The sequence below is a fragment of the Myxine glutinosa genome, chromosome 2, assembly GCF_964187855.1.
Source record: "Myxine glutinosa chromosome 2, kmMyxGlut1.1, whole genome shotgun sequence".
Classification (NCBI taxonomy): Eukaryota; Metazoa; Chordata; class Myxini; order Myxiniformes; family Myxinidae; genus Myxine; species Myxine glutinosa.
The window spans coordinates 31,742,200-31,864,095 of record NC_136262.1 but is presented as its reverse complement, the minus strand read 5'-3'; the positions used below and the strand labels follow the sequence as shown (position 1 = coordinate 31,864,095).

At 48.8% G+C, this 121,896-nt stretch overlaps 3 protein-coding genes across 12 annotated transcripts in view; all 3 read left to right on the top strand.

The window, feature by feature from the left end:
- The first annotated feature begins 8,473 nt into the window (after positions 1–8,473).
- On the top strand, positions 8,474–69,148 carry LOC137421896 (uncharacterized). 8 transcript variants are annotated; one of them, XR_013622646.1, is made up of 8 exons: positions 8,474–8,595; positions 38,492–38,614; positions 63,256–63,399; positions 64,936–65,036; positions 65,273–65,768; positions 66,374–66,757; positions 67,295–68,554; positions 69,100–69,148. XR_013622646.1 is itself a non-coding variant. In XM_078773109.1 (7 exons), exons 3-7 carry the CDS (start codon positions 63,256–63,258, stop codon positions 67,301–67,303), a joined length of 1,134 nt encoding a protein of 377 aa, XP_078629235.1. In that variant the 5' UTR covers positions 8,484–8,595; positions 38,492–38,614; the 3' UTR covers positions 67,304–69,148. The 8 variants fall into 8 exon arrangements, 5 of the variants coding, with proteins under 5 accessions (XP_078629235.1, XP_078629233.1, XP_078629232.1 ...); XR_013622645.1 differs by lacking the exon at positions 8,474–8,595 and adding an exon at positions 17,360–17,535; XR_013622644.1 differs by lacking the exon at positions 8,474–8,595 and adding an exon at positions 17,535–17,603.
- Positions 69,149–91,323: 22,175 nt separating this feature from the next.
- LOC137422654 (DNA-directed RNA polymerases I, II, and III subunit RPABC2-like) lies at positions 91,324–101,795 on the top strand. Of its 2 annotated transcripts, none has more exons than XM_068109358.2 (5): positions 91,324–91,404; positions 95,868–95,937; positions 96,981–97,102; positions 97,190–97,261; positions 100,947–101,795. In XM_068109358.2, the coding sequence occupies exons 1-5, from the start codon at positions 91,385–91,387 to the stop codon at positions 101,035–101,037; spliced, it is 375 nt and encodes a 124-aa protein (XP_067965459.1). In that variant the 5' UTR covers positions 91,324–91,384; the 3' UTR covers positions 101,038–101,795. The 2 variants fall into 2 exon arrangements, with proteins under 2 accessions (XP_067965459.1, XP_067965457.2); XM_068109356.2 differs by lacking the exon at positions 91,324–91,404 and adding an exon at positions 95,404–95,605.
- Positions 101,796–109,944: 8,149 nt separating this feature from the next.
- Positions 109,945–121,896, top strand: part of DNMBP (dynamin binding protein) — a 64,894-nt gene continuing 52,942 nt past the window's right edge. For both annotated transcript variants that reach the window (XR_013622643.1, XM_068108413.2), the window contains exons 1-2: positions 109,945–110,139; positions 121,684–121,858. Coding sequence is in view for 1 of the 2 variants with exons in the window: in XM_068108413.2 (XP_067964514.2) it covers positions 121,714–121,858 (145 nt within the window). In the remaining variant the exon portion in view is untranslated. The remainder of the gene's footprint in view (positions 110,140–121,683; positions 121,859–121,896) is intronic.

Here is a 121,896-nt window from a genome sequence, read left to right as displayed (position 1 = left end):
AGGTACCTGTCCGGGCGGCCGACGTCCCGAAGACGGCCGTCATCACGCCGTTCGGCCTGTTCGAATTTTTGAGGATGCCGTTTGGCCTCAAGAACGTGGCCCAGGCGTTCCAACGCTTGATGGACGGCGTGCTGCGCGACCTGCCATTTCTTTTCGTCTATCTGGACGACATCCTCATCGCCAGCACGTCCCGCGCCGAGCACCTCCTCCAACTCCGAACACTGTTCGGTCGCCTCAGCGAGCACGGCTTAATTGTCAACCCGGCCAAATGCAACTTCGGCACGACGACCATTGACTTTTTGGGCCACCGCATCACCAAGACCGGGGCCGTGCCGCTGCCGACCAAGGCAACTCGAGGCCATCACCACGTTCCCGCGTCCCCGCTCCATCAAGGCCCTACAAGAATTCCTCGGCATGGTGAATTTTTATCACCGATTTGTGCCCCGCGCTGCTCAGCTCATGCGGCCCCTTTACGAGGCCCTCCGGGGCAAGCCGGCCAAGCATGACATCGTCTGGTCCGCGGCCATGGATGCGGCATTCGCGAGCGCAAAGCGGGCCCTCACCGACGCAACGCTGCTGGCTCACCCGGTGCTCAACGCGCCCATCGCCCTCACTACGGACGCCTCCAACTACGCGGTGGGCACCGTCCATGAACAATGGGTGGACGGGGTTTGGCAGCCACTCGCCTTTTTCAGCCGGCAACTCCGGCCGAACGAGTTAAAATACAGCATGTTCGACCGCGAGCTCCTCGGTCTATTCCTGGCCGTTCGCCATTTCCGACACCTCCTGGAGGGCCGCCCGTTCACGGCTTTCGTCGACCACAAGCCATTGGCTTACGCAATGGCCAAAGTCACGGAGCCGTGGTCGGCCTGCCAGCAGCGCCACCTCTCCGCCGTGTCGGAATTCACCACGGACATCCGGCACGTCGCCGGCAAAGACAACGCCGTGGCCGACTGTCTTTCTCGGGCCAGCGCGAACGCGGTCCACCTCGGCGTGGACTTCGCGCTCATGGCGGCCGACCAGACCACCGACGCCACGGTGCAGGCCCTCCGGGCGGCGGACACGGGCCTCCGCCTGGCCGACATCCCCTTCGCGGACACTGTCCTGCTCTGCGACGTCTCCCAGGGCCAGCCTCGCCCCATCGTGCCCGTTACCTGGCAGGGCCGCATCTTCGCCTCCATCCACGGCCTTTCTCACCCGGGCCGGAAAGCTTCTCAGAAGCTGGTGTCGGCGCGTTTCGTCTGGCACGGCCTTCGACGTGACGTCCGCGATTGGGCCAACGCCTGCACGGCCTGCCAGCGGGCCAAGGTCCACCGCCACACCCAGGCCCCGCTGGCACCTTTCGCCGTGCCTGAACGGCGTTTCGACCACGTCCACGTGGACCTAGTCCCCTGCGCCCATCGCGGGGGTTCACCCACCTGCTCACCATGGTGGACAGGACCACCAGGTGGCCAGAGGCCGTGCCCCTCACCTCCACCACCACCGCCGACGTGGCGCATGCGTTCACCGCCACCTGGGTCACGCGCTTCGGTGCACCGGCGGACATCTCGTCCGACCGCGGCCCACAGTTCACGTCCGAACTTTGGGGCGCGGTCGCCCGCTCGTTGGGAGTCACTCTGCACCGCACCACGGCCTACCACCCCCAAGCCAACGGGTGTGCGAGCGGTTTCACCGCTCCATGAAGGCCGCACTCATGGCCGGCCTTCAGGACGACGGTTGGGCTGACCGGCTGCCGTGGGTCCTTTTGGGCCTCTGCACGGCCCCCAAGGAGGACCTCCGGGTGTCCACCGCCGAGCTCGTCTATGGCCAGCCGCTCCGCGTCCCGGGCGAGTTTGTGCCCGGCGCTACCAGTCCCTGGTCCGCCGCACGCCAGCGCTCGGACCTCCAGGAGGCCGCCCGACGATTTGCCCCCGTGCCAACGTCCCGCCACGGTGGCCCCCAATCCTACGTCCCCCCGGCGCTTCGTACAGCGGAGTACGTCTTTGTGCGTCATGACGCACACCGGGGGCCACTCCGGCCGCCGTACGACGGGCCCTTCCGGGTCCTGCGACGGGGCGACAAGTCATTCGTCGTCGACTTTGGCGGCCGGTCGGACCGGATTTCTGTGGACCGCCTCAAACCGGCGCACGTGGACGTCGACCGACCACCACGGTTGGCCCTTCCTCCGCGGCGAGGCCGCCCCCCGTCCACAGTTCCCCCCGCTCGACCACCCCCCACCACATCGGAACCCCCCCAACCCCCACGACCCTCCAGGGGTCGCTTCGGCCGGGTCATCCGGACCCCCCTTAAATTGACCCTGCCGGTGCAGGTCGATTCTGGAGGGGCGTGTGTAGCGGTTACCGCTGGGTGTACACAATCGCCTTGCACCGACCAGGACGCGGCCAGTGCGCAATCGCCATGCCGGGCTCGTCTGGACGGGCCCAGACGCGTCTCTCCCGGGCATGCCCGAACTCGCTGTTCCCGGGCTCGCCCGAACCTCCCGGGCATGCCCGGTCTCGTCTTTCCCGGGCTCGTCCAGGATGCCCGGGCATGCCCGCTCTCGACTTGCCCGGCCTCGTCCAACACGCCCGGGCAGGTCCAGACTCGCCTTTCCAGGACTCGCCCTTGACACCCGGGCATGCCCGGTCTCGCTTTTCCCGGGCAAACGCTCCGGCATAAATGTGTATATATATTGCTGCCCGATAAACGGACTTTTCAGAGTACCCGAGTTTGATACGTGCATTAAAGCAACTCGGACGAATTTCCGTCTTTGGTCGCGTCAATTCTTTCGACTCGCGTTGGAGCACAGCTCCTTCAACTGTTTACAATTACAGGTTCCTTGGGTGGCTGCACACATTATAAAGAGGGTGAAATGATATTAAAGTGGGGATTCCAATCCAAGACGTCGAAAGAAAAAAAGAAGAAAAAAAAAGAAGAGGTGGTCAAGGTAGTTAAAGAACTAACCTGATACTGATCCTGGGCTACCTGGACTTGTAGGCCACAGCATATCTGGATCTGACAGACATGTAATTATGAATTTATCCAACAATTATATCCAACCCCTCCATCCATTTGGCCAATGGGCGATCTCCATATTACAGAATGGATAAACTCATTTGTTTGAAGATGCACAAAACAATTGGATAAGAAAAGAGATCAACACATCCGGTAACCTTGAAGCGCAGTGCTACGCACGCTTACTTGTATAACAAGAAGGAAGCGGACAACGCGGTAAGTTTAAGAGTCTTTATTATAAGAGCTCAACTGTAGCACTGGAGCGCACCGGGCTGCGCGCCCGGTGTATATCCCACGGCCACGCCTACCCCTGGGGCGTGGCTGCCGCCCACTTGGTGCGCGGAATGATGCCCTCACGCCAGTGAGCTTTCATGTCCGCCACACGCGCCCCCCCAGAATTCCCGCGCACCTGGAGGGCCAGTTTGCGGGGCAAACGGATGACCCGGCCGAAGCGCCCTCTGGTGACCGGCGGCGTCCGGGGTGCAGGGATGCCAGCTGGGATGCCTCCGGCTGCACCCGGGATGGGTGCAGGACCGGGGGGCGGCGTGCCGGCGGGCCTGGGCGCTGCCGGGGGTCCGCCCGCAGGGGGGCGGCCCCGACACGGGGGCCGAGCCACCGGCGGTGGGTGGTCCACGTCGAGGTGGGCCGGCTTGAGGCGACCCACCGAGACGCGGTCGGGAGTATCGCCGATGTCCAAGGTGAAATGTTTCCAGCATGCGGAAAGGCCCGTCGTACGGGGGCCGCAGTGGTGCCCGGTGGGCGTCGTGCCGGACGAAGACGTACTCCGTGGTGCGAAGCTCCGGGGCGACGTGCGTAGGCGGGTGCCCGTGGTGCGCCGTCGGCACCGGGGCGAACCTCCGGGCTGTCTCCTGCAGCGCGGAGCGCTCCTGCACCGCGGACCATGGTGCCGTGGGGTCGGGGAGGAACTCGCCCGGCACCCGCAGCGGTTGTCCGAAGACCAACTCCGCCGCGGATGCGCGCAGGTCGTCCTTGGGCACGGTCCGGAGGCCCAGCAGGACCCAGGGGAGCCTGTCGACCCAGCCGCCGTCGCGGAGGGTGGCCCGGAGCGCGGCCTTCAACGAGCGGTGGAACCGCTCGCACAGGCCGTTGGCCTGGGGGTGGTAGGCCATGGTTCGGTGCAGCTGGACCCCGAGCCCCCGCGCGACTGCCCCCCAGAGCTCCGAGGTGAACTGGGGGCCGCGGTCGGACGAGATGTCTGAGGGGGCGCCGAACCGGGCGACCCAGGTGGCGATGAACGCCTGCGCGACGTCCGCCGCCGTCGTCACCGCCAAAGGCACAGCCTCCGGCCACCGGGTGGTGCGGTCCACCATTGTCAGGACGTGGGTGAAACCCTGCGAGGGGGGCAGAGGTCCCACCAGGTCCACGTGTACGTGGTCAAACCTTCGTTCCGGCACCTTGAACGGGGCCAATGGGGCCTAGGTGTGCAGGTGCACCTTCGCGCGCTGGCACGCGAGGCACGCCCTGGTCCAGCCGCGGACGGCCTTCCGGAGGCCATGCCAGACAAACTTGTCGGCGACCAACCTCTGGGAGGCCTTCGTGCCCGGGTGGGACAGGCCGTGGATGGCGTCAAAAACCTGGCGCTGCCAGCCCGCGGGCACAATGGGGCGAGGCCGCCCGAGGGAGACGTCGCACAAGAGGGCCGCGCCGTCGAACGGCACCTCGGTGACGCGGAGGCCCATGACGGCAGTCCGCAAGGCCTGGACGCCGGGGTCGGCGGCCTGGTCTGCCGCCATCCAGGCATAGTCGATGCCAAGGTGGACTGCGTGGGCGACGGACCGGGAAAGGCAATCCACCACCGGGTTGTCCTTCCCCGCGACGTGCCGGATGTCCGTTGTATATTCGGACACGGCCGAGAGGTGACACTGCTGCCGCGCCGACCACGGCTCGGCGACCTTGCCCATCGCGAAGACCAGTGGCTTGTGGTCGACGAAGGCCGTGAACGCACGGCCCTCGAGCAGATGGCGGAAGTGCCTGACCGCCAGGTGAAGCCCGAGCAACTCGCGGTCAAAGGTACTATAGCGGCGTTCGGGCGGGCGAAGCTGCCGGCTGAAGAACGCCAGCGGTTGCCAAGCACCACGCACCCATTGCTCGTGCACCGCGCCCACCGCGTAGTCCGAGACGTCGGTGGTGAGGGCGATCGGTGCATCGGGCGCCGGGTGCGCGAGCATGGTGGCGTTAGCCAAGGTGAGCTTCGCGCCCGCGAACGCCGCGTCCATCTGCTCGGTCCAGGTAACGTCACCTTTGCCCGGCTTCCCTCGGAGAGCTTCGTGCAGGGGGCGCAGGAGCTGGGCGATACGGGGCAGGAACCGATGGTAAAAGTTCACCATGCCCAGGAACTCCTGCAGCCCTCTGATCATGCGGGGGCGCGGAAACCCCTTCACCGCCTCCACCTTGGCCGGTAGGGGGACGGCCCCGTGCCTGGTGACGCGGTGCCCCAAAAAGTCGATGTCGGCGACGCCGAACCGGCACTTGGCGGGGTTCACGATGAGGCCATGCTGGCCCAGACGTTAGATGAGCGTGCGGAGATGGTGTAGGTGCTCTTCGCGGGACGCGCTGGCGACGAGGATGTCGTCCAGGTAGACGTACACGAAATCCAAGTCGCGCAAGACGCTGTCCATTAGTTGCTGGAACGCCTGAGCCGCATTCTTCAAACCGAAGGGCATCCGAAGAAATTTGAAAAGTCCGAACGGCGTGATGACCGCCGTCTTCGGGATGTCCTCCGGCCTGACAGGGACCTGATGGTAGCCGCGTATGAGGTCCACCGTCAAAAAGAAGGACATGCCCGCAAACCGGGCGGAGAGGTCCTGAATGTGGGGGACGGGGTAGCGGTCGGGGGTGGTGGCGTCGTTGAGGCGCCGGTAGTCCCCGCAAGGTCGCGATCCCCCGCCGGGCTTTGGCACGATGTGAAGCGGCGACGCCCAAGCACTCTCGGAGCGCCGCACGATGCCGAGCCGCTCCAGCGTAGCGAACTCCGCTTTAGCTACCGCGAGCTTCGTCGGCTCGAGGCGGCGTGCCCGGGCGTAGACTGGTGGCCCGGCGGTGGGGATGTGGTGTTCCACCCCATGCTTGACGGCCCCCGCCGAGAAGGTGGGCCGCGTGAGGACCGGGAAACCCGCGAGGAGGCGGGTGAATTCGTTCGCTGCCGTAAGCATACAGATGAACCTGGCCGGAACCGAACCGCTCAGCAAGCCGCTCGGCGAGCCGCTCGATGAGCCGCTCCGGGAGCTGCTCAACGAGGCGGGCAGCGCGCACGCGAGCGAGCTGAACGGCTCAGCCTGGACAAGCCTTCTGTGCTTGACGTCCACCAGTAGACCATTGGCACACAGGAAGTCCGCGCCGAGCAGTGCCATAGGCACGTCGGCAGTGACGAACGACCACCGGAAAACCTGCCCTCCGAACTGCAGAGAAAGGCAGCGTTTTCCGTACGTGCGAATGGACGTACCGTTGGCAGCAAGCAGCGCGGGGCCCCGGCCCGCGGACTGCTTGTCAGACATACCGGCGGGAACGACACTCACCTGCGTTCCCGTGTCGCACAGGTAACGGCGCCCGGATAAGGTGTCCGTGATGAACAGTAGGCTGTTTGCACGGCCGGCGCTCAGTGCCACTACCGAGGGCCGGCCCGGGCGTTTCCCGACCTGCCGAATGAGCACGGCGGGCGACATTGCCGAGCCTTGTGGCCGAACTGGGCATGGAAAAAACACCAGGTTTGCGGCGAAGGCGGCGGCGGCCGTGGTTTTCTCCGCGGCGGCGGCGGTGGTGGGCGGGGCATGGCGGCGGACACGAAATGCACATCAGCCTCGAGATCCACGAGGTGTGGTGCATCAGCATCAGGGTCAGCCCCGAGAGCTGCGACGGCCGCGCCAAAACTCGCCTGGGTGTCCAAAGCCGCTAAGAACCTGTCGGCCTCGGTAGCGAGAGCTCGGGGTTCCATCGTCGCAGAACCGGCCAACGCGAGGCGGACTCGTGCCGGCAGCTGGCGTTGAAACAACGCCCGGAATAGAGCGTTCGGGGTTTCGTCGCCCAACAACGACAGCATATGGTCCATGCGGACTGACGGTCGCGTGTCACCGAGCTCGGGGAGGTCCAGGAGGCGGTCGGCCCGAGCGTCCACCGTGAGGCCGAACGTGGCGAGGAGGAGACGCTTGATCGCCTCGTACCTGCCGTCGGCCGGTGGGTTCCTCAGGACCGACACGACGCGGGCGGCCGTGCCGGGCCCGAGGGAGGCGACCACGTGGCAGTACATGGTCCCGTCCACCGTGATGCCTCGAAGTCGGAACTGGGCTTCCGCCTGCAGGAACCATACTTCAGTTTGCGCCTCCCAGAACTCGGGGAGTTTGATCGTAACCGCGTTGTTTGCCATTGCGATGGCGTATTCGGTCGGTCAGCGACGGCTGATCCAACGTCGGAGGGTCACCAATGAAGTGCGGTGCTACGCGCGCTTACTTGTATAACAAGAAGGAAGCGGGCAACGCGATAAGTTTAAGAGTCTTTATTATAAGAGCTCAACTGTAGCACTGGAGTGCTCCGGGCTGCGCGCCCGGTGTATATCCCGTGGCCACGCCTACCCCTCGGGCGTGGCCGCCGCCCACTTGGTGTGCGGAATGATGCCCTCACGCCAGTGAGCTTTCGTGTCCACCACAACCTCATAATTACCAACACGGATTTATTTACTGTGCGGAGGTGATTTGTCATCACAAAACATGTTAAACCGGAAGGATAGAGTTTGTAAACATCGACATGACACCGATATGTAGCAAAGAGTTCAAATGTAAAAAGTGGTTCTGAAAGTTATGGCTCGTACTCTCACGAGTTTGTTGTACTGTAATTTGTAGACAACGAAATTAGACAGGAAAACGTCATTTGGCGCTTCATCCATGTTCGACCCCCCACCACCCCACCACCACCCTCGACTCCCTACCACCCCCAAACCCCACCCACCACCCCCTCCCCCATCCACTCCCCTGAAATGTCCCTTCCATGATCCGCCATCTTGTCCCTTCCATGACCCGCCATCTTACTCATGTGATCTTGCTTTGGTCTGGCGCAACCGATAAATGATTTTCACCTGGTGATTACAATCAATGAATTACAACACAGTACTGTACAGAACGGATTTTGATTTCGAAACCGCTCATCATTTACACCAGCTACACCGACTTCATTTAAGCCAGGTACACCGATTTCAGTTTTCCGCCATCGACACCGACTTGTTTTCCGCCAGCTACACCGATTTCAGTACGTCCCTGCCAGTCGGACCTACGTACCTGGTGCAGTCGACTAGAAGTCTGGACTATATAGGCCTAATATAGTAGGTACGTGACTATCATATCGGATGCTGAGATGCGCGTCGCTGTGGTGGTCTGCCGACTGCCAGCGATCTCGGCTGTGTGCACAGCCCGCTATTACTATCGCTGCAGAGATCGTATTAGTTTTTCTTAGATGAACCGGAAATACTGATGACGTAGTTCAGATTTTCCCCTTTGACCTCGTCTTCCAACCTTTATTTTCCGACTTCGAGAAGTTGGTGAATTTATTGCCGCAAATTTGGGTTGTCAAAACCGTTCACTGATTTTGACGAAGGTAAGTTTATATCGTTCTGAAATCAATTAATTTTGTTAGTTTATATATTTATCCACATCTAGTTTTAATATTTAGCTAATTTGAGCAACCGTGTTTATTATCGTCACATTATTATCGTTAAAAACCTTGTTTTTGACGATAATAATAAAACGTGTCGTGGATGGAAATTCCAAAATATGTCGTCGCGGTGCATCGTGCGCTCACAGCTCATGCATCTCATGCAATCACACGTTCCCCCACTCCCCCCCACCACCCACTCCTCAATCCCTCCCCCCCACCCACCCACTCCTCAATCCCTCCCCCCCACCCACCCACTCCTCAATCCCTCCCCCCCACCCACCCACTCCTCAATCCCTCCCCCCCACCCACCCACTCCTCAATCCCTCCCCCCCACCCACCCACTCCTCAATCCCTCCCCCCCACCCACCCACTCCTCAATCCCTCCCCCCCACCCACCCACTCCTCAATCCCTCCCCCCACCCACCCACTCCTCAATCCCTCCCCCCCACCCACCCACTCCTCAATCCCTCCCCCCCACCCACCCACTCCTCAATCCCTCCCCCCCACCCACCCACTCCTCAATCCCTCCCCCCCACCCACCCACTCCTCAATCCCTCCCCCCCACCACCCACTCCTCAATCCCTCCCCCCCACCCACCCACTCCTCAATCCCTCCCCCCCACCCACCCACTCCTCAATCCCTCCCCCCCACCCACCCACTCCTCAATCCCTCCCCCCCACCCACCCACTCCTCAATCCCTCCCCCCCACCCACTCCTCAATCCCTCCCCCCCCCACCCACCCACCCACTCCTCAATCCCTCCCCCCCACCCACCCACTCCTCAATCCCTCCCCCCCACCCACCCACTCCTCAATCCCTCCCCCCCACCCACCCACTCCTCAATCCCTCCCCCCCACCCACCCACTCCTCAATCCCTCCCCCCCACCCACCCACTCCTCAATCCCTCCCCCCCACCCACCCACTCCTCAATCCCTCCCCCCCACCCACCCACTCCTCAATCCCTCCCCCCCACCCACCCACTCCTCAATCCCTCCCCCCCACCCACCCACTCCTCAATCCCTCCCCCCCACCCACCCACTCCTCAATCCCTCCCCCCCACCCACCCACTCCTCAATCCCTCCCCCCCACCCACCCCACTCCTCAATCCATCCCCCCCACCCACCCACCCCTCAATCCCTCCCCCCCACCCACCCACCCCTCAATCCCTCCCCCCCCACCCACCCACTCCTCAATCCCTCCCCCCCACCCACCCACTCCTCAATCCCTCCCCCCCACCCACCCACTCCTCAATCCCTCCCCCCCCACCCACCCACTCCTCAATCCCTCCCCCCCACCCACCCACTTCTCAATCCCTCCCCCCCACCCACCCACTCCTCAATCCCTCCCCCCCACCCACCCACTCCTCAATCCCTCCCCCCCACCCACCCACTCCTCAATCCCTCCCCCCCACCCACCCACTCCTCAATCCCTCCCCCCCACCCACCCACTCCTCAATCCCTCCCCCCCACCCACCCACTCCTCAATCCCTCCCCCCCACCCACCCACTCCTCAATCCCTCCCCCCCACCCACCCACTCCTCAATCCCTCCCCCCACCCACCCACTCCTCAATCCCTCCCCCCCACCCACCCACTCCTCAATCCCTCCCCCCACCCCACCCACCCACTCCTCAATCCCTCCCTCCCCCCCCACCCACCCACTCCTCAATCCCTCCCCACCACCCACCACTCCATCCCCCCCCACCCACCCACCCACTCCTCAATCTCCCCCCACCCCCCACCCACCCACCCACTCCTCAATCCCTCCCCCCCACCCACCCACCCACTCCTCAATCCCTCCCCCACTCCTCAATCCCTCCCCCCCCACCCACCCACCCACTCCTCAATCCCTCCCCCACCCACTCCTCATTCCCTCCCCCCACCCACCCACCCACTCCTTCAATCCCTCCCCCCCTCCCCCCCCACGCCCCCTCCCCCCCCACCCACCCACCCACTCCTCAATCCCTCCCCCCCCACCCACCCCACTCCTCAATCCCTCCCCCCACCCACCCACTCCTCAATCCCATCCCCCCCACTCCTCAATCCCTCCCCCCACTCCTCAATCCCTCCCCCCCACTCACCCGCTCCTCATCCCTCCCCCCCCCACCCACCCCTCAATCCCTCCCCCCACCCACCCACTCTTCAATCCCTCCCCCCCACCCCCCCACTCTTCAATCCCTCCCCCCCACCCACCCACTCTTCAATCCCTCCCCCCCACCCACCCACTCTTCAATCCCTCCCCCCCACCCACCCACTCCTCAATCCCTCCCCCCCACCCACCCACTCCTCAATCCCTCCCCCCCACCCACCACTCCTCAATCCCTCCCCCCCACCCACCCACTCCTCAATCCCTCCCCCCCACCCACCCACTCCTCAATCCCTCCCCCCCACCCACCCACTCCTCAATCCCTCCCCCCCACCCACCCACTCCACAATCCCTCCCCCCCACCCACCCACTCCTCAATCCCTCCCCCCCACCCACCCACCCAATCCTCAATCCTCCCCCCCACCCACCCACCCACTCCTCATCCCTCCCCCCCACCCACCCCACCCACTCCTCAATCCCTCCCCCCACCCCACTCCTCAATCCCTCCCCCCCACCCACCCACTCCTCCCCACCCCACCCACCCACTCCTCAATCCCTCCCCCCCCCACCCACTCCTCAATCCCTCCCCCCCACCCACCCACTCCTCCCCCCCACCCACCCACCTCCTCCCTCCCCCCCTACCCACCCACCCACTCCTCAATCCCTCCCCCCCACCCACTCCTCAATCCCTCCCCCCCACCCACTCCTCAATCCCTCCCCCCACCACCCACTCCTCAATCCCTCCCCCCCACCCACCCACCCACTCCTCAATCCCTCCCCCCCACCCACCCCCCCACTCCTCCCCCCCCCACCCACCCACTCCTCCCTCACCCCCCACCCACCCACTCCTCACTCCCCCCCCCCCCCCACTCCACTGCCTAACCACTCCTCACTCCCCTCCCCCACTGCCTAACCACTCCTCACTCCCCTCCCCCACTGCCTAACCACGCCTCACCTCCCTCCCCCACTGCCGAACCACTCCTCACTCCTCCCACAATGTTTGTTAATTGAAGCAAGTTTATATCGCTATGAAACACGAATTTAATGTATTAGTTAATATAATTATCCACATCTAGTTTTAATATTTAGTTAATTTGAGCACCGAAATCTTGTGTTTGACCATAATAATAAAAACAGGTCAGACATTTTTCCTTTGTTTCCATTGATTGCAAAGGACCGAAATTGTGCGTAATTGGTAAATGTCAAAATGCTTTATCTCTGTTAATATGAGACCCAGGACAATGATCTGGTATCATTTAATGGTATTTTCATGCTCTTTCCAATGGTACCAGTTGCAAAGGAGTTCCTTGTTTTTGAAAGTTTTTGTCACGTGCCTAGTATATAGCCTACGTAAGTCCTGCATTCTATCCCGATCTATCCATTCAATAAAATTAATTTGAATTTTAATTCTAAGCCCAAGATCAAACAACCTAGCCTAGCTAGGCCTAGGCCTACAGATGTTTGCGAGGGCTGCGTACTCGATCGGCTGACCATTGTCGACGAAGCTCTCACTCGACGCAATGCGGATTCATATTAATTAAGGTGTTGACATCCACAAAGACTAAGGAAATCACTTTATTCCAAATTAAATCAAGTACAGTATGTAATGAAAATCGGTTCCACAACTTTGACCTGGTAGTAGGTTTAATGACAATTCGATCTCTGGCAACATCCTGTCAGTACATTTAGAAGTAAACAGTTACCGGTACACCTTTGTTTTCCGTCTTCATAAAATAATGGTCATTCACTTTACTAATCGTGCAGGTGTTGTTGTTGTTGTTGTTGTTGTTGTTGTGATCGCGGGACGTAAACAGCTCTGAAAAGTGAAAACGAAAAAAGATAAAAGTTAGCACAATATTACACACCAGGATATCACAGGATACCTATCACCTACTTTACCATAAACTGATGTGTGTTGTCATGGAAAACAAGGAATTCATCTTCCCATATGTGCAATGAATTTTTTTTTTTTTTTTTTTTTGTATACAAGATCGAGGCTCGTGAAAGAGCGAACATTAATCACACAGAAAGACAAACCGACACATAAAACATATAACATCGGGAGCGGTAGACAAGATGGGGAGAGAGGGGGAAGGACACAAACACAACATTTGAGAGCAGGGACCGAGAGACATGGAGACATCGAGAGATCTGAGAGAGGGCGAGGGCTTTGGGGGGGGGGGGGCATGGGAAGGGGGCGGTGGGAGAGGTATAAAACATATGGACACTGCCAGGACTTCCAGGAAAGAAGTTGGAATTTCAAACAAGGTGGATCTGGGGTGAATTAGCGGGGGTAGAAAAGATCAAGGTTTTGGATGGGGGAAGATAAGAGATGGTGGTGAACAGCTGTTTTAAAGACCTGGAGGGAGGAGTGGGATTGAAGGGAGTGAGGGAGTTTGTTCCAGAGGCGGAGAAAAGAGGAATGAAAGTTGAAGGTGAGCAGAGAGCCGAGATTTCGGCAGTTTAACCATCAGAGGGTTGCTGGCAGATCTTGTGCGACCTGTAGGAATATTTGGGGGACAGAGCACAGAGAGAGCTGGGGGTGCAAGGCCGGAGAGGAGTCGGTAGAAGACAGAAAGACCACCTACCTGCCTGCGGTGAGTGAGTGAAAGGCCCTCAGAGATAGCTTCATCGCGGGAGATTCCAATAATTCTGAAAGCTTTGGTTTCAACAGCGTGAGCCGAGCTAGGTGTGAGGCAGGAGCACCGGCCCATAGGGGAGAACAGTATTCCATTGAGCTGTGGATGAAAGCCTTGTATGTGGTGAGGAGCTCAGGTGTGCCGAGGAAGGACTTCGCACGACGGAGGATGCCCAGTCGGCGACTGGCTTTGGAGGCCAGCTTGGAAATGTGGTTTTCCCAAGAAAGATCATGGCAGATAGTGAGACCCAAAATCTTGAGCGACAGAACTTCTTGGAGAGGATTGTTGAGAAAGTAGATGGGAGGGTTGTCCAGTCGATCTTTTCGGAGAGACATAGTAAGAGTGTGAGATTTGTCAGGATTGAAAGACATGTTCCACTTGTTTGACCAGTCTGTGATTTTGTCCAGGTCTTCAGAGAGTGAGGAGGCAGCAGACTGCCGATCTGAGGGAAGAGGAATGGAGCGGCAGAGAGTGGAGTCATCAGCAAAGAGATAGAGAGGATTTTCGAGAGAGTCAGAGAGATCATTGATGAAGACCAGAAAAAGCACGGGGCCCAGAACACTGCCTTGGGGAACTCCAGCCTGAACAGGAAGAGGAGATGAGAGAAACCCATTCAGGGCCACACGTTGACGACGACTAGAGAGGAAGTCCGCCAGCCATGCGTGGAGATTTCCATGGATACCAAAGGAGGAGAGTTTGGTGAGCAGAGCGGGGTGCCAGACCGTGTCGAAGGCACGTGATATGTCGAGGGAGACAGCTCTAATTTCCTGTTTGGCATTGAGGACCTCCATCCATTGTTGAGACAGCAGAAGCAGCATGTCCAGAGTAGAGTGACCTGGTCTGAAACCAAATTGATGATCAGAGATCAAGCCATTGGAGAAGAGGAAAGATTTCATATCCGAAGCAATGATGGATTCCATGACTTTGCTGATAATTGGGAGAAGGCTGATTGGTCTGTAGTTGCTAGGATCTGTTTTTGCACCTTTTTTGTGCAAAGCGGTGATGTTGGCTGATTTCCAAGCAGATGGCAGTTGACCTTGAGCAAAAGAGAGGGTGAAGAGAACAGAGAGAGGGTGAGATAGAGCAGCAGAGCAGGATTTTAGGACCCGTGGGCTGATGCCGTCGGGTCCAGTTGCAGAATCAGAGTCGAGGGTTGACAGAAACTTTTCCACCTTGTCAAGGAGGAAAGGACACGGAGTAGGAGCAGCAGGGTACGACTGGGTATGGTGGGTACAGAGAGGGATGGGTTTGGGACACAAGATTTAGAGGCAAACACAGAGTTGAGGCATTCAGCTTTTTCACGTGCGGAGTCAGCTGTGTAGCCGTTTGAGGTAAGGGAGGGGATGGAGGGGGAACAAACACCAGAAACGGATTTGACCAGACGCCACCAGGATTTGGAAGAGGGAGACAGATAAGAGAGTTCGGTCTTGAGAACGGAGAGATATTGTTTCCTGGCTCTCCTGAGGGTGGACACACACTTGTTTCGGGCTTTGTGAAAGGAAATGAGATTTCCTTCCGTTGGATTTGCTTTCCAGGAGACGAAGGCAAGTTGTTTCTGGGCAACAGCCTCACCACAAGATTCCGTGTACCATGGACGGGAGGAGGGTATGACAACTGAAGACGAGATGGGATAAATCTGTGCATGAGAGAGAGCAATTTACTTTGGAAGAATTCCCAGGATGAGTTGATGTCAGAGGTGGTAGAGATGGGAGACCAGTCCAGATGATTGATGGCTGCTTGAAGACCGTGCCAGTTGGCCTGAGTGAAATGCCAGACTCGTCGACGCTGAGCAGGCTCCCTGAGGATGGTCAGAGAGATGTCCACTTTAACAAGGACATGATCAGATGATCCGATCGGAGCAGAAGAAGAGCAGCAGACATTTTCAGGGAAGTTAGTCATAACCAAGTCCAGAAGAGAAGATGTTCCGTTGACTGAGATCCGGGTCGGGAAATTGACAGATTGTGTCAGTCCCAGTGAGTCGCAGAAGTCCTTTGCTGAAGAGCCATGGCTGGTGAGAGAGGTACCCACACCCAGCCAACTGGCATGGTGACAATTGAAATCACCACATATGAGGAAGAGAGAGTTGGGATGAGTAGATAGAAGTTGGTCCATATCATCAGACAGCGAGATGTAGATGGAGTCATCACTGTTTGGTGGACGGTACAACACACATATGAACAAGAGGTGGGAGCGAAGGGGAAGCCGTAGCCAGAGGTATTCCTGGGGGTGAGGTGGAGAGAATGCAGTGCAGGGCGAGTGAGGAAGAGAGTTTTTGATAAAGATAGCAACCCCGCCTCCAGGACGAGGCTCAGGTCTATCATACCGGAGGAGGGAGTAGCCCGGGAGAGATACTATGGAATCAGAGACATCATAAAGGAGGAAAGTTTCTGTTAAGCAGATCACGTCTGGTTTGACAGAAGCAACCTGTATGGAGAGATCAGTTAAGTTTGAACGAAGGCCCCGGATGTTTGAGGTCCATACCGTTAATGAAGAGGAAGGGGGAGCATCAGATACAGAACAGGGGGGAGGAGGGGTAGGGTAAGATGTGGAAGAGGTGGAAGAGATAGGGAGAGCTGTTGAAGGTGTGTCAGAGATTTCAGAATAGCTCGGAGAAAGGGAAGGATGGGGCGGACAAAAGGTTTGATGGTGATTGGGTGAGCCACAATGAGGTGTTATTTGAGGAGGGGGAAGAGCGAGGCAGAAGGTTGGGGGAGATGGAGGTGAGAGTTTGAAGGGGGAAGAAGCGGGGAGGACGCTTTGAGGAGGGGGAGTGAGAGGGGGGAAATTGAGAAGCAATGAGGGTGGGGAGATTTGAAGGGGAGGGGTGAGGGGGGAGTTTGGGAGGGAAGGGACAAGGGGAGGGATTTGAAAGGGATGGGATATGGGGGAGATTTGGAGGGGAGGGGTGAGGCAGGAGTCTAGGAGGGGAGGGGCGAAGGGGCGTCTTGGCGGGGAGGGGTGAGGGGGTAGTTTAGGAGGGAGGGGGCAAGGGGGGAGATTTGAAAGGGATGGGTGATGGGGAAGATTTGGAGGGGAGGGGTGATGGGGAAGATTTGGAGGGGAGGGGTTATGGGGAAGATTTGGAGGGGAGGGGTGAGATTGGATTTTTGAAAGTGTACGATTTATGGGAAACGAACATTTATTGCAAAATGAGTTTCTTGTGACCTTCGAGTTAAAAATACGTTTAAGGACGCTGGATGGAGGATGGAGTGCAGGAGAGTTTAGGGAATGTAGAAAAAAGGCACTATAGGAGATGGATATTTTTTTGGGGATGAATTGATTTGGTGAGCAGGTCGAAAGCAGCCTTTTAAAGAAGAAGAAGAAAAAGGTGTTATAAAATATGACGGAATACATAACTTGAGGGGAAAGTGTAAACATTGAAGGTTAATGAGTGAAAACTATCTGGGGAAATGGGGGAGAAACACGTGGTCGAAGAACGAACGAACGAATAAGAATGAATAAACGAATGAGAACAGAGAAGGAAATGTTGTTTTTTTTTCTTGTTGTTTTTTTTTAGTTGAGATTTACACAAGGAAGTAGGCTATGGGTGAAAAGCCTGGGAATACAGAGAACGAAAGTTATTGGATCACAAACGACGGACCGCTGAGAGAAAAACAAAGCCTCAAGGTTGTACAGTGCACACTGTACAAGGCCTCAAGACACGACACGGCAAACAGACGATCAATTTATGAAAGATAAACACCGAGAAACAACCAAAGTTGCACACAATAACTTCACACACCGAAAGATAAATACAGTTTCGACAAAATACAATTGTGAACAGACTTAACTTCGAAAAACGTGGAGACCGTGTGGAGCTTCGAAAATCCCTCCCACCGTCTCCGAGATCTCGCGAGATCTCAAGATCTATCATATAAATAAACAATAATCTATAAATCCATTTCATGTGCCAATTAAATACCTTCTTCGATTAGAGAACTCACGTCCATTTCCCTGAAACGTACATTCAACATTCTGAAAAGAACTGACGGTTTATCAGCATTGGTCGGCTGGACCTTAGGGAGGAGTCGGCACGATCGAGGGGGAAAGTGATTGGTCGGCGGGACCTTAGGGAGGAGTCGGCACGATCGAGGGTAACGTGATTGGTCGGCGGGACCTTAGGGAGGAGTCGGCACGATCAGCAGATCCTTCATTTGAGGTGAGTATGCTTTCTATGTTGTGGAGATGTGGAGATGTGGACAGGAGTCACCATCCAATGATATCCAGGTGTGCTATCCAGGTGTGCTATCCAGGTGTGCTGTGCTGTGCAAGTGTTTTATTTCTGCTTTGTACGTAAAATGGACCGTGATCGGCAATTCACGGAGCTTTTCGTCGGATCTTGTTGTATCAGATCTATAAAACGTAATGTATCCACGACTCGTACACCTGTGGTGGAGTTTAGGCCCCATAAAAAAATAGTATTATCTTATCACCCTGTCCAGGCTGGACAAGTTATGAGGGAGGGCGGTTTTTTTTTTGGTTTTTTTTGAATACAGAATCGAGGCTCGTGAAAGAGCAAAAGAGCTCGTCAAAGAGCATTTATCACACAAACAAATCAAACAGACAAACAAAATATATAAAAAGAGGGAGCGGTAGACAAGATGGGGAGAGAAGGGGAAGCACACAAACACAACATTTGAGAGCAGGGACATCGGGAGATGTGTGGGAGGGAGAGGGCTTGGGGGGAGGAGGCGTGGGAAGGGGGTGGGAGAAGTATAAAACACAAGGACACCAAGGACTTCCAGGAAAGAAGTTGGTATTTCAAAAAAGTGTATCTGGGGTGAAATTAGCGGGGGTAGAAAAGATCAAGGTTTTGGATGGGGGAAGATAAGAGATGGTGGTGAACAGCTGTTTTAAAGACCTGGAGGGAGGAGTGGGATTGAAGAGAGTGAGGGAGTTTGTTCCAGAGGCGGGAGAAAAGAGGAATGAAGGAGTGAAGGTGAGCAGAAAGTCTTGATTTTGGCAGTTTAACCATAAGAGGGTTGCAGGCAGATCTTGTGCGGCCTGTAGGAATATTTGGGGGACAGAGCCCAGAGAGAGCTGGAGGAGCAAGGCCGGAGAGGAGTCTGTAGAAGACGGAAAGACCACCAACCTGCCTGCGGTGAGTGAGTGAAAGGCCCTTGGAGTTAGCTTCATCGCGGGAGATTCCAATGCTTCTGAAAGCTTTGGTTTCAACAGCGTGAAGACAAGCTAGGTGTGAGGCAGGAGCACCAGCCCAGAGGGGAGAGCAGTATTCCATTGAGAAATGGGAAGAAATTGGTGAGATGGGAAGAAATTGAGTTTTAGAAGCATTAAACTTCACCTGATTGTATTTGTCCCACTGGGAAATCTTGTCCAAATCTGAATTTAAAGAGGTGGAAGTGATGAAACGAGGTGTCGTTTGTGTGAGGGAAGATGGGCAGATGGGAAAAACATGGACGAATGTGATGTCGAGTCATCAACATACGAGTGCATTTCGTTGTTTGTAGAAAGAAGGTGATTGATAAAAAGAAGGAAGAGTGTTGAAGACAGGATAGAACACGGAGGGACACCGGAGGGACATCGCTATTGAGCATCAACACGTAAACAAAGCGAATAAACACCGCTGCAGCTGCAATACCGCCGACACTGATCACCACATCTGGAAGCACAACATGCGCCCCCCCCCCCCCCCCTGCCCAACTCGGGCCTTGATCTCGACATGAAGCGACAACGCAGATCAGCTCGACCCACAATTATCACGTGATCCATTGGCGAGAACATGCCTCCCGTTAGTGCATGTCATGGCGCCAACAAAATGGAAAAAGCCGAGGTGACAATTAACTAGATCAGTCCAAACGTTCCCGCTATCTTCCTTATTTTTAATCATACGGCTAAATACAATGACTGTCCGTCTGTCTCGGTACAATATTCAGACAATTGACACGGATAAACAATAATCCTATGTTTGTGTACTTTTCCTATCAACACGGAGACACAATAACCCTTCCTTTGTCTATTTGTCCTCCTACCACACCTGCTGAGTACTGGAGCGGCAGGGGGAGTCATGTTATTGGTTCACGAGTTATCAAGTGACCACTGTATTCGTCATGTGTGTGCGCCTGTCTGTGTGTGTGTGTCTGTGTGTCTGCCTGTCCGCAGCATAACTACCCGATGATATCATCCGATCTTGATGAAACTTGGATGGGAGGTTGATATCTTGATCTAGTTGTGTCCTGCCTAGAGTGGGCGTATTGCGCCCATTGTGGGCGGAGCCACGCCCGAAAAATGTATTTTTAGGGGGTAATAGAGTTCAAGCTACATCTTCTCCGAGGGGTTTGGTGGAATCTGACAGGGGTTTCGATATTTGGTTCGGCCAATGTCATGTGGCCAGCCCCACGGAGCTCGATTTTTCATTTTTGATTATTATTATTATTATTTATTTATTTCATTTTTCACCGAATTTTCGGTATTGTGTAGCTAGCTAACCTCATAACTGATTATACATTATTTTCTATCTCATTTGAGGTCAGTAACCTTCGTTTTGACATTTCCAGGCCTGGCCTGTCCGGGCCTGTTTCGGTTATAGTCCGTCCTTTGCCATTGAATACCGCTCGCTCGTGAACCATCGTCGTCTCCTGACTTGTTATACTTATTATTATTGACAATTATTATAACTATTACTTAAGTTAGATGAGGTCATTGAAAGCATCAAAACATGCATGATATAAAACATGTTCGATCAGGTAATTGAAAGGATCAGAACATGCATGACATTATTACATGTTAGATCACACAGCCACATAGACACACACACAGAGACAAACACACACATACAACCACACAAACATACATAAACATACACATAGACACACACATACAGTCATGTGAAAAAGTAAGTGCACCCCATGTAAAGTTTTGCCTTTTTCAACATATTTCAACATACAGCTATTTGATCTTCATTTCACCAATATTGATAGATAAAGGTGATATAATACAACAAATATCATGAAACATTTACATTTTGTAGTCCATTGTATAATTTAAATAAACATGAATGCAAATTTCGCATGTGGAAAAAGTAAGTACACCCCTACATTTATCACTACTTCAAATACCTAAAATTAGAATCAGGTGCACCAGCTCAGGTGTAAATGATTAGAACATCGTTAGAGAGGATCTTGGAGGAAGCCTGTCTTATTTAAACCTCAAACATTTAGTTTGGTTTGCTATTTGTTGTTGAAGTGTGCGGGGTCACCATGCCGAGATCAAAAGAGCTCTCTGAGGGCTTCAGAAAGAAGGTTATAGATGCCTATAAGTCTGGGAAGGGATTTAAAAAGATCTCCAAACAATTTGAAATCAATCATTCGACTGTCCGGAAGATCATCTACAAGTGGAGAAGATTCCAAACAACTGCCAAGTTGTTCAGGCCAGGCTCCCCCAGCAAGTTCGACCCGAGAGCAGACCGCAAGATGCTGAAAGACGTCTCTAAGAACCCCAGAATGTCATCACGGGACCTACAGGTAGCTCTTGCCACTGTTGATGTCAAAGTGCACGAGTCTACCATTAGAAAGAGACTGCACAAATTTGATCTACATGGGAGGTGTGCCAGGAGGAAACCTTTGCTGTCCAGAAAGAACATCAGGGCAAGACTAAAGTTTGCCAATGAACACCTATACAAAGACCAGCACTTCTGGAACAATGTGCTCTGGACAGATGAGTCAAAGGTAGAGCTATTTGGCCACAGTACCAGAAGACATGTTTGGTGAAAACCAAAGACAGCATTTGACCACAAGAACCTGATACCAACTGTAAAGCATGGTGGTGGAAATATTGTTGTGGATATGAGAATGGTTTGTTTTTTTTGTTGTTGTTGTGTAAATTGTTGTAAAATATCACCCTCCTTGCTCCAGTTATCTATAAAGGTCAAAGTGCGTCCCGTAATTAGTTCATAAACACCACACGTTAGCCAATCATAGATTTCCCCCCTTGTTGACAGTTATATCCTTATTATGTGTATTAGGGTAAGGCCTTGTCTTCCATTAATTAATACTCCATTGCACCGAATTCAAATAGATAGATCCCCTTTCATTCCCATTCCCAAAACTTCTACTGCCAACTGCAATTGCCGCCATTACGGCGTGGTCAGCTCGGGGAAGAAGGGCGTGCCCGCCCATCGTCATCAAGGGTGGAGTCAGAGGGCCTGTGCCCACCAATCAGGGCCGAAGCGAGCTCACCGATGGGCGTGTCCTGAAGGCCGGCGGCTTGATCGCCCGAGGCGTTATATAAGCGCGCGCGGACGCCGGTTCGAGAGAGAAGGTTCGAGGTCAATTACAAGAGTTGCACGAGAAGTCAATTATAAGAGTTGCGCCAAAGGTCTATTACAAGAGTTGCGCCAAAGAGAGGTGAATGACAAGAGTTGCGCAAAAGGTACCAAGACAGAGTTGTGCAAAAAAGGGTCCAAGAAAGAGTTGCGCCAGAGACGGCAGACGCGTCCTGAGGTGAGCCAGAGAAGCAGCTTTGGCTCCACCAGGCAGCTTCAACCCGTTACCCCGCGGGAACCAGATAGCGGTGGCATCGGTGGCCGACTGGCCGTCGAGGTCCAGTCGACGTCCCGTGCGGGATCAAACCCGAACCATCTGCCCCAGCTGAACCTTCCCATTCCTCCTTCCAGCATCCATTCCTGCCATGCCATCCTTCTTGTGTACGTGAGTTTGTTTTGTTTGTCTTGTCCCAGGGTTAATTAAGCTTGTATAGTTAAGCTAGTATTTTCACTGTGTCACCTGCTTTTTCCATTTTCCCTGTATATAACCTTGACTGCTCCTTTTGCTTAGTGTGTGTAAATAATAAATTCTGTTATTCTTCTGTACGTCTTCTTCTTCCTCTTTACATTCGGTCGCTTTAGAGGTTTCCAAATTGAATACCTGTGGCGCGATTTTGGCCAACGTCCAGGAATCGGGTTAGTCGGGGTAACTGTTCGGCCGCGGCGCCATCCGCTCGGCAAAACAACATCTTATCCGCGGTCCGTAACAATTGGTGTCTGGGAGTTAGATACGAGGCCCGAACCAAATTAAAAAAAAAAAAAAACATCTAGAAAAAATTTGGTCAAAATTTGGAGCGGCCAAGATTTAGTTTTTAAAATCCCAAATTGAGTCGTGCCATGGATAGTCAAGGCGATCGGATGCCGGTGGGGGAACTAGAAGAGGGGTTAGGGGTAACCCAGGATCAGAGGGAAGAAATGGAGGAGAGCGATGAGGAGGTGGTTGAGGAGGTATCAGGCGCACAAAATGGCGTCCTCGCGCACATGGTTGTTGCGGCACCAAATTTAGCCGCGCCCGTGGTCGCGGCAGCCGAGCCCGAGATGCCAATGAATTTGGACCTGTTTATGAAACAGATGATGGCCTTTATGGTAAAAACAGACGATAATTTCAAAGGGATGGAAAACAGGATAGGAGGCCAAATGAGGGACGAAGCGAGGGCTAATAGTGAGCGAATGAGGGACGAAGCGAGGGGTACCGGTGAACGGTTAGACAATAAATTTGCGGGGTAAGACAATAAATTTGAGGGGTTAGACAACGGGATAAAAGAGGTGAAAAATGGGTTAACGGGGGTGGAAAATAGAATGGCTGCCCAGGAGAATCAGATAGAGGGGGTGAAAATGGGTTAGAGGGGTTAGAAAACAGGATGGAAAACAAATTGCGGGAAATAGGGGAGCAATCGGCCCGGGAAATTAAACAAATGGGAGAGCAGATAGAGGAGGTGAAAATCGGGGTAGAAACCAAATTGGATGCCCAAAGGGATGAATTAGGACAGATGAGGGTGGCATCCACAAAAGAGATGGAGGAGGTGAAGGAGGAAATACGACGAGGTGTAAGCGAGGAGGTCTCGGGGGTACGCGAGGAGGTAAAGCGAGGTGAGAAGCGTATGGAGAAAGAGGTGAGGAATAATACGGCTAGGTTACAGGGGGGAATAGAGGACCTGACGCAGGAGGTGGAACAGCTGACGGTGGGACAAAAAGAACTAGTGGATCAAGTACAAAAGAACACTGCGGTACTAGGAGGGTTAAAAGCGACACAAAAAGAAATCAAAGACGACTTGACAGCGACGAAGAGGGAATGTCAGAGGGTACGTGAGGGACTGACAACGAGGTTGGACGAGGTGACAGAAGTAATAGAGACGAAGGACCGGGAGGTGAGGACGCACATAGAAACGGTCAAGGTAGCCTTAGAGGACGAAATTGAGGAGACGCACCGGGAAATAAAAGAGGTGAAGCAAAAGTTAGAGAAGGTGGAAGAGTGAAATTAAGAAGAGACGGACGGAAACTAAGAGAGAAATACAGGAGGAGGTGATGGAATATGTACAAGGTCGGTGCTCAAATCGTGATGGTGTGCTCGCTAACCAAATAAAGAGTTTGCAGGTGGCGAAGGAGGTGCGGAGACGAGGTGCCAAGGTGAGTGGCGATATATGCGGAAATGTATATGATGCGAGGGGAGCTTCAGTCGGCTTGGGGGTTGGTGTAGACCCGGGTGTTCGTGAGAGGCCGCTGGTGAAGTGTGTGACAGGTACGGTGTGCGAAAGAGGAGGTGTGCGAGAATGTCCGACTCTGGGGTGTGTGAGGAAAAAGTGCGCGCCAAGGAGTGAATGTGCTGTCGAGAGTGAGTTGGTCGTAGCGCGTGTGCGAGGGGGCACATGGAAGCGCGGAGTGGGGAGTGTTACAGAGGATGTAACGGAAGCATGCACGCCTGTGGTGAGTGTTACGGAGGAAGTAATGGGAAAGTGTGCGCAAGAGGATGCGCGAGAAAGGTGTGTAACGGACGGGTGCATGAGTACAGAGTGCGCTGTCAAAAGTAAGGGTGAGTGTGCGACCGAGTGTGGAGGTGAGAGTAGTGAGAGTGACACGGAGCGTGAGTTGGTTGTGGCAGGTGAGAGAGGATGTACACCTGGAATGGAAGGATGCACACCTGGAATGGTAGAGCGCGTGTGGGAATGCACACTGGAATTGGTAGTGAGGCACGTGGTTGGGTGTGCAAGTGAGAGCACACCTGTGGTTGTCACAGAGGAGGTGACCGAGGAGGGGGCACGAAGAGGTGTGTTGGTGAGGTGTGCGAACGACGAGAGTGTGCAAAGGTGTGCGGTGGTCAGGTGTGTGACCAAGTCTGTGAGCGGAATGAGTGTACCTGGGGGTGTAAGAGAAGGTACAATGACAAAGAGCATGGAGACGGCTGGATGTATGAGCAAGGAACGGGCTGTGGGGTGTAAGCATGCGAATGGAGCATCAACGCTAACCGGGTTAGCGGTTAGAGCGACGTATAGCCGAATCGGGCCTTCGGTGCGAACCGGGCAGCTTTGCGTGCCGCGGGGATCCGCGGCGGTTTTGAAAGAACCGCCGTGCGAGATCCAAGCCGGGCCGCGCTTTGAACGGCTGCGTCCGTGCTCCACTAAGCGGAGCGGGCGGCCCTGTAGGAAGGGTCGTCACGACAACCCTTTGTGGTTGAGGCGTTTCGGCAGGTCGAAATCGGGCCATTGGACGGCTCCGTACCGGGATGGTGCGTGGGATCTCGGGCCGGGTAAACCTCCTTCCCTGCACTGAGTGCCGGACGCATCCAGCCGCCGGCACCAAACAACCCACATTCATTGCTCGGCTTTACGAAGCCGAGCTTTAGAGATGAATTGGCGCACCGAGAGGCACTAGTGAGTAGACTGATGACGAGGATAGTGTTTTGGCCCCGAAATTAGAAAAACAAAATTTGATGATTGGCAAAGGATTGGCAGAGGATTGGTAGTGATTGGCAAATTTTTAATTAGCTGGAATTTGGTGTGCAAAATTGGTAGTGAGAGATGCCCGATGTGGTGGGATGGCAACTCTGCCATCTCTCACAATGGGGGCAAAGGAGCACTAGTTATGGGGTTGGCAGTGAAAACTAGCCCGGGAGGGTTAGGATATAGTGTGTAGGGATCTAGAACATGACCTTAGGTAACGGTAAGATTAGGTAGTGACAATAATACCTGTAGTGGGGACGCAGGTAGATTAGTTTGGATGATAATGACGTGGTATGTGCTTAGTTTAAAGGGAAGACGGGGAGCACTAAGTTAGCAGGACAACAGGTAGTTCAGATGATGCCGTGTGAGTGTTGGAGGTGTATTCAAGTGTATTGAGCAGGGTATGAGTAACTGATTGTGATTGTGAGTAGTATTGTGATTGCACAGGTGTGCAACTGGACAGGTGGATGGAGCAGTGTATGAGAGTGATAGTGATGAGTTGTGCTGACCAAATGGTCCAGGAAGGAAGGAGGGTGCAGGTGGCACCAGGAGTGATTGCACAGGTGTGCAACAACAGGTGAATGGAGAACAGGTCTATGGAATAAATGGTCTGGAGTATATGGAGTATTGGAATGGATGGTCGTGGAGTGAGTATGGTGGAAACTGTGGAGTGGAGTGGATGGTGCGAAGGTGTGGATGGGGGAAAGGAGGATGGACCCCATCACGAATACCCGGGGAGGGTAGTGTAAGTGTTAGGTAGAGGGTACAGGTAAATTGTGGTTGGATATTGGCATCTGTGGTGCGTGGTGGAAGAATGGTATTTGGATGGGTGCATTAGTGACGTGGAAATGGCTGGGCGTGTAGCCTGTTAGTGTGTGTAGTTGGTTTGGGCACTCCACCACTGTGAGGATGTCGGCCAGGTGAGGCCGCAGGTGGGCTCTGGGAGCCGGTAGAGTTGTTGTGGATGGGGCCCGAGGATCCGGAGGGGGACCCGGATAGCCCAGTGCCAGAGGGCACCAAGGGGTGACAGAGCCAGGAGGGGCCTTCCCCAATTAGATAGGTTAGGGTGAGGAGCTAGGTAAGCTCGGGTGGCAACTACAGTGGTGGAGGTGTGCAGGTGGGTAGACCTGCTGGGAGAGCTGCACGACCCAGCCCGGAAATTGTGCAAGGGCACCGGGAGATGAATCGGGGGAGTGAGACCCCAAATTGAGAAGCACCACAGTTTGGTCAATGGGAATTGGTTTTTAGAACCTATAGTGTAAGTTGGCCAATGGATTGGCAGGGAAAGACCCCGGGTAGTGTAAAGAGTGTTAATGTCATTTAGAGGATAGTTAGGATGAAAAGCTCCTCGCACCATCTGCATCCACTCACCTGGGATGACGTACCTCCACACCATGCCAGGTTGTTTTTATTATTTTTATGATGCAAATGTTTTGGATTGTGAGACGCATCATGACGTGGGTGTGACATTGTGCTTTGTTGTTCCATCTCTCCCTCCTTATGAGGATTGATGATGAATTGGGTGATGGCAAATTTTGGTTAGAGGGATTGTGGAGACGAATTTGGTATAGGGGAAATAGGGGGAAGATGTGACGGTAGCGACGGATTTGTAAATGTGTAGATTGTTGTAAATATGGGGTAAGGGCGAGGGTAGAGTAGGTGACAAGGTGACAAGGGTGACGTACGGTAGGGACGAGCTTTCTCACTTCGCTCTCCGTACGCACTTCGCCTTGCATTGCCTTGATTGATGTGTACCCTTGTGACCTTACCCCTCGCTCATCTGTCTTTCCCCCCTTTGTCTCCCACATGAGGACCTGTGCGCCACTGGGCGCCGAGGGGAGCGTGCGTGAGTCCGCCATTGTGTGCCCGGAACTCCCAGAACCCGCTGTCTGCATCGATGCACCACCTTATGGACCACATGTCTGTGGCTGAGCACCACTTATGGACCCCATGGGTTGGGGCATGGCCCCTCTGCTGGAACCGGCCATGAGGGCCCGAGATCTTGCTGGCGGACCTTGGCCACAGGGCACCGATGCCCCACAGGTGAACCATACATAGTCGGCCCCCCTGTGGGCCATAAATTTAAAAAAATGGACACGTTGGGTGCATTTTATTTCCACCAATAGGCCGCCAGTAAGAAAATGAAAGAAAGACAACAACTGGAAGAAAGCAAATAGCCAGCAGAGGGAGCCGAAGAGCAAGAGACCACCAGCAGGGTTAGGGGGTGTTTGGTTATTTTTATTCATGAACAGTGATGACTGTGCACCGATTGGTGCTTGAGGGTGCTTTGGTGCGTTTTAGGGTGCTTGCATGGTGCATCGATGCAGGGCAGACTGTCCCCCCCCCCCCCCCCCCCAAAAAGAACGATCACAGGTCCTGGGTTAGTATTGTAAATAAAGTAGTCATTGTAAATAATGCGCCCCCCACCGTAAATGTATAGTTTGAAGACCATTCCGCAATTCGGTTAGCTGTGGGCGTGAATCTGTTAGGCAGGGTGCAATGGAGCAGCGGGACATATTTATTTATGTTTTAAAACTGTCGCACTCAGGGTCAGGTTAAATGTAGAGGGAACTACACCTACGTGCCACACTAAAAGTTAAGGTAAGAGGCCCGGGACGTGCCTAAGAGGAGGAGGGTGCAGTGTTGTGGATATGAGAATGGTTTGTTTTTTTTGTTGTTGTTGTGTAAATTGTTGTAAAATATCGCCCTCCTTGCTACAGTTATGTATAAAGGTCAAAGCGCTTCCCCTAATTAGTTCATAAACACCACACGTTAGCCAATCATAGATTTCCCCCCTTGTTGACAGTTATATCCTTATTATGTGTATTAGGGTAAGGCCTTGTCTTCCATTAATTAATACTCCATTGCACCGAATTCGAATAGATAGATCCCCTTTCATTCCCATTCCCAAAACTTCTACTGCCAACTGCAATTGCCGCCATTACGGCATGGTCAGCTCGGGGAAGAAGGGCGTGCCCGCCCATCGTCATCAAGGGTGGAGTCAGAGGGCCTGTGCCCACCAATCAGGGCCGAAGCGAGCTCACCGATGGGCGTGTCCTGAAGGCCGGCGGCTTGATCGCCCGAGGCATTATATAAGCGCGCGCGGACGCCGTTGCGAGAGAGAGAGAGAGAAGGTTCGAGGTCAATTACAAGAGTTGCATGAGAAGTCAATTATAAGAGTTGCGCCAAAGAGAGGTGAATGACAACAGTTGCGCAAAAGGTACCAAGACAGAGTTGTGCAAAAAAGGGTCCAAGAAAGAGTTGCGCCAGAGACGGCAGACGCGTCCTGAGGTGAGCCAGAGAAGCAGCTTTGGCTCCACCAGCAGCGTTGACTCCACCAGGCAGCTTCAACCCGTTACCCCGCGGGAACCAGATAGCGTTGGCATCGGTGGCCGTCGAGGTCCAGCCGACGTCCCGTGCGGGATCAAACCCGAACCATCTGCCCCAGCTGAACCTTCCCATTCCTCCTTCCAGCATCCATTCCTGCCATTCCATCCTTCTTGTGTACGTGAGTTTGTTTTGTTTGTCTTGTCCCAGGGTTAATTAAGCTTGTATAGTTAACCTCGTATTTTCACTGTGTCACCTGCTTTTTCCATTTTCCCTGTATATAACCTTGACTGCTCCTTTTGCTTAGTGTGTAAATAATAAATCCTGTTATTCTTCTGTACGTCTTCTTCTTCCTCTTTACATTCGGTCGCTTTAGAGGTTTCCAAATTGAATACCTGTGGCGCGATTTTGGCCAACGTCCAGGAATCGGGTTAGTCGGGGTAACTGTTCGGCCGCGGCGCCATCCGCTCGGCAAAACAACATCTTATCCGCGGTCCGTAACAATGAAACGTCGTCGAACGGGAACGTCGGGAAACTTCTGGAACAATGTGCTCTGGACAGATGAGTCAAAGGTAGAGCTATTTGGCCACAGTACCAGAAGACATGTTTGGCGAAAACCAAAGACAGCATTTGACCACAAGAACCTGATACCAACTGTAAAGCATGGTGGTTGAAATATTATGGTTTGGGGCAGCTTTGCTGCATCAGGGCCTGGGCAGCTCACCATCATAGAATCCACTATGAATTCTTCATTGTACCAGAGGGTGCTTGAGGATAATGTGAGGCCATCTGTCGGAAAGTTGAAGCTCAACCGAAGGTGGACCTTGCAACATGACAATGACCCTAAACATACCAGTAAATCCACCAAGGAATGGCTGAAAAGAAAGAAATGGAGTGTTCTGGAATGGCCAAGTCAAAGCCCGGATCTAAATCCCATCGAGATGTTGTGGGGGGATTTGAAACGAGCTGTGCATGCAAGAAACCCCTCAAACATCGCACAGCTGAAAGAATTCTGCATGGAGGAGTGGGCAAAAATTTCTCCCAGTCGATGTCAGAGACTGGTAGACAGTTATAAGAAATGCCGACTTGAGGTTGTTTCTGCCAAAGGGGGCAATACCACCTATTAGAGCCAAGGGTGTACTTACTTTTTCCACATGCGAAATTTGCATTTATGTTTATTTAAATTATACAATGGACTACAAAATGTAAATGTTTCATGATATTTGTTATATTATATCATCTTTATCTATCAATATTGTTGAAATGAAGATCAAATAGCTGTATGTTGAAATATGTTGAAAAAGGCAAAACTTTACATGGGGTGTACTTACTTTTTCACATGACTGTACATAAACATACACATAGACACACAAATACATAAACACACACACACACACACACACACACACACACACACACACACACACACTTAATTAATTGTACAGTATCAGTTGTTCCTAAACTTAAATATAAATAATTTAAAGGATTGTTGTAAATGATGGTAATTTCACAACATCCCATATTCAACTTTATTTAAATTGTAAACCTCAAACATCGTTTCTCCACCTAAAGCAAGAACGTTAACCCGTAAGCAACTGACTAGTTTCCCGACTGCATGGATCATCAGCTGGGCACCGTTCTTCCTCGAGGTTTCAATCCTTTCAGCCCAGGACCTCTCCAAACGGCGGATCCACAACCTCGATCATGGATCCACATCAATAGATAGTACATCAGTAGATCCACAACCTCAGTTGCGTCCAGGCAGTCAGTCAACCCATCAATGCAACATCACTTATTCCAACTTTACTCGCAATAGGAATGTCACACACACACACACACACACACACACACACACACACACACACACACACACACACACACACAAACACACATGCAGACACACACACATAAACACACATGCAGACACAGACGTACATAACTAGAACAGCACCTGGTAGAGCGCATACCTCCGCCAGGTTGAATAGTTTGTTTTGTATCCACTGATAGGCCAGATCTGGATTTGGATCTGAACCAAAATGTAATGAACTTGTTCTTGTCACTTATCCATCTCATCCACCCAGTTTTGTCATATCCCGTGCACAACGTTGTGAAATCGGACCAAGAATTGCAGAGAAAAACGAATTCATACTGATTGAATCGAGCGTTGTGCTTTATGGACGGGAGCGACCAATCACGGAAGTCAATGCTGATGAGAACAAAAGCAAAAGCTACGAGCCTATTTCCCCATCTCTCAATGGTGAAGAATTATTTTAAAATTCTACCAGCCGGATCTGAATCCGGACCTTCACCAAAATCTCATCATTTCCTCCTTATTACATATGCTACATCTCTGCCAAATTTCGTTCCAATCCGTCCACAACTTTTTCAGACATCTTGTTCACAGACAAACAGACAGACAGACAGGGGTGAAAACATAACCTCCATCCACATACTGCTACCACATGATGAGTTTGGCTTTTCTGTAAACACCTTCATTGTGTTCACCTTTGATGCACTCACCTTCGCTGCCCTGACCTTCGCTGCCCTCACCTTCGCTGCCCTCACCTTTGCTGCCCTCACCTTCGCTGCCCTCACCTTCGCTGCCCTCACCTACACTGCCCTCACCTTCGCTGCCCTCACCTACGCTGCACTCACCTTCGCTGCCCTCACCTTTGCTGCCCTCACCTTCGCTGCCCTCACCTACGCTGCCCTCACCTTCGCTGCCCTCACCTTCGCTGCCCTCACCTTCGCTCCACTCACCTTCGCTCCACTCACCTTCGCTCCACTCACCTTCGCTCCACTCACCTTCGCTGCACTCACCTTCGCTGCACTCACCTTCGCTGCACTCACCTTCGCTCCACTCACCTTCGCTGCACTCACCTTCGCTGCACTCGCCTTCGCTCCACTCGATTTCGCTCCATTGTCGTTCGCTTCACTCTCTTTCATTTGACTCATTGTGTTGTCGATGTGTCGAGATTTCGTCTTTACGGCAAAGCCACCACGTTAAGGTTAAAACTTGTGCTTGAGCAACATTTCAGTTAACAAGCGACAGGTTTGTGCATGGGAAAAGAGTGAGGTCAAACATTAAAGAGATAACCTGGTCGTGTACAATTACGTGCTCGGCATTGTTGTTGCATTCATCCTCCGGAAGGTGGCGCAGTCAGATCTTTAGTGATTTGAAAACAGGTGTCAAACATTGCACAGAAGGAGCTCCGACACGTTTTCGTTCTTTGAACACAGTTGATGTTTGTGTAAAGTGTCAAAAGTCACAAGTGACTCAACTCTGTGTTTGCCTCTAAATCTTGTGTCCCCAAACCCATCCCTCTCTGTACCTACCGTACCCAGTCGTACCCAGCTGCTCCTGGACTCTGTGTCCTTTCCTCCTGACGAGGTGGAAAAGTTTCTGTCAACCCTCGACTCTGATTCTGCAACTGGACCTGACGGCATCAGCCCACGGGTCATAAAATCCTGTTCTTCCACTCTTTCACTCCCTCTCTCTGTTCTCTTCACCCTCTCTTTTGCTCAAGGTCATCTGCCATCTGCTTGGAAATCAGCCAACATCACTGCTTTGCACAAAAAAGGTGCAAAAACAGATCCGAGCAACTACAGACCAATCGGCCTTCTCCCAATTATCAGCAAAGTCATGGAATCCATCATTGCTTCAGATATGAAATCTTTCCTCTTCTCCAATGGCTTGATCTCTGATCATCAATTTGGTTTCAGACCTGGTCACTCTACTCTGGACATGCTGCTTCTGCTTTCTCAACAATGGATGGAGGACTGGAGGTCCTCAATGCCAAACAGGAAATTAGAGCGGTCTCCCTCGACATATCACGTGCCTCCGATACGGTCTGGCACCCCGCTCTGCTGAACAAACTATCCTCCTATGGTATCCATGGAAATCTCCACGCATGGCTGGCGGACTTCCTCTCTAGTCATAGTCAACGTGTGGCCCTGAATGGGTTTCTCTCATCTCCTCTTCCTGTTCAGGCTGGAGTTCCCCAAGGTAGTGTTCTGGGCCCTGTGCTTTTTCTGGTCTTCATCAATGATCTCTCTGACTCTCTTGAAAATCCTCTCTATCTCTTTGCTGATGACTCCACTCTCTGTCGCTCCATTCCTCATCCCTCAGATCGGCAGTCTGCAGCCTCCTCACTCTCTGCAGACCTGGACAAAATCACAGACTGGGCAAACAAGTGGAACATGTCTTTCAATCCTGACAAATCTCACACTCTTACGATGTCTCTCCGAAAAGACCGACTGGACAACCCTCCCATCTACTTTCTGAATAATCCTCTCCAAGAAGTTCTGTCACTCAAGCTTTTGGGTCTCACTATCTGCCATGATCTTTCCTTGGGAAAACCACATTTCAAATCTGGCCTCCAAAGCCAGTCGCCGACTGGGCAGCCTCCGTCATGCGAAGTCCTTCCTTGGCACACCTGAGCGCCCCACCACACACAAGGCTTTCATCTGCAGCTCAATGGAATACTGCTCTCCCCTCTGGGCTGGTGCTCCTGCCTCACACCCAGCTCATCTTCACCCTGTTGAAACCAAAGCGTTCAGAATCATTGGAATCTCCCGCGATGAAGCTAACTCCAAGGGCCTCTCACTCACTCACTCACCGCAGGCAGCTTGGTGGTCTTTCCGTCTTCTACCGACTCCTCTCCGGCCTTGCTTCCCCCCCCCCCCCCCCCCAGCTCCCTCTGGGCTCTGTCCCCCAAATATTCCTACAGGTTGCACAAGATCTGCCTGCAACCCTCTTATGGTTAAACTGCCAAAATCAAGAATCTCTGCTCACCTTAACTCCTTCATTTCTCTTTTCTCCCGCCTCTGGAACAAACTCCCTCACTCTCTTCAATCCCACTCCACCCTCCAGGTCTTTAAAACAGCTGTTCACCACCATCTCTTATCTTCCCCCATCCAAAACCTTGATCTTTTCTACCCCTGCTAATTTCACCCCAAATCCACTTTTTTGAAATACCAACTTCTGTCCTGGAAGTCCTTGGTGTCCTTGTGTTTTATACTTCTCCCACCCCACCCCTTCCCACGCCTCCTCCCCCCAAGCCCTCTCCCTCCTACACATCTCCCGATGTCCCTGCTCTCAAATGTTGTGTTTGTGTGCTTCCCCTTCTCTCCCCATCTTGTCTTCCGCTCCCTCTTTTTATATATTTTGTTTGTCTGTTTGATTTGTTTGTGAAATAAATGTCAGCTCTTTCACGAGCCTCGATTCTGTATACAAAAAAAAAGAAAAAAAAGTTCATTACTTTGAAAAGTCACATGGAATACCTCAGTCGAAGAACAAAGTGTTTTGTGCGGCCTTCATGTCTTCAGCATAATCTAATCATTTCGTCCCTCTCACATCGGCTACCTCTGGCAAATTTCGTCCGAATCTGTCCACAACATTTTGAGATATCTTGTTCACAGACAGACAGACAGACGGGTGAAAATATAACCTCCCTCCACCTTCGGTGGCAGAGGTAACAACTAGAACAGCACTCAGTGGTGCGTTTTCCTGGTTTCAGAGGGAGTGTGTATACCTTGATTCGGAGGTAGTGTGTACACCTGGATTCGGAGGTAGTGTGTACACCTGGATTCGGAGGTAGTGTGTATACCTGTATTCGGAGGTAGTGTGTATACCTGCATTCGGAGGTAGTGTGTATACCTGGATTCGGAGGTAGTGTGTATACCTGGATTCGGAGGTAGTGTGTATACCTGCATTCGGAGGTAGTGTGGATACTTGGATTCGGAGGTAGTGTGTACACCTGGATTCGGAGGTAGTGTGTACACCTGAATTCGGAGGTAGTGTGTAAAGTGCATCCCTTGGATTCGGAGGTAGGGTGGATACCTGGATTCGGAGGTAGTGTGTATACCTGGATCCGGAGGTAGTGTGTACACCTGGATTCGGAGGTAGTGTGTTCACCTGGATTCGGAGGTAGTGTGTACCCCTGGATTCGGAGGTAGTGTGGATACCCGAATTCGGAGGTAGTGTGGATACTTGAATTCGGAGGTAGTGTGTATTCGGAGGTAGTGTGTATACCTGGATTCCGAGGTAGTGTGTATTCGGAGGTAGTGCGTATACCTGGATTGGGAGGTAGTGTGTATTCGGAGGTAGTGTGTATACCTGGATTCGGAGGTAGTGTGTCTACCTGGATTCGGAGGTAGTGTGTATACCTGGATTCGGAGGTAGTGCATATACCTGGATTCGGAGGTAGTGTGTATACCTGGATTTGGAGGTAGTGCGTATACCTGGATTCGGAGGTAGTGTGTATGCCTGGATTCGGAGGTCGTGTGTACACGGTCTGGATTCGGAGGTAGTGTGTATACCTGGATTCGGAGGTAGTGTGTATACCTGGATTCGGAGGTAGTGTGTATACCTGGATTCGGAGGTAGTGTGTATACCTGGATTAGGAGGTAGTGTGTATACCTGGATTCGGAGGTAGTGCATTGTTACATATTTATGTGAATGTATGTGAATTACCATTCAGGTCTTTGCTTATCCGTGTGTAGTATATTAAGTTGTTGTGTAGTTGTTGTGGTTGGAGGGTCAGGAGCCCTACTGAGGGAGTGGCCGGAAACGGAAGTGACCGGAAACGAAAAAAAAAAAAAGACACGAGGAAAAAAGGACGAGTATTATTCTTCCTCGCCCCGCTCCGACCAAAAGGTGGGATCGACCTTGCGCTGCGTGGAAAAGCGGCGTTCCGAAGCCGGTCTGGCGAGAGGAATCACCGGGACGTGTACCTGCCCGGTGGAGACGTCAAGTTGACGTGGGGCCGTGCATCGACCCCGCGTCTGGTATCGTTCGCGGCACCGTCTAAACAGACGCGTGCGGGTCGCACGTTGGGACCTAACGCGCCTTGCAAGCGGCGTGGGGTTTGGCTTGCTCTACCGTACCCGCTCCGCGTGGCCACGAGGGGCTGCAGCCACGGTGCCTGGTACGATACCTGCCCGGTGGAGAAACGTCCACCCGGGGTTCGTTCAACCGCCCGAGTGCGGAGACGCCGACCAGTATCTTGGTCAGGAGGGGCCCAGAGACATTGTGAGGAGCAGAGACCGAAAGAGGGTGTGAGTACTCACCGGGACACACATATATAAGATGGCCATCTTACTCATAGGGAATTGGTTGTGTCATTGAAATATTGTTGATGGTTGTGTATTGTTGATTGCTCGGGGAAAATCTCCGTGGTTGTGTCATTGAAATTGTATGGTATCATTACCATTGGAAATATATCCTTGAAAATCAGTTGTCTCCTGGGTGAAATTCATATGGATTGCGTGGCGAAAGCGCCTATATAATACAGCTTGCTGGCGGAGTTCCTCTCACGGTCCGGGGGTCACCGAGACCAGGTATTCACCGAGGGGACCACGTAACAGAATTGCATATAATTGCATATAGTGTGTATACCTGGATTCGGAGGTAGTGCATATACCTGGATTCGGAGGTAGTGTGTATACCTGGATTTGGAGGTAGTGCGTATACCTGGATTCGGAGGTAGTGTGTATGCCTGGATTCGGAGGTCGTGTGTACACGGTCTGGATTCGGAGGTAGTGTGTATACCTGGATTCGGAGGTAGTGTGTATACCTGGATTCGGAGGTAGTGTGTATACCTGGATTCGGAGGTAGTGTGTATACCTGGATTAGGAGGTAGTGTGTATACCTGGATTCGGAGGTAGTGCATATCCCTGAATTCGGAGGTAATGCGCATCCCTGGATTCGGAGGTAGTGTGGATACCTGGATTCGGAGGTGGTGTGTACACCTGGATTCAGAGGTAGTGTGTATACCTGGATTCGGAGGTAGTGTGTATACCTGGATTCGGAGGTAGTGTGTATACCTGGATTCGGAGGTAGTGTGTATACCTGGATTCGGAGGTAGTTTGTATACCTGGATTCGGAGGTAGTGTGTATACCTGGATTCGGAGGTAGTGTGTATACCTGGATTCGGAGGTAGTGCATATCCCTAAATTCGGAGGTAATGCGCATCCCTGGATTCGGAGGTAGTGTGGATACCTGGATTTGGAGGTAGTGTGGATACATGGATTCGGAGGTAGTGTGGATACCCTGGATTCGGAGGTAGAGCGTATACCTGGATTTCGAGGTAGTGTGTATTCGGAGGTGGTGTGTATACCTGGATTCGGAGGCACTCGGTCGTGCACCAGATCTGGATTCGGAGCTGAACCAAAATCTAATTGGCTTGTTCTTGCCACCGAACCAACTCCTCCACCCAGTTTAGTCATAACACAACAACAACAACAACAACAACATGCATTTTAAGGCCATTTTCCCTGCTAGAGCAATTATAGTTTAGTCATAACTCGTGCATAACTTTTTTAAATATCATGTTAATATCGCTTTTCGCCGGATCTCTCAATGGTGAAGAATCACTTAAAAAAATTAATATTTCTCGTATCCGAATCCATATTCAGATCTTCACCAAAATCGAATCGATTCGTCTTTGTGACACACCCTATCGGTCCACCAACTTTCGTCCGAATCCGTCCATAATTTTTTGAGATATCGTGCTTTGTATCGGTTTTAGCCCGATCATTCAATGGTGAAGAATCACTTAAAAACTAAATAATTCTGTTATCCCAATCCGTCTTCAGATCTTCACCAAAATCGAATTGATTAGCCCTTGTCACACATACAACCTCTCCACCAGGTTTCGTCCAAACCCGTCAATAAGTTTTTGAGACATCCTGCTGTGTATCGTTTTTGGCCCTATCTCTCAATGGTGAAGAAGCACTTAAATTCTTTTTACTATTTTACACTATTTTACTATTTTACACTATTTTACTATTTTACACTATTTTACTATTTTACTATTTTTACTTTTACTATTATGAATCACTTCAAAAATTTTACTAGCCGGATCCGAATCCGGATCTCCACGAAAATCTAATCATTTCGTCCTTGTCACATACACGACCTCTCAGCCAAATTTTGCCTGAATCTGTCCACTACTTTTTGAAATACCTTGTTCACAGTCAGACAGACAGACAGACAAACATACAGACAGGCGCGTAAACATAACCTCCATCCACCTTTGGTGGCGGAGGTAATTACAGAACCATTGTTTTTGATTCAGAACTGAAAATATCCTTTTAAATCAGTAAAAAAAAAAAAGGCATTCACAAAATTATTGACACCCTCGACTTAATATTTGTTAGTGTGGTAGTCCGATTCGACTCCCACCTGTAGTGAGATGTTTCTCTTGTTAAAAGGTGAATTATCACCGACATCTTGTTTCAAATTTGTTTCATCATATGTTTTAATTCTCAGGAGTAATAAAAGTTAACTGTCGTTGCTGTTCAAAGTTTTTGGCTAATTTTGAATGATGGTATCTTCCACTAGTTGTTTTTATTCCACACATCTCATGACACACCAATCATTATAATCTTCAAAATGTATGTTGCCAATATAGGTCAAGAGTATAATCTTCTATCTATATTATATATATAAAAGAAAGTTTTTGTTTGTTTGTTTGTTTGCACGCGCTAATCTCCTGAACGGTGAAAGATAGGAGGAAACCTCTAAAACAAAAAATGTCGGGACGGGCCTCGGGAAGGTTATCGGCTAGGTGGCGAGGCCGGTCGAGCCTGCCTCGGCCGGACCGGGACCATTTCACAATTAAAAGCTCAGCTGAATTATAGTAGTCAATCTTTTACGGCCGTGAGTAAAAGCTGAATTGTAGTAGTAAGACCTATGTACAGAAGATTAAATTCATTCAAAAAGAACCCGGGCAACGCCTGGTGCGTTCAGCTAGTTAGTGATAAGTCTTTGAGTAATCTGCATTATGAATTTTAGATATTGTGTGTTGCTGTGGTTTGAAATACTTAGGAACAAAGGCTACATTGATTAATCTGTGAAAAGAAGGTATATGTAAAAGAACAAAGTTGTTTCGCCCGCCAAGAGTCTTCAGGCGCCGGTACAGCAAAACACCATGTGTGTATTCCTTTCATCTTCAACAGCTTATCTCAAATGGCTTCAGTTGAATTAACAACAGATGTTTTTACCATGCTGATAGCGACAACTTGCCTCAAATCCCTGACTCCTTGTACAACCTCTCATCTTCCAGTCTGACGACTCAAAGCACAGAAGCATTTATTTTGTCTCAAGAAGCACTATAAAAGGTACTCGCGAGATCTTCGAGACGACGGCAGGGATTTTCGAAGCTGCACACGTTCTCCACATTTTCAAAGTTAAGTCATTGTTCACAATTGTATTTTGTCGAAACTGTATTTATCTTTCGGTGTGTGAACCTATTGTGTGTCCCTTGGAAGTTTCTCAGTGTTAAGCTTTCATAAATTAATCGTTTGTTTGCCGCGCATGTTGCGGCCTCGCTTCAGGCTTCCCCTGTCCCCCGTCGAAGTTTGTTTCTTCCCTCGCTGTTTTTGCTAGGTTTTTAGATTTCCCTTTCTCCCCCAAACCTCCCCGTACATCTACTCTTTATCTAACGTTTTAACCCCCCCCCCCCCCCCCCCCAAAAAAAAAAAAAAAAAAACCAACAACATTTATTTCCCATTCTCCACGTGTGAAGTTGGCCCATTGTGTGATTCTGCCCAAGTGCGCTGTCTCGCCCCGCCCCCGTTATCTCCTTGCCTTCCACCTTTTGCCCTGTTCACGTGACTCGTGGTTGTCCCTCAAGGCTCCCTCTCCCCGTTGGTATTTTTGAGAATATAAGATTGTTCTCCACGGTTCTGTTTAAATATGTTTAAACTTTCCCCTGCAGTGTTTTATTCAGTGGTATATTACAACACGCTGTTTTTCTTCCTATGTAAAAGGCTTTTTTCAATTTCCTCTCCAAATCATTCCATTTCAAAAAAATATTCAATCTCTTATAACTCTAAATCACTACATGCTCTAAATTCACATTCATTCCACCCCTCCTCCATCGTTCTTAAACGGATCACTAACTTGAAAATCACAATAAACCCAATTTGTTATAAATGTTCATCTTTCATTAATCATCCACTTTCTAACCTCCCATCTTGCCCCATCCCCTCCAAATCTCCCCCCTTGCCCTTAGCTTCCAAATCTCCCCCCTTTCCCCTCCCCTCCTAAACTCCCCCCATGCCCCTCCCCTCCTAAACTCCCCCCCTGCCCCTTCCATTCAAAACTCCCCCCCAACCCCTGCCCTTCTAATCTCCCCCCCAACCATCCCTCCCAAATTCTCCCCCCTCCCACCTCCTCCTCAAAGCTGTCTCCTCCCCACTTCGTTTCCCTTCCATCTCATATCTCCACCTCCCCCAACCTTCTACTTTTCTCTGCCCCCCCCCCCTCAAACAACCCCTCACTGTGCCTCATCCCATCACCATCAAACCTTTCGTCCTCCTCATCCTTCCCTCTCTTGTAACTCTTCTGTAATCTCTGACACACTATCAACTGCTCTCCCGACATCCCCCTCTCATCCTTCATCTGATCCTACCCCTCCCCTCCCCTGTCCTGCATCTGATGCTCCCCTTCTCACCTCATTAACGGCATGGACCTCAAACAACCGGGGCCTTCGCTCAAACCCGATTGATCTCTACATTCAGGTTGCTTCTGACAATCCAGACTTGATATGCTTAACAGAAACTTTCTTGCTTCAAGATGTCTTTGATTTCTTAATATCTCTTCCTGGTTACACCCTCCTCCGGTATGATAGACCTGAGCCTCGTCCTGGTGGTGGGGTTGCTATCTTTATCAAAAACTCTCTTTCTCACTCTCCTTGCACTGCCCTCTCTCCACCCCACCCCCAGGAGTACCTCTGGCTACGGCTTCCTCTCCGCTCCCACCTTTTGTTCATATGTGTTCTGTACCGTCCTCCAAACAGTGATGACTCCATTTACATTTCGCTGTCTGGCAACATGCACCAACTTCTATCAACTCATCCAAACTCGCTCTTCCTCATATGTGGCGACTTCAACTGTCATCATGCCAGCTGGCTGGGTGTGGGTTCCTCTCTCACCAGCCATGGCACCTCAGCAAAGGACTTCTGCGACTCATTGGGACTGACACAATCTGTGTCAGTTTCCCGACCCGGATCTCAGTCAATGGAGTATCTTCTCTTCTAGACTTGGTTATGACAAACTTCCCTGCAAATGTCTGCTGCTCTTCTTCTGATCATGTGCTTGTTAACGTGGACATCTCTCTGGCCATTCTCAGAGAGCCTCCTCAGCGCCGACGAGTCTGGCATTTCACTCAGGCTGATTGGCACAGTCTGCAAGCAGCCATCAATCATCTGGACTGGTCTCCCATCTCTACTGCCTCTGTCATGAATTCTTCCTGGGAATTCTTCCAAAGCAAACTGCTCTCTCTCATGCACATATTTATCCCATCTCGTCTTCAGTTGTCTTACCCTTCCTCCCGTCCATGGTACACTGAAACTTGTGTTGAGACAGTTGCCCTAAAACAACTTGCCTTTGCCTCTTGGAAGGCAAATCCAACTGATGGCAATCTCAGTTCCTTCCACCAAGCTCGGAACAAGTGCGTGTCTACCCTCAGGAGTGCCAGGAAGCACTATCTCTCCACACTCAAGATTGAACTCTCAAACCTGTCTCCTTCTTCCAAATCCTGGTGGCGTCTCGTCAAATCCGTTTCTGGTGTTTGTTTCCCCTCCATTCCCTCCCTTACCTCAAATGGCGACAGTTGACACCGCACGTGATAAAGCCGAATGCCTCAACTCTGTGTTTGCCTCAAAATCTTGTATCCCAAACCCATCTCTCTCTGTTCCCACCTTTCCCAGTCGAACCCAACTGCTCCTGGACTCTGTGTCCTTCTCTCCTGACAAGGTGGAGAAGTTTTGTCAAACCTTGACTCTGATTCTACAACTGGACCAGAGGGCATCAGCCCACGGGTCCTAAAATCCTGCTCTGCCGCTCAATCTCACCCTCTCTCTGTTCTTTTCACTCTCTCTTTTGCTCAAGGTCATCTGCCAGCATCTTGGAAATCAGCAAACATTACCGCTTTACACAAAAAAGGTGCAAAAACAGATCCTTGCAGCTGCAGCCCAATCAGCCTGCTCCTAATTATCAGCAAAGTCATGGAATCCATCATTGCTTCGGATATCAAATCCTTCCTCTTCTCCAATGGCTTGATCTCTGATCATCAATTTGGATTCAGACCAGGTCATTCTACTCTGGACATGCTGCTTCTGCTGTCTCAACAATGGATGGAGGTCCTCAATGCCAAACAGGAAATCAGAGATGTCTCCCTTGACATATCACGTGCCTTCGATACGGTCTGGCACCCAGCTCTGCTCACCAAACTCTCCTCCTATGGTATTCATCGAAATCTCCATTCATGGCTTGCGGACTTACTCTCTGGTCGTAGGCAACGTGTGGCCCTGAATGGATTTCTCTCATCTCCCCTGCCTGTTCTGTCTGGAGTTCCCCAAGGTAGTGTTCTGTGCCCTGTGCTATTTCTGTTCTTCATCAATGATCTCTCTGACTCTCTGGAAAATCCTCTCTATCTCTTTGCTGATGACTCCACCATCTGCCGCTCCATTCCTCATCCCTCAGATTGGCAGTCTGCAGCCTCCTCACTCTTTGCAGACCTGGACAAAATCACAGACTGGTCAAACAAGTGAACATGTCTTTCAATCCTGACAAATCCCACACTCTTACTATGTCTCTCCGAAAAGACAGACTGGAAAACCCTCCCATCCACTTTCTCAACAATCCTCTCCAAAAAGTTCTGTCGCTCAAGCTTTTGGGTCTCACTATCTGCCATGATCTTTCTTGGGAAATCCACATTTCCAAGCTAGCCTCCAAAGCCAGTCACCGACTGGGCATCCTCCGTCGTGCAAAGTCCTTCCTTGACACACCTGAGCTCCTCACCACATACAAGGCTTTCATCTGCAGCTCAATGCAATATTGTTCCCCCCTCTGGGCCGGTGCTCCTGCCTCACACCTAGCTCGGCTTCACGCTGTTGAAACCAAAGCTTTCAGAGTCATTGGAATCTCCTGTGATGAAGCTAACTCCGAGGGCCTTTTACTCACTCACCGCAGGCAGGTTGGTGGTCTTTCTGTCTTCTACCGACTCCTCTCCGGCCTTGCTCCCCCAGCTCCCTCTGTGCTCTGTCCCCCTAATATTCCTACAGGTCGCACAAGATCTGCCAGCAACCCTCTTATGGTTAAACTCCCAAAATCTAGGCTCTCTGCTCACCTTCACTCTTTCTTTCCCCTTTTCTCCCGCCTCTGGAACAAACTCCCCCACTCCTCCCTTCAGGTCTCCCCCACTCCTCCCTTCAATCCCACTCCTCCCTCCAGGTCTTTAAAACAGCTGTTCACCACCATTTCTTATCTTCCCCCATCCAAAACCTTGATCTTTTCTACCCCTGCTAATTCACCCCAGATACACCTTTTTTGAAATTCCAACTTCTTTCCTGGAAGTCCTTGCAGTGTTGATGTGTTTTATACCTCTCCCACCTCCCCCCAAGCCCACCCCCTCCCACATTTCTCTCGATGTCCTTGCTTGATGATGTTGTGTTTGTGTCCTTCCCCCTCTCTCCCCATCTTGTGTTCCGCTCCCCTTATTTTGTGTTTTATGTGTCGGTTGCCCTTTTGTGTGATTAATGTTAGCTCTTTCACAAGCCGCGATCTTGTATACAAAAAAGAAAAGGAAAAAAAAGACGAGATGCAACCGAATCGGGCAGAAGATTTCTGGGAAACGTTTTGTGATGCTCTGTGGTCGTGTATTCCGGCATCGTATACTGTTAAGCTTTGTTGTAACCCTTGTGTGTATTCAATCAAATCTTCTCCAGAGAATTAAAATATCCAAATTGCTCTTGGTGTGTGGACATTTCAATCGATACATCCCCGACAGTAGCACAGCCTTTCGACAAAATAACTGCAGTCAAGCGCTTCCTTTTGCATTAATTTGAATTGATTAATGGTTCGAATTCGGTAAACGTTTGAAATGGGTAAAGGTTGAACGAGTTGAATGAGTGATTTTTATATTGCAGGCACCTGTAACTCGCAACAGGTGAGTTCAATTCCAAAGTAAAGTCGCATCGCCTGCTTGAAATCTAATTATTTCTAACAACTTCTAAAAGGTGCCAATAATATTGTCTGGGACATTTTAGGATTTCTGTGTGGAATAAGCTAAGATTTAGTTATTGATCAGCTTTTTTTGTTTTGTTCCACTGCAATCCAAAGAAATACAAACCAAAACCAAAACAAGTACACATACATTCAAAGTACACCGCCCCCATGCCAAATAATTAAATATCCTACAGCGCGGCATTGCCGGGGCGCCTCAGGCACCCGGCAATACCGCAGTGCAGCTCATAGAGGCTGCATTGGGAGGGAGAGGTGTACACTAATTGATTGATTAATTGTATAATTAAAATCAATAAAAGATTATCACAAAATATTTTCTTAATCAATTAGCTAATAGCATAACTAAACCACTAGTGCTTCATCCGAAGATGTATCTTTCAGAAATTTAATTAAATAAGTCATTAATAAAAAATTAAATAATTAATTGATTACTCAATAAATAATTAATCGATTAATCAATAAATAATTAATAGATGAAATGATTAATCAATAAATCAAAAATATCCTTGATAGCCACATCACTTGGTCACTCATGTCCAAATATTAGCTTCCCAGCTCAAAAGGTGCCTGAGATATTGGCCAAATGAGAAAGAAAATAAATAAATGATTAATAAAAAAAACCAAAAAAAAAACCACCTTTAGAGGCCATTTTTCCCCGCAAGCGGGGGTTGGCCTTTTTTGGGAACTGTGGTTGTTGATGTTTTTCGGTCCCCTTTTTGAAGCAATGTTTTACGGCCGGATGCCCTTCCTGACGCCAACCCTTTTTGCCGCCTTTAACGACAAACAGGGAATTACCAGTGAACTGGTACTCAATTTGCCGACCTCGGAAGGATGACAGGCTGAGTCAACCCCCCTGGCGTTAATTCAGCGATTGACCGGGATTCGAACCCAGGATCCTAGGATCCTAAGCCGGCACCCTAGCCGCTAGCCCAACACCAGGGACTAAAGGATAAAGGCACGGACGGGGGTCGAACCCGCGATCTTCGGTTTACGAGACCGATTAATAATGATTAAATTTATTAAAATAAATGATTAAATTATTAAATTTATTATTAATTAAATTAATGATTAATAATGAAAATAAATAAATAATAATTATAAAAAAATTAAATTATTAATCAATTTGGTCAGAGAACACATAAACTACCACTATTTCATCAGAATCTGTAACTTTAAAAAAAACAATTTTTTTGTCATTAATCGAATAATTAAATAATTAATCGATTAATTGATTAATTAATAAATCAAAAATATCCTTTGCAGCCAAATCACCTGGTCATTCGCATGTCCAAATATCAGCTTCCTAACTCAAAAGGTGCCTGAGTTAATGGTCAGAAGAGAAAGGAAATTTGATTAATTAAATAAGTACTTAATTAATCGCTAATAATTAAATAACTCCTCAATTTATTGATTAATCAAAAAAAAAAAATACCCTGCGTTTTTGACAAAGGACTTGCTCACTATTGTGCCGAAATTTCAGCTTCCTAGCTCAAAGGATGGCTGAGATATCGTCCGGACAAACAAACAAACAAGAAAGAAAACAAACAAACAAGAAAGAAAGAAAACAAGAAAGAAAGAAAACAAGAAACCAGAGTGAAAACTGAGTACTCTCTTTCAGCGTGCGTCACTGCCGAGCCCCCTTTGGTGCCCGGCAATGACGATTTGCAATGCCTGGAGATGGCATAGGAAAGGAGCGGTGTACAATACCAAATACCAAACCAAAATATTTTTTATTTCAACAATTGTCTGGAAGAAATGGTGCATTATTTGAAAAACGTGCATGGATGCCAATATTTTGTGTGTGTGTGTGTGTGTGTGTGTGTGTGTGTGTGTGTGTGTGTGTGTGTGTGTGTGTGTGTGTGTGTGTGTGTGTGTGTGTGTGTGTGTGTGTGTGTGTGTGTGTGTGTGTGTGTGTGTGTGTGTGTGTATATTTAAATGACACGACACCAGGGGTACAGTTCTCAAGACCTCCGGAGGAGGATATAATATGGGTTATGCAGAACGTTTAGATTACACGGCACAGAGGTACAGCACAGAAAGATGGGCACTTAAACACGGTCTTATCTTAGCCCCGACAGACCACAGACAAACGGGACAAGACTGACTCACACAGGGATTGATGGCAAGGAAGGGCAGGCAGTCGATGGCTCAAGGTGCACCTTGGCTCAGGGGCAGAATCGACTCGGTCCGGTCCAGAGAGGCGGGAGGTATCTCTCAGCGCTAGGAGGTGGCGTCCTTTCTTCTTCATAGCTCAGGCGCATCTGACGTCACTTCCGTCTCCCTGCGCATGTCCAGCGGGGAGTGACACGCCCTCGGCTCGTTAGCTCCGCCCTTGACGAGGAGCTGACAGTCAGCCCCTGCGTGGTAACCCCGTCGGAGCACATGGTCAATGGCGGCTAACCAAGCCGGAGTGAGGACGCGCACTCCCCGCGCCGCTGTTGTTGTTGTTGGTGTTGTTGTTTCATGAGGAAGAGATGCGGGGAGGTATTGGGAGGTCCTAAACTTACTACTGGTGCCATACAATCACATTCTGGTGCAACGAAGAGTCAGAATTAATGGAAACGAGTCCTTAACTGACATAGACTAAGAATAACTAGCAAGATGTCCTATAGTTGTCTACGTGAGATGCGGTGAACCTGGGCACGACATTTAATGGGGGAAAAAGGGGAAGGTCGGGGCTACAGAGTGTTGTTTACAGACAATGGGACTAGGGAATGGGGGATTGGGGATAGTTGGGGAGTATTGGGGAAATAGGGGAATATTTACAAGTGGATATGGATGGAGGCCAAATCCCATATCCGCAACATTGCACCCTTCTCTACCTCGGGGCGTCCCGACCCGATAAATCTTTACCTACGTTAGTGTGGCACTCAGATGTAGTTCCCTCTACTATTAACTCAACCCTGAGTGCGACAGTTTTACAGATGTTCACAAATGAGTAAATATGTCCCCCTGCGACGTTGCACCCTTCTCCTCACAGAAACACACCCACAGGATAACCGAATCGCGGAAAGAATCCTCAAACTAAACATACAGCCGGTAGGGAGCATTATTTACACAAGACTACACTGATATTTACACTACGATCCAGGACCTGTTTTTGGAGGAACACATGCAGATGTTATGCATAGAGAGAGCACGCATGCCAGCATCGATACACCAACCCACGAGTGCTCTGTGGCCTTACGGCCTTTAATAATGTGCAGAGCACCCCATCCAAGCACCAAAAGCACCACCCCATCATGTACAGTCAGCACCATCCGGTGCACCAATAAAGTGTTCAACAATCACCGGTGGTGTCGCAGCCGGCCGATGTTCTGCCGCTGGTCTTGCCTTGGAGCCCACTTGGTGTTCTGGATTCCTTCAAAAATAAAGAAAGGCGCCAACCGCGTCCATTTCTAAATTGTGGCCGTCAGGGGGGCCAACTATAAGTGGTTCACCTGTATGGCATAGGTGCCACGTTGACCCAGAGGTCCATCAACGGGTGGTGCTTGCCCGCAAGAGAACTGCGGTCCATGGTGGGCGGCCACAAAAATTGCGGTCCATATGGTGTATCGATCCAGGCAGCAAGCAGCGAAAGTGCAGGCCCACAACTGCGGAGCCAGCACCTCTCTCTCCTCTCTCTCTGCCCCAAAGCCAGATCCTCGGAGGTGGGAGACAAAAGAAGAAGACAAGTGACATCAATTCTTCCTGGGAATTCTTCCAAAGCAAACTGATCTCTCTCATGCACAGATTTATCCCATCTCGCCTTCAATTGTCTTACCCTTCCTCCCGTCCATGGTACACTGAATCTTGTGGTGAGGCAGTTGCCCTGAAACAACTTGCCTTTGCCTCTTGGAAGGCTAATCCAACTGAAGGAAATCTCAGTTCCTTCCACCAAGCTCGGAACAAGTGTGTGTCTACCCTCAGGAGTGCCAGGAAGCACTATCTCTCCTCACTCAAGAATGAACTCTCAAACCTGTCTCCTTCCTCCAAATCCTGGTGGCGTCTGGTCAAATCCGTTTCTGGTGTTTGTTCCCCCTCCATCCCCTCCCTTACCTCAAATGGCCACACAGTTGACATCGCACGTGACAAAGCCGAATGCCTCAACTCTGTGTTCGCCTCGAAATCCTTAGTCCCAAACCCATCTCTCTCTGTTCCCACCTTTCCCAGTCGAACCCAACTGCTCCTGGACTCTGTGTCCTTCTCTCCTGACAAGGTGGAGGAGTTTTTGTCAAACCTCGACTCTGATTCTGCAACTGGACCAGACGGCATCAGCCCACGGGTCCTAAAATCCTGCGCTGCCGCTCTATCTCACCCTCTCTCTGTTCTTTTCACCCTATCTTTTGCTCAAGGTCATCTGCCAGCATCCTGGAAATCAGCTAACATTACCGCTTTACACAAAAAAGGTGCAAAAACAGATCCTTGCAACTACAGACCAATCAGCCTGCTCCCAATTATCAGCAAAGTCATGGAATCCATCATTGCTTCGGATATGAAATCTTTCCTCTTCTCCAATGGCTTGATCTCTGATCATCAATTTGGTTTCAGACCAGGTCACTCTACTCTGGACATGCTGCTTCTGCTGTCTCAACAATGGATGGAGGTCCTCAATGCCAAACAGGAAATCAGAGCTGTCTCCCTTGACATATCAAGGGCCTTTGATACGGTCTGGCACCCAGCTCTGCTCACCAAATTCTCCTCCTATGGTATCCATGGAAATCTCCATGCATGGCTTGCGGACTTCCTCTCTGGTCGTAGTCAACGTGTGGCCCTGAATGGATTTCTCTCATCTCCCCTTCCTGTTCAGGCTGGAGTTCCCCAAGGAAGTGTGCTGGGCCCTGTGCTTTTTCTGGTCTTTATCAATGATCTCTCTGACTCTCTGGAAAATCCTCTCTATCTCTTTGCTGATGACTCCACTCTCTGCCGCTCCATTCCTATTCCCTCAGATCGGCAGTCTGCAGCCTCCTCACTCTCTGAAGACCTGGACAAAATCACAGACTGGTCAAACAAGTGGAACATGTCTTTCAATCCTGCCAAATCTCACTCTCTTACTATGTCTCTCCGAAAAGATCGACTGGACAACCCTCCCATCTACTTTCTCAACAATCCTCTCCAAGAAGTTCTGTCACTCAAGCTTTTGGGTCTCACTATCTGCCATGATCTTTCTTGGGAAAACCACATTTCCAAGCTGGCCTCCAAAGCCAGTCACCGACTGGGCATCCTCCGTCGTGCGAAGTCCTTCCTCGGCACACCTGAGCTCCTCACCACATACAAGGCTTTCATCCGCAGCTCAATGGAATACTGTTCTCCCCTATGGGCTGGTGCTCCTGCCTCACACCTGGCTCGGCTTCACGCTGTTGAATCCAAAGCTTTCAAAATCATTGGAATCTCCCGCGATGAAGCTATCTCTGAGGGCCTTTCACTCACTCACCGCAGGCAGGTAGGTGGCCTTTCTGTCTTCTACCGACTCCTCTCCGGCCTTGCTCCCCCAGCTCTCTCTGTGCTCTGTCCCCCAAATATTCCTACAGGTCGCACAAGATCTGCCAGCAACCCTCTGATGGTTAAACTGCCGAAATCTCGGCTCTCTGCTCATCTTCACTCTTTCATTCCTCTTTTCTCCCGCCTGTGGAACAAACTCCCACACTCCCTTCAATCCCTCTCCTCCCTCCAGGTCTTTAAAACAGCCGTTCACCACCATCTCTTATCTTCCCCCATCCATAACCTTGATCTTTTCTACCCCCACTAATTCACCCCAGATCCACCTTGTTTGAAATTCCAACTTCTTTCCTGGAAATCCTGGCAGTGTCCATATGTTTATACCTCTCCCACCCCCCCCCCCCCCCTTCACATGCCTCCCCCCCTTCACATGCCTCCCCCCCTTCACATGCCTCCCCCCCAAAGCCCTCTCCCTCCCACAGATCTCTCGATGTCTCCATGTCTCTCGGTCCCTGCTCTCAAATGTTGTGTTTGTGTCCTTCCCCCTCTCTCCCCATCTTGTCTACCGCTCCCGATGTTATTTGTTTTATGTGTCTGTTTGTCTTTCTGTGTGATTAATGTTCGCTCTTTCACGAGCCTCGATCTTGTATACAAAAAAAAAAAAAAAAAAAAAAATATGAGTAAGGTGGTAAGGGCGCAAAAGTGCACGCAATACAAGATGATGCACACTGGGGGCACATGAGAACCAGGTGAGACAGGTACGTTCCTACCGTACGCCCCCCCCCCCCCCCCCCACCAGCTAACCTACATTGCCCCTCCCTTACCCCTTACTGTATCCACAAAACACAACACTACCCATAAACATCTACTTTACAAATCAACAACCGTCCCTACTGTCTTCCCCGTTCCTCCCATAAACCAAATTCGTCTTCTCTCCCTCCTAACCAATCAAATTTGCCATTTCCAACTCCCATCAAAATTTGCCATCTCCAATTCATCATCAGTCCCTCCTAAGGAGGGAGAGATGGAATCACCCCAATGTCTCATCCACGTCGTGATGCGTCTCACAAATCCAAACAGCAATTCTCACTTCCTGCAACACAAAACAAGGGAACACAGGCAGGTGTGGAGTCATCATCATCACCTCAGGTAAGTGGCTGCGTATGGTGCGACAGGTTCATCAATCCTAACTATTTCCTAAATGACTTTAACAACTTTACATTACCCTGGGTCTTTCTCCTGCCAAACCATTGGCCCTCTTACACTATGGGTTCTAAAAACCAATTCCCATTGACCAAACTGTGGTGCTTTTCAATTTGGGGTCTCACTCCCCCGATTCATCTCCCGGTGCCCTCGCACAATTTCTGGGCCGCGACGTGTAGCTCTCCCAGCAGGTCTACCCACCTGCACACCTCCACCACTGCAGTTGCCTCCGAGCTTACCTGCTCCTTACCCTAACCTAACTACCTGGGGAAGGCCCTCTGGCGCTCTCCCCACTCGGTGCCCTCTCTGGCACTGGGCTACCCGGGTCCGTCCTCCGGATCCTCGGGCCCCACTGACACTAACGGCTCCCAGAGCCCACCTGCGGCCTCACCTGGCCGACATCCTCACAGTGGTGGAGTGCCCAACCAACTACACACACTAACAGGCTACACGCCCAGCCATTTCCACAACACTAATGCACCCATCCACAATACCATTCTGCAACCGCACCACAAATGCCAATATCCAACCACAATTTACCTATACCCTCTACCTAACACTTACACTACCCGCCCCGGGTACTCGTGAAAGGGGTCCACTCTTCCCCCATCCACACCTTCGCACCATGCACACCACTCCGTACCACTTACTCCATGTACTCCACACACCTGTACTTGCACACCTGTGCTCTCATACTTGGTGCCGCCTGCACCCTTCTCTCCCCAAGCGCATTCGCGCTGATCCACAACACTCACTACTCATACACTGCTCCACACTGCTCCACACACCTGTCCAGTTCTCACACAGCATCATCTCATCTAACTACTCCCCTCTGAAACTTGCGCTTCCCAGTCGTCCCTTTAAACTATTGCGCTCCCACGTCATTATCATCCATACTAATCTACCTGCGTCCCCACTACAGGTATCAGTCACTATCTAAACCTTAACATTACCTAATGTCATCTTCGCTAGATCCCTATCAATATCCTAACCCACCCGGGCTAGTTTTCACTGCCATACACCCCATAAACTATTGCGCATTTGCCCCACATTGTGAGGGATGACAGAGTTGCCATCCCACCACATCGGGCATCTCCCACTACCAATTTTGCACATCAAATTTCAACAAATTAAAAATTTGCCAATCACTGCCCATCATCTGCCAATCATTACTGCCAATCCTTTGCCCATCATCAAATTTTGTTTTTTTCTAATTTTGGGTCCAAAACACTAACCTCATCACACAGTCTACTCACTAATGCCTCTCGGTGCGCCAATTCCTGTCCAAAGCCCGGCTTCGTAAAGCCGAGCAATGAATGCGGGTTGTTTGGTGCCAGCGGCTGGATACGTCCCGCATTCGGTGCAGGGAAGGAGGTTTACCCGGGCCGAGATCCCACGCACCATCTCGGCATGGAGCCATCCAATGTCCCGATCTCGACCTGCCGGCACGTCTCAACAAAACGTGGTCGCCATGACGACCCTTCCTATCCAGCTGCCCGCTCCGCCTAGTGGAGCACGGACGCGGCCGTTCAAAGCGAGGCCCGGCACGCACCGAGGGCCCGATTCGGCTATAAGTCGTTCTAAACTCTACCCCGGTTACCTTCGATGCCTCACCTGCATGCTTACAAGCATACGCTACCCCTTTCTTGCTCATACATGCAGCCGTTTCCATGCTCCTCGTCGTACCTTTTCTTACACACCTCGGTACACTCATCCCACTCCTGACACCAATTGTTACGGACACGACTTATTAAGATGTTATGCTGGGCCGAGCGGAATGGCCGCCGTGTTCGCACAGTTTACCCGATTACACTCGAACGTTGGCCAAATCGCGCTATGCTAAATCAATGAAGGAAAGGACACAACGGCTGGGATTAAATGACACGACACCAGGGGTACAGTTCTCAAGACCTCCGGAGGAGGATATAATATGGGTTATGCAGAACGTTTAGATTACACGGCACAGAGGTACAGCACAGAAAGATGGGCACTTAAACACGGTCTTATCTTAGCCCCGACAGACCACAGACAAACGGGACAAGACTGACTCACACAGGGATTGATGGCAAGGAAGGGCAGGCAGTCGATGGCTCAAGGTGCACCTTGGCTCAGGGGCAGAATCGACTCGGTCCGGTCCAGAGAGGCGGGAGGTATCTCTCAGCGCTAGGAGGTGGCGTCCTTTCTTCTTCGTAGCTCAGGCGCATCTGACGTCACCTCCGTCTCCCTGCGCATGTCCAGCGGGGAGTGACACGCCCTCGGCTCGTTAGCTCCGCCCTGGACGAGGAGCTGACAGTCAGCCCCTGCGTGGTAACCCCGTCGGAGCACATGGTCAATGGCGGCTAACCAAGCCGGAGTGAGGACGCGCACTCCCCGCGCCGCTGTTGTTGTTGTTGGTGTTGTTGTTTCATGAGGAAGAGATGCGGGGAGGTATTGGGAGGTCCTAAACTTACTACTGGTGCCATACAATCACATTCTGGTGCAACGAAGAGTCAGAATTAATGGAAACGAGTCCTTAACTGACATAGACTAAGAATAACTAGCAAGATGTCCTATAGTTGTCTACGTGAGATGCGGTGAACCTGGGCACGACATTTAATGGGGGAAAAAGGGGAAGGTCGGGGCTACAGAGTGTTGTTTACAGACAATGGGACTAGGGAATGGGGGATTGGGGATAGTTGGGGAGTATTGGGGAAATAGGGGAATATTTACAAGCGGATATGGATGGAGGCCAAATCCCATATCCGCAACAATATATATATATATATACTGTATATAGGACGTGCCCGTACGTGGGTGCCCGTTCCTTGCCAAAAAAAAAAAAAAAAATGTCTTCGCCCATGCATGCATGGGCGTGCCCATGGGCCCATGGGCGTGCCCGTAAGTGCGTGATGTGACCGTACAATGAATGTATCGTCCCGACGCCGCAGCTCGGATGGCGCTGCAGTTAATCGGGCCTGTATCGGCAGAGTTATTATAAACGTGTACTACAATCGATCGTACCTTACAACAATCAACACAGATTGCAACGTCAAATAAATGAATACGCTCTCAAATGTGCCGTCCGAGGCAGCGTCTGCTCGCCACGTTCAGCATCAGTACGCCAACAACACTATGACTATCCGTAAGTCCGGAAGTGACGTCCTCATTTGACTGTCCGGAAGGTCGCATATCGCAGTTACGATGAATCGCAAATTAGTTTTAATTAGTTTTAAAACATAGTTTAACGCCAACATAGCGCCAACATAGTTTGCCAACGTGAAATAAATGAATACGCTCTCAAATGTGCCGTCCGAGGCAGAGTCTGTTCGCCACGTTCGGCACACGTGATAGCTCGCTGCTCTCTGATTGGTTGAATCGTTTTTTGGACATAGCTCGGTAACTACTTCTCCGATTAATATGAAACCTTGAAAAGGCACATCCTCAGGTCCCCAGCAATATACCTGGCAAGTTTCAAGTATATCGGACCCGTGGTTGTCGAGAAACAGCGGTCACAGACACACATACACACACACATACACACAGAGATTACTGGAATTATAGATACTAGGGCATGCCCGTACTATATATATATCTAAAATTATATCCCCCCCCCCTCTATTTACATGAAATGGTTTGGTCCAAAGCGAACGGCTTGCGAGTACGGTGACAATCCCCCCCCCCTCTATTTACATGAAATGGTTTGGTCCAAAGCGAACGGCTTGCGAGTACGGTGACAATCCCCCCCCTCTATTTACATGAAATGGTTTGGTCCAAAGCGAACGGCTTGCGGAGTTTGGTAAAGAAATCGCCATAGCGTGCACAAACGCGCAGGAAAGCGAAAGAATCGCAAATTAGTTTTAATTAGTTTTAAAACATAGTTTAACGCCAACGTAGTTTGCCAACGTGAAATAAATGAATACGCTCTCAAATGTGCCGTCCGAGGCAGAGTCTGTTCGCCACGTTCGGCACACGTAATAACTCGCTGCTCTCTGATTGGTTGAATCGTTTTTTGGACATAGCTCGGTAACTACTTGTCCGATTAATATGAAACCTTGAAAAGGCACATCCTCGGGTCCCCAGCAATATACCTGGCAAGTTTCAAGTATATCGGACCCGTGGTTGTCGAGAAACAGCGGTCACAGACAAACACACAGACATACATACACACATACACACACACACACAGAGATTACTGGAATTATAGATACTAGGGCATTGCCCGTACGTGGGTGCCCGTTCCTTGCCAAAAAAAAAAAAAAACGCTACCCGTACGCTCTACCCCGCCCGTACGCCCGTAAACAAAAAAAACAACGCTCTTCGCTTCCGCCCTTCGCTCTGACTGAATTGGGAGAAATAATGCGCATAAGAAATCGAATTACGTACCGTAATGGCGGTCAGCTCGTAACGCGCTCAGCTCCGCTCGTCTCACATCGGCCACGCCTACGCAACAAAGCGTTCTGTGATTGGCTGCCGGAAGTGAAGTCGTCACTGTCCGGAAGTTCGCAAATCGCAGTTACGATGAATCGTTTTAATTTAATCGCAGTTTGAATTCGTTTTAAAACATAGTTTAACGGCAACATAGTTTTCCAACGTGAAATAAATGAATACGCTGTCAAATGTGCCGTCCGAGGCAGAGTCTGATCGCCACGTTCGGCACACGTGATAGCTCGCTGCTCTCTGATTGGTTGAAGCGTTTTTTGGACATAGCTCGGTAAGTACTTGTCCGATTAATTTAAAACCTTGAAAAGGCACATCCTCGGGTCCCCAGCAATATACCTGGCAAGTTTCAAGTATATCGGACCCGTGGTTGTCGAGAAACAGCGGTCACAGACAAACACACAGACACACAGACACACAGACACACAGACACACAGACACACAGAGATTGCTGGAATTATAGATAGATATAGATATAGATATATATATATATATATATATATATATATATATATATATATATATATATATATATATATATACATACATATATATATATATATATATATATATATATATATTGTTATAGATCGCGGTTTGGATGTTATAGACCGAGCGGTGGTTTAAAACTGCGACCTAACAAAACTCACCCGATTCCACCCGAACGTTGGTTGTATCGCACCCTAGCTGCTCAATGAGGGAAAAGACAAAAGCGACGCAATGCAAGAGGAAAACGGAGACAAAAAAAGGTTTGAAATACTACCACATTTATTCCTACTATTTACACACAAGCAACAAAAAGCAATTCAGTTTATTTACAAGTACAAGACGCAGGTGACACAGTGCAAATTTAGCTTATCTACAGACTTAACTTATTACCCAGGACAGAACAAACAAAGACGACTCACACGGGGAATGCCAGGGATGGCAGAAGGTGGATGGCTGGTGGGAGAGGAAAGGTCCAAGGGGGGTCTTGCAGCACAACCGGCGCGTTCAGCAGCCGCCGTTCCGTTTCGGCCCTGCTCCGAACCGCCGTTCAGGCCCCCTTTGGCGGTGGGGTGGCGCGGCTGCGGCGGCCTCCGTCCGCTGCGTTCCCAGGACTTGTCTCACTGGTCTGGTCCCTCAACCCTCAACTCTTTCTTGCTTCTCTCACTTCTCACTACCGACTCCTCTCTCTGGCAACCGACTGTGACCAACTCCTTGCAACCAACTCCTCCTCTCTTCACAACCCTTCTTTTTCCAACCCAGAGTGCATCTCTCTTTCTTCTTCTTTTTTTCCACTTCCGGTTGCGCCCTTTTATAGCGCCCCCAGCGATCACGCCCCCGGCGCTTTGGACACGCCCATCGGGGCGCTCACCTCGGCCCTGGCTGGTCGCACGACCCTCGGGCTCCGCCCCGGACGACGACGGGCGGGCGCGCCCCTCCCCTCCTCTGACGAGGTGGAGACACGCCTTTCTTCTCCGACCCGAGCCTCGTGGTCAATGGTGGTTATTGGAGGGGAGGTAATATGGGCAATCGAGGCTCGCCAATGACGAGAGGGGGATGTAATATGAGGTCATTGGAGGTTTTGGAGGGGATGGAAAGGGAGATTTTTGGGGATGGGAAGGAAAGGGGGTCTATTCTCTTTCACTGGTGCAATGGAGTACTTTTAATTAATGGGAGACACAGCCTTATCCTAAAACACAGAATAAGATATAACTATCGAACATGAATATCCTATGATTGGCTGACGTGTATGCTTGTGGACTATGGGACGCCCTTTTGATCTTACACAGCTCCGGAGGCAGGAGGCACAGCACAACAACAATAATAATAATCATACAGCACACAATAAAAAATATATATATACAGTCCTCATATCCACAACACTGCACTCTCCTCCTCTTAGGCACGTCCCGGGCCTACAACTTTTAGCTTTAGCGTGACACGTAGGTGTAGTTCCCTCTATTTTTAACCTGACCCTGAGTGCGACAGTTTAAACATAAATAAATGTGTCCCGCTGCTCCATTGCACCCTGCCTAACAGACTTTCGCCCACAGTTAACCGAATTGCGGAATGGTCTTCAAACTATACACTGACGGTGGGGAGCATTATTTACAATGACTCTGCTTTTATTTACAAAACTAACCCAGGACCTGTAATTGTTCTTTCTGGGGGGAGGACAGTCTGCTCTGCATCAATGCACCATTAAAGCACCCAAAAACGCACCAATACACACCCAAGCACCAATCGGTGCAGTCCCCATTGTTCAATGAATAAAATAAAACCAACAAACCCAACCCTGCAGGTGTCTCTTGCTCTTCGGCTCCCTCTGCTGGTTATCATTATTTCTTCCAGTTGTTGTCATTTTCTTTGCTTTGCTTACTGGCGGCCTATTTTCAATAAAACTTGCACCCAATGTGTCCTTTTTATTTATTTATGGCCCACCAGGCCGACTATGTGTATGGTTCACCTGTGGGGCATTGGTGCCCTGTGGCCAAGGTCCGCCAGCAAGATTTCGGGCCCTCATGGCCGGTTCCAGCAGAGGGGCCATGCCCCAACCCATGGGGTCCATAAGTGGTGCTCGGCCACTGACATGTGGTCCATAATGTGGTGCATCGATGCAGACAGCTGGTTCTGGGAATTTCGGGCGCACAATGGCCGACCCACGCACGCTCCCCTCGGCGCCCAACGGCGCTCAGGTCCTCATGTGGGAGACAAAAAGGGGGGACAAGACAGATGAGCGAGGGGTAAGGTCTCAAGGGTACACATCAAAAAGGCAATGCAAGGCGAAATGCGTACGGAGGGCGAAGTGAGAAAGCTCGTCCCTACCGTACGTCACCCCCCTGTTACCTAGCCCACCCTTGCCCTTACCCCATATGTACAAAACCTACACATTACCAATTCGTCACTACTGTCACGTCTTCCCCATATTTCCTCTATACCAAATTCGTCACCACAATCCCTCTACTTCAAAAATTTGCCATCATCAATTCATCATCAATCCTCATAAGGAGGCAGAGATGGAACATCAAAGCACAATGTCACACCCACGTCATGATGCGTCTCACATTCCAAACATTTGCATCATAAAAAATAATCAAAACATGGCATGGTGTGGAGTACCTGTCACCTCAGGTGAGTGGATGCAGATGGTGCGAGGAGATCCTTCATCCTAACTATTTTCTAAATGACTTTAACACACTTTACACTACCCGGGGTCTTTCTCCTGCCAAACCATTGGCCCTCTTACACTATGGGTTCTAAAAACCAATTCCCATTGGCCAAACTGTGGTGCTCTTCAATTTGGGGTCTCACTCCCCCGATTCATCTCCCGGTGCCCTCGCACAATTTCTGGGCCGCGACGTGTAGCTCTCCCAACAGGTCTACCCACCTGCACACCTCCACCACTGTAGTTGCCACCCGAGCTTACCTAGCTCCTCACCCTAACCTATCTAACTGGGGGCAGCCCCTCTCCTGGCTCTGTCACCCCATGGTGCCCTCTGGCACTGGGCTACCCGGGTCCGTCCTCCGGATCCTCGGGCCCCATTCACACAACTACTACCGGCTCCCAGAGCCCACCTGCGGCCTAACCTGGCCGACATCCTTACAGTGGTGGAGTGCCCAAACCAACTACACACACTAACAGGCTACACGCCCAGCCATTTCCACAACACTAATGCACCCATCCAAATACCATTCTTTCACCTCGCACCACAGATGCCAATATCCAAACCACAATTTACCTGTACCCTCTACCTAACACTTACACTACCCGCCCCGGGTATCCGTGATGGGGGTCCACTCTTCCCCCATTCACACCTTCGCACCATCCACTCCACTCCACAATTTCCACCATACTCACTCCACGACCATCCATTCCAATACTCCATACCATTTATTCCATACACCTGTCTTTCATTCACCTGTCGTTGCACACCTGTGCAATCTCACCTGGTGCCACCTGCACCCTCCTCCTCTTTCTGGACCAGTTGGTCAACGCAACACACATCACCATCACTCACTCATACATTGCTCCACACACCTGTTCAGTTGCACACCTGTGCAATCACACCTGTTCCATTCTCACCTGTTCAATCCTCACACGCACGGCATCATCTCAGCTAACTACTCCCCTCTGAAACTTGCGCTTCCCAGTCGTCCCTTTAAACTATTGCGCTCCCACGTCATTATCATCCACACTAAACTACCTGCGTCCCCACTACAGGTATCAATCACTAACTAAACTTAACGTTACCTAAGGTCATCTTCGCTAGATCCCTACACACCATATCCTAACCCACCCGGGCTAGTTTTCACTGCCATCACCCCATAAGCTAGTGCTCCTTTGCCCCCACCTGTGAGGGATGGTGGATTTGCCATCCCACCACATCGGGGGTCTCTCACTACCAATTTCGCTCGTCCAAATCCAACAATTCAAAAATTTTCCATTTACTGCCAATTCTATTCACTTTTCTAATTTTCGTTTTAAATCACTATCACTATCACCATCACCCGTCTACTTATTACATCCTCTCGGTGCGCCAATTCACATCTACAGCCCGGCTTCGTACAGCCGAGCACTGAACGCGGATTCTTTTGTGCTGGCGGCTGGATGCGTCCCGCATTCGGGGCAGGGACGGAGGCTTACCCGGGCCGAGATCCCATGCACCACCTCGGCGTGAAGCCATCCAATGTCCCGATCTCGACCTGCCGGCACGTCTCAATAGAAAGTGGTCGCCATGACGACCCTTCCTATCGGGCTGCCCGCTCCGCCTAGTGGAGCCCAGACGCGGCCGCTCCACGCGAGGCCCAGCGTGGATCGCGCACGGCGGTCCTTTCGAACCCGCCGTGGCTCGGATCTCCGCTGGTTCTCGCGGCACGCGAAGCCCGGCACGCACCAAGGGCCCGATTCGGCTAAAAGTCGACCTAACCTTTAACCCGGTTATCGTCGACGCCTCACCTGCAGGCTTACATGCATACGCTACCCCTTTCGTGCTCATACATGCAGCCGTTCCCATGCTCTTGGTCGTACCTTCTCTAACACACCTCGGTACACTCATTCCGCTCACCGACTTGGTCACACACCTGACCACCGAACACCTTGGCACACATTCGTCGCTCGCACACCTCACCAATACACCTCTTCGCGCCCCTTTCTCGGTCACCTCCTTTGTGACAATCACAGGTGTGCTCTCACCCGCACACCCAACCACGTGTCTCACTACCAATTCCAGCGTGCATTCCCACTCACGCTCTACCATTCCAGGTGTGCATCCTTCTATTCCAGGTGTACATCCTCGCTCACCTGTCACAACCAGCTCACTCTCCTTGTCACTCTCACTACTCTCACCTCCACTCTCGGTCGCGCACTCACCCTTACTCTTGACAGCATGCGCTTTCCCCATGCACCCGTCCGTTACACACCTTTCTCGCGCATCCTCCCGCGCACACTTCTTCGTTACTTCCTCCGTAACACTCACCACAGGCATGCATTCTCCCTTACTCTTGACAGCATGCGCTTTCCCCATGCACCCGTCCGTTACACACCTTTCTCGCGCATCCTCCCGCGCACACTTTTTCGTTACTTCCTCCGTAACACTCACCACACCGCGCTTCCCTGTGCTCCCTCGCACACGCGCTTCGACCAACTCACTCTTGACGGTACACTCACTCCTCGGCGTGCACTTTTTCCTCACACACCCCATGGTCGGACATTCTCGCACACCTCTTTTTTCGCACACCTGTCCTGTCACACACCTCACCAACGGCCTTTCACGAACACCCGGATCCAAACCAATCCCCAAGCCGACTGAATCTCCCCTCACATCATGTACATTGCCACTCACCTCCGTACCTCGTCGCACCTCCTCTGCCACCTGCAAACTTTTTATTTGGTCAGTGAGCACCGCATCATGATTTGAACACAGACCTTGTACATATTCCATGACTTCCTCCTTTATCTCCCTCTTAGTTTCTGTCCGTCCCTTCTTAATTTCACTCACCTCTTCTTCCACTTCCTCTAGTTTTTCCTTTACCTCCTTCATCTCCCGGTGCGCCCCCTCTATTTCTTCCTCTAACGCCACCTTAACCGTTTCGATGTGCGTCCTCACCTCTCGGTCCTTTGTCTCCATTATCTCTGTCACCTCGTCCACCCTCATTGTCAGTTCCTCCCGTACCATCTGACATTGCCTCTGTGTCGCTATCAAGTCATTTTTAATTTCTTTTTGTGTCGCCTTTAACCCTCCGAGTACTGCAGTGTTCTTTTGAACCTGCTCCACTAACTTAGTTTGTCCCTCTGTCAGCTGCTCCACCTCCTCCGTCAGATCTTCTATTCCCCCTTGTAACTTAGCCGTATTATTTCTCACCTCTTTCTCTATACGCTTTTCGCCTCGCTTTACCTCCTCGCGTAGCCCCGAGACCTCCTCACTCACCCCTCGTCGTATTTCCTCCATCTGGTTCCCCATCTGTTCGATTTCCCGGGCGGATTGTTCCCCTATTTCCCGCAATTTGTCCTCCATCCTATTTTCTAACCCCATTAACCCATTTTTCACCCCCTCTAACTGATTCTCCTGGGCAGCCATTCTATTTTCTACCCCCATTAACCCATTTCTCACCTCTTTTATCCCGTTGTCTAACCCCTCAAAATTATTGTCTAACTTCTCACCGGTACCCCTCGCTTCGTCCCTCATTACCCCCATTTGGCCCTCCAATCGCTCACCCTGAGCATCCATCCGGTTCCCCATTACCCCCAATTGCTCACTCTGAGCATCCATCCGGTTCCCCATTACCCCCAATTGCTCACTCTGAGCATCCATCTGGCCCTCCAATCGCTCACTATTCTGGGCCATAAGGGCCTTCATTTGTATAAAAAAAAGGTTCAAATCCATTGGCATCTCCGGTTCGACTACCGCGACCATGGGCGTGGCTAAATGTGGCGCCGCTGTAATCACGTGCGCTAGAGCGCCATTTTGTGCACCTGAAATTCCCGCAACCACATTGCCATTTTCCTCCTCCCTTTCTTCCCCGAAGTCCTGGGTTACTTCTAACCCCTCTATCTCTCCCACCGGCATCCCGTCGCCTTGGACAGCCATGGCGCGATTTCAAAATTCGGGCTCTTCCTTTAAAACAAAACAAATTTCGTACTTTATAATTTTGAGCGCGTGAAGCGCGCTCCGGGTCGATCTCACTCCCCGACACCAATTGTTATAGTACTAACACAATTGGTGTCCAAAATTTGGGCTAAATAAATTTAGTCCCAGGTTCGAATCCAACTCCTGACAACCAATTGTTATTGATCGCGGTTTGGATGTTATAGACCGAGCGGTGGTTTAAAACCGCGACCTAACAAAACTCACCCGATTCCACCCGAACGTTGGTTGTATCGCACCCTAGCTGCTCAATGAGGGAAAAGACAAAAGCGACGCAATGCAAGAGGAAAACGGAGACAAAAAAAGGTTTGAAATACTACCACATTTATTCCTACTATTTACACACAAGCAACAAAAAGCAATTCAGTTTATTTACAAGTACAAGACGCAGGTGACACAGTGCAAATTTAGCTTATCTACAGACTTAACTTATTACCCAGGACAGAACAAACAAAGACGACTCACACGGGGAATGCCAGGGATGGCAGAAGGTGGATGGCTGGCGGGAGAGGAAAGGTCCAAGGGGGGTCTTGCAGCACAACCGGCGCGTTCAGCAGCCGCCGTTCCGTTTCGGCCCTGCTCCGAACCGCCGTTCAGGCCCCCTTTGGCGGTGGGGTGGCGCGGCTGCGGCGGCCTCCGTCCGCTGCGTTCCCAGGACTTGTCTCACTGGTCTGGTCCCTCAACCCTCAACTCTTTCTTGCTTCTCTCACTTCTCACTACCGACTCCTCTCTCTGGCAACCGACTGTGACCAACTCCTTGCAACCAACTCCTCCTCTCTTCACAACCCTTCTTTTTCCAACCCAGAGTGCATCTCTCTTTCTTCTTCTTTTTTTCCACTTCCGGTTGCGCCCTTTTATAGCGCCCCCAGCGATCACGCCCCCGGCGCTTTGGACACGCCCATCGGGGCGCTCACCTCGGCCCTGGCTGGTCGCACGACCCTCGGGCTCCGCCCCGGACGACGACGGGCGGGCGCGCCCCTCCCCTCCTCTGACGAGGTGGAGACACGCCTTTCTTCTCCGACCCGAGCCTCGTGGTCAATGGTGGTTATTGGAGGGGAGGTAATATGGGCAATCGAGGCTCGCCAATGACGAGAGGGGGATGTAATATGAGGTCATTGGAGGTTTTGGAGGGGATGGAAAGGGAGATTTTTGGGGATGGGAAGGAAAGGGGGTCTATTCTCTTTCACTGGTGCAATGGAGTACTTTTAATTAATGGGAGACACAGCCTTATCCTAAAACACAGAATAAGATATAACTATCGAACATGAATATCCTATGATTGGCTGACGTGTATGCTTGTGGACTATGGGACGCCCTTTTGATCTTACACAGCTCCGGAGGCAGGAGGCACAGCACAACAACAATAATAATAATCATACAGCACACAATAAAAAAAATATATATACAGTCCTCATATCCACAACAATATATATATATATATATATATATATATATATATATATGTATATATATATGTGTTTGTGTGCTTTGCAACTTTTTCCCACACGTGCCTCTTTCAGCTTCATCATGTAAATATTGTTTTTGCTTCCATGGCATTCTGCATACGCTATGCTTTGTTCCTTATCTCTCTTCAAATGACTGTGTAAATTCACATAACACTGATTTTACAGATGTCACGCTTCATCATAAAATGTTTGAACGACAACAATTTGGAGGCGGCTGTACAGCGAGTCATGCGTGATGGCACAAAGATGATTTCATTCACTCGTCTGCAAAGCATCAAGTGTGAAAATGCAACATACATGATGGCCCAGGTGAAGTGTACTTGTGTACTTTCAACGAACGTTTCATCAACAGTACCATAGTACTAATGACAATAATGATGTGTAAACTCCGCGTCATAATAAAGATTGACGTCATCACCAAATGAACGTTTATCGCAGCAAACGGTGTTTTGCAGCCTTCACACAAATCATTAATACTGTTATGTTTATGGGGGGCAAGCAATGGAATATAGTAGTTCAGCTAGAATTGTATAGGTAGTGTGCTCCGACTATCATGAAGAAGAAGAAACCCTATGTACCATAAGTATGGATCCGTTCAGACCGGATGTCGTGTAAGAGTGTATCATTGTCCCCCTGACGAGGAGTGGGGTTATGTTAATTAGTTAGGGATTATCCCCTGTTAAGGATGTTAGGGATTAAGGGAAATTAATCCCCTGTATGTAAGTGCCTCTGTAAACTTTTCCTGTGTTCCTTATAACACCGCACTACACACCATCGCCAAGCCAAGCAATCGACACCATAATTAATAACACTGAATAAAACAACCGGAAGCAGGACATTCAAAACTACTGCGGGTTCTGCCAGCCGAGCCATCACAAAGGCCGGCAAGTGGCGATGAGGCCACGCCCCGAAGAATGATTGGTCAAGACGGCGATAGAGTGATGTGGTGGCGGCCGTTGATTGGGCATGCACGGGGGTCGTCGGATGACGTAAGAGGACTGAGAATGAAAGACTTGATTCCCGACATTTTGTCCTCTTGCATGGGGATTTCATCACTAGCGGTGGCATTCATTTATCGCTCTTACACCTGGGACATTCATCACGAGCAGGTGCATCTTCCTCTTGACTCTGGCTTTGATCACGTGCGGTCGCAGTTCATGTTCTTGGTCCCGAGAATGAACACCAGCGGTCGACATCCTTGCGGCTCACTTGGTTCAGACAATCATTGTTGGCGGTCAAAATCGTGCTTTCTCGGGTCCTGGTGCTGGGAAAAAAGCAGACTAACTCTCTCCTTCTTGGTGTTTGCTCGTGGCGGTCGTGTTGGTGCCGTGTGCAGACTGAGTGGAATGACGGGGCTCGGTGTGGCCGAGCGGGCCTGTTTGTTTCGCCGTCAACGGCCGCCAGGATGCGAGGACCGCAAGAGGAGCCCAGAGTGCGCAGACAAATCAGTCTGTGTGGACGATCCTCAACTTTGGAATATTTTACCATGTATTCTTTCTTCCCTGCATTTATTTTTATTAAACCAGTTTATTTGTTGCATTTTATTCCTCTCCCTGTCCCGTTTATTTGTCGGTGATTCGGAAAACCACCCATGCCGCGTACGCCGTACAGGTGAGCCTCATCACTCTCCACCACTCCTCGCGCTTATAAAGAAGGTCTGCCATTGTTGACAGAACGCCTCGGAGTGTAAAGCTCGATTGGCTAATTTGTCACCAGTGGTGTTCACCCCCGGGAACACGACAATATTATGAATATTTAAAAACTGCTCCCATCATTAACGGTCACAATTTGACACCCTATGAAATAATGAGCATCAACTGATTGTCAAATCTTCATGACTTGCAGGTTCTTCACATCAAACGTGGTACAGCCACAAGGACGCCAACATCAGCAGGTGTCAAGATCCGAAAAGTAGAGATTGTATTCGATCGAATAATACTGCTCCGGTGGGTATCATTTGTTTGCGTATGGTCTTTAACAAGTGTACTGTACTGTATGTTTCCACTCAATAATGTTCAAATAATGTAACATATTGCTTGCACATTCTCATCTCGGAACTATTGATTGATCAATTGACGTCGTTTCATATAATGATTATATACGTGTGTAATGTCAATACAGTATTGCTAGGAATTGCTTGTTACCAACCTGTTATAAACGTAACTGTGGACTGTTCTTGCAGAGAAATTCGCGATGGTTCATTGTTTTACATAAAGTGTAAAACAAGAGAGGAAAGCAACATCATATTCCAGAAACAATCGCAGCGCTGGATTGGAGCATTTGTCCTCGTGAACGAGCCAGTATATACTAATAACCACAGGTACGGGGTGCCGATCATCGAAACCGCCTGCCCGTTTTTGCCTGTTATTCCAGATTGGGTAGGCATGAAAATCGTCCAGTATTCACAGGCACGTGTACGAGAGGGAGACAGGACAGCTTTGTTTGCCATCGTGAGTGACATCGCCCTCATTCACCAAAGCATCCAAAGTGGATGTGGTAGTGCAGGTTGTGACGGTGCACACCCGAATACGAAGACTTGCTTCGCTATGGACGTGCGAGTGGCAACGTATTTGTGTGTGTTCAGTTGCCGCGTATCATCCGCCGAAATGAATATTTCAGGTGTGAAGTATTTATCAAGGGACCTGGGCACATACTTCATGCATCAGGACTACCTCAAGGTAAGACCATTTCCAACGTTGCTATCATGGACCTCAACTTTTAGGTTTTCCTATTTTAGGATGGTCAAAATGTGCTTGTAACTGCAGAATATAAATGTCAGTTGAAGCGAAACATTTCCAGTGTAATCTGGGGGGAGAATATGCCGTAACACTTTAAAATGAAGTGCAGCCTGGTGTTGGCTTAGCGGTTAGGGTGCGGCTTGGGATCCTCGGATCCTGGGTTTGAATCCCAGTTGATCGTTGAATTAACGCCAGAGGGATTGACTCAGGCTGTCATCCTTCCGAGGTCGGCCAATTGAGAACCAGCTTCCTGGGATGAACGTGCCGGTGTGTGCCCCGGTTTAGAATAGGTACACCGTATCCCTGCGTGTCGTAAGAGGCGACTAAAGGGTTGGTGTCAGGAAGGGCATCCGGCCATAAAAACCTTGCCTCACAAAGGGAACCATGATGATTGACATGGGGCCCGCAAGGCTAACCCCCGCTCTAGCAGGGAAAATTATATACAGTATATATATATCACACCTAAACTCACTATGTCCTGAGAGTACAATCATTAGCGAATGTTGCAACACGCACTTCAAACAAATCCTGTTCCCTTTTTGCAGATGGGCGAAGATGTCATGTGGGACGAGGACGTGCTGCGCCATCACGTCACCTTGGTACTGCGCCATTATCAAAATGCTGGTGTAAAGTGGATCATCGCGGGGTGGACAAAACTCTCACATTGTGCAGAATCATCGGTGGCTGTGTCGCGAGTATTTCACTTGTCCTTGGTCAAGCCGGAGCGTAGGTTGCATGATGCGCCTATCATGCAACCACCGTCACAGAATCCCTCACCGCATCCACAAGTTCGAGCTGTAGATAACACAGCTGACGCTCACCACCACCAACAACAACAACAACAAGGAGGAGTGGGTGAAGAATTGAACATTGTGGGACCTCCAGTAGCCGACGATGAAGCAGACCAACGACCAATTGTAAATGATGAGGTAGGCCCACATCCACGACAGACCACTTCGGCTAATCGCCATGAACCCCGACCATCATCATCGGAACAAACACATATTGTCACTGTTGATGACCTATTACGTGACATGTTTAACACACCAGCTCGGTAAATTATTTGGTTTATTCACCTTTAATTACAAAGTCCCGATAACTGTGCCTTGTTCCGCACACAAAGGTTTATGACATTGCTCAATAACACACACTCTCACTGCCTTATTGAACCAACCACCATACGATCTTTGAAGCACGTGGTGCATTTCGCATGTCCTTTGACTCATATCCTGCCTTGCCTGGTTTACCATGAAGCCTTACCTGGTTTACCCGGAAGGCAAAGGCAGGCCGGAAATGTGCCACCAACACACGTGTTATTGGGCGGAGCACATGATTTCATCATTACTCAAATACATGAAGGTCAAAACGTCTTTCTTTCACTGCTATCATCCAACTATGCAGCTGTCATGTATTTATCCTTACATAGACACGTCGAAGTTACAATGTCTCTGTCTCTCTTTTTGCAGCCGTTGTAAATCTATAAAACGAGGACAAGATGAAGTTGACGTTCAACTGGGGAGTGTTATGAAGATGCTGATGGGGGAATATTAGAGATGAAGATGAATCTGAGATTAGAAAAGAGAAGTATTAATCTGTGTAACTTTGTTTCTTGCATGGCAATCATATAGAGGTTAACCTAAATTCACCTGAATTTATTTCATGTTTATTCGCGTAATACCAAGAAACCTTGTATAAGGTGTTCGTCCTGAATAATGGAGTTTTGGTCACGGAATTGCTCACCGATGCAGTTTGAAATGTACACCCATATATATAATCATAATAACATGGTCAAAGTTATGTCAACAAAGCCAATGATACATCCGTGTGGTTGTGATATCCTTTCTTGAAGTGGGATTGATAAAGGAATGTGTCATAATTTCTTCTTGCCATCAGTACTTTACACACAGAATCATGGAACTCATGATGAAAGGTACCAGGTGTACCCCTGTTGCACATTCTGTCTGCAGTACCCCTGTTGTCATTTTCTTGCCTAAGTCAGGACAAGTATCACTTATTTTGTTTTCACAACCGACACATGATGCACTTGTTGGTAATAAACCAATGATAGGTTTTCCGTTCCGGGTTGTCCGTTCGGCTGTCCGTGATAGGTTTTCGTTATACGATAACGTAGGAACGGCTGAAGGGATCCAAGTCAAGTTTGGAACATGTATAATGATGTAAAGATGAACTGTTAGGATTATGGGATCAAGAGGTTAAAGGTCAGAGGTCCCGTGAGGTAGAAATTCTGTTACCGAGCTACCTTACGAACCAGACATGGGATTTTGACCAAACATGGTACAAGTTTACATTAATTATCGTGTAAATGTAAAGTGGATATCGACCTCAGCCGTTCATTAATGTTCTTCTGTGAATTCTCGATGATTCTCGGTTATTTCGCCAGTCGGCGACTTCCGTGAATTATCGGAGCACGGAGTTGATTGGTTGAACAAATGTTTTAATTTTTTTTTTTTTTTTAAGTTGTTACTTGAGAATATTCGGATGATCCGTGTGAGATGACCGTGATAAGTAAAATACTTGTAATGCATTTATCGCAAAAAACTTATAAACTCCCATGATCCTCATCGTCACAGGTGCCGCCATCTTGATGCGAGCCATGCGGTGGATGGCCGATGAGTTGTGGACATTGGGACTAGTCCGTTATCTCTACCATGTCCGTGTAACTGTCACCGGGGATGAGTGTTGCATTGATCACGCTGCGGCGTAATGTATGTTTGTTTGTTTTAATTGACTGTTTTGTCTGTTATGGCTGTAATGTTTGCATTGCTATGGAAATACGAATGCTCAGGGTATTGCACCCATCTTGTTCTGGGTCTTGTTATATTGACGGATACATTCGGTTGTATTCATTAATAACAAGAAGTACACTATGTATTGTACATTTATTGGTGAACAATTTTACTATTGGTTACCGGTTGATTTATGGTAATATTATTACTGGTCAACTACAGAATAATTGTCGTCATTAGTGAAATTGGAATGTTGAATTGTTATTAACTATAATGTCTTTAATGGTTAACGATAATATTTTTATTAGTTAACACCTGAATTAATGACAGAAGATAGTTGATTGGAATTGTTCAATTGCTAGTAGATTGCATTGGTAAAATATTTACTCTTCAACTGCAGTAAATTGTATCGGTAACGGTAACAGAATTTATCATTGAATACATGAAAGTATTACCCTGAAGTTTGTAAATTCCTAAATTGTCAACGATTGCATCCTGACAGAGTTTTTGTTGTGTCTTTAAAGTTTTTCATCCATCTCCACCTGCAATGCTCAATAAACTGTTGAAGCAAGATCAGTTGTTCTCATCTCGCCTTCCAGATGTCTACACAGCAGGGACCACAGAACATCCGTGCAATGTAATATGGGACTTCAAGACCTAAATCGGACAATACATGGGACAATAGTAGATTCCATTCGTCCGATACACAGGATTTGTGAATAAATCAATAAATCTTTGCGAATAAACTGTGTAAATAAATACTTTTGCGTCCTTTGTCCTCTCTCTCTCTCTCGCTCTCACTCTCGCTCTCACTCTCGCTCTCACTCTCTCTCACCATTTACTTGTTAAATCCACATGTGAAGTCACTTGGTCTCTGTAATTAAAGTTGCCCTGATCGGAAACGGCTTGAGCTATTAATCATCCCTTGAAGGACAGATTTGGTTTCGTCCAATTAGCTTCCGCATCTGGTATGGTGACTACTCAGGTAGGAACCTCCATTTGGGTGGTGGGTCTGAGGGAGTACCAGCATGAAGCAAAGCCGGCTCAGACTTTCCACAGAAGCAGAGTAGCACCTGTCTCGGCGACTTGCTTTATCCATATTGTTAAAAGTAAATAATGAATGAGGTTTTCTAGAATGGTCCTTGATGGAGTTTGTTTTTTTTATTTTGAAGAGAAAATAGTTTATGACAAAGGGCTGCCTCGATTACTCCAAAAAATAACGAGTTTGAACCAAAAACACGTTCACTATCTATGTGCATATACAATACGAGCAGGAGCTCCCGGCGTTGTTAGGGTTAGGGAGTGGAGGGGAGGGGCAGGAAAGATATACTGCATATACATCTTTGACAGGCCCCTCCGTTTTGGGGAAGTGGGGGAAGGGAAGGAGGAAAAAAAAATCCCATGCAAAGAGTGCTTCATCATCTCGGTGTTGCCCAGGTAAAAAAGGAAATTGTAATACCCTCTGCCACCATCACCAGGTGGCACTACACGGTACACATTTACATAGAGAATTTACGCCCCTCTCCCGGTCCCCCACACCCCCGAATGAGGCCGCGGCCACATAGCGTATTTTACCCCCCAGACAAATTTGTATTTGGACCCCAAGTAAAGTATAAAAGTGTTTTTGGTGGAGTACCTGGAGTTGCTTAAGCGAAAAAGAAACTAACATATTTGAAATGAGGGAAAATATAATGGAAAAGCAATTACATCCAAATCAGAATCCATCACAAATGTCAAATCATCATTTACCTTTTCGTAACCATTTCGTAATCGTAATTAATTTCGGAATCATCATTTACATTTTCGTAATAACTTTTTATATACTTACCGTTTCATTTACCATTTACATTTGCTTCGGACAAATTAGCCCAGGTTTCTTAATATAGTTGTATCATTTTCGGAATAATAACGTGAATAATAATAATATAGTAAATATAATCGTAACACTGCAATCCTTTTGTCGTGACTGCAAAATTACTGGATTGAAGCGGTGTATGGTTGGTTCATTGTTGACTTGACATCTATAACAATTAAAGGCAGTGTCCGTCTGTGTGTCTGTCTCCTCCATAACTCTAAAACCATGAAACCTAGTGGCCCCAAACTATGCATGCATTCACCTGGACCTCCAATAGATTGCAATGATGAATAATGGGTGTTTGGGTGTGTTATAACACCCTTTTTGAAGATGATTAACGAGGTGCTCATAAGAAAAGAAAAAAAACCGAAAAAGCCTTACCAATATGGCGGCCTGCCATCTTGGTCAGCCCACTGCACCTCGCTGGGTTCTTAACCCACCATTTTGTTTCAGCCGACTCAAACGTGCCTTGCTTTGGAAACATGATTGATTATTTATCATTATATAATTGAAGCATATCATCAAAATCTGGATTCGGATATGAGGATTGGATCCTGTCGACTAAATAAATGTCCAAATCTGGAGTGAAATCTGGCAAAATTTACCATATCTAGTGATTTTATAACTAAGTGTAATTTTAGTAATTTTATAACTTATGTCTCTCCGAAAAGACCGACTGGAAAACCCTCCCATCTACTTTCTCAACAATCTCCAAGAAGTTCTGTCGCTCAAGCTTTTGGGTCTCACTATCTGCCATGATCTTTCTTGGGAAAACCACATTTCCAAGCTGGCCTCCAAAGCCAGTCGCCGACTGGGCATCCTCCGTCGTGTGAAGTCCTTCCTTGGCACACCTGAGCTCCTCACCACATACAAGGCTTTCATCCGCAGCTCAATGGAATACTGTTCCCCCTCTGGGCCGGTGCTCCTGCCTCACACCTAGCTCAGCTTCACGCTGTTGAAGCCAAAGCTTTCAGAATCATTGGAATCTCCTGCGATTAAGCTAATTCCGAGGGCCTTTCACTCACTCACCGCAGGCATGTTGGTGGTCTTTCTGTCTTCTACCGACTCCTTTCCGGCCTTGCTCCCCCAGCTCTCTCTGTGCTCTGTTCCCCAAATATTCCTACAGGTCGCACAGGATCTGCCAGCAACCCTCTTATGGTTAAACTGCCAAAATCTCGGCTCTCTGCTCACCTTCACTCTTTCATTCCCCTTTTCTCCCATCTCTGGAACAAACTCCCCCACTCCCTTCATTCCCACTCCTCCCTCCAGGTCTTTAAAACAGCTGTTCACCACCATCTCTTATCTTCCCCCATCCAAAACCTTGATCTTTTCTACCCCTGCTAATTCACCCCAGATACACTTTTTTGAAATTCCAACTTCTTTCCTGGGAGTACTTGCAGTGTCCATATGTTTTATACCTCTCCCACCTCCCCCCAAGCCCTCTCCCTCCCACAGTTCTCTCGATGTCCCTGCTCTCAAATGTTGTTTGTGTCCTTCCCCCTCTCTCCCCATCTTGTCTACCGCTCCCCTTATTTTGTGTTTTATGTGTTGGTTCCTTCTGGAGCCCAAGAACACATGCAGTCATGGAAAAAATTCTTTATTTAGGTTAAATGATTTATTGTGGAACACAAAACAGGGAAAATTCAAAGTTTCGAAGAAATTAAGCCGTTGACCTACTATTGGGCTTTGGGTCATATGTGACCCATTTTGGTCTCAATAAATCTAAAATATATCATAAAGTTGCACTGACTGTTTGTACATCTGCCATGGATGTACACGGCGTTGATTCGGGATTTAAACTGTGACACGCACCATTGTGTACCCTTCTAGTCTTCCCAGTCTTGTAACCCCACTTGAAATCCAAACAGGAGCATATATCTGTAACTGTTTACGCAGAATGGTACTCCTTGTAGCAATTTCGTTTTTCCGTGAAACGCAGGGGCACCTCACACTTTTCACAGTATGTGTCGGTTTTCATTTTTACACATAACGCACAACGGGGCCTTTTTTCACTCTTGATTGGCCAGTGGGCTACTTGGTCTTTTCGAGAGCCCAAGTTCGGTGGCCGACGAACTTGTTTTGGTGGTTTGGGAGCACTCGGACTGGCGTCGCTTGGTCTACCTCGCTTGCGGATGCTATTGACTTCGATGATGCCGGTTGCAATTGTTGCCTGGAAACTGCGAAGATTGCACGCTTGCTTCTTGTCTCTTCGCAGTTGCTCATGGTCGCGACGGTACAGGAACCAAGCGTTGACAACGCCAATGGCTGCAAACTGCCAAAACAAGGACATGTACCATCGACGCGATTTCAGTGGATATTTGTAGCGCGAGATACACGAATCCTTGAGGTCAATTCCTCCCATGTTCTCGTTGTATTCCTTGATGACATTTGCTCTGGGTACTTCAACGAAATCCTTTTTCTTCTTATCCCATCTACGTGCCATATCGAGTGGTTCTGGTCCAGTGCATGTAGACATAAGCGTGACGGGCTTGGTGTCGATCCACCTGACATAAACGATGTTTGTGTCCTTTTCAACACGGCAGTCGTAAGTTCCCCGACCACGTTTGGTCATCGCTTTCTCGCCATCCAAGGTACATCCTGACAGCCGTTTTTTCTGACTGCACCTGTGTACTGGAATCCGTCCCATTTCATCTTTTCCAACAAGGCCATTGAGGTGAAGAGGTTGTCCGCAAAAATGTTGTAGTTATTGTGCTTTTGCAGTGTCTCGCACAGGTTGACAATGACGTCACCCCCAACTCCGATGGAACTTTTTTCTCCAACAGCATTGTTTTTCAATGTATATATTTGTTGTTATTTGCATTGTTTGGTTGTTATTCGCACAGGTTGACGCACATTGTTGTTATTTGTTTTTATTGTTTTGTTTGTTGTTATTCATTGTTTTTATTCAAAACAAATTGTTGTTATTCAAAACAATTGAAATTTTTGGTTGTTTTGTTTTGGTTGTTTTTGTTTTGTTTTGGTTGTTTGTTTTGGTTGTTTGTTGTTATTCGCACATTGTTGTTATTCACACAGGTTGACAATGACGTCACATATGTTGTTATTTGCATTGTTTTTCAATTTAATAAAAAATCAATTTTTGTCATGTGTTTTTCGCACATATAAACGATATAGTTTGTGGTTCTATTATGATTGAACAATTGTTTCTATTATGATTATTATGATTTCCACAAAAAATTATGATTATTATCTCCACAAAAATGTGATTTTCCAAATTTCCAAATTTCAAAATTCCACAAAAATTTCCAAATTTTCAATTTTCAAAAAATTATTTCCACAAAACAATTATGATTATTATGATTTCCACAAAACAATTGTTTGTGGTTCTATTATTATGATTGAACAATTGGGCAACAATTGTTTTGGTTGTTTGTTGTTATTCGCACATTGTTGTTATTCGCACAGGTTGACAATGACTGACAAATTTTCAATTTTCAAAAAATTATTTCCACAAAACAATTATGATTATTATGATTTCCACAAAACAATTGTTTGCATTGTTTATGTTGTTATTTGCATTGTTTTTCAATTTCAATAAAAAACAATTTTTGTCATATTTTTCGCACATATAAACTATATAAACTATTCGTTTGTTTGCCACTTCGCGAGCAAGGCCTTGCAGCCTCAGGCTTCCCCCATCGAAGGTTGTTCCTTCCTTTGCTGTTTTGCTAGGTTTTTTGATTTCCCCTTCTCCACCAAGCTTCACCAAACATCTACTATTTGTCTAACGTTGTAACCCCCACACCCTCCCCCCCAAAAACAAACAAAAAAAACAAACAAAAAAAAACTTTCATTTCCCTTTCTCCTCGTGTGCTTTTGCCTCTGCCCACGTGCGCTGTCTCGCCCCGCCCCCATTTTCCCCTTGCCTTCCACCTTTTGCCCTGTTCAAGTGACTCGTGGTCGTCGCTCTCGGCTTCCTCTCCCCATTGGTATTTTTGTGAATATAAGATTGTTCTTCACAGTTCTGTTTAAATATGTTTCAACTATCCCCTTCAGTGTTTTATTCAGTGGTTTATTACAACACGCTGTTTTTCTTCTTATTTAAAAGGCTCCTTTCAATTTCCTCTTCAACTCATTCCATTTCAAAAAAATATTCAATCTCTTATGATTCCAAATCACTCCATGCTCTAAATTCTCATTCATTCCATCCCTCCTCCATCGTTCTTAAACGAATCGCTAACTTGAAAATCACAACAAACCCAATTTGTTATATATGTTCATCTTTCATGAATCATCCACTTTCTAAACTCCCCCCTTGCCCCTCCCCTTCAAATCTCCCCCCCAACCATCCCTCCCAAATTCTCCCTCCTCCCACCTCCTTCTCAAAGCTGCCTCCTCCCCACCTCGTCTCCCTTCTATGTCATACCTCCACCTCCCCCAACCTTCTACTTTCCTCTGCCCCCCTCAAACAAACTCTCACTGTGCCTCATTCCATCACCATCAAACCTTTCGTCCTCCTCATCCTTCCCTTTCTTGGAACTCTTCTGTAATCTCTGACACAATATCAACTGCTCTTCCTACATCCCCCTCTCACCCTTCATCTGACCCTACCCCTCCCCTGTCCTGCGCCCGATGCTCCCCCTCTCTCCTCACTAACGGTATGGACCTCAAACATCCGGGGCCTTCGCTCAAACCTGATTGATCTCTCCATTCAGGTTGCTTCTGAAAATCCAGACTTGATCTGCTTAACAGAAACTTTCCTCTTTCAAGATGTCTCTGATTCCTTAATATCTCTTCCTGGTTACTCCCTCCTCCGGTACGATAGACCTGAGCCTCGTCCTGGCAGTGGGGTGGCTATCTTTATCAAAAACTCTCTTCCTCACTCTCCCTGCACTGCCCTCTCTCCACCCCACCCACAGGAGTACCTCTGGCTACGGCTTCCTCTCCGCTCCCACCTTTTGTTCATATGTGTTCTGTACCGTCCTCCAAACAGTGATGACTCCATTTACATTTCTCTGTCGGACAACATGGACCAACTTCTATCAACTCATCCAAACTCTCTCTTCCTCATATGTGTCGATTTCAACTGTCATCATGCCAGCTGGCTGGGTGTGGGTTCATCTCTCACCAGCCATGGCACCTCAGCAAAGGACTTCTGCGACTCATTGGGACTGACACAATCTGTCACTTTCCCGACCCGGATCTCAGTCAATGGAGTATATTCTCTTCTGGACTTGGTTATGACTAACTTCCCTGCAAATGTCTGCTGCTCTTCTTCTGCTCCAATCGGTTCTTCTGATCATGTGCTTGTTAAGGTGGACATCTCACTGGCCATTCTCAGAGAGCCTCCTCAGCGCCGACGAGTCTGGCATTTCACTCAGGCCGACTGGCACGGTCTGCAAGCAGCCATCAATCAACTGGACTGGTCTCCCATCTCTAATGCCTCTGACATCAATTCTTCCTGGGAATTCTTCCAAAGCAAACTGCTCTCTCTCATGCACAGATTTATCCCATCTCGTCTTCAGTTGTCTTACCCTTCCTCCCGTCCATGGTACACTGAATCTTGTGGTGAGGCAGTTGCCCTGAAACAACTTGCCTTTGCGTCTTGGGAGGCAAATCCAACTGAAGACAATCTCAGGTCCTTCCACCAAGCTCGAAACCAGTGTGTTTCTACCCTCAGGAGTGCCAGGAAGCACTATCTCTCCACACTCAAGATTGAACTCTCAAACCTGTCTCCTTCCTCCAAATCCTGGTGGCGTCTGGTCAAATCCGTTTCTGGTGTTTGTTCCCCCTCCATCCCCTCCCTTACCTCAAATGGCTACACAGTTGACACCGCACGTGACAAAGCCGAATGCCTCAACTCTGTGTTTGCCTCAAAAGCTTGTGTCCCAAACCCATCTCTCTCTGTTCCCACCTTTCCCAGTCGAACCCAACTGCTCCTGGACTCTGTGTCCTTCTCTCCTGACAAGGTGGAGAAGTTTTTATCAAACCTCGACTCTGATTCTGCAACTGGACCAGATGGCATCAGCCCTCGGGTCCTGAAATCCTGCTCTGCCGCTCTATCTCACCTTCTCTCTGTTCTTTTCACCCTCTCTTTTGCTCAAGGTCATCTGCCAGCATCTTGGAAATCAGCAAACATTACCGCTTTACACAAAAAAGGTGCAAAAACAGATCCTTGCAACTACAGACCAATCAGCCTGCTCCCAATTATCAGCAAAGTCATGCAATCCATCATTGCTTCGGATATCAAATCCTTCCTCTTCTCCAACGGCTTGATCTCTGATCATCAATTTGGATTCAGACCAGGTCATTCTACTCTGGACATGTTGCTTCTGCTGTCTCAACAATGGATGGAGGTCCTCAATGCCAAACAGGAAATCAGAGCTGTCTCACTTGACATGTCACGTGCCTTCGATACGGTCTGGCACCCAGCTCTGCTCACCAAACTCACCTCCTATGGTATTCATGGAAATCTCCACTCATGGCTTGCGGACTTCCTCTCTGGTCGAAGGCAACGTGTGGCCCTGAATGGATTTCTCTCATCTCCCCTGCCTGTTCTGGCTGGAGTTCCCCAAGGTAGTGTTCTGGGCCCTGTGCTATTTCTGGTCTTCATCAATGATCTCTCCGACTCTCTGGAAAATCCTCTATCTCTTTGCTGATGACTCCACTATCTGCCGCTCCATTCCTCATCCCTCAGATCGGCAGTCTGCAGCCTCCTCACTCTCTGCAGACCTGGACAAAATCACAGACTGGTCAAAAAGTGGAACATGTCTTTCAATCCTGACAAATCTCACACTCTTACAATGTCTCTCCGAAAGGACTGACTGGAAAACCCTCCCATCTACTTTCTCAACAATCCTTTCCAAGAAGTTCTGTCGCTCAAGCTTTTGGGTCTCACTATCTGCCATGATCTTTCTTGGCAAAACCACATTTCCAAGCTGGCCTCCAAAGCCAGTCGCCGACTGGGCATCCTCCGTCGTGCAAAGTCCTTCCTTGGCACACCTGAGCTCCTCACCACATACAAGGCTTTCATCCGCAGCTCAATGGAATACTGTTCCCCCCTCTGGGCTGGTGCTCCTGCCTCACACCTTGCTCGGCTTCACGCTGTTGAGGCCAAACTTTCAGAATCATTGGAATCTCCTGCGATGAAGTCAACTCCACAGGCAGGTTGGTGGTCTTTCTGTCTTCTACAGACTCCTCTCCGGCCTTGCTCCCCCAGCTCTCTCTGTGCTCTGTCCCCCCCAATATTCCTTCAGGTCGCACAAGATCTGCCTGCAACCCTCTTATGGTTAAACTGCCAAAGTCTAGGCTCTCTGCTCACCTTCACTCCTTCATGCCTATTTTCTCCAGCCTCTGGAACAAACTCCCCCACTCCCTTCAATCCCACTCCTCCCTTCAGGTCTTTAAAACAGCTGTTCACCACCATCTCTTATCGTCCCCCATCGAAAACCTTGATCTTTTCTACCCCCGGTAATTCACCCCAGAGTACTTGCAGTGTTCTTATGTTTTATTCCTCTCCCACCTCCCCCCAATTCCTCCCGATGTCCCTGCTCTCAAATGTTGTGTTTGTGTCCTTCCCCCTCTTTCCCCATCTTGTCTGCCGCTCCCCTTGTTTTTTGTGTTTTGTGTGTCGGTTTGACTTTTTGTGTGATTAATGTTCGCTCTTTCACGAGCCTCGATCTTGTATACAAAAACAAAAAAGAAAAAGAAAAAAATAGTTTGTGGTTCTATTATGCATATTCTAACCATATTGATATGGACCAGTTGAGTTCACGTTCCCTGGAACCTGTCTAGTTTCTCCAGCAGCATTGTTTTCCCCCTGATATACGTCAAAGTCGCAATAGACCGGTCCCACTGCATCTCGCCAAATCGTGAATCCCCATTTTGTCGGTTTTCCCTTCATGTATTGCTTTATCCCACTGAACGAGCCCTTGAACGCGACCATCATTTCATCGATAGACTGCTCTTTGCCAGGAACAATCTTCAGACACTGCTCACGAAACATTGCGAGTATGGGTCGGACCTTCCACAACTTGTCGTTTTTTGCCTCTGCGTCGATTCCCTCGTTGTCAACGAAATGTAGTGAACGTCGGATAAGCTGAAATCTGTTTCGTGACGTGATGTCGGCCACAGGAGCAAATCGTGTTGCCGCTTCCCCGTAGACCCGTACACCAGGCGTTTGAAGAACGCCCATCCGCAGAACCATGCCTAGAACCTGCCCGATCTCCTTGATGTTCGTTTTAACACTGACGCCATTTTTTTGCAAACTGTACTGGTTGGTATTGTCTCCAATCAGTTGCAACATTTCCTCAGTGATGAACATACGGAAATATTGTAAAGGGGTATGCATGGTTCCATCGTCATCGGTGTAAGGCTCAGGAAATTCTGGACCTAGGAAAGTTTGATCTGGAGGCTGAGAGTCGGTTTTGCGCCAGGTGTACTTTCGTTTTTGAGTTTGCTTTGATGTCCCGGCTTTTGCAGCAAGATCAGCTGATGGTACATCATCAGAATCACTGAACAGGCCATCGGAATCGTCATCATGGTCAATGCTTGCAACATCATCTTGATCTTCAGAATCATCCGGATCGTGGATGGGCAGGTATACGTCATCATCATCTGCCTCACTCTCGCTGTCATTGCCGAAGTCACTGACATCACCATCCAGCTGGGAAATGACATCATGTACATTTAGGTTCCTTCTCTGTGTGTGCAATGACATCCTGCGAGTAGAAAGGGAACACGTATTTATATATAAAGTCGGCAAATATAGTCTAGTAGGAAGACTAGGTCCCCCTGCACCCCCCGGAGATATACTTCTAATCAGTGTTTCTAGATTGGAAAAAATGTGTAGAAAATGACTAGCTATGGCCCCAAGCTGAAAAAATGTCCCACATACCATTTTTATGCAAATTACTGCTGCAAATTTTATGCAAAATTATGCAAATTTTATGCAAATTTTTGATGAGGAGTAGAGTTGAGGGGTCTTTGAGGGCTTCATCGAGGTGCTCTCGGTTGCAAGACTGGGTCATTCTGAGAAGCACAGCAGGGTCAGAGATCATGATGTTCTCCTCCTCAGTGAATCTCTCCATCAACAGCCTCTCCATTGCCTCACACACTGTTTTGAGGCAAAAGAGGGACTTTGCGTAGGCCTTTCCACTGAGAACACCTTTGAGAGATCCACTTGTTACTAGTTGTGCCTCAAAGAGAATCTCTGCATATCCAGAACCACGCATCTTGTGTCCAGTGAGCATCCCGATGTAGTTCATGGATGTGTGGAAGGGTCAATCGTTACTACATGACTAGCAAATTCATTTGGCCAGCGCCAGATGATGGGAAGGGCTTTCATGCAGACACCCAGATCAAATGTATTCAGGACCCATCTCTGACCCACCTCAGCAGTTGCTGCCTCGGAACGCTTCAGTAGCTCACGAACAACTGCGTTGTCTGTGATCGGTTGGTGGATAGGCGTGCAGTAGTCGACTGTTGATTTGCTGGGTGGGGGAGAACCAGTTGCAGAGGTGAAACCCCCTAGCCCAGGCACAGGCTGCAGGCCACAGCTTCCGATGTATCTGATGAAGAGCCAGATGTAGTACTCTTGCATCGTAGTGGCATAGACTGTGTCATTCTCTGCTGGCGGTGTGAATGATGAGCGTTCCGAGGCAGCAACTGCTGAGGTGGGTCAGAGATGGGTCCTGAATACATTTGATCTGGGTGTCTGCATGAAAGCCCTTCCCATCATCTGGCGCTGGCCAAATGAATTTGCTAGTCATGTAGTAACGATTGGACCCTTCCACACATCCATGAACTACATCGGGATGCTCACTGTACACAAGATGCGTGGTTCTGGATATGCAGAGATTCTCTTTGAGGCACAACTAGTAACAAGTGGATCTCTCAAAGGTGTTCTCAGTGGAAAGGCCTACGCAAAGTCCCTCTTTTGCCTCAAAACAGTGTGTGAGGCAATGGAGAGGCTGTTGATGGAGAGATTCACTGAGGAGGAGAACATCATGATCTCTGACCCTGCTGTGCTTCTCAGAATGACCCAGTCTTGCAACCGAGAGCACCTCGATGAAGCCCTCAAAGACCCCTCAACTCTACTCCTCATCAAAAATTTGCATAAAATTTGCATAATTTTGCATAAAATTTGCAGCAGTAATTTGCATAAAAATGGTATGTGGGGCATTTTTTCAGCTTGGGGCCATAGCTAGTCATTTTCTACACATTTTTTCCAATCTAGAAACACTGATTAGAAGTATATCTCCGGGGGGTGCAGGGGGACCTAGTCTTCCTACTAGACTAATAGTAGTTAATTTCAGGGCAGGATATAAAACAAACGCTTTCAAAACGCTGCGACTCAATATTTATCAATAACCATCGTAGGCCTATAAGAGGAGCCTATCAGACATAAGTGTCCACAATTTCAGGTAACATCAAGACCCAGTGGGTCACTGGTGGCCCACCAACATGACACCCGCAGCCCAGTGGGTCACCAGTGACCCATCGACATGGGAACCCCTGCGGTCAGTGGGTTTTTCTTACTAAAAGTATACAGCATATTGATTTACATTCGATGACCTTGAAGCGCGATGCTGCGCACGCTAATGCTTACGCAAAGAGCAAGCGGACAACGCGGTTCATAAAAGAGTCTTTATTGAAAGTACTCAAACTGCAGCACTAAGCTGCTCAAGGCTGCGCGCCCCGTGTATATCGTGAGGCCACGCCTCTCTCCCTGGCGTGGCCCATCCCCACTTGGTGTGCGGGGTGATGTCACCACGTCAGTGCTTTCGTGTCCGCCACACGCGCCCCCCCAGAATCCCCGCGCACCTGAAGGGTCAGTTTGCGGGGCAAACGGATGACCCGGGCGAAGCGCCCCCTGGCGACTGGCGGCATCTGGGATGCAGGGATGCCATCTGGGATGCCTCCGGCTGCAGGACCGGGGGGCGGCGTGGCGGCGGGGCTGGGCGGTGCCGGGGGTCCGCCCGCAGGGGGGCGGCCCCGACGCGGGGGTCGGGCCACTGGCGGTGGATGGTCCACGTCGAGGTGGGCCGGCTTGAGGCGGTCTACAGAAACGCGGTCAGGAGTACCGCCGATGTCCAGGGTGAAGTGCTTCGCCCCGGTCTCCAGCACGCGGAAAGGCTCGTCGTACGGCGGCCGCAGTGGTGTCCGGTGGGCATCGTGGCGGACGAAGACGTACTCCGCCATGCGAAGCTCCGGGGCGACGTGCGTCGGTGGGTGCCCGTGGCATGCCGTTGGCACCGGGGCGAACCTCTGGGCGGTCTCCTGCAGAGCGGAGCGCTGCTGTGCTGCGGACCATGGTGCCGTGGAGTCGGGGAGGAACTCGCCCGGCACCCGCAGCGGTTGCCCGAAGACCAACTCTGCCGCGGATGCGCGCAGGTCCTCCTTGGGCACCGTCCGGAGGCCCAGCAGGACCCAGGGGAGCCTGTCGACCCAGCTGCCGTCACGGAGGGTGGCCCGGAGCGCGGCCTTCAATGAGCGGTGAAATCGCTCACACAGGCCGTTAGCCTGGGGGTGGTAGGCCGTGGTTCGGTGCAGCCAGACCCCGAGCCCCTGCGCGACTGCCCCCCAGAGCTCCGAGGTGAACTGGGGGCCGTGGTCGGACGAGATGTCTGAGGGGGCGCCGAACCGGGCGACCCAGGTGGCGATGAAAGCCTGCGCAACATCGGCCGCCGTCTTCGACGCCAAGGGCACGGCCTCCGGCCACCGGGTGGTGCGGTCCACCATGGTGAGGACGTGGGTGAAACCCCGCAAGGGGGGCAGAGGTCCCACCAGGTCCACGTGGACGTGGTCAAACTGGCGTTCCGGCACCGTGAACGGGGCCAACGGGGCCTGGGTGTGCCGGTGCACCTTGGCGTGCTGGCACGCGAGGCACGTCCTGGCCCAGCCGCGGACGGCCTTCCGGAGGCCATGCCAGACGAACTTGTCGGCGATCAACCTTTGGGAGGCCCTCGCGCCCGGGTGGGACAGGCCGTGGATGGCGTCAAACACCTGGTGCTGCCAGCCCGTGGGCACGATGGGGCGAGGACGCCCGAGGGAGACGTCGCACAAGAGGGCCGCGCCCACACCGTCGAACGGCACCTCGGTGATGCGGAGGCCCGTGACAGCGGTCCGCAAGGCCTGGACATCGGGGTCAGCGGCCTGGTCCGCTACCATCCGGGCATAGTCGATGCCGAGGTGGACTGCGTGGGCGACGGCCCGGGAAAGGCAATCCGCCACCGGGTTGTCCTTCCCCGCGACGTGCCGGATGTCCGTCGTGTACTCGGACACGGCCGAGAGGTGACGCTGCTGCCGGGCCGACCACGGCTCGGTGACCTTGCCCATCGCGAAGATCAGCGGCTTGTGGTCGACGAAGGCCGTGAACGCACGGCCCTCGAGCAGATGGCGGAAGTGCCTGACCGCCAAGTGAAGCCCGAGCAACTCGCGGTCGAAGGTACTGTAACGGCGTTCGGGCGGGCGAAGCTGCAGGCTAAAGAACGCCAGCGGTTGCCAAGCTCCACGCACCCATTGCTCGTGCACCGCGCCCACCGCGTAGTCCGAGGCGTCGGTGGTGAGGGCGATCGGTGCATCGGGCACCGGGTGCGCGAGCATGGTGGCGTTAGCCAAGGCGAGCTTCGCGCCCATGAACGCCGTGTCCATCTGCTCGGTCCAGGTAACGTCGGCTTTGCCCGGCTTACCTCGGAGAGCTTCGTGCAGGGGGCGCAGGAGCTGGGCGATACGGGGCAGGAACCGATGGTAAAAGTTCACCATGCCCAGGAACTCCTGCAGCCCTCTGATCGTGCGGGGGCGCGGAAACCCCTTCACCGCCTCCACCTTGGCCGGCAGGGGGACGGCTCCGTGCCTGGTGACATGGTGCCCCAGAAAATCGATTATGGCGGCGCCGAACCGGCACTTTGCGGGGTTCACAATCAGGCCATGCTGGCCCAGGCGTTCGCAGAGCATGCGGAGGTGGCGTAGGTGCTCTTCGCGGGACGCGCTGGCGACGAGGATATCATCCAGGTAGACGTAGACAAAATCCAAGTCGCGCAGGACGCTGTCCATCAGTCGCTGGAACGCCTGAGCCGCATTCTTTAGACCGAAGGGCATCCGCAGGAACTCGAAGAGTCCGAATGGCGTGATGACCACCATCTTCAGGACGTCCTCCGGCCTGACGGGGACCTGATGGTAGCCGCGTATGAGGTCCACCTTCGAGAAGAAGGACATGCCCGCCAAACGGGCGGAAAAGTCCTGAATGTGGGGGACGGGGTCGGGATTGAATGTGGTCGGGATTGGTGGCGTCATTGAGACGGCGATAGTCCCCGCACGGTCGCCATCCCCCGCCGGGCTTCGGCACGATGTGCAGCGGCGACGCCTAAGCGCTCTCTGAGCGCCGAACGATGCCGAGTCGCTCCAGGGTAGCGAACGCCGCTTTTGCCACCGCCAGCTTCGTCGGCTCGAGGCGGCGTGCCCGGGCGTAGACCGGTGGCCTGACGGTGGGGATGTGATGGGCCACCCCGTGCTTGACGGCCCCCGCCGAAAAGGTGGGCCGCGTGAGGGCCAGGAAGTCGGCGAGGAGGCGGGTGAATGCGTCCGCTGCCGGAAGCGTACAGACCAACGTGGCCGGAACCGAACCGTTCGGCAAGCCGCTTGGCAAGCCGCTCGTTGAGCTGCTCGACGAGCTGGGCAGTGCACAAGCGAGCGAGCTGAACGTCTCGGCCTGGACAAGACGTCTGCGCTTTACGTCGACCAGGAGTCCATTAGCGCACAGGAAGTCCGCGCCAAGCAGTGCCATGGGCACGTCGGCGGTGTCGAACGTCCATCGGAAAACCTGCCCTCCGAACCGCAGAGAGAGGCAGCGTTTGCCGTATGTACGGTTGGGCGTCCCGTTCGCGGCAAGCAGCGCGGGGCCCCCGCCCGCGGCATGCTTGTCTGACGTACCGGCGGGAACGACACTCACCTGCGCTCCCGTGTCGCACAGGTAACGGCGCCCGGATAAGGTGTCCGTTATGAACAGCAGGCTGCTCGAACGGCCGGCGCTCATCGCCACTATTGAGCGCCGGCCCGGGCGTTTCCCGACCTGTTGAAGGAGCATGGCGGATGACATTGCCGAGCCTCGTGGCCAAACTTGGCGTGGAACCAGCACCAGGTGGTGGAGCTGGAGGAGTGTTGCTGGCTCCGCCAGGCCGGTGGAGTTGGCGGTTTTCCCCGCGGTGGCGGTTTTCGCCGCGGCGGTGGGCGGGGCGTGGCAGCGGTCACGAGGGGCGTATCAGCATGCTGCGTATGCTGTGTAAGATGATGCTGTGGATCAGCATCATCAGCCTCGAGGTCCGTGACGGCCGCACCGACTCTCGCCCGCGTATCCGAAGCCGCGAAGTACCTGTCCGCCTCGGCTGCCAATGCTCGGGGTTCCATTAGCCCGGTCCCGGCCAACGTGAGGCGAACCTGCACTGGAAGTTGGTGACGGAAAAGCGCCCGGAATAGAGAACCGGGGGCTTCGTCGCCCAACAGTGACAGCATATGGTCCATCCGGGCGCGTGTCGCCGAGCTCGGGGAGATCCAGGAGGCGGTCGGCCCGTGCGTCGTCCGTGAGGCCGAATGTGGCTAGGAGTAGCCGCTTGAGTGCCTCGTACTTGTGGCCGTCCGGTGGGTGGCGAAGGACGGACACAATTCGAGCGGCCGTGCCGGGCCGGAGGGAGGCGACGACATGGCAATAGCGCGTGTCGTCGCCGGTGAGGCGCCGAAGCTGAAATTGGGCTTCGGCTTGAACGAACCAGACTTCGGCCTGGGCCTCCCAAAATTCAGGAAGTTTAATCGACATTGCCTTGTCGTGTGCCATTGCAATGGCGTCGTGTTCGGAAGGATCGCTACGGCAGATCCAACGTCGAGGTCACCATATGAAGCGCGATGCTGCGCACGCTAATGCTTACGCAAAGAGCAAGCGGACAACGCGGTTCATAAAAGAGTCTTTATTGAAAGTACTCAAACTGCAGCACTAAGCTGCTCAAGGCTGCGCGCCCCGTGTATATCGTGAGGCCACGCCTCTCTCCCTGGCGTGGCCCATCCCCACTTGGTGTGCGGGGTGATGTCACCACGTCAGTGCTTTCGTGTCCGCCACAACCTTTCATTTGAATAATTACCATCAGTAGTTACGGTAAACTTACCTTTATGTGTGTGTCTGACAACTTTTCCGTGGTCCAGATCTGAGGTCAGCATGTAACAATGGGGGCTGCCATCTTTGATCAGAGAGTGAACCTCAGTGGCGCCATCTTTCCTGACTTACATGTACTAACGGGGTCACGGATGGAACACTGGGCTTAAAAGGGTGTGGATATAGATATGTGATCAGCGTCTTCATTAATTGGTGGCAGCTAATTAGGCGGGGTCATATATGACCCCTGGGGGCTCTATCGAGTTGTATGATGACGTTCAGGAAGAAGAAGAATCCTTACCACCAACTTCGACCACTTCCGGAATTGTTTTATTATTTGTTCCAATGTCTGGTAATTGTTTTGTTTTTACTTATGCGAATGTGTACTTGTATATAACTGTCACTAATAAAAAAGGCGTCTGGTACTCTAGAGCGAATTTTTTTTTTTTAACGAACTTTTTTTTCTTCAAAAAATCCATTCAAGGTCATTGGAATCTCCCACGATGAAGCTGAGTCGTCTATGGATCTATCACTTCGCCATCGCAGACAGGTCAGTGGTCTCTCTGTTGTCATTGCTTCCTTCCTGTGGGTTGAACCCACTGAACTATAACACTACGTGGAACGGACAGTCTGCGAACACACACACAAAAGGCCCATAGGCAGTGAGTTTTACATGAAGCCACGGGATCGCAATGCATTATGGGATTTAGTCACGCAAAAAGCGTATTGCTTTTGTATCGCTGTGATTGAACGACGTACACATCTTGCAAGATTTATATAGAGATTTCTTTCATAATTGCACATTTGTTCTTAGTTGTTTCACTTCGGTGACATGATACTAGAGTAAAACAGAATGCCATCCTGTTCTGCAATCAACTGCACGAATCGAGATGTTCGTGAAAATCGCGAGAAAGGGTTGACATTTCACAGGTAAGGAAACGCCAATTTTTTTCCATTTTTTTCCCTTGTCACCCTTTTGTCACTTACATGTAATCACTTTTTTTTTCAGGTTTCCACGATGCAACCCAGATCGGTTGAGGCAATGGCTGATAAACATGCGGAGGGACAGATGGATGCCAACAGCCAGGTCTGTGCTATGCTCCAAGCACTTCACAGCACAAAGCTTCCACACGTTTGGACTGCGTGTATTTTTGAGGATTTTTTGAGGATTCGATGTATTTTTGAGGACTTGAGCATACCTCCGTGATTCTGCTGTGCCAACAATATTTGACCTCCCTCGTCATCTCCAAAAGGTATGTTGTATTCACATCTGTACATTTAAATCCAAGTTGCTCTGAGTGTACACTGTTCTATTATTAATAATTATATCAAACTTAGACTAAGAAATACAGGTAGAGTACATTGTGACATGTACAGTATATATGTCACATGTGATTCCATCTTTGATATTGTGTGTCTTGATCAGGTTTTGAGGTACTAAGACAATCCTTCACATCAGAAATAATTGATGCAATTGGTGAGGTGTAAAACAAAATTAAATTTCATAATGAATTTTAGTAACACTTTGGAATAAAGCCATTGTTTAAGGGATGACAATTTTCACCAAAAGAGGCACCTGTCATTAGACGGCTGCAATAAAATAGTTTTAAAGAATTTATCTTTATATCTGATGACATTGTCTATTTGATTGTCTTAGTCTCTTAGACAACTAATGTATTGAAAGAGATCACATTTTGGGAACATTTATGTTACCTGCTAATGCACACTGGCAGAAATTCTGATTTTGTTTGTGTGCACACAAATGGGCAACCAATGTAAGACCTTCTGGTACTTTGTGATTAAAATACTAATTTATGAAATTTACTAGTTCCTATAGTGATTACAGCAATTTTAATTATTAGCTTCTGCAATGTACATCACTGTTTGCATGGAATTACCCTTTGAAATTTTGTTTTTTGTTTTTTGTTTCAGAAAGTGAACAACCGGAAATGCCCAGCAGTCCGCATTTCTACACCACCTTTAAGGGAACCAGATCTTCATTCTTGCCCATTGCCACAGCAAAATGCCCCTGTTGACCCGCTGGCTGAGCACAATTATGCTACAATGGACTCTCCGAGGAAATTGAAGCACAAGTTAGATAAGTCCATAGAGAGACTGGAAATATGTCAAAAGAAAATGAAAGTAGTGCATCAACGAACACGCCGTTTTAAGCGGAAGGTAGAGACCCTGAGAGGTGTCATCAATGAGCTACGGAATGAAAACCTGATTTCCACCAATTGCGCGGACTTGCTTGATGGCACCATTGATGGCATACCTAAAGATTTGATGACAAGAATCGTTGAATGCAAAAAGGGAAAGGGATCATCTGCTTATCCTGAGGAGCTGAAGTCCTTTGCACTCACACTACAATTCTACTCGGCAAAGGCTTATGAATATGTCAGAAAAACTTTTGACTTGAGCATACCCCACCCACGCCAACTTCGGAGATGGTACAGTAGGATTGATGGTGATCCAGGTTTCACGAAACAGGCATTCTCCTCACTAGCAGGAAAAGTGACCAGAAACAGAGAAACTGGAAAGGAGACTATCATCGCCTTGATGTTGGACGAGATGTCTATTCACAAGCATGTGGAATTTGCTGAAGGCAAATATCATGGCTATGTAGATGTTGGAAATGGTGCAACAGATGATGCCACCCCATTAGCTAAAGATGCCCTTGTTCTCATGGCAGTCTCAGTGAATGAATCTTGGAAAATACCATTAGCATATTTCCTCATAGATGGAATGACGGGAGCAGAAAGGGCAAATTTGGTTCTGGAATGTCTGTTGCGACTGAATAACATTGGTGTACGTGCTGTGTCATTAACGTGCGATGGGCCATCCTGCCATATTGCAATGATGAAGGTACTAGGAGCAAACGTGAACATCAATGGAATGGATCCTTCATTTCCACACCCAGCTGACCCTTCCGTGCACGTATATGTGATACTTGACGTCTGCCATATGCTGAAACTACTTCGCAATTCATTTGCAGATGGTGGGATTTTTAGAACGCAGGATGGTCAAAGTGTGAAATGGACATACATTGAAGAGCTTCACAAACTTCAAGGATCTGAAGGACTCCGACTTGGGAACAAGGTAAAAAATGCCCACATTCAGTGGAGAACGCAGAAAATGAAAGTGAACCTGGCAGCACAAATATTCAGTGCCAGTGTTGCTGATGCTCTGCAATATTGCGAAGAAAAACTTCAACTTCCACAATTCCAGGGCTGCAGTGCAACTATAGAGTTTCTTCGGCATGTTGATTCAGCCTTCGATGCTTTAAACAGCAGAAATCCGTTTGGAAGGGGGCTGAAAGCACCATTGAAAGGGGACAACCATGCATCCATTCAACAACGATTGCATGATGCTGAAGTCTTCCTTCTCGGTCTCAAAGATGGATCTGGTAGGAAAATGTGTGAAGGACCAAGAAAGACTGGTTTTGTTGGCTTCGTTGTTAGCATCAGAAGCATTTTAAACATGTATCAAGAACTTGTCGCACCAACCGATGCCCCACTCAAATACCTACTAACGTATAAATTCTCTCAGGATCACATTGAATTGTTCTTTTCCGCCCTCAGAGCACGTGGAGGATTCAACAACAACCCCACTGCAAGACAGTTCAAAGCTGCATACAAACGCCTGTTGATGAGACATCACATAAAAAATGGCACTGGGAACTGTATTCTTCGTGATGACACAGCCATTCTTCACACTGAGAGCGTCAATGATGTCACAACTATGAACATTACTCGAAAGTATGATCTCATTCCCAGACAACCCAGCAAGACAGATCATGACTACAGTGACATGCCACATATTGAGCCCTTATCAGAATATAAGGATGCGGCTGTCAACTACATCAGTGGATACATTGTGAAATCTCTTAGGCTGCATATGGACTGTATGGAATGTGCCAATGCAATGTCATCTTCTGATGGCAATGCTCATGACTTTGTCACCATGAAAGATCGCGGGAGGCTGCAGAGGCCATCAGCTAGCGTAGTATCTGTATGTAGAGAAACAGAGAAATGTTTCCAGCGACTTCTAAGAATAACTCAAGGAAAGCTTCCTCAAGGCCGTGGAGTGACATCTGCTATCTCTTCCTCAGTTCTGGAGAACACAAGCCACATGAACTTATTTCCTCAGTTGCACCGTCACCAGTTTGATACTACAATTGACAACAACCACATTCACAGCCTGATCAAGAAAATTGCATCACGGTATGGACAGATCAAGCTCTACCACTTAGGAAGGGTAAAAACAGATGCTGCTACCGGGCCCAAAGTAAGGAAGCTCCTAGCCAAAACAATTTTGTTTCGTCATCAGTAGACATGGACTTTATATTATGTAGAAAATGATAATAAATTGGATTTTTTTTTTTATTAGCATACAACATCCAGATATTTCAAAGACATGTATGATCTTAATGATAGTGAAAATTATTGTCACTGGTAATTTTTTTAATAGTATGAAGCTTTGACACTTGACTGTGTACAGTAATTTGCCTTGTTATTTGTATAACTACAGTTGAAAGTTCTTGCCTCACTCTCATCAGCTCATTTCTGAAATGCAACATATTTGTTACTGTATACACTGTACAGAAAATGTTCATGTACCTATCATGGACATTTATGCATGTTTACTCACTATTATATCTATGTATGTGTACATGTATGAAGTATATGATGCAATTTAAGCGCTTTGTTGTGCTACACTTCCTTTAATTTTTTTTGACATGTTTATTGTAATTTGCTTTGTGTGTGAATTATGGACAGTATGCCACAAAATTACCTAAACTCGACCTTGATAGCCATGTTTTGCCTTGTATTTTGTGCAAGTACAGTGTACATTACAGTATTAGTCATGTGTGTAACATTGATAATCATGGATTCAATATTTTTAGTACGTTCTTGCGATGAAAATAATGGCAAAATTTATCTTGGAAAACTTACACCTACCCACAAAGGCTATGGGGGCATTCATTTTTCTGGGTGCATACGATAGGGGGCGCCATACATGTCGGTGGCTTCAGCGGATCACGGGCACCGTCCGTTCCACGTAGTGTTATAGTTCAGTGGTTGAACCCACCGGCACCAATATGTCCGTCGGATTTTGTGTTCGGGGTGGAGTAACGAGTTGGTACTTGGTGAGACCAACACGGCAAAATTAGTTGTGCGTTGTGCCGCCGCAATGACGTCAGACGTAATCACATCACCCTGTCAAGTGACCAGATCCTCAGACCTCAGCTCTTATTGGTATACGTTTAAGTTAAGGGGACATGCATACCTACATACGGACAAACACTGTTCTAGACGGCTTTGCCCTATGGGCTACGCCGTAAAAATGGGGAATCAGAAGGAGGAGCCCCTTGTCAAGCTTATTTATACACCTACCCCGATGCATTGTGGGGCGGGAAGGGGTTTTGCAGATCTTGAATGATCAGCATGGAAATTAAAAGTATAAATTGCTTGGAAGGCGATAGCAAGCTGCTTGATAACGGAACACAGCCCTTGTTTGTCGCTGCTATAGTTCAATGCCATACTCGTTGATTGTAATGAGAGAAATTTAAATTAATAAAACAAATACGAAGATGAAAAATAATATATAGTTCCGTATTTTATTTTAACGCTGACGTGATTGACAAATATGTTTAATTATTTTGTCCAATCCGTACCTTTCTTGTACTGAAGGATAATTGGATGGATATTTGATGCTGATTGGATAGCTCGGCGTGACGTCATAAGGCGTGCCCTATTTAACTGAGAAATCGTTAAGTAATCTCGTTTTTACCCGAATTAAGTGTTGTCGTGAAGTTGGAGGGTTGTAGTAATAATACCAACATTGTTATAAAATGTCTGATAACGAAGAGAGGTTCGTGAGTATCATTCCTTTCGTAGATTTCTTATCTGGTCATTTTGTAACTTTTCTTCCAGCTGCATTCATTCCTAATTGTAACGCGTTCGTTTCCCGATGTATTTACAAAAATGCATTCGAATGAGCTTGTGAAAGCGGGTACATCGGTTTCCACAAGCTAATCGTGCAGAAGGTTCACGGTTTATTACCTCCGCCACCGAAGGTAGAGGGATGTTGTTTTCACGTCTACCTGTCTAATTGTCTGTGAGCACGATGTCTCGAGTCGTGGATGGATTCGGACGATATTTCGTGGAGAGGTTGGGTGTGTTACAAGGATTAATTCGATTTTGGTGAAGATCCGAATCCGGATACGAGGTTTTCAATAAATAATTTTTAAGTGAATTGTCACCATTGAGTGATACTGATCGGGCTAATATATATTTACTCGTGTGGTCACCCGTGGGAATGCCATGGGCATGGACGTGTGTGACACTTGGACATATTGATTTAGATGCTGCACCTGCACATTCCGTTTTACAAAATGGGTTCTTGCAATTTATCAGATCCACAAATGATGTAATCTACACAATTTATTTACTTCTGATATTAACATGTGAATGCATGTGTGCACATGGGAAATAGTTTGAAATGTGTAATTAAATCTCGTAAAATGTGACTTCAATAGCTCCTCTCCATCCCTCCCACATCATGCACACTGCACCGGGGAGTGGTTCACACATGGGGGGAGTGGGTCACACACACACACACACACACACACACACACACACACACACACACACACACACACACACACACGACTGGGTCTCGTGTGCGCACACACACACAGGGGAGTGGGACACACACACACACACATGAGTGGGTCACACACACACACAGGGGAGTGGGTCTCATGCACACACACAGGGGAGTGGGTCTCATGCACACACACACATGGGGGGGGGGGGGGGTCTTGCGCACACATATGGGGGAGTGGGACACACACACACACACACACACACACACACACACACACACACACACACACACACACACACACACACACGAATTATATAGATACACATCATTTGGCAAAGTTTTGGATGAGTTGGTGAAGTGACAAGAACACGCAGATTTGGTTTTGTTTCAGGTCTGAGATACAAACCGCGGATCCATTATTTTAGGTTTATGGAGTGCAAAATTAATTGCATTGAAATATCAGATTTTTGTCGAGCAGGGTGAGGTGTTTTTGTGGGTTCTTTTGTCATAAATTCGAAAGAATATTCTAAATATAAACAAATAATGCTCTAATATGCTTGAAAAGAAGTTCTCCAATGAAAAAAAACTTTTGCTCAAAACTTTACATTTGTTTTAATTACTGTCATCATAGAAATCAAATTAAATACAACATCAAACAGGCATTTTAAGGCCATTTTCCTTGCAAGAGCTGGGGTTAGCCTTGTGGTCCCCATGACCATCTTCTCCATTTTGCCCTATTTTCTGCATGTCCCCTTGTTAACCCCCTTGCCCGCATTTCTTCTTAGACCATCTTTAGCCAAGTCTTTCTCGGTCTTCCCCGTCCTCTACTTCCTTCTACATTCATTTCTATCACTCTTCTCAACCAGTCACTTTCATCCTTCCTCAACACATGACCAAACCATCTCAAACTTTCTCTTCACAGCATCCATCACAGGCTCTATTTGCATCATCTTTTGCAATTCATCATTTGTCTTCCTCTCTCTCAATGATACTCCACACATCCACCGAACCATTCACATTTCCACTCTTTCCGGCCTTCGTTGCTGCTCTACGTTCATTACCCATGTCTCGCTCCCATAAATCATAACACTTCTCACACATGCAGCATTGCAGCATACACCTTTCCCTTCAGCTTCAACGACACTCCCCGCCTCGTCAGCATGCCACTCAGTTCTCGAAACTTCTTCCATGCACATCTCACTCTAGCAACCGTTGCCAAGTCTGATCCACCTTCTCCATTCAGCATGTCTCCTCTGTGACAGTTTTCACACCTTCCAGCTTCATGCCGTCTCCAAGATCCAACTCGACATTTTCTCCATCTGCAGCTCCCTCTGTGCACACCTTACACTTGAATGTAGCTGCCACACTGGTTAATGACCCCTCTCAAACCACTACATTTTTGATGAACCCACTCAGCGCACATTGTACATTGAATGGAATTCACTCCGACACCCTTCCTGCACACAGCACACGGCCACTTCCCAGTTTTTTTCTGCCTCACCACATGCTTTACCACTTGCCATCACCTTCGTTTTTCCGATATTCACCTTCAGACCTTTTGTCTCCATACATTCCTTCCACTTGTTCATCTTCTCCTTCAGTCCATCCATACTTTCCGTAATCAACACCAGATCTGCATACAACAGCTCCCACGGTAAACCCTCCTTTACATTCTGAGCCAGCACCTCCATCACAGCTACAAATAGTAGTGGACTTAGTACCGACCCCTGATGCACTCCCACCTTCACCTCAAACTCACCACTGTTCCCGTCCTTCGTCCTTACAGCCTTACAGCTCTTTTGTACATTGCCATCACTACTCTGATCAACCATTCCTCCACTCCTAACTGCCTCAATGCCCATGTCACTACTTCATGCGGAACCCTATCGAATGCTTTCTCCAGATCAACAAACCCAAGAAACAACTTCTTCCTCTTCTCCATGTACTTCTCCTGCAACTGCCTAACAATAAAAAGCGTGTTTGTTGTTCCTCTCCCTGGCATAAATCCAAACTGCATTTTGTCAATCTTCACCTTCTTCCTTATCCTCCTCTCCAACACCCTTTCCAATACCTTCATTCCATGCTCCAATAACTATCGCTCGATACGAGCCACAGTCCAGAGGGTAACCTTTCCCCTTATATAGAGGGGCGAGGGTACTCTGTTCCCAATCCACTGGAATGCGGCCTTCTTTCACCACCAGATTGCAGATCTGTCATTCTCTTCACACCGCAATTTTCCGCTGCCTTCAACATATCTCCCACAACTCCCGGCGGCCCTCCCACTTTTCTACTCTTCATTGCTTTTATCGCTTCCTCAACTTCCTTCTCGGTTATCTTCGCTGCCGGTCCTAAAACTGGGTTACTCTCCATGTTGCCATCCCATTCGTTCTCTGCTTTCTACAGCATTTCCATATATCTCTACCATCTTCCTTTAATTCCATCTGGGTCCACAACGATTTGTCCCACTTCATCCTTCAAGCAACTCACCCCCATCACATCACCTCTTTCGCTGTCTGCTTTGCAATCCTGAATACCGCTCTCTGACCCTCTTCCGTATCAGAGCGGTATTCAGAAATCCAATTAAATGAAAAGCAGATATTGCATATAATTAAACAAATGATGTAATGATGAAAACAAATCCATGTCTGACGTATTGAACAAGGTTTGACATGAAGGTGTGACCAAGCAGCATCATGGTTTTGTCATCACTTAAACATTTGTCTTCATCTCGACCATGTGAATCACGAGTAACAAACATTTATTCAACACGTTTGATGCCAATATTGTATACTGTAGAGAATGTCCCACAATTGTATACCCCGGAGAATTCCCCACAGTCAAAAAGCATGTTCTGAGTGTTGAAAACAGACCAAGTGCCAAATTCAAACAGAATGATCAGGGCTCTGGATTATCTGATATTTGGGATACTATTCCACTTATTGGTTCATGAATAGTTGGAAGAAAAGCATCTGCGATGACAAATCGATGATTCCATTAATTTGTTAATCAAGTGTCCACTATCAGAACAAACAATGGTACAAATCAGTTCTATGTTAAACGCTGTGGTCAACATTAGCTGTGGTCTGAAAAATATCAGGTGATCCCACATTCCAAGACCACATCTTTGGTTTTGGATGCATACCTCAATACGTGGAGAGAAAAAAAAAGGGACCGTTTTTGATGGGAGAGAAGGGTTTTTGTGGGGGCGCGCCAAGTACCCACTGGATCCGCCCCCTGGTTCTAGTTCGAGATTCATTCTTTGAGTTGTACCTCTCTGTGGGATGGCCCAACTCGTGGTACAGGCGTGGGGCAATTGAACAGGGTAAATTTGGAAAGCAGAGAAGTCAATGGGAATGGAAAGGTTCAGGAATAGGGGACAACAGGAGATGGTGATTGCTTGCCATTTTAAGAGTGGAGAGAAGACCATTATTGGACAGACTCGGTGGATTTCAGTCGTGTGCAGGTGAGCATGAGGTTTTAGGTTTATATCTGAGTGAGTGTAGCCTGTTCGAATTAATGAAGGATATCGGTTAGATGAGGCAAGACTAGAAATGAGGTGATTGTTACTAGGCCACAAACTGTATGTAGTTTGACAGGAGCAGGTCTTGCTTCCAAGCCTCCTGTTGAGTAGTTTTGATTGTTGATCTGTCTTGTACATCACATGTGGTGGTGCTTCGGAATCACATTGTTGATATACATATCCCCGTGCTCTGCTCTCTTTGAAGCTTTGGTGGCGATGATGATGATGATGGAGGAAATGAGGTTGATTTTGGTGATTGTTGCGATGATGAGAAGGTATGGAGATATTTGAAGTTTGTGAGGAATTTAGCTTTCATGTTTATTTTTTTTTTCATGCTCAATTCTGATTAATTATTTACTTTTGTTGCGAATGATTGGTGCATGTTAGATTCCCACAGAAACGCTGATATAGATTGAGCAATTCCCTTTTAAAGAGCTTCGGAGCTTAAAATCACCATTCATCGAATGGAATCTGGGAAGCTCAAACCGGTGTTAACATTTGAGATCTCACTGGGATATGATTAGAAGTCGGTAGTCGATTGGTCCTTGTGGGTCATTGATTTTTCTATTCGTTTTCCTGTTTTCTTTTTCTATTGGCTGTCCTTTGTTTGCTCGTTCCCCACTGCTTCATCGATGGTGCACACCATCAAGCTTTTCCACGATCCTCACACTCACTGGGCCGAAATGCCTTGTTTTTCTGCCTCTGATTTTCTTGAAAATCTGGAGGGAATATCAAACGAGGGCGGAATAGTGTAAAACTCATAACAGCGATGTTTGACGACTGCGATTATCCTTTCCTTTCCATTACTGTGCTTGGATTTATCCTTGGTGTCCAAGTCCTTGGTGTCCTTGTGCTTTATACTTCTCCCTCCCTCCCCCCCTTCCCACGCCTCCTCCCCCCGGGCCCTCTCCCTTCCACACATCTCCCTGCTCTCGGATGTTGTGTTTGTGTGCTTCCCCTTCTCTCCCCATCTTGTCTTCCGCTCCCTCTTTTTGTGTATTTTGTTTGTCTGGTCGATTTGTTTGTGAAGTAAATGTTAGCTCTTTCACGAGCCTCGATTCAGTATACAAAAAAAAATAAAAAAATCTCTTGTTCAATGTGATACTTTGTCTTCAACTTTGCCATTTTTTTCTATTTTTTATTTATTTATATATTTTCAGTTATGAGGCAATCGAATTTAATCGATTCGGTTTTCAAATCTGAATCGGATTTGCTTCTGTTTTGATGCTCACAAATCTCTTCTCTGTGTGATACAAGTTGTCTTGTTTGATTTCGCTCCATGGTTTGTTGTTTTTTTTCCATTGGGGGTGTCTTGCAGGATTTGGTTGAAGTGGTCACCCCATTCAAGGAGCAACAGCCGAATAAGGAAAGAGTTAGCACTCCGTTCATTACCAAATATGAGCGCGCTCGGGTGCTGGGCACACGGGCCCTACAGATTGCGTGAGTTGTGCTTCATCACCAATTTGTACTCTCGGGTTGTCGATATAATCTACCTCACCACTTGGTGCGCATCTTGTCCCTTCACAGAATGTGTGCCCCTGTTATGGTTCAACTGGAAGGAGAGACTGATCCTCTGCTAATTGCTGTGAAGGAATTGAAGTAAGGAGATTTCCTTTCACCTTTGTGTTACAATGTTGATTGTGCAACAGATAACCAGATTGTTCTATACCATTGGTAAAATCTATTTGCTTTGCAAAACCCAATGGACGTCAGTATTACAGCATCGGAGAGGACTGGCAGAATAGGCTATTGGTATGCACACTCTGCGCACACCTCTGAGCTGTCTAACCAGTTTTAATCCCGACCTAGCTATGAACTGTCATCCTGTTGTTTTTGAAGTGTGTGGGTGTGCGTGCTATCACTGATGTGTGCCACTTTACAACTGTGGGCAGTTATGACCGAGTCCCAAGCCTTGCACTATGATACAACCCTGCTTTGATCCTTTGATCAGACACATGTCCCATGCCATCTTCTTTATAAAACGGAATTCAGAATTTGATTTAATAAATTCAGTGGCACATACGTGTGCGTGTGCGCGCGCTCTATCCTTCGGATCGACCTTAAACTGCGTGTACAATCTGCTGGCTTTTGGTGGATGTTGAATATCCTATGATTTATTTCACGACAACTACGTCAGCAGCTATCCCTGCAACCCTGAACAATTGCAATTCTTACTGAAATCTACAGGGGGCACCATCAGCAGCACAGCTATGTCCCCAGCAAATGCCCACCCACAGCTGTACTGCATGTGAAAGAATAAGTTTAACAATAAAGATAGACACTAGCTGACTATTATGAAATGATCAAGAACCTGATAATTCTGTAGATTTGAATAAGTGTCAGCACCGGGTGTGTTTAGGATTTTCTGAAATTTAACATGCTGGCCGTCCAGCCCTGGAAACCAGCTTGGAGATGTGATTAACTCAACAGTTGTGGCTGATAGTAGGTCAAAGGAGCGCCGAGGACTGCACCCTCATTGAATGCAGATGTAAACTGGGGGACTTGTTGATCGTTGAAGTGTTTGCACCTTATGAGCATTGAACATGATATATTACACTTGAGTGGTGTCTTGGTTTTAGGCCAACCATCCATGGCCTGCTTTGTTATGACATAAAGATAGCTTTTTTGTGGCGTTTTTCCAAACTCTTCAAATAACAAAACTAATGATGATAGCATAATACTAATGTTTACAAAGCAATATTAATACCTTACTTATTATAACATACCAAGGGTTTTTTTTTTTATAACATACCAATACCAACTTATAACATACCAATCAATACCTTATTACCCCAAGGGTTTTTTTTTATAACATACCAATACCAATACCAACTTATAACATACCAATCAATACCTTATTACCCCAAGGGTTTTTTTTTTGTTTTTTTTGTAATACCTCTGCCACCAAAGGTGGGTGGAGGTTGTTTTCACCCCTGTCTGTTTGTCCATTTGTGAACAAAATATCTCAGTTGTGGATGGATTCGGCTGAAATTTGGCAGAGAGTTGGTGTATGTGACAAGGACGAAATGATTAGATTTTGGGATTCGGATCTGGCTACTAGAATTTTAAGTGATTCTTCACCATTGGGAGATTGGGCCAAAAACGATACATTGCAGGATATCTCAAAAAGTTGTGGACGGATTTGGACGAACCTTGGTGGACAGGTTGTGTCTGTGATGAGGAAGAATCTATTCAATTTTGGTGAAGATCCAGATCCAGCTAGTAGAATTTTTAAGTGATTCTTCACCATTGAATGACATGGCCAAACAGGTGGAGGTATGCTCTACTGAGTGCCGTTCTAGTTCCTCCTTGAACAAAAACTCTTCATGTTTATAAATATCTGATCGTGCCATTTTAGTGGGAGCACCTCTACCAGAAATAGATATTGTAAACCACAAACATGTATGATTACCTTTTTAAACAGTCGCTAATGCTGTTTATAACATTATAAACCACAAACGTGTGATTACCTTTTTTTAAATTTGCTAATGGTTTAACACCAAACTGAAATAAATTTGGAGGAATCCAGACATCAGTCTATGCTTATCAGTATCACGTCGATGAATACACTTGATCAAAGATATACTGTCTATATACTCAACAAGGGTTAATAACACGACTCTTCCTGCCGCTTTTGTGGAGTTCTTCCAAGGAGTTTTTCATGGCATTTTTCCAAAGCCGTTTCTCATTACAAAAGTAAAAGCAATCTGATCAGAGGTTTTTGAGGCTTTTGTGTTAAAACAATATGGTGGCCGAACCACGTGACCCATGACATCATTTTTTTTCCCTCCGGCAATTTATTCCTAGATGACGCTCAAGAAATTTCATCTTGATTGGATGAAGTTTTGTATTTGTCGAATTGACGTCATAATGGAGGCACCTACAAACATCATTACTCCCGCCAGGGAGTAATGCATTCGATCATATCCATCCGTGTGTGTTCGTGTTTGTGAACAAGATATCTGGAAAAGTTCTGAACGGATTTGGATGAAAGTTGGTGGTACGAATTGCCCTTGGGATAAGGAAGAATTGATTAGTTTTTGGTGAAGCTCAGGATATTATTCCGGATCCAGGAATTTTTTGAAGGATTTTTTACCATTGGAAGATAGGGCTCAGCAGCAGCCACCCATGGGGGGAGTATGCGCTCTACTGAGTGGCGTTCTAGTTAACATGTTATGCCTCATTGTAAAGAACTCTCCATGGGGAATCAATTTTTTTCTGTGCAGCTCTTTCGGAGATATGGAGGTCCAAAGTTTTTCGGTTTTCCAAGATGGCGACAGAACCACGTGACCGATGACATTTTTTTTTTCTCTGCAAATTTATCCCGAGATGACGCTCGAAGAAATTTCATCTCTATTGGATGAAGTATTGTACTTGAATGATGTCATAATGGAGGCACCAATGACGACATATATTATTCCCCATGGAGAGTTCTTTACAATGAACCATGTCAATTTTTTCTATGCAGCTCTTTTGGAGATGTAGAGGTGCAAAGGTTTTCAATTTTTCCAAGATTATGCCCATACCACGTGACCTATGACATCATTATTATCATGAAAAAAATTCTACACGAGCTGCACCTATGGTGAAAATGTCCTGTCAATCGGACCAATGGTTGCAGAGAAAATCCTATTTATTCTGTGCAGACAAACGGACTAAAATGCAAACCCTCTCTGGCGAGTATAATAACACTTATGATAGCATAATAATGATATTACGAAACGATATCCCTACTCACCAAGGCGTTTTATGACTTGGGATATAAAAGTGTTCATTTTCAGGTAGCTGACCGGATGCTTACACAGCCAAATGAATGCTTCCAGGGTCCAAGAGCCTCCAGCGACTTGTGTGGGACCAGGGACCTTGGAATTTCTGTATTTAACCCTGAGAGCATGGACAAAAACAACCAGATGTTGACAGTGCAGGTTTGATGGGCATACTGGCATCCTCCTGTGTTGAAGTTCCTTTCTAAGTAAATTCATTGTAAACCAATCGGATGTTTTCTTACTTAGCAGGGGACAGTTATGAGTCTCCCCACCATAGGAGTCTTTTGTTGGGCTGAATGACCCATCCCGCTGTTTTGATGTCACCCAGGCTTTGAATACTTCCACCATTTTGCAGGCACTTTACAAACACTTGTTTTAATACTTTAAGCAGTGATTGAGATGTTTGTGTAGTATGCACAGATGTGTGACAGTGTTGCTCAGTCATAATTCATCCTGTTGCACAAAAATTAATCCTCCCCCCCCCCCCCCCCCCCTCTACCACACTCCACCCTGGCCAGAGCACGGAAGATCCCCATGATTGTGAGACGACACCTCCCGGATGGGACTTTTGAAGACTGGAGCATTGATGAGTTGATAATTTCAGAATGAGACATTTACCGACGAAAATTGCCATTTCTTTATCACAGAATCGGTTATTTGTAGTTCACGTTCATTCTCGTCATTAATTACTTTCTTTGCATGGTTTTGTTTATAGCATCAGACTTGAATAATGCACTGAACTGTGTACCTTGAATTTGGTTTGTTAGAAAAGCTTTGTTGAAAACATTGTTGGGGTTTTGTTGTTTAAAAGGCTGTATTTCATTTGAAATGAAAGAAAATTTTGATTGAGGTACATCTTGTGTTTGTTCAACTGTAGTTTTATGTACTCGTATCGTGCTCCTCATTCTTGCTGTTTCGGTTATATTGACTTGTGCAGCCAGACCAATTTTACCTGATTGACAACTGTTGCTGATGCTGTTCGTAGGTGCCACACACAGAGTGCAATCCCTGTCCTATATCACTCATGGTTGTGACTATTTTGAGTGATAATTGTCATGCTCTAGTCTTACTCCATCTTGGAACTTTCATCTAATGCAGGAATCTTTCAATTTGGCCACAACACATAATCCCCCACCTTTATTGATGAATTTTGAATGGTATTGTGGGATATACATATTTTTTGGCTGCAAGTGAATGCAATGCAATGAGATTGGATAGGACGGTGGATTTAACATCAGTGATCCCCTCCCTGCCTGTGAAGCACTAGGAAGGTGGTTCATTTTTGGCTTTTGTTTAGTTTTGTTTTCTGGTGAGACCAAGTTCCTTTTCTGCTTTACTAATCTAATAAAAGAAGAGGTTAATTGGCATGTAATTTGTTTTTCACTGACAATGCAGAAGGCTTACCTTCTATTTGCCATGAGTTCATCTGATCCATGAACTCTCAAGGCCAATTCACATATGAAAAATGCTGAATGCATTTGCTGAAAGCAGTGTGCTGATTTTTTGTGTGCAGTGTGCTGAAATGCAGAGGATTTTCCAGAGATCACTGATGAAGACCAGAAAAAGCACAGGGCCCAGAACACTGCCATGAGGAACTCCAGCCTGAACAGGAAGGGGAGATGAGAGAAATCCATTCAGGGCCACACGTTGACTAAGACCAGAGAGGAAGTCCACAAGCCATGCGTGGAGATTCCCATGGATACCATGAGAGGAGACTGGTGAGCAGGGCGGGGTGCCAGACAGTAACGAAGGCACGTGATATGTCAAGGGAGACAGCTCTGATTTCCTGTTTGGCATTGAGGACCTCCATCCATTAAGACAGCAGAAGCAGCATGTCCATAGGAGAATGACCTGGTCTGAATCCAAATTGATGATCGGAGATCAAGCCATTGGAGAAGAAGGATTTGATATCCGAAGCAATGATGGATTTCATGACTGCTGATAATTGGGAACAGGCTGATTGGTCTGTAGTTGCAAGGATCTGTTTTTGCAGCTTTAAAAAAAATGTAAAGCGGAAATGTTTGCTGATTTCCAAGATGATGGCAGATGACCTTGAGCAAAAGAAGGTGAAGAGAACAGAGGGTGAGATAGAGCGGCAGATCAGGATTTTAGGACCCGTGGGCTGATGCCGTCTGGTCCAGTTGTAGAATCAGTCGAGGTTTGACAAAAACTTCACCTTGTCAGGAGAGGAGGACACAGAGTACAGGAGCACCTGGGTTCGACTGGGAAAGGTGGGTACAGAGATGGGTTTGGGACAATATTTTGAGGCAAACAGAGTTGAGGCATTCAGCTTTGTCACGTGTGGTGTCAACTGTTGTAGCCATTTGAGGTAAGTGAAGGGATGGAGGGGGAACAAACACCATCTTCTTGTGCAAACTGCTCCAGTTCTCCCAGATTTGAAGGGTGCCTTCTCCCAACTGCTGTTTTCAGATCTCCCCACAGGTGTTCAATGGGAATTAGATCTGGATGCATTGCTGGCCACTTCAGAACGGTCCTGCGTTTTGTCTTGAACCATTCCTGGGTACTTTTTTGAAGTTGGGGTCATTGCCCTGCTGCAAGACCCATGACCTTTGACTGAGACCCAGCTGTGACACTGGGTTGAACATTGCGCTCCAAAATGCCTTGGTCATCTCCTGATTTCATGATGCCATGCACACATTCAAAGCACCCAGTGCCAGAGACAGCACAGCAACCCCAAAACATCACTGAACCTCCTCCATGTTTGACTGTCGAAAGTTTTCTTTTCTTTGAAGGCTTCATTTTGTTTTCTGTAACAGAGATGATGTGCTTTACTGAAAAGCTCTAATTTAGTCTAATCTGTCCACAGGACATTCTCCCAGGATTTTGGCTAGTTCAGGTGTTTTGGCAAACTCCAGTTGGGATTCATTATTTCTCAGCAGTGGGGGCCTCCTGGGTCTCCCACCACAGAACCCCCTTTCATTGAGCTGCCAACGGATGGTGTGAGTTGAAACTCATACCTTTTGTCTGAAGGTCAGTTTGAATCAGTTTTTCAGTTGATTTGAGGTGCTTTCTCCACCATTTGAACAATGCTTCGCTGCAATCTTCGATCAAGTTTTCTCTTGCGGCCATGTCCAGGGAGGTTGGCTACAGTTCAATGGGCCTTAAACTTCCTGATTGTGTAAAGTGGACACAAGAACATCAATGTCTCTGGAGATTGACTTGTAGCTTAGATTTTCCATGCTTGGCTACAATCTTGTCTGACAGACAATTCTCTGGTTTTCTTTCTTTTCTCCATGCTCATTGTGGTACACTGACACAAAACAGTAGAATGACTCCTTTTCTTCATTCAAACTGCTTGAATGAGATTTTTATATTGCAGGTGCCAAACTCACCACGGGTGAGTTCAATTCCAAATTGAGAATCACCTGCTTGAAATCTAATCGTTTCTAAACTTCTAAAAGGTGCCAATAATATTATCCGGGCCATTTTCGGATTTCTGTGTGGAATAAGTGTAGATTTAGTTAAAAAAAAAATTCGCTATATTTATTTTATTTTTTTGTTCTCCTGCAGACCGAAGAAATACATATGTAGATACCAAAATATTTTTTAGTTTCAACAATTTTTTTGGAAGAAATGGTGCATTATTTGAAAAAAGTGCAGAGGTGCCAATATTTTTGGCCATGACAGTCATAGACATGTCCCTGTGTGTACCCCGATTTAGAATAGGTACACCTTGCCTCAAAAAGGGAACCATGATTGTCATGGGGCCCGCAAGGCTAACCCCTGCTCTCGCAGGGAAAATGGCCTTAAAACGATCAGTCATTTAGTCATAGACAATACACATGGGATATATCTGCAATCAGAAGCCAGGTGATTCTTCCCTTCCAGAGAATGAGTGCTCTTTCAACTCGAATTGCTGAGGAAACTGCCCATGAGAGATTCACGCCCGTGAAGATTCAAGCCTAATGCCAGCTACCTTAACTCCAACGAGTGGACAAGGCAACTTGCACATATCTACCATTACTACTTGCATGGTCCCCATGGTAAAAATCTGAAAAATACATCCCAGCAGCAGAAAAAACATAAATATCAAGGTGAGGTTGTAGAAGCAGGAACTGGAGCTGCATCTGCACGGTCTCAGATGGCATGCAGTCGTTGTACATATCAACTATAGTAGATATGTTTGAGTTCCACGTGCAGCCAATGTTGTGGTTGAGGGCTTGATCCTTTATCTCCCCTTCCTCTGACCGTGAAAGCTATATTGTGGATCTGAATTTGACTGCCTTTTCTGATTAAGAGGATGATGTGAGTGGGGTGCAACAGACTTCACTTGTGAAGAGGCCAATATTTGAGTGCTCCTGGAATGGTCGTTTGATTCCTCACACTACCACACGACTTTCAACGGTGTGCGCCAAAGAAGAAACCACTGTCAGTTCCCATTGAGTACTACAATCGTATTTCAGGTGTTTATGGACGATAATTCCTTGGTGAGTGTTATGAGAAAAACTACCACCCCATTAAAATTCAGAATAATAAGATTAATATTAAAACTCAGAAGCCAACCTCAATAACATCAAGTGGAGCTGCAGCCTTTGACTATCTGGTGGCAACACCTCACCTGGGGCTTTGGTATGTGCCAAGCCTGCATATGTTTGTATCTTTGATTATTATTCCAGTAAAACAACTTGGAATTAGAATGGTGACTGCTCTGATCCATCTGCCTCATCACCCTGCACAATCACACACAAGAATACCACTACAGTGCAACATGAGCACAAAGAAGCTCACCTTCATCGACCTTGAGAATTACCTGAAAGAGAAGAATCTGCTCCACCTGTTGTAAATGGGCAGATGTAATGTATTGTAGAAAATCGAGTTATCGACTTCTCACCGCTAAAGTTTGATGACCGCCCAGTCTGAGTGGTGTCCCAGAAGCTGTTAAGCTTCATTATGTGGGAATACTGTCAAGTTCAACAAGAAGCAAGAAATGGTGTATGGGATGGTAGCAACAAATGGTGTCGTGTCTACAAAGAAATGTGATCCACTCGGCCATCATAAGTGACCAGTGTCCATGAAAATAATCTGCTCACTGAAAGGGGTTCGATGATTCACGGGTAAAAGGAGCAAAGACACGCTGAAGATAGTCGTGAATGCCACATGGTTCAAAGCCAGCGAGTGAAGACAGTGAATCACTGCTGAAGATAGGGCTCTAAATGTGACACGTGGTGCAAAGCTCCATGAGTGAAGAGAGTGAAGCGCTGCAGCAGGAAGGGCCTCGAACGTGACACTTGGTACCAATCTCTGTGGGTGAAGAGAGCAAACCGCTGCTGAAGATAGGGCCGCAAACACGTTTTAACTCCAGTGAACTTGAGTTTAACTCCAATGAAACAAGTTTGTGAGTCATTTCTACAACGGTGTAAAATAGCGAGCCTACCAGGCAGGAAGGCGTCCTCACTCTCGCCTTCCTCTCCGAGTCCCGAAAGGAGGAGGTCATCGATCCTGGTAGTCGAGTATGGGGCGAAAAGATTGGTTCGTAACCAGATAAAACCACGCCTACACTACTGCCATTGGTTGGGAACAAAGTTCATGACGGAAAAGTACCAACAAATTGGTTAGATGAAAAGTATATTACAGTATGAACATTACCCGCGATTGTCATCCAGAAGCATGACAAGCAGATCCATTTTCTGGGTCCAAGCGGCTTGTCATCCAAAGATGAACCTCCTTTCATGCTCTTCAAATATTTTATGTGAGGTCACCAGAGGTATGGAGTTGGCCAACTTGGACTGTGCCCATTGTGTACAGCTCCATCAAAGAAATTCAGCTTCAAGGTCGTCGTAAGAACGACGTTTTTACTGCTCGGGGAGAGATTGTCATACAGCAGGAACCCCGGAAGATATTCTCCGAGATGAAAAGGTATCCCTTGGTGAAGGTGAATCGCTCTGCCACTGAATACATGAATGAGAAACAATAATTGTTCAGTGAGCAGCCATGGTGAAACTACTTTTATTATAGATACGCCAAACCAACGCGTTATCCGCCTCTCATTAACATATTCTTACAGTTCTCAAATTTTTCTATTTTTGGGGCATCACCTTTCCAATAACTCAGAGGACAGTGTGTCTACTAGACCCCGGATGCCGTTTTTCAACTATTAATTCTGGCCGGATCCTCCCTCTCAACGTCGGTTTACCGTACCGGTGAGCAGAGTAAGGCAAATGGGGACCATCCTGGCAGTTACGTGACAGACCCTAGTCAGTCGGCCGAGCGAAACAATCACGTAACTGCACCTGAGATCGAACTTAGATAACAAATCTGAACTGGCCAAACACCTGAGCAGTTTTGTCGCCAGCAAAACGGGACAGAATAGGTCAAAACACGGGTTCTTAAAGAAATGGCCTTTATTGCCCGTAACACAAAAAGGGCAAGTATTTACAATGGCAGGTGAAGAAGGTATTTCCAGACAGATGGAACAATGAAATGGCATACATGTACAATAATTACAGCACTTGTACATTCCTCTTATCCCCGACGTGAACATTGCCGCTTTCGGATTCTTATCTGCAATGAATTACCAGTGCAGTATGCATGCCTCGCATCATACATCCGATCTGGATGGGAGAGATTGGTGATTGGTAAAGAATAATGGGCTGAATGATTGGCAATGAAGATTTGCTGATAAACAAAGAGACAAGAAATATGTCGTGCATAGCACGATACTTGCGAAATCCCTAAAATAAGTTGTTGCCATATGTTGACCTCAAAATACTTAGTGGTTGAGTTCAGTGTCCAGATATGCAAATCCTCTTTAAATTTCAAGTCGATCAGATGAAAATTCGGGATTTTAGAAATTTGACAAAGTTGGTGACCTTTGGCTTATGTTGACCTTTGACCCCAAAAACAATAGGCTTCTTGCTTATGACCAACTCTACCATTTGGTGAAGTTTCGTGAAGATCGGTTGAAAATTGTGACTTGTAGGCGACTGACATACAGAGACAGACAGACATACAGGCAGAATAACGCACAAGACCAACCAATATATGTACTTGAAAAATGTTCGATTTTCGCAAGTAACAATGTCAGCGGACCGACACTAGAGAAGAGAATGATAGAGGAAATAGTCCAGGAGCCAGAATCTGCTCAAAATGGTTTCGTGCAACACCCACTACACCGTTGGTTTGTCACTTCCAGGTGATTGGGGAACATCTATAGAACTCCAACCCTGATGTACAGTTGAATTGTGGCAGCAACAATAAATGGCAGCCACTTTTCTATGACGGGGGTGGTGTCCGAGGCGTAAATCTGAGATTTTGACAGATTTTGACCAAAGACCCTGCTCCAGTTGGACGAGTTGAGCTGACCGCGTGCAAGTGTAAAGTGTCTGCATGTCACCGCAGCCACGTATGTGATGCCATGCACAGAAGCCTGCACTTGCATGGGAGGTGAACAATGCAAAAACCCAAACAAAGAACCTACCACAAGCGACTCAGAAGATGATGATGAGGAAGATTAATGATGACATTTTCGTGATTTTATACCACTTAGAGGATGATTCAGTAGCAAAATATGTGTTTATTTTAATAATACAACAAATAACAGTTATACGTTAACATTGTAATGTTCAGTGAATGACTATGGTTATGATACGCAGCCAGATTTGGCCTGGTGAGATATTTTTGCTGAGATTACTTGTGGACTTTTGGTCATAACAGGAGTGGGGTTGATGATTTAAGGGGAAATAAAATCTATATTTTTCTGACTTTACTTAAGGATTGTCCAATTTTGTTTCTTGAAAAGATCATAAAGATATATCATATTACAACCATAACCGCATTTGAACATAAAGATGATATTGCATAATTACAGTCGAAAAGCAAAAACTACATATTTCAGCGATTTTGTGTTTTGGGTATAATAATTTTTTTTTTTAAATCATACTTGAACAGCGTAACGAAAATCCCCTCATACTTCCCACTATCCTTTTAATTAGAATGTTGAAGAATCCCTATTGGAAGAGCTGAAAAAACAAAAATACAAAAAAAAAAATCGTCAATTTCGAGCTTTACGCTCCCCCCTTAATAGAAAAGTGACTGCCATTTATTGTTGCTGGCACAATTTAAGTGCACATCAGGCCTGGATTTGTTCTACAGATGTATCCCAAGCACCCTGAAATGACAAACCGACTGTGTAGTGGGTGTTGCACGAAACTCATTTTCTAGGCCTCTCTTGAAAACTGGCTCCTGGACTAAAAGGACGCAGATGGAAACACTCGAGAAGAAGTCTCACGTTGTGCGAGTCATAAAAATATAATCGATCGCTGTGTAAAGCCTAATCACTTCAAGTCGCAAAGCTTTTAAAAGCCATATGTCTCCCTCCGTCTCAGATTCCCTCACGCAGCCCCTTTATAACTTCTTTGCATTTCCTCACGCTTTGCTTCGCTAGTTCGCTCCTCCCCTCATTTATGGGCGGGGCCGCTTGTTGGCGCGATTTGCTTCGGGAAGCGCTCGTGAAACGAGCCCGATAACAGCCCTCAGGGCACTCGTGAGGAGAATCGGTGCGGAGTATGTGATTATATGGCGTGAACCTTTGTCACTGCCGCTCGTGAAATGTTTAAGGGTCGGCTGTGGGAATAATAAGTTAGTGGTTGAGGAAAATATTTTGGCAGACGGTCCGCAAAAAGTAATGTGTAATGATAAAAACATTATATTTGACGTTTCTTACGACACAATCGCAACGCAGATCTATCAACACGAACTTTAGACAGTTAAACTAAACAATACAACTATGAAATAACTGCTTAACTATGAGAGGATTTATCTGGAACTCACTTTTTCTTGTTTCACTCCTTGTTTCACTTTCACTTTCACTTTCACTTTCACTCCTTGTTTCACAACTTCCACCACCTCACCTTTTGACATCACCAGGTATATCATATACCTGGTGATGTCAAAAGGTGAGGTGGTGGAAGTTGTGAAACAAGGAGTGAAAGTGAAAGTGAAAGTGAAAGTGACCTTACATATGACCATATACTATATGACCTTACAGAATACATAGTTACAGTATTTCACCTCCTACTTACCCATTCTGCAAAAAATATAACCTCGGCCTATATGTGAAGCATTACCTCTGCTCTTATAGTTATATGTGATCTGACTTCTACTTTTCTTCATAATTATTTAAAATCTACAAACGTGCAAAAGACCACCATTCCTCGGGAATAATAATTGTGAATATTAAAGAAGCGCAATTCGAGTGTTGAGAAAGACTCACGGTGTTCATCCATCGTTAGAAGTGATAAATGAGGTAATTTACTTGCATTTCCTTGTTTCATTCACATATTGTAGTTCAGGGATATATAATTAACCTTCACATAGCGATTAATACTAGTACAATATATGACCACCATGGTGAAAGAGTGCGCAACAGTAACTGCAGCAAATCTCTGATGTGCTGAATGTATTTATCCTTCCCATTATGTATACACTTCGTATTCGTGTATGGTATACTGTATGGTGATGTGTCAGCATTAGTGAACGAAATAAAGTGAAACTAATGAATAAATTGTGAATGAGTACTTGAAAACATTTGACGAATCCGCTGTTCGACATTTCTCAGTCTGTTTCGGACTTTCGAAGTACCAAGGAAGTGGTGCGTCGTCTCATTATTCAAGCGTAAATTGGGTTCAAACGATGTTAGTCCAAATTTTAACTTCATCAAACGTCTCCACGTTCGTGTTTCGCCGCAAGTCGGTGAGAAGTTTTATTTTGTCATTTTGTACCGTAAATGAGGCCCTGACATCACGATGCACTCCTACGTACCATCACGAATGTTTATTATTATGCTGCACCCACTTTGCTGTGATGGTACGGTGCAACCTGTGGTACCTTGTGGTATTGCATGGTAAAGGTAATCGTACTCACGTATTGCCGGACTGGGTGTGTTGTTTGGGGCGATTCGTTCTTGAGCGGACGTCGTAGACAGCATGATCATGATATCCTATTAATCAGCGTGATCCACATATAGTATGGGGATCTTCAGCAAGGGACTCGTGCAACCAGCACTGAAACACTTTGGTATTTAGTACTCGTTTTAATGCAATCTGCTTACCTTCTTGCACTGCTTGTATCTGATCATGTACTCAAACCGTGGTAAGACTGTGGTTTAACGAGCCCTTTAGTACTTCTGCTGTCGGAGTGGTTCTGAGAATATTGAATCTCATAATTGATATTCTCATTGATCATCTCATTGAATAATTGATCTCATATTCTATTCTCATATTGCTTATACGAGCCAATTTTTTTTAAATCTCACCTGGACTTTAGTCCGGTGAGCTTACGTGATTGAGCAGTGTCCGTAGGTAAGTCAGTCAGTGAGTCTGTAAACACTTCAGTCATTATTGCCTAAACCAAACACCTGGTTTTGATGGAACTTGTCCAAAAGCTTCATATCTGATGCCTAACGAAGGTGTAGTGACCACATCAAAATCTGCGCTCATTAGAGGAGTTTAGGGGGTGGGGGGCGTAGAGGGAAGGGGGTTGGATGGGAGTAGTTTGACCCCTCGCCTCCCCCCAAAATAGTATGTGCCCCCTTCTCTGTAACTACAAACACGATTTTGATGAAGGTGACCACAAGCTTCATATTTGATGCGTAATGACAGGTATTGACTGTATTAAAATCTGCAGTCATGATGGGGTTTACGGGGGTGTTGTGACCCCCGCCCAAAAAAAAGGTATTTGTTCTCTTTCCGAAACTGTGTTCTGTGAGGGGGTCCGTGGGGGGGTTGGAGTGACTGTTGCACCTGATCCAGGTGAGCTTCAGGACTCGCGACCCAATTTTTGGCCAGTGGGGGAGGTGGCTTCAGATTTGCCCGAATGTACACTTCACTGGCATGCAGATGTACTCCACATATGTACTTCTCTCAAGGTGTGTGTGTGTGTGTGTGTGTGTGTGTGTGTGTGTGTGTGTGTGTGTGTGTGTGTGTGTGTGTGTGTGTGTGTGTGTGTGTGTGTGTGTGTGTGTGTGTGTGTGTGTGTGTGTGTGTGTGTGTGTGTGTGTCGGTGTCGGTGTCGGTTGCTCGGTGTGGTGGTGGTCGTCGTCGTGGTCGTCGTCTCCATATGCGGGTTTCAGAAGGTAGAACGGAGTCCTCCCAGGTCTCGAAGTATCTACCTCCATTTCAGTAAGGGATTGTGATTGATGAGCCAGTTTGTGAGGTTTTCTTATTCTCAAAATTTTGTTCTGAAGGCTCTTTTGAGGATCGTCACTGAGCCTCGGACAGCTTCCAATTGCATTTAGTTTGTTGTAATATTTGCAGGGATGGTTTTAAAGATCTCTGTGAGTTTCTTTTTATCATTCCCGTTGCTCCATTTAGATATCAGTTCTAAAGTTCTAAACCGTTCTAAACGGTGGTTATTCCCGTTGCTCCATTAATCACTAGTACAATTTTGGCACTCTTCAGCTTCCAGGATATTTTTATTTTGTGAGGGCTTGGTATTTGACCTTTTTCTTGATTTTTGCATTATTTACCAGGAGGCCAAAATCTCTGGGTACTGATATCTAAATCAGAAATGCTGTCTTGTCCATTTTGTTTTTGTGTACTATATTTGGTCACAGTGCTTTGTTTTCTATGTTCACACTGGATGGGATCATCAGGTCATATGTGAGCATTACTGCCTTGTTTTCAGTGATTGCTTTTGGTTCATGTTTCCATGAGTTTTCTGGAACTGGAGTATTGACACTCTTGCAGATGTGCTCGTGGATTCCTCGACCTTGTTGTGCTTTTGGGTGTACAGCTGTTCTGACATGAGTTTTTTTTGACATCCTGATAGGTGGCTCGTACTTTCTGTTTCTACCTTGCCGAACCCACACTTATCCAATTGACTCAGTCCTGCCATTTTCTTAAAGCCATTGGTGTAATGTCCTTGGTCTTGGGCATTTATAATGATTCGTTCTCCATTTCAGTTGAACTGACCTCTTCTTAGTCATTCTAAAGAGCCTTCTTTGTCTACTCCCTATCTGTCGCTCATTTTTTTCAAATATACCTTCCTGCTCTTGTTTTCCCAGTTGTCGGTGTACATCTGTTGATATTTATTTATTTATTCTTTCTTTTTTGCAGTTGTTGGGGCTGTACTCGTTTCGGTTTCTTTTGTGACGTCTTACATTTGCACCTGCCTTTAGAATTTTTTTGCTAGGTGGGTTGGGGATCCCTTCTCTGGTTTATTGTTTTCGTGGTTGCTTACAAATTGGTTGGATTTAGTAGTCTATTTCACTTTTTACATTCAGAAAATCTTACAGTTGTCGTTCTGTACATTTGGTTGAGCGCCATAGGCTGCTACCTCTTTCTCGTCTCGGCAGATACATTCTTGGGATGCATTGTTTGTGTGTGTGTGTGTGTGTGTGTGTGTGTGCGTGTGTGCGCTCTACTATGAGCCATAGAACAAGTCATTAAAAAACGCATGTCACATGAATGATTAAAGTCACAAAATTTAAAAACGAGAATGATCAAAAGGAATTGATCCTTCAGAAGAAGAAGAAAAAGGATGACTTCCTGTGACCAAATATGTCAATAATCCTTTTCATGTCATGTTCAATTGTTCTGTTTGCATAGGCACGTTCGTTGGTGATGAAAGCAATATTTATTCTTGTGGCATACCTGTCCCATTGTGGTGCGGAGATGTGTTTTTACACGTCTTTATGTAATGCAGGATCTCTCTGGCTGGAACTGTGGCTGGAATCTTTGCAGCTTTGTATAGCTGTGGTGAAACCTCATAGAGCTCGTTTTGGTGCATAACCTTCACAACCATTGCTCTATTTCTCGTATCCGAATTGAATGGGTTTGCATGGAGGAAATTATTAAATATCGTTTTCTCATTTTCAACAACTTCTCTGTCCATTGTGTAAAATGAGATAATCTCGAGGCTGTTCATTCAAGGATGGAGATTACGTCATTTTGAAAGTGCTTGAGGGTGGGCGGAACCTCGAGAGTCGGGCAGAGCTGTCACTTGCCAGATGTATAATAATTTGGATATTTATCGTATTTTTACGCCTCCGCCGACGAAGTTGCTGGACGAATTATGTTTTCGTGTTGTCCGTCCATGAGAAGTTTTCATTACTGTGATAACGTGAGACCGGCTGAATGGATCGAAGTCAAACTTGGTGCAGGTATGTATATATATTGAGGTAAAGATGAACTGATTAGATTTTTGGGTCACAAGGAAAAAGGTCAGAGGTCATGTTCGGTAAAAATCCTGTTACCACGATAACTTGTGATCCAGTGATGGGATTCTGAACAAAGTTTGTACAAGTATGTATTATGATGTAAAGATCAACTGATTAGATTTTGGGGGGTGAAGACGTCAAAGGTCAAATGTCAGACGTGTCCCATCAGGTAAAAATTCTGTGACTGAGCTAACTTGTGAACCAGTCATGGGATTTTCACCAACCTCATGGTATAATTATATATTATGATGCAAAGATAAACTGATTTGATTTTGGGGTCAATAGGTCAAATATCAGAGGTTATGTTAAGTAGGTTATGTTAAGTTTCCTGGTGTGTACCCCGATTTAGAATAGGTACACCGTATCCCTGCGCAGTGTGCGAAATTAACGCCAGCCCGACAGCCCGTGGCTGGTAACTTTTGTCCCAGGCTGGTATCTTTATTGAGTTGCCAGCCCGGTGGTCTGGATTGATTTTGCCCTACACTTTCATCTAAAATCGACTTTTTCTGTTGAAAATGCATGTTTCCCTCAAATTTAACAGTTATTTATTTAACAGTCGGAAAATCACAGATCTGCAGTGGCCAGAGGTGAATGACTCCTATCAGCCCGTGTGCCCCAACATCCTGGCAGTCATTGACCTGATATTGACACTGCCAGCCAGCTCGGCCGAATGTGAGCGAGGATTCTCACAAATGAAGATAATGAAGAATGATCTCAGGAACAGGCTCAAGTCAACAACAATGTCGGATTTGCTCTGCATCCAACTAGAATCTGCAGACATCACCGACTTTGAGCCTAAGCCAGCAATCAACTTCTGGAACAGCTGTTCCAAGAGAACGAGAAGGCCCAACTTCACCCGGAGCGGAGCAGGGGCCAGCTTGTTGCCAGAGCTGGTGCGGGATCAGGTCACGGAGATAGATGCTGCTGCTGTTGCAGGTGGTGAACCTGATGGAGCTGGTCTGCCGGAGCCAATATCAGCAGCTGACAAACAGTCGGATTATGAGTCCGGCCTTGACACTGACTGCGAAGACGTGGTTCTGGATGACATTGAGGACTTACAGGCTGCCGTGGAAGATATGTAAAACTAACAAGAAATGTGATAGATCATAGACCGACTACTAGACCTCAAGTTTTTCTCAACTTTGTATTACTTTAACTCACCATCAAGTTATCAACTGTGACTGTCCTGCACATGTTGATCGATCTATGCACAAACTTTTTATAAAATTTCCTCACTTTTCTGACAATAAAACGTATTTGGTGTCATGAAAATATTATTCACGTGTTTTTTTATTTAATTATTCGAGAAGACCTATAGTTGCTATTAGGTTTTTAGGGAGTTTATTCCTGAACACTCCTAAAATGCACCAATTTGAGTCCTTATTTTCATCTCAGTTCTTCGGGCTGGTAACTTTTTCTTCGGGCTGGTAACTCAAAAGTTACCAGCCCAAATGGCTGGTAACTATATGCCCCAATTTCACACATTGTCCCTGCACATCGTAAGAGCGTGACCAAGGGTTGGCGTCAAGAAGGGCATCCGGCCATAAAAACATTGCCTCAAACAGGGAACCATGATTGTCATGGGGCCCGCAAGGCTAACCCCCCACTCTAGCAGGGAAAAAATGGCCTTAAAACGATCATTCATTCATTCATTCATTCATTCAGACCACACAAAACAAACACAAAAAAATGGCCTTAAACGATCATTCATTCATTCATTCATTCATGTTAAGTAAAAATTATTTTGCCGCGCCAACTTGTGAACAAGTGATGAGATTTTGAACAAACTTGGTATTAGTATGTATGATGCAAAGATGAGGTGATTGGGTTATGGAATCAACAGATGAAAGGTCAGAGGTCATGTCAGGTAAAAATGTGAATAACTTGAGAACAGCTGAAGGGATTTAAATTAAATGTGGTACAAGTATATATAATGATGTAATGTAAGCAGAGGCATATATATCGGTCGACGTCGAATATTTAACCTCAAAAGGATTTTGATTGATAATTGCAAAAATGGTCAAATATGACATTAAAGCGCGGCGTTACGCGCGCTGCTTGTGAGCAAGGAGGAAGCGGACAAGCGGTAACATATAAACGTCTTTATTGTAAGACTACACTGTCACACTTCCGGGCTGGTCGCCCGGTGTATATCATGAGGCCACGCCTACCCCTCGGGCGTGGCCACCGCCCACTTGGTGCGTGGAATGATGTCACCACGCCAGTGGGCTTTTGTGTCCGCCACACGCGCCCCCCCAGAATTCCCGCGCACCTGGAGGGCCAGTTTGTGGGGCAGTCGAATGACCCGGCCGAAGCGCCCCCTGGCGATCGGCGGCGTCCGGGGTGCAGGATACCAGGTGGGATGCCCCTGGCTGCCCCTGGGATGGGTGCAGGACCGGGGGGCGCCGTGGCGGCGGGGCTGGGCGGTGCCGGGGGTCTGCCCGCAGGAGGGCGGCCCCGACGTGGGGGTCGGGCCACTGGCGGTGGATGGTCCACATCGAGGTGGGCCGGCTTGAGGCGGTCTACCGAAACGCGGTCAGGAGTACCGCCGATGTCCAGGGTGAAGTGCTTCGCCCCGGTCTCCAGCACGCGGAAAGGCCCGTCGTACGGGGGCCGCAGTGGTGTCCGATGGGCATCGTGGCGGACGAAGACGTACTCCGCCGTGCGAAGCTCCGGGGCGACGTGCGTCGGTGGGTGCCCGTGGCATGCCGTTGGCACCGTGGCGAACCTCTGGGCGGTCTCTTGCAGAGCGGAGCGCTGCTGTGCCGCGGACCATGGTGCCGTGGAGTCGGGGAGGAACTCGCCCGGCACCCGCAGCGGTTGCCCGAAGACCAACTCCGCCGCGGATGCGCGCAGGTCCTCCTTGGGCGCCGTCCGGAGGCCCAGCAGGACCCAGGGGAGCCTGTCGACCCAGCCGCCGTCGCGGAGGGTGGCCCGGAGCGCGGCCTTCAATGAGCGGTGAAATCGCTCACACAGGCCGTTAGCCTGGGGGTGGTAAGCCGTGGTTCGGTGCAGCCGGACCCCGAGCCCCTGCGCAACCGCCCCCCAGAGCTCCGAGGTGAACTGGGGGCCGCGGTCGGATGAGATGTCTGAGGGGGCGCCGAACCGGGCGACCCAGGTGGCGATGAAAGCCTGCGCGACATCGGCCGCCGTTGTCGATGCCAAGGGCACGGCCTCCGGCCACCGGGTGGTGCGGTCCACCATGGTGAGGACGTGGGTGAAACCCCGCGAGGGGGGCAGAGGTCCCACCAGGTCCACGTGGACGTGGTCAAACCGGCGTTCCGGCACCGTGAACGGGGCCAACGGGGCCTGGGTGTGCCGGTGCACCTTGGCGCGCTGGCACGCGAGGCATGTCCTGGCCCAGCCGCGGACGGCCTTCCGGAGGCCATGCCAGACGAACTTGTCGGCGATCAGCCTTTGGGAGGCCCTCGCGCCCGGGTGGGACAGGCCGTGGATGGCGTCAAACACCTGGCGCTGCCAGCCCGCGGGCACAATGGGGCGAGGACGCCCGAGGGAGACGTCGCACAAGAGGGCCGCGCCCGCGCCGTCGAACGGCACCTCGGTGACGCGGAGGCCCGTGACGGCGGTCCGCAAGGCCTGGACGTCGGGGTCAGCGGCCTGGTCCGCTGCCATCCGGGCATAGTCGATGCCGAGGTGGACTGCGTGGGCGACGGCCCGGGAAAGGCAATCCGCAACCGGGTTGTCCTTCCCCGCGACGTGCTGGATGTCCGTCGTGTACTCGGACATGGCCGAGAGGTGACGCTGCTGCCGGGCCGACCACGGCTCGGTGACCTTGCCCATCGCGAAGATCAGCGGCTTGTGGTCGACGAAGGCAGTGAACGCCCGGCCCTCGAGCAGATGGCGGAAGTGCCTGACCGCCAAGTGAAGTCCGAGCAACTCGCGGTCGAAGGTACTGTAACGGCGTTCGGGCGGGCGAAGCTGCCGGCTAAAGAACGCCAGCGGTTGCCAAGCTCCACGCACCCATTGCTCGTGCACCGCGCCCACCGCGTAGTCCGAGGCATCGGTGGTGAGGGCGATCGGTGCATCGGGCGCCGGGTGCGCGAGCATGGTGGCGTTAGCCAAAGCGAGCTTCGCGCCCGTGAACGCCGTGTCCATCTGCTCGGTCCAGGTAACGTCGCCTTTGCCCGGCTTACCTCGGAGAGCTTCGTGCAGGGGGCGCAGGAGCTGGGCGATATGGGGCAGGAACCGATGGTAAAAGTTCACCATGCCCAGGAACTCCTGCAGCCCTCTGATCGTGCGGGGGCGCGGAAACCCCTTCACCGCCTCCACCTTGGCCGGCAGGGGGACGGCTCCGTGCCTGGTGACACGGTGCCCCAGAAAATCGAATGTGGCGGCGCCGAACCGGCACTTTGCGGGGTTCACAATCAGGCCATGCTGGCCCAGGCGTTCGAAGAGCGTGCGGAGGTGGCGTAGGTGCTCTTCGCGGGACGCGCTGGCGACGAGGATATCGTCCAGGTAGACGTAGACAAAATCCAAGTCGCGCAGGACGCTGTCCATCAGTCGCTGGAACGCCTGAGCCGCATTCTTCAGACCGAAGGGCATGCGCAGGAACTCGAAGAGTCCGAATGGCGTGATGACCGCCGTCTTCGGGACGTCCTCCGGCCTGACGGGGACCTGATGGTAGCCGCGTATGAGGTCCACCTTCGAGAAGAAGGACCTGCCCGCCAAACGGGCGGAAAAGTCCTGAATGTGGGGGACGGGGTAGCGGTCGGGAGTCGAGGCGTCATTGAGACGGCGATAGTCCCCGCACGGTCGCCATCCCCCGCCGGGCTTCGGCACGATGTGCAGCGGCGACGCCCAAGCGCTCTCTGAGCGCCGAACGATGCCGAGTCGCTCCAGGGTAGCGAACTCCGCTTTTGCCACCGCCAGCTTCGTCGGCTCGAGGCGGCGTGCCCGGGCGTAGACCGGTGGCCCGACGGTGGGGATGTGATGGGCCACCCCGTGCTTGACGGCCCCCGCCGAGAAGGTGGGCCGCGTGAGGGCCGGGAAGCCGGCGAGGAGGCGGGTGAATGCGTCCGCTGCCGGAAGCGTACAGACCAACGTGGCCGGAACCGAATCGTTCGGCAAGCCGCTCGTTGAGCTTGGCAACGCACATGCGAGCGAGCTGAACGTCTCGGCCTGGACAAGCCGTCTGCGCTTGACGTCGACCAGGAGCCCATTAGCGCACAGGAAGTCCGCGCCAAGCAGTGCCATGGGCACGTCGGCGGTGACGAACGTCCATCGGAAAACCTGCCCTCCAAACCGCAGAGAGAGGCAGCGTTTTCCGTACGTACGGATGGGCGTCCCGTTCGCGGCAAGCAGTGCGGGGCCCCCACCCGCGGCGTGCTTGTCTGACGTGCCGGCGGGAATGACACTCACCTGTGCTCCCGTGTCGCACAGGTAACGGCGCCCGGAGAAGGTGTCCGTTATGAACAGCAGGCTGCTCGAACGGCCGGTGCTCATCGCCACAATTGAGCGCCGGCCCGGGCGTTTCCCGACCCGTTGAAGGAGCACGGCGGATGACACCGCCGAGCTTCGTGGCCGAACTTGGCGTGGAACCAGCACCAGGTGGTGGAGCTGGAGGAGCGCGGCTGGCTCCGCCAGGCCGGTGGAGTCGACGGGTTTCCCCGCGGTGGCGGTTTTCACCGCGGCGGTGGGCGGGGCGTGGCGGCGTTCACGAGGTGCGTATCAGCATGCTGCTGAACCACAGCGTGCTGTAGAAGATGATGCTGTGGAACATCAGCGTGCTGTAGAAGATGATGCTGTGGAACATCAGCGTGCTGTAGAAGATGATGCTGTGGAACATCAGCGTGCTGTAGAAGATGATGCTGTGGAACATCAGCGTCGAAGGCCGTGACGGCCACGCCAACGCTCGCCCGCGTGTCCGAAGCGGCGAAGTACTTGTCCGCCTCGGCCGCCAATGCTCGGGGTTCCTTTAGCCCGGTCCCGGCCAACGCGAGGCGAACCTGCGCTGGAAGTTGGCGACGGAAAAGCGCCCGGAATAGCGAACCGGGGGCTTCGTCGCCCAACAGTGACAGCATATGGTCCATTCGGACCGACGGGCGCGTCTCACCGAGCTCGGGGAGATCCAGGAGGCGGTCGGCCCGTGCGTCGTCCGTGAGGCTGAACGTGGCTAGGAGTAGCCGCTTGAGTGCCTCGTACTTGTGGCCGTCCGGTGGGTGGCGAAGGACGGACACAACTCGAGCGGCCGTGCCGGGCCCGAGGGAGGCGACGACGTGGCAGTAGCGCGTGTCATCGCCGGTGAGGTGCCGAAGCTGAAATTGGGCTTCGGCCTGGACGAACCAGACTTCGGCCTGAGCCTCCCAAAATTCCGGAAGTTTGACGAAGGCGGCCATGGCGATGGCGTCGCGTGTGGAAGGATCGCTCCGGCAGATCCAACGTCGAGGGTCACCAGTAAAGCGCGGCGTTACGCGCGCTGCTTGTGAGCAAGGAGGAAGCGGACAAGCGGTAACATATAAACGTCTTTATTGTAAGACTACACTGTCACACTTCCGGGCTGGTCGCCCGGTGTATATCATGAGGCCACGCCTACCCCTCGGGCGTGGCCACCGCCCACTTGGTGCGTGGAATGATGTCACCACGCCAGTGGGCTTTTGTGTCCGCCACAACATGAATTTTTTTCTTTTGCACGAGGGGAAATGCCCATCAAAATGATGTGTGCACAAAACTCAACACAACACAGAGGATTACCATACACACAAAGTTATGAATTACATTTGATGAATTGTTTGGAATATGTAATGCAGTCCAAGAAAGGAGACTTTCCCTATGGAGGATTAGCGGCGAGGGAAGCAATTTGTCAACAATTACACACAGTCGTGCACACACACACACTGACACACACACACACACTGACACACACACACACACACACACACACACACACACACACACACACACACACACACACCACACACACACTGACACACACACACACACTGACACACACACACTGACACACTGACACACACACACACACACACACACAGTCACACACACACTGACACACACACACACACACACACACACTGATACACACACCGACACACACACACTGACTGACACATACACACTGACTGGCACACACACACTGACTGGCACACACACACTGACTGACACACACACACACACACACTGACTGACACACACACACACACACACACAAACACACACACACACACACTGATACACACACACACACACACACACACACACACTGACACACACACACACACACACACACACACTGACACACACACACACACACACACACACACTGACACACACACACACTGACACACACACACACTGACACACTGACACACACACTGACACATACACACACACTGCCTTTTGTTATAATAGATAGATAGATAATTACAAATATAATCAGTGTTTAAGTCCATTTCACAAAGGGCTGGTATTCAGTTCTTCAGGGTTGCTCCAAAACACACTCCCAGGATAAAGCGCTAGGAGACCACATCGAAAATGGAAATCCTCTTGTACCTGATGAGATTTACTTTTGAGAGGCAGTTTGGGAAAAGGTCTTCTTTATCAGAGGTTTGGCCTTTTTGGGGGTTTGTGTGACAGTTGCCATTTTACCATTTTGGTGACAAGTACCTGAAGTTTATCCAAGCGATAAATGAGAGATTGTACATTATAGAGGATACACCAAACCAAACGCCGAGTTTCCATCAGAGCTGGATTAAACCACAGCATGGTGGACATTCTTACACTCTTATCATTTGGGTTTGTTATTATGGTTCGAACTACAGATTTTGCAGCTTGCAGCTGACTTGGATCATGGTATTCCATTACAAAGTCAACTCCTTCAAGATTAAATTATTGCAGATTATTTTGACTAAGGGATAGAGCAAGTAAAAGAAAATAAAAAGACCAGATTGCATTGCATTCTGGGATATTGTGGAATCACCCATCAGGCAAGCATATTGATGTTTATGAAAACTATTTTAAAGTTGGTTATTGATAGTTTGTAAAATTGTCCTGATGTTTTTTTTCATTGATTTTCTGGTCTTCACCTCATTGCTGTGCTTCAGACTGAATGACCAGAACAGAGAGAGCCCAGCATGGAAGCGGGCAGCCTCGTGCGTGCCGTGTTCGACTTCCTGCCCAGCGTTCCCGAGGAGCTTTGCCTCTTCTCGGGAGATCTCGCTTTTGTTCTGCAAATTATCGACGAATTCTGGATTCTGGGAAAGAAAGATGGAGTTGCTGGTAAACCTCATGTCATTTATTATCCACATCTATCTATA

Excerpts from the sequence above, each read along its gene's own strand:
- LOC137421896 (XM_078773105.1), top strand. The coding sequence starts at position 30,595 with ATGGACGGGAGCGACCAATCACGGAAGTCAATGCTGATGAGAACAAAA. Across the intron at positions 30,679-38,491 it reads TATTTCCCCATCTCTCAATG|TCTGACGACTCAAAGCACAG; the intron begins GTGAAGAATTAT and ends CTCATCTTCCAG. Across the intron at positions 63,400-64,935 it reads CAACATACATGATGGCCCAG|GTTCTTCACATCAAACGTGG; the intron begins GTGAAGTGTACT and ends CATGACTTGCAG.
- LOC137422654 (XM_068109356.2), top strand. The coding sequence starts at position 95,490 with ATGGGAATGGAAAGGTTCAGGAATAGGGGACAACAGGAGATGGTGATT. Across the intron at positions 95,606-95,867 it reads TGGATTTCAGTCGTGTGCAG|CTTTGGTGGCGATGATGATG; the intron begins GTGAGCATGAGG and ends CTCTCTTTGAAG. Across the intron at positions 97,262-100,946 it reads ATTGCTGTGAAGGAATTGAA|AGCACGGAAGATCCCCATGA; the intron begins GTAAGGAGATTT and ends CACCCTGGCCAG.